Here is a 143,073-nt window from a genome sequence, read left to right as displayed (position 1 = left end):
ACATGTAATTCCCATATTCGATTAAAAGTTACTACGATTAACAGTAGTTTCCGTGGAACGGATTAAAAACGTTAACCGAGGGACTCGTGCCGTGACAGACTTTACCATGCTGGTGATCTTGGTGTGAACACACATGCGAGCGCCTCAACACCGCCGCAAGAAATGCGCGAGCACCTGAGAAGCTGGCCGTGTGCTTCTTTCTCTTGCTTTCCGCCGCAGTCTCCGGGTTCATTTTCCAAGGTTACTTGTGCGCTGTTCATTCAATGCCTCCAGAGTCCAGTGTGCCTCCTGGTAATCAAAATAAGTAACATATATATAAAACAAAACTTGTTTTTTTTAAACACGCTTTTATGAAATGTACTAGTAATGGAAGAACTCCACGACTCCAGGAAGTGGCCCCGAAGCTTGCCACAACGTAAGGGGACCGTGGGCAATTACAGCCAAACGTCAGTTGACCGTGGACAATTAGACCCAAGCCGAAACATAACATATTAAAAAGATTGCTTAAAAATATATATTTTTTTTATTATAGAATATTGTATCGTCATCAGTATGACATAAGTATACCAAGTTTGCAGTCGATACCACATTGGCAAGTGGGTTTAAATTGAGTTACAAAATTTGAGGATACGACAACAGACAGAGCAAGTTAAATGAAAGCGTGTAGAAATGCATACACCAGACAAACTGCTATATAGCACTTTTTACTATTCAACCAAATAGCAAAATACTTTGGATACTTTGCAAATCTGAGTTTTAAACTGAATAGCATTTTTATATAGCTTTTCAATATACTGGCAAATGTCTCTGTATTTCTGTTTCTGTCTATCTTTTTCTCCCTGTTTCTGCGTCTCATCTCTCTTAGCATCTCTGTTTCATTGTCTTCCCTTATCCCTCTGTCTCTCTTTCTCAAAGTGCAGCAGTAACACTTCCTCCGCTTTGCAGCTCAGTCTATGTCGAACTTCTTTCGCACTGTACGTATCGAACCGTGCTACTCGGAGGCGCGGGGGAAGAACTAAACACAAAAAAGCAGTTCTAAATAAATTAGTTTTCAATCAACATTTATTGGAGCACGAGTGGTGGGCCCTTAAAGACGCGACCCAAACAAGCAGTTCTTAACTTATTCTATGGGTCTTTCCGTAAAGCCACGTAGATAGAAAAATAATAAAAAAAATATCACGTTTTGATCGCAACGCAAGCAATCGTCTTCAGGTGAGATCCGATGACGTATCCTCTCACCTCAAGATGATCGCAACGCAAGCAATCGTCTTCAGGTGAGTTCCGATGACGTATCCTCTCACCTGAAGACGATCGCAATGCAAGCAATCGTCTTCAGGTGAGTTCCGATGACGTATCCTCTCACCTGAAGACGATCGCAACGCAAGCAATCGTCTTCAGGTGAGTTCCGATGACGTATCCTCTCACCTGATGACGATTGCTTGTGTTGCGATCGAAACGTCGCGATTTATTTATTTTTCTATCTACGTGGCTTTACCGAAAGACCCATGGGATATGTATTCCTGCAGTCACGAAAGCTTTTAAGTAAAAGTTCTTAACTTGTAGATACCGGAGCTGTGTGTGCGTGTTCCAGTTTGACTGAACAGAGTTTTGAACCTTGGTCACTGAGAACGCAGGCAAAATGCCAAGGCTCAAGCGTGTCATTGTGACACTTTATAGTCACATCACTCCCAGATGTTTCAATAAGGCAAAATGTCTCGGGCTGGACATTTTGAGCATAAAGTTGTTTTTTTCTTCACCAAAATTAATCTTCACACGTTGGACAGACAAGGGATACACGCGGCGTGATGACATCTTCTACAAATGTGTGTTCTTGGGTTGTGACTTCCTCTAAGTGTTTGTTAATCCCTCTGTTTAAATCTACATAGCTTGTCAACCCCCTTTTATCAGTGCCTACCTGACTAATTCATACCTCATTGGTCACCCCGTGCCCCTTATAAATATCAGCGTTCATCCTACAAACTTCCCCATCACAAGGGAGAAACACAAACGTTTTGTTTGCCCGTATTGACACGACTGTACGCCGTATAGACCCGATATCTTAATTTCCCCGTACAAGAAACACGGGGCGAACCGTATGGGTTGACGGGTCATGAATTATACCTCGTAAGTTTTCGTTAATTTATAGAAAACACGCGGGGTGAAGCGTTAACGCCGTAAAGAGTTGCTTCCCGCTCACGCGAACACACAACAGGCGTTTTAAGCAACGACTCAACAACAATAAACATTAAACTATACACACTTTAGAAAGTCAGTTCCGCCGCCCCATAAAATAGCGCGTCGTGTACTCGCAAGCGGGTGACGGGTCAGAGGTGGATTTAGTTGATCTTTATAATTAGCGAATTAAAGTTAAAGTCCGCGTTACCCTGCGCGACTTCCCGCCAAAACTCCGACTCGAACGCGCCCGCCACCCGGAATTGAACGCTGTGGGGCCCTGCCCACCCTTCGATTCGATTCATTGTAACGATTTCATTTTAAACCGATTCCTGTCGTTTATCGATTCCACGTATTCCTTTGTGTGTGTGGGGGGGTGGCGAGCTTTGTAGTAGAATCGACCAAGTGGTTTGTTGACATAATCGGAATAGGAACCTCGATTTATTCTGGAGAAATCCGATGAGCTGCGAAGCTCTTTCTCTCTTTTTTTTATTTGCGCAGATATCCATGAGGGGCGGTTGAGAAAATTACAACAACAAACAATACTTTAAAAAAACACGATAGGAGTGCAAAAAGCACTATATAAATGGTAAGCAAATCACACAACATTTATTATTATTATTTGACCAGGTAAAGCCCACTGAGCTACAGTATGCGTACTTTTTCAGAAGCGACCTGGCCACAAATGATAGCTCAACGAAGTGGCAGGATGATGAACGAGACGATGACAAACATGATGATTTATGACGACTATAATAAACAATGGTTGATGATGAGCATAAAACTAAACTGTGAACTATCTTTATTTGACCAATGTAATGTCCACAACCGGGGAGAAAAATCCACCCGACCGCAAAGAAAGAGAGAGACACGCAAACTCCAAATCTACAGGCATCTGAACCTACGAACTATCTCACCATCATTCCCATGAAGATGATGGGAATGATAACGACGGTGATAATAAAAGTGGTGATTTATGATTGATGGTCGTTAACACAAATGATTTTTTTTATTTTAAACACACATCACGGTAAAAATCGTGATTATAAATCGAGAGGGCAAAACAGGTTGACGTTTTACAATTGTGAGGATGAAGGAGATGATTCTGAACCCGCAGCTCGTCTTGCGGGACTTCTTGAAAGCTGTCTACAACTTCGTGGCTATGATCTTCTTGGACGAAGCTAACAACGTTTGAGAGCAAATCGACATTGGACAGATTGTTATTACACGCTTTTTTTATTAACTCACTCTGTTTTTGTATCCTCAAATCTTGTAACTCAATTTTAACCCGCTTCCCATTGTGGTATCGACTGCAAACTTGGTATACGTATGTCATACTGATGACAATACTATATTCTATCATAAAAAATATATATATTTAAAGATTCATTTTTACATGTTATGTTTCTGCTTGGGTCTAATTGTCCACGGTCAACTCACGTTGGCTGTAATTGGCCACGTTGTGGCAAGCTTCGGGGCCACTTCCTGGAGTCGTGGAGTTCTTCCATTACTAGCACGGTACATTTCATTAAAGCGTGTTTAAAAAAAGTGAATAATGAATATATTTTTTTTAAAGTAAAAAAAAATATATTAATTATTTTACTTCCAGACATGAATTACTGCTGCTGCTCATTGCATACCTGACTTTAAAAAAAAAGTACAGCGGAGTACACTTACTGGCAGTAAGTCACATTGACATTGTTGAGCTGTCAACAGATAAGGAAGAGCAAAATCTCCAGAAGCCCTCTTCGCGGCGATCAGACCTCGGCAATTGAGCGTTTATCTCCTTAACACATTGCCATGGTACGCAATCATAGAACAGTGAACAATGACGCTTTCGTTATGAACATCAAGTGTCCGATATACGGTATGGACGTGTCGAGAGTCCGCCAAACGACGTGAAAAGTGTGGCCTCTCTGACTTCGTGTGGTGGACTCTCTACTGATGTGCTTTTTTAACTTTAGATGGCATTCATTCATCAATCGCTCACAGTCAGCGAAGGACAGCTGTGCCCAACGTGTGACTTCCCGCGATAGCATTCACGGTAAGCTGCTCTTGCTTGCCATACCAGTGTCTCCAATACGTCTCAGAGAGATATTCAAGTCCAAAGTAAACAACGGTAAATAAATAAACATCAAACACAACGCTGGGCGGGGTCCATGGCAGGGTGTGTACCCCTGGGCAAAGTCCCCTTGGGCGTGTTCTGATCTCCGGTCTTTGTACAAAACAAAGATTAATTATTGAGGGCACCTGCTCAAGCCGGTACAAGGCAGTTCTCGTGACTTTCCCGGAAGCTTGAGCGCACGTGGCAACCCAGATATTTCTAGAAACCTCCACAAGGTTTAGAAGGCTGAGTCAGAATATGTATAACTGCATGACACGAAAATAAAAAATAAAATATATATGTAAAAATCTCTCTGCTTCCCCGTAAAATTCACAATTATATTTTTCATAGCTAACTTTGAAAAAAAATATCGACTCTTCTTTAATTAATCCAAGCTCATCAATGCAGTCAACAAATTGTCATGAAGGTCGCCCCATAACTTCAGTGCCATTTTGTCGCCAAGGCATACTCTAACTACACAATTCTGATGTTGGGGGTAATGAACCTAAACATTCCATACGCTTATGTAACGTGAACATCCCATTGATGACAACACTCCTCACAATGGCGTTCTTTTTCTTTGGGTCTTTCGGTAAAGTCACGTAGATAGGTTCAAAGAAAATAACAAAAAACCACGACGTTTCGATCGCAACACAAGCGTTCGTCATCAGGAAGAGGGGGTTAGCTTCTAAAGGAAAACTGTTTATAAAGGTTTGACTTTACCGAAAGACCCAAAGAATATGAATTCCTGCAGTCACGAAAGCTTTAAGTCAAGATTTAATGGCGTCCTTTCTTGATGCTAGATTGCACATCCATTACCGCCATCACATGGCCTCTAAGATCTATTATCAGTATCCCGACGTCTGTCCTTTTGGTCTTTGGCATTGTGAGCATCCAGCAGTGGAATGACCAAGGCTTGGTTTACACACTGTACTTTTCGTTCGAAGAGCAAAGTACGCTCCGGTAATTATCCCAGTGCCGACTGAAGCTCTGAGACAAATTAAACATGCGCCCACGGAAGCCAAACGTAAATGAATGCTGAATGTCTTGCCATCCAAAAACAGGGCAATACATTATTTTTATTCTTAAAAGTGCATGATTAAGGCCCTAGATGTCAGTTGCAAAAAAACACACTTTAAGTGTAACATTCCACTAACTCCTATTTTAATCGGTGTCAGTTAACAGAAATGCGTTGCTCAAGGTGTTTTTTTTATGTAACTGGCCATGAGATAGCGACATCGCTTTTGTCGGGTTTGGTTTCCTACGCCATTTGAGACACTAAATTATAGAGAAACTCGTTGGTCGTGGCTTTTGATATTAAATTCAGTCAAATCGCCAGTACGTACAGAGGTAAAAACATTTGCAAGTTTTATTTCCCCTCGGGCAACAGCTCCTTCTGCCAATTAATTTTCTCTGGAACATTTATTTCAACGAGGACGTTATACAATTATTGTTGAATGCTTCTTCCTGGGGGAGATACTTTACTTTTCGATTGAAAGCTTTCGTGACTGCTGTGGTTTTCACACCCGATGATGATTGCTTGTGTTGCAATCGAAACGTCGTGAGAATTTTATAGTTTTATTTTTATTATTTTATTATTTCCCTTCTACGTGACTTTACCGAAAGAACCAAGAATATGATACTTTACTTGTGCAGCTGCTGCCACATCGGCAGGCCACAATACGCCAAGTCACGGTTGTGACACATCGCTCGCTAACGTAACAGGGCGGTGCTGTTACGGTCTGTTGCAATGTTACACGACCATGGGTCTTTCTTGTCACATTTACAGATGTCGTTCACGTTGCATTGACATTCTCGGCGTGTGCATTACTCGGCATATTAAATCAATATTGGGTTTTTTTTTCAGATTCTTTATGTAGACTGGAGGGAATCCGATGAAGCTACGGGGGGCCCTGTCCCCCAACCCCCCCACAGACGATCCAGTCGATGTAATAACGCCACAGGCGTTTGTTGTCCTTCTCTCCCACCCTCGACACCTCCGATTAAGCACGGTTGGCTACGTACGGCGCGAAAGAAGTTCACGCGTTTTTACACAAAGGGGCCGTCCATAAATGACGTCACGCGATTTTGGACGATTTTTGACCCCCTCCCCCCTCGTCACACGGCGTCACAAAAAGTCAGACCCCCCCCCCCCTCAAATATGACGTCACAAAGCTCTGCCCCCCCCCCCAAACCATATTTCCATATTGTAAATAAAACATGCTTCAAATCGCGTTAAACTATTGTTATTGTGGCGCTGCACTCTGATGTTGTAGGAGAAAACATGCATTAAAATGTTGACTTAAAGCTTTCGTGACTGCAGGGATTCATATTCTTGGTTCTTTCGGTAAAGTCACGTAGAAGGGAAACAATAAAATAATAAAAATATAAAACAATAAAATTCTCACGACGTTTCGACTGCAATACAAGCAATCATCATTATTATTTTATTGTTTCCCTTCTACGTGACTTTACCGAAAGAACCAAGAATATGTATTTAAAAGTGTATTTAATTAAGTAGAACGTATTCTTAGCTATTTCGGTAAAGTCACGTTGAAGGAAAACAATAAAATATATAAAAACAATAAAAAACTTGTTTTTTATATATGAATTACTGCAGTCACGAAAGCTTTAAATCAAAATTTAAGTAGAACGTGTTGTCTTTATTTATTTAAAGTTGCGCATTTTGATGCGACGTCACATTTCTCAAACCCCCCCCTCCCACCCTCCTCGTCACACATCGTCACAAATGTCTGACACCCCCCCCCACCCCTCTACCTAGGTGCGTGACGTCATTTATGGGCGGTCCCAAACTCCCTCGCCTTGTTGTTGTGACCTCACGTCGGATGCACGTGCACGGCCGGAGAAGTGCCGAGTCACCGTGAGGCTGCCGATTGGGGCGCGTGCCACAAAGACAAAGTCTCACACAAAGACAAAGACAAAGATCCCCCGTATAGCCTTAACAGACTGTAGGGGCAAGTGCTGTTAGCGAGCACCTATGAAGGCCGGAACGGTACACGAGGGGGTGGGTGGCCAGCACCACGCCCGACCGCCTTTGTCTCCCTAGTGACGATGTTTACACACCGCACCAGGTACTCATTTGAGGCTGAGTCGACCTAGGGGAGGCCCGGGACCGGTTCAGATAATCGTCACTGGTGTTGGCCGTGAGCAGGAATCGAACCCGGGTCGCCAGGTTCATAGCGCAGTGCGCTAACCGCTACACTACCGCTCCCCACAGACACACACACACCCCGTGTCGCCTGTAACAACACACTGTTGGGGGAAAGTGTCGATAGCGAGCACCTATGAAGGCAGGCACGGCACACGAGGGGGGGTGTGTGGCCAGAATTCCACGCCCGGCCGCCTTTGTCTCCCCCCAGTGGCGATGTTGTTTTTTGTTGTTGTCCCGCACCGCACCCCGGGTACTCGTGTGAGGCTGAGTCAATCTAGGGGAGGCCCATCGGGAATATAAACTCGGGTGGTCAGGTTGGTAGCGCAGCGCACTAACCGCTACACTACCGCTCCCCGTGTATGTGTATGTGTGACACACACATAGACGGGGAGCGGTCGTGTATCGGTTGTGTCCCGCGCACCTCGTTCATTCAACAAGAGACTCCCTTTGCATTAAGCTAAATACGACAGACAAATCGACGAATGTAACTTCGATTTCGTGTAAAACAAAACATGTAATTTTTTTTTATTATCCCATCGCAATGGGTTTCTTGGGAATAACGAAATGGAAGGAACGAATACTGAAGGCGGGCAGGAGAAACGAGATATATGCAGTGCCAAAGGAGTCAGAACCGACTATATACATATACAGGTTAGCCAGTAAACGTGAAGCAACCTTGCGTCGTTTTTGCAGCGTGTGGTTGGAACCTTTGGACCAACGTTGACCCAACGTTCCGTGTTTACTGGGTATAGACATTAAAAAAATATGAGACGGTCATTAACATGCAAACCCAGACAGAAAGAAAGAACACATAGTACAGACGAGACAGTGGGACTGAGTTAGTTGGTACTGACAGGAGAGACGGAACAGGCACATTGCAGACAAGGCAGACAGAACAAATACGACAGTACAGACGAATTCTAGATTTGAAGTTTTCGTGACTGCAAGGATCCATACTCTTTGGTTCTTTCGGTACAGTCACGTAGGTAAAAAAAACAATTGAATTAAATGTAGTTGTTTTCATTCTTATTTAATTTAGTTGTAAATAGAATGAAACAAAAATGAAAACAACTAAATTAAATTTAGTTGTTTAAATCTAGTTGTTTGCATTTTTGTTTGATTTTATTTACAACTAAATTAAATTTAGGTGTTTTCATTTTTGTTTTATTTTATTTATTTATTACCTACGTGACTTTTACCGAAAGAACCAAACAGTACAAGACGAAATTGAACAAATAACACACGGTACAGACGAGACAAAACTAAGGCAGTACTCACGAGATTGGACAAATAAGGAACGTGTCACAGACGTGACAATACACTGTACCGCACATATAAACTACACGCACCACGACAGATACACCATCATGAGCTAAGTGGTGAAAGATAATCCATTGGGCACTCGAGTCGGGAAAGATGGGACTTTTCCCCGATGCTTGTTCCATGAGGTCATGTTGCTGACTCATCGCCTGGTGCCGAAGGGCGCGTGGCGGCCCCCACAAGTGAAGTGTCACGATTTCGCATCACGATCCCGTGCGGGCAATCGGATGTATTTTGTAACAGGATGATGACATGCAATAACCATAGGGGGGTTTCGTGGGCAACCTTGCGGGCAGCCGTTTTATTTTGTTGTTAAACTTACATCTCAAGTGTAATGTAATGTAACGTCAAGATATTTGGTTAAATGTGGTGGGGAATGGGTCACTATTGAATGTCTTGGTGACAACCAGAATGTACCACGGTCAAACCGTATTGTTAAAGAATAACTAAGGGGGGAATAACTACATAGACGCAGTTTATTCCATCCCCTGTTTTGTTTATAATTATTACACGCTTTTATTTAACTCACTCTGTCTGTTGTATCCTCAAATTCTGTAACTCAATTTTTTAACCCACTTCCCAATGTGGTATCGACTGCAAACCTGGTATACGTATGTCATACTGATGACAATACTATATTCTATCATTACAAATAAAAAAATATATTTTTAACAATCTTTTTTATATGTTATGTTTCGGCTTGGCTCTAATTGTCCATGCTCAACTGACGTTGGCTGTAAATCACCACAGTCCCATACCTTATGGCAAGCTTCGGGGCCACTTCCTGGAGTCGTGGAGTTCTGCCATTACTCGTACGGTACATTTAATTAAAGCGTGTTTAAAAAAAGTATTTTAATATTACTTATTCGAATCTAAATTTGTCATCTTCCGTATACCCACTGCTGTGTTTGTTTACAAGTAGCTCTGCTAGCCATCTCGTAGCTAGCAGACCTCGACATTGGCATTTAGCTCCCAAACATGTTATCGTACGCAAGATTAGAATCCACGTACAAACGATATTTTCATTTACACAAGTCCACTATTTCAGAAGCGTGTATTGAATGCAAGCAAACTCTGGGCCGATTTCGACATACATTGTCTCATCATAACGGTCAGGTTACTTGAACGAATCAATAGTGAGCAATGTTGGAACGGGAATCAAATCATGTACAGTATATCATCAGCCACAATATTGCCTTTTATCTCGTTGAACAGGGCTGCTTAGTTGAGAAGGAATATGTTCTTGGCAATAACATCTGGCAGCCTTTTTTTAAACAAGCCTGACTTTGCTGATGAGACCTAGAATGTCAAAACCGGTCCAGAGTATGTATTCTTAAACACATGTTACTGCTGGGAAATAGGAACCTGCATTGGCGTGAAAAGACAATATGCCGATAGAATAATACGTGTTTTAATGTGGAGACATGGCACAACGTTCTGCTAATGTATGCTTTTATACAAATGAGACTTGCTTTAAATCAAAAGCCCTACTACACACGTGCCAATAATACTCCCTTTAAAGGAAATAAATATGTAGACTCAATGAATGTACGATTGTGTACCACAGCCAACGCACTGCCACAATTAAACGCATCTGGTGGTGGTGGTGTTATTGCAATAGCTAGCACAATCATTAATAGCGCTGGCTTTAAAAGTCAAAACAAGGCTTAGGTGACGTTTGCATTTCTCGAAACGTGGCCTATTACATAAGGTTTACCTTTTAAGGAAGTGTTATTGGCGGATGTGTGTTTTTATTCTAAGTTCGTCTCGTTTCTACAAAAGCGTGATATCAGCAGAACTCTGTCTTGTGTGCCCGCACACTGCACAAATATACATTAATATATCGCAGTCATTCTCAAACCGTCAATTGATTAAGGCCACACACAACACCGTTTCGTCATGGGGTTTTTTTTGGGACCATACTTCACCACCCTGGTCAGTTCGGGATGGTGAAAGGGGAGATGGCATGACCCCGTTCTGATATAACTTTCCACTTATCACTTCACTCATGGTTGAAGGCCCCACACACAATGTCAATCATGGAGATGGCATGACCGGTTCTGATAAAAAAAATCTGTCCCGTCACTGAGTTTGTGTGTGTGGGCTACCTGGTGCGGTGTGTTAACATCACCACTGGGGAGACAAAAGCGGCCGGGCGTGGTGCCTGGCCAGCCACCCCCCCCCCTCCCCCCTCTTGTGCCACAGTACCAGCCTTCGTAGGTTTGTTACACGCTAAACAGCACTTGCCCCAACAATTTGTCCCGTCTTTGTTTCGTGTCACGCACGTTTTTGTGTGTGTGCGTGTGTGTGAGAGTCGCCCACCGCTCTGGAATCGCGATTCCGTCGTTAGAATCGCGCGCTGGTAGGAATCGCGATTCCCGTAGACTCCTCCTCCACCTCCTCGCTGGGTATAAATAGAGGGAGGCTCGGCATCGTGCGCCACAGTCGAGCTGCGTTCCTGCTTCAACAGTGTTTGAACGGAACCAACCCCCTCGACTCTCAAACTCTTCGTTAAACGAGCAGACTTAAACAACTCCCTCTGTTCACAAAGCCAACCTGTTTGTTAACAACAACAACAACCCATTAATTTTGTTTATTTGTTACGCTCGCAAACGGTAGAAGCAGACACACGATGACTTCCCAGGTTCGCCAGAATTACGCGCAGGATGTGGAGGCGGCCATCAACCGCCAGATCAACATGGAGCTGTCGGCCTCCTACGTCTACCTCTCCATGGTAAACACACACGCACACACAACCCCACGCACACGCACGGCTATGGGACGTGACTTAGTACGTTGTCTGCGCACGTAGGAAGAAAGCACTGCTTTATAGCTTGTCGAACGTCAAGGGCCGTGTGTGAGGCAATGGCTGGCTGTGGAGGGGGGCGGACGGGCGGGAAAAGCGGTGTTGCGGGCGACGACGAGGGGACGGAATTAATTGGGTTTTCGAGGCGTTTTGTTGGGATGAGGAGGTCCGCGTATGTGGTTTTGGGTTTTATTGGCGAGCAAGAGGCTGCGGGCAGTGTTCGTGGCGATTAACTTTGAAGGGAAGGAATGTGTTTTTGGTGGTGAGGCGCGAAAGGGGCTCTCTCGCTCGTGGGGTGGCAAGAGGGTCGTTAAACTGATCCGTGCCACCATCTGGAACGAAGTTGGGTTTTTGGGTTTTTTTTCGAGGTGGATGAGGTGGGTTTACTGGTGGTAGTAAGTAGTAATAATGGTGATCGAGGGTGGTGGTGGTGGTGGGCGATGAGGTGGCGACGCGGGGTCTGTGGTGACCGAGGGAGGAGGGGGCGAGGCGATGCGAAATGGCGGCCGTGGGAAATAAATAAATAAATAGACAGCAAAAGCGAGACGCGTTTGTTTAAAAAAATATAGATTTTACAAGACTTAAGAATAAACAATCTGAGCGGCAGCGCATTGAAGCGGTTGACCCAATCTGTTTGTATCGTCTGTGAAATGTGAACGTTATTTTTTGACGCGTTCCCGTCCTTTTTGTTAAATGTATTTTACAGTCGTTTGCGTTTCCGACCACGCAGTTGGTATTTCGCGCCGAGGGCTTTTTTTTTAAATCTCTCCATCACTGCCCATCGACAGCACCCCCTCAACCCAAGCCACTCATGCACACGAAAGACTAATCGTCGTCTCGCAAAGGGTTGCGACCGACCCTCCGGTTAAACAAAACTCGAATCCACTGCTGGATGAATCAACCATCCCCCCCCCCACCCTTCCATCTCGACGATGCATTGTCACCTTACTTTGAAGGTCACGACTCGATCGTTGAGATACATTTGGAGGGGGATGTAATTTAGGACACTTGGTGGCAAAGGGGGTATTTGGTAGAAAACGAACATAAATTATTACCACGTAGAGAGCGACATTTGCGAGCAGAGTAGTTGCTTCAATAAATGAAAGCGTACCAGTGCGGTTATTAAGTATTTGCAGTTACTAACGAATGTTGGGCGAGTTGGAGATGCCTCGGGCCAGCTGGCCTGGAACGGGGGAGAAGGGGTTAGGTGGGGCATTGAATAGGGGAGAGACGGGAGCTGTTTGCCCGCAGAGGGCTCGCTTGGCAGGCAAAGAAGCACTTTTCTTACGTGGGCAAACGTGAGTCGATAATCGGTGGCGTGTGGAAACGTGCTCGAAATGACCGCATAGGGGAGGGGATTGTTTACGCCTACGGTATGTAATAAAAAATCATCTAGCTGGCTTACAGCCCAAATGGTTTTCTTACTCATTGGCTGGCTTTTCGGAGCAAATGCCACAAGAGTTTGAAAAGGGGGGGAAGGGCAGAGCGTTTTTTGCCTTGATGAAAATAGTTTGGAGATTTGTCCATGGATACTTAATGCAAACATTCGCGTAATTTTTCAGCATGTAATTCCATGGGTAACCTCATGGGGGTGACTTGTGATTTTAGCCAGTAGCACAGGGCTATTGCTGTAGCGCTTGGCCCGCAGCATACACACCAAGGTGGCGTTGACAATATGACGGAGAGCGTGTCCGTGAATAATCCTCTTGTGCTTCGTATTTGCAGGCATACTACTTTGACCGTGATGACGTGGCGCTGAACAACTTCTTCAAGTTCTTCAAGGAACAGTCCCACGAGGAGCGTGAGCATGCTGAGAAGCTGATGGCCTACCAGAACAAACGTGGCGGGCGTGTTGTCCTCAAAGACGTGAAGGTATGTTTTTTGCCAGACTTGGAACGACACAAATATACTTTTGGCAGTGGTGCCCAAATTAGAATAAAATCCGTATTTTTTTGCGATTAAAACATTTTAATGGTTTCACATTTCTGGCAATGGGAGTGGCTGGTTACAATTATCACGTGAAAATAACTGCATGCCCAGAAAGTCAATTCATGTACAGAGACCCATTGTTACGTAAAAACGTCGGTGAAGTCTCGCCTACACATTGACTTATCCCGCACCACAGATTAGCACGGTTAACTACATACGGTGCGCGCAAAGGAAGGCTTGCATACATAGCAGTAGAGTTAAAACCATTTCACAAAGTGTGGGGGGTGGGGGGGGGGTTGTGCTGTTGAAGATGACGTAGAGACGTTTCACATTTCCCTTGTGTGGGTGTGCGTAGAAACCCGAGCGTGACGAGTGGGGCAGTGGGCTCGAGGCCGTGCAGCTCGCGCTGCAGCTGGAGAAGAACGTGAATCAGTCGCTGCTGGATTTGCACGCCCTTGGCAGCAAGGAGAACGACCCTCAGGTACACTGCTGGAAGGATAGTGGAACGCATGTGCCTCTCAACCTTTCCCGTTCTGATGACGTACTTGGTTTTAAATCAGGTTTCATATCGATTGGCATCTCTTAACAATGGCCTAACTATGTTTTGCGGTTTTTAATGTTCTGCAGCTCTGTGACTTCCTGGAGAGCCACTACCTCGAGGAGCAAGTGGAGGCCATCAAAAAGCTTGGGGATTTCGTCACCAACCTCAAGCGCCTTGGAGCATCGCAGTCTGGCATGGGAGAATATCTGTTCGATAAGCTCACCCTTGGCAGCAGCAGCAGCTAAATCTCCATCAGCGTTAACACATGACAACGCGTTAATGTTTAGTTGCTTTGCCAGTTTTGCTTCCTAACGTAGCAGGGAGTTAAATGTCGATTCTTCATCCAAAGTGCTTTTTTGATGGTTCTTCCCCCCCCCACCTCTGCCAGTTGCTTTCGCTGCATGTCATGTGTAACATTCTAAGCAAAAAAAATAAAAATTGACAAGCATGATAAATTGTGGTGTGTTTGTTTGTGACCAATTATGCTTAAGTATGGAAATGTAGTTATGAATGTTGACTAATTTGGATTTCCTCATGCAATTTTAGTTATGTCCTTTTGAATGTCCAGCATTGAAAAGTTACCTATTACTGGTAGGAACGAAGTTGTAACCTGAGTGTACCAGCCTGCAATAGATTAATGTGTCCGTCCCCTTTCAATACTTTAACGAAGTGAAAAATTCCAATGTTCCTACCAGCCCACCCTGCAGGGACCTGTTAATGGTGCCACACGAGATGTGCAGATATTTTGTGGGGCTGCCTACAGCATTGCCACATCCCATGTGCAATGGGGGGGACTAAAAGGGTGGCCTTCAATACGCTCCCACCGACAATACTCAAATGTGAAAACACTCCTTACAAGGTGGTGGTGGACCTCACTGATGTCTTATTGCAAAAGTGGGGCCCCCCTCTGAAAATTAGTGACGAACACGGCACTACATGCTTGGACAAGATGTGACCAACCCAAATGTCACTACGGCTTATCGTGGCAGACTGGTCCACAAATGGTGTGATGTGACCCACGACCTTGAAATATTTCGGGGTAGGTGGTGTCGTGCATCAAATATAATTGCGTTGTTACGCTGATGTGCATCAGATCATTGCGATTGAGAAAATGGAGCACATACACTTAGCCAACCGGATTCACCAGAGTTGGCACGAAATTACTGTTTTAGATTGAAGGGATTTCAGGATTACGCCAACCACTCACAATTTAACTCGGACCGAAGAGCCATGCCCCGAAAGAAGAGTACCAGAGATGACAAATGGCAGGACCCCTGAGATTTCTGCGTTCGATCAGGACCAAAGTACTTTGAGGGTGTTAAAGTTGATTAGGCATGTCCTTTAGTTTTGTCTCAAAAAAGCACCTGGTACTTTTTTTTATCAACCCTCGTAAGTTGGAGTGTATACGTGGCCAATCGTGCTAATCGGCATACCTGTCAATTTTTGAGTGCTACCTAATTGCAGACCATTTCACAACGCAGGCAAAATGTTAAGGTTAAGCGTGTCATGGCACTGTATATGCACATCACTCCCATGTTTCAATAAGCAAAAGGTGTCAGGCTGGACAATGAGTATACATTTTTTTCCCCCCAAAATGAATCCTCATGACAGGCAAGGAATACGCAGCGTGCTGACGTCTACAATGTGTGTTTTTGGGTTGTGGCTTCCTCTAAGTGGTAATGCTGCTGTCAAATCTACATCGCTGTCAACCCCTTACCACTGCCCTACCTAATTAAAGACCAATTCAGACCTCATTGGCCACCCCGTGCCCTTATACATTTCAAATTCATCCTACAAAATCCCATCACAAGGGAGAAACAAACATTGCCCATATTGAAACGTATGTGCGCTTGTATGGGCTTGAAAAGTCAATTTCCCTGTACAAGAATACGGGCTAAACCGTATGGGTTGACAGTAATGCAATTGGAGGTGCGGGGACTTGCGGCGTTAACTCGTTAGCAACACAAAATACACGGTAACTGTGAAAGGAGCAAGGCCGTGCGTTTTGGAGTTGCAAGCACGATTTATTCATACCAAGTCACGTACATCTAGGAAGTGAACAACAACGTACTGCTGGGGTCAATCCACCCAATTCAGTGGAATGTATACACAAGCGAGTGGCCGATTTTAACCAATAAACCATCGCGACGATCGGCAAAATCACCGCCGTCGCATCTTGTGTCACCTAATCAACATCGTTAGGGTCACTGTGTCAGAAGCCACGTCATGTAGACACGATCGTGTAAATTGGCCGTACTTCGAGCAATCACCACGAGCAACCTCGGCAGGTGTACGTACAACGGTATAAAATCAAGCGTCGCGCACAAGCGGTGTGTATTAATAAATGCCACCGAACGCGATGTCACAGAACGTTTTGAATCACGTGCAATCTTGGGGCACACAACGTGCTACTTTCAGACTAAGACCCAGAACGCCACGGGCAGCCACCACTCGCTACAAAAAAAAACCTCACAATTGTCGTCATTCCGTATGAAACGTAACGTTTGCACGGAACGGATGTTTGGCGCCTCGCAGTTACGGGTGTTTTTTTTTGCGAATAGACTTATTTTGTTCAAATAGGTGTCGTTTATTCAATAGAACGTCGCTTGGGGAAAATTGACAAGACGACTACAAAATGCCTACGGGATTTCCCTCGTTATTCGCGACGAGGGACACGTTCCAGAGATATTCGTGAATAGCAAATTTGGCGGATATTGGCCAATGAAAACCTTTTAAATGAATTACCTTAAATGCATAAATAAGCGTTAGCTCTCATCATTTTATCTCGTCGCATTCTCTCTCATCGCTTTATCTCTCATCGCTTTATCTCTCATCACATTATCTCTCATCACTTTCGCTCTCTCTCGACGCAGTCGCGTAGCATTCCAGATGCGATTTGCGGATGGCCAACAGCGGATGATAGTGGGTTCGCGAATAACGAGGGAATGCAATCGTCCAAAAGAAGCGTAATCCTACTCGCCAACAGGATGAAACTGCAACGCGTCCTTTGTATTTTGTCGAAACAAAAGCGTTTTAGGATGCAGTGAATGGGTTCAACGTCAGAAAATCAGCGAATCGTAGTGGATTCTACCCCACTTGCCATTACGACCGGGACGCAACAGCGGAACAAAATAACAAATGCGTCGAGTATACACGTTGAGCCAGTACTGCAGTTGACTGGCAAAGAGAAACAATTAACATTTTGGAAAAGCAAAAGCTATTCAACGTTTTTGTTGTTGTTGTTTAAAGAAGACCCAGCACGATGCAATTTATTACCGCCGGGCACCATCGACGGAGCACCCGTTACAACAACACCCGTTTAGCGCACAGGTGAAACAAGACATGTGGCAACACGAACCACCACCCCGACACACGCCTCAACAACACTCCCACGGCGCCTTACTGGAAGTCAGCTTTTTTGTTGGCCCACCGTAAGTGTTGCTCGACGTTTCCGTGGAATGGTGAACCCGCGACGCCCGGCGAAGGCGCGGAGCCACCGCGCCCCTTGGTACCTTGAAAAGCCGCCCGAGATACCGTGGGGGCCTCTAAAGTGTCGCCTCCAAGTCGCTGTGGATTGAACGCTGCTGCTGTAAATATAACGATGGCCGCGTTCAAATACGGCGGGGGCATGCCACACGGAGAAGCCAAGCGAGGCAGTGAGACGATCCTGGCTTTGATACTATTTACGGTACCCTAGTTACTACAATGCTGCAGATTAATCAGCGGTTTTAACTCCAGCTGGACTGGCACCTCCGGGAGGGAGCAACACCGCTATCAACTTCGGCCCAGCGTTTCCATCCGTTGGACAATCGTGCGCTACCGGTGCAAAGCTGTGCAGCTGCGGGCAATGGAGTACAAAATTGTGCTTTGACTGTGCAGCCGTGGGCTAAGGGGGCATCGCCGGAACGTCTAATTTTCGTGGCGCTAACAAAGCGAAGGCTCGCGTGCGGGATGTTTATCGCTCTGGGGGGGGGGGGGGGGGGGTGGGGGGCAGAGTGAAAGCCACGCCAATGATTGCTTGCTATTCATTCGCACGAAGTTGCACAACTTGGTTGCAATCAGAGATGTCCAGGCAATAACGTTTTTGGGAATGAAGTAAAAATTATATATATTTTTGGGAACGGTTTGGTGGCACGAATGACTGCTCAAGCGTTGCCAGGGCATTCGACTGCCTCGCTCATTTCGCTCTGCATCGGAGTAATGTTTTAAACGAGTCAGAAGTCATATTCTTGGTTCTTTCGGTAAAAGTCACGTAGAAGGGAAATAATACAAATAAAACATAATACAATTTTTCACGACGTTTTGATTGTAACACAAGCAATCATCATCAGGTGTGAAAACTACAGCAAGAAATGTTTTGCTGAAATGGGAGAGATACTGTGGTAAGGGGTTATACAGCATCTCTCCCACTTCAGCTCAAATTTGCTTGCTGTAGTTTTCACACCTGATGATGATTGCTTGTGTTGCAACCGAAACGTCGTGATAATTTTTATTATGTTTAATTTTTATTATTTCCCTTCTACGTGACCTTTACCGAAAGAGCCAAGAATATGAATCCCTGCAGTCACGAAAGCTTTAAATCGAAATTTGAGTAAGAAGTATTTTGATGCCGAAATGCACGATGCCGGTGTGGTCATTTGTATTTGCTCATCTGTTAGGGGATTCATAAACGATTGGTTTAGAACTGTAGTTTAAATGGAAATGTCAGGCTTCCTTAGACGGATGGTCGTTTTGCTCAGGCATCGCAATGAGCAACTTGGTAACGTACAGGCCTGGCTTCCCAACGCTGTGGGTGTTGCTTTCACCATACTTCACCAAGCTGGTTAGTGCGGCTTGGTGCAGGGGGAGGCAGCCTCGAACAAATAGAAAATTAACTCGCCACTTATGTTAAGCCGTGGCCGGGAATTTAACTTAGGTCGCTGGGTTAACCAGGAGGCTCTCTCCAACCATCACTGGATATTGGCTTAAAAGTGGTTGTCCAGTTATGGGGAAATACTCTCCATACTGACCTTCATATTTATAAATCTAATAAGCAGAACAAAAATATTACTCTTAATACAATGAACTTAAATACATCTGTCATTATGCATTAACTACTGGCAGATGGCTGTGTGCCACGACTAATGTGGAAAGCTGGACAAACTTGAGTAATTACAGTAATGCTGAGTCTGGGGTCGGGCCAAAACACTCAATTAAAATCACGTCGCATCAGTGCAGAGATCACGTGGCTTGCTTGAGCCACAGGGCAAAGTAACTGTTGCAAGTTTATTTTCAAAAGAATAGCTCCGTGTTTTTTTCTTCAAAGTTTGGGGTGCACACCGTTTGTGTGTGCTGGAAGGTTCTCGATGATGCGTGTCACAAATTCACAGCTTTGTCGCGTTTTTATCGTTTCCCCACTCCCCCCCCCCATCGCTCTGTTGGAGATGTGACATTTTTGAAAAATATGCTTAAAATTCTGACAATGCCCCGGAATTCACAGAATTACAATAAGGAATCTTTCCTTTGGAAATCATCTCCGGTTTTTTTTGTCATTTGCCCTGCTAATCCGAGCCTTTGAGAACGTGAAAGAAACATCGGTATATTTAAATGCACTGATCTTAACTGTGGATGTGGCATTTTTACAACTGCTGATGAATATATTCTTCGGCGAGGTACAAAATCTAACGCAGTTGGATATTAACACTATCGCAACGATAATTTACATCCGTAAAGCTGCTGTTCAACACTGGCGTATATACCATGCTTGACATTTGCAAAGATTAATTGCTTGCAAAGATTTCATTGAGCTACGCTTGCAAAGTGTGTGTGGATGTATAATTGCTTTTGAAATTGGACGAATTTACATTTCACGGTTTTTTTTTTATTTTGACAATCTTCTGAAAAAGATTCATTTAGCCGCACGGGGAAATATTTCTTCTTCCGTTTAACACGTGGTAGGCTTACGCGACCAATTTTAGCCATAATTGGTAAGGTTTGTCACGTAAACAGAACGTGCCAATTAGTTACTAGTTCAGCACACCGGTACGTCGGACAGTAAACCCACAACATTCACAATTCGACATTTCGCCGGCAATTACAACCAGCCTCGTCAGGCGACAGCCATAATTGTGGAGAAATGCTCCTGTTTCTGTCTGGCCAATATTGTTCACGATGATTGTATGACACAGGGGTCCAAGGTGTAGTGAGTTCATGGTCTCAGCTCGGTCACCAATGACTGCACAATAATAACCCCTGCACTTAATTTGCCTATAAGTTGCGGGATCTGAGAATTTCAAACAATGGTTTCACTGTCATGCAATGATCATCACTCTCAGCGGCCGGGCGGGTAAGCGCTACCCCCATACCGTGCTGACCAGAGGTCACTTTAAGGGGTTTCAGAGGTAGCTATTATGTAACAAAACAGCTGCCATATCAATTAAAACACAATTTGCTCAGTCAACAAGCGCTGCACTGTCATTCTACGAGTGGCCCAAATTATTCTCATTGCGTCTCAAGAGAAAAACCAAGCTCAAAATGTGGGGGAAATATAATAATACGATTCTGTTTTTCCATACGTAACCCGTGATCTGTTCAATTAATACCAAGGTCATTAAATTTGCCACAATCGATGATGTTGCCTTTTATAAAGTTACAAGCTGAGGAAAACGCAATATCAATGTTTACTTTGGAAGAAAATAGGCGAAGAGCGTTTTGAATATATTATTTTACATTTAATTTGTATTCATAACTTCGTTTTCAATCATGTTTTGTTTATTTTAATGTATAGTTTTTTTAATAGATTAAATATAATAATTTAACTGTAAACAGCGTGTTAATAATAATTGGCATATAGGGTGGCTTTATTGCATTTATGTTACACAGCGGTTTTTTTGAAGGGTGTATATTAGCGAATTATTTTTTTTTACTTTTCAAATCTTTAACTGTTTGCTCATTTCCCTCCACTGCTTGATCGCTGGTTTTAGCGTTCAACAAATCGCGGGATCGTCGTGTGGAGTCGCCACCTCCACGCGACGAGCAACCGACTTGACCGGCGTGCGTTTTTATTTTTCATAAATTCCCATTGGAAATTCAGAAAAAAAACCTCGTATTCATAAATGAGTGACTTTTTCAAAAAGGTTACTTTGGCCTGTGTCTGTTAAGCCAAATGTAAACGCCCTCACGGCGGCTTTACGACCCACGGGGTTCCTAAAAAAGATACACAATGAACTCTTGGGAAAACTTAGCGCGTTGCTTTTCACGCGAGTTTTGTTGTTGTTGTTGTTATTTTTCCCTCCCAACGCCTTTCGCTCACGTCACACACAGGGAACCACACACTGAACGGGGGCCCAAACCGAGCCGCGAGCGCCGTGACTCCGAATCGGCGGTTACGCATCCGTGCCGGGGTCCACGCTGCTCGACCGGCTCGGAGGCGACGTCCGGAATCTTGGGGCCCGGTCGAGTGGCCGGAGATGGGTTTTACTCGCAGGCCAGCTTGCCGTCGAAGCTCGAGAGGGCGATGGAGAACGCTTGCAGGGCACACAACGGGTAGCTGTAGTCCATGGTGAAGATGTCCTCGGCGACGCGGCCAAACTGCATGATGATGTACTCCGCTGCACGTGCAAAAACAAAGACAGAGAATCCCCGTGTGCCGTGCAGCCTTTTTAAACAGTCCGTCGTTGGGGCCGAGTGCTGTTCGCGAGTAGCACCTATGAAGGCCGGCCGACACGGCGCATGGTGTGGGTGGGAGACGGGTGGCCAGCACCATGCTCGGCCACCTTTGCGGGCGAACAAAGACAAAGATCCCCGCGTACTTGTGTAGCCTTTGAACAGAATGCCGGGGCGAGTGCTGTTCGTGAGCAGCACCTATGAAGGCAGAATGACCAGGTGGTGGGGGGAGCAGGGGGGGTGACCAGTATCGCGCCCGGACGCCTGTGCCGATGTTTACACACCGCACCGGGTGCTCATATAAAGTTGAGTCGAACGAGGGCAGGTCCGTTACTGGTTCAGATATTCGTCACCGTTGATGGCCGTGAGCGGGAATCGAACTCAGGTCGCCTTTGCTCGAATTTATCTTGATCCCGATTTTGCAGCCTCCACGACTGAGTTATTCTAACGTTTAACCGTGGTTCATTTCCATGATGAATTTCATAATGACGTTGCCATCAGCAAATATACGATGGCTGATGCTTTTGTATTTATGCTGTAAGTGCCTGCATACTTGTTTAACGGGGCATAATCGAGGCGCATTGTAAATCTCCCTTCAATAAAATCTATCCTGAAGTAGAAGCTTAGCGCGAGATATAGCCACATTTGGCAATGTAACTTTTAACTTTGAACTTTACCCATGTATTGATATTTTGATTTAAAGCTTTCGTGATTGCAGGGATTCATATTCTTGGTTCTACGTGACTTTACCGAAAGAACCCAGAACATGTATTGATATTTACATTTTAATGTGCAGTATAAGTGAGGGACTGTGTGTTGTCTTGGTGTGGCCTGGGACTGTTGTTGTTATTTTGCTGCCTTGCCCAAGCTTGCATTTGGTATTGACAAATGCTGGAATTTTACGTACAGTACTTGTGTAATTTGTACTTCTAGAACTTTACGGATTTATTTTTAATGACTTTCCTTTATGATGGGACCTTTTTGGCAGCATCAAAGTATGAAAAATAAGAATAGGTTTTGATACAGCTGCTCACCCTGAGCTATAAAGGCTCTAAGTGCATTGTGCTTGTCCTGTCCGCCTTTTGGCATTCTCTAGTCTGACAATGGTGAGACTAGGCCATGAAGAAGGCTGTCTCTGGTGTAGACTAATCAGTTTAAAAAACAATGCTATATATTACCGTAGCGTGTTTGTTTGCATGCTCACCACCAGTACCGTGTGTGGTTAATGCAGAGATGATTCCTTGCAAAAAGTGTTCTATCTGGTGTTTGAATATCTTAACACCTCCTATTTTATTGTCATAAAGGGTAAAACCTATTGTGATTTTTCATACCTTGCTTACTTTCATCCATCTTGCACTCATATCGCCTTTTGCATTGTTTGTTGATGTAACTCGCCCTACTGGACATCTGTGAAAAAGAGCTTCATAGCTCATCGGATTTCTCCTGCAGTCTAAATAAGATAGAGGAGCCTGCTATTCTAATAAAGCAAAAAGCAAACCACACTCATAACCCGACCCACGTGTTAGCGAATGTTCGGTGCTCTGACCCGCGGGGCTCATCATCACCACCATCACGATCCGCGGGCAGATTTGCCCACTGCACATTTCGTAATTTTCTTTGGTTCTTTCGGTAAAGTCACGTAGAATGAGAATAAAATAATCAATTGATAAAATAAAATAACACAATAAAATTCTCACGACGTTTCGGCCACAACACAAGCGGCCTTCATCAGGTGAAGGGAGTGTTATTTTATTTCATCAATTTATTATTTTATTCTCATTCTACGTGACTTTACCGAAAGAACCAAAGAAGATGAATCCTTGCAGTCACGAAAGCTTTAAATTGAAATTTCGTAATTTGTTTCCACTTTCCTCTGTCTTGTTGCCAATACGCTCCAAGTCAGTGGCCACATCTTTCCGGGCACAAATCTCCTTACGCCGTCATCATCGTCAAGCCATTCTCTATTAGGCCTTCCTCTCTTTCCGATTCCTTACATCGTCACGAACAACAACAGCAGCAGCAAACAACAACACTTTCACGTGTCTACTGCCGCCGCGGTAATACTTTGGATTTCAGCCACGGCGTGAGCTCACGGTCGTTGTAGTGCACGATCTGGAAGTTCTTGACGGACGCCTGGGTGACGCGGCCGTGAAAGTTGAGCACGTACGACTGCGTGTCGTCGTTCCACACGGGCGCCTTGTTGTGCAGCTCCACCGTGTGCTCCGTGTTCTTGTTGTGCCAGCGAGACACCAGGGTCTCGTGCTCCTGGGCGGCACACGTCAAACAAAGATCCACCACCACCACCACCCCCCGTATAGCCTTCAACAGACCTGTAGGGGCAAGTGCAGTTAGCGAGCACCTGTGAAGGCCGGCACGGCGCACGAGGGCGTGGGTGGCCAGCAACCGCTGCCCGTGGTCGCGTGGATTTTTCTCCGGGTCATCCCTGTTTTTGCCCCCACGTTTAGAATTAACATCACGCGTTTGGATTATGCGGGTGCTCTACATTTCCACGTGATAAGCCCACCTCTTGTTGAGTTATCATTTGAGATAGCCAGGTCGCTTTCTGATGCAAAAGAGCAATATAGCTCAGTGAGGTTTTAGCTGGTGAAATATAAAAAAAAATTTAAGTGTAAATGTATTGAAGTTTCTCACGTTTCTGGGCTTGATTGGAACGCGCTCGTGACTCCGGTTCATTCCAGGGATGATCACCGTCATTTTCCTCGGTCCCTTGAATCCCAGGACATTTGTCTCCTAATATCGGGCGCACAAACACACACACATCAAAGCATCATCATCAACAGCAGCAGCAGCAGCATCACAACAACAACAACAACGGCACCAAATGTTGCGTCGACTGCAAGGAATCGAAGCAACCTCACAGTCAACATTATTTTCACGATCATCCCAACGACGAGGAACGGTGGTGGTGGTGGTGGTGTTGGGGTGTATGAGGGCTTTTTTTGCGCCTTTGAGTTGACAAAAATGTTGGAGGTGATTGGCGCCCTCTAGAGGCACCTGCTGCGAGTTTTTTTTCTTATTAACAAACGGGAGGGCACGAGGGAAAAAAAAACAATTCCTTGTAAGCCCAGGTAACGTCTCTCTCTCTCGGATTCCACCCGATGATACACACGCGCGCGTTGTTGCATTCGTAAGAGCCATAGGACAGACAGTGAATGTATTATTTCCGCGTATACATTTGATGTGCATCTGTCATACATTTGTTGACAGACTGGGCGTTTTCATTATATTCTTAGCTCTTTCCGTAAAGTCACGTTGAAGGGAAACAATAAAATAATAAAATATATAAAACAATAAAAATTCTCACGACGTTTCGACCATAACACAAACGGTCGTCATCAGTCACGAAAGCTTTAAATCAAAATTTAGACTGGGCGTTATTTGATTTGGAATATTCCAACTATTGTTTCGAACCCCCCCCCCCCCCGTGGTTAGACGCTCCGTTGGTTGCACCCATGACGTCACTTCCTTAAAATGAAACGGTATCTGCAACAGTTCCGCAAACTGCCAGTCGTCGCCACTGATTTCTAAGGGGCCGTCCATAAATGACGTCACGTACCTAGGGGGCGGGGCGGTGGTCAGACATTTGTGACGATGTGTGACGAAGGGATGGGGGGGGGAGAAACGTGACGTCACATTAAAATGCGCAACTTTAAATAAATATAGACAACACGTTCTACTTAATTAAATAGACTTTTAAATAAATGTTTTCTCCTACAACATCAGAGTGCAGCGCCACATTAAATACGCACTACAATGACAATAGTTTAAAGCGATTTGAAGCATGTTTAATTTTTGGGGGGGTGGGGGGTGGGGGCAGAGCTTTGTGACGTCATATTTGAGGGGGGGGGTCTGACTTTTTGTGACGCCGTGTGACTAGGGGGGGGGGGGGGGTCAAAAATCGTCCAAAATCGCGTGACGTCATATATGGACAGCCCCTAAGAAGGAAACGGGAGGATTTCTCCACAAATCTGGCTGCCCGATGATGCTAGTTGTAATTGCTGGCGAGACGTCGTACTCAGATGGTGTGCTATACTCGTAACGAATTGGCGCGTTTTGTTTACGTGACCAACCTTACTAGTTGGCTGTGTCGGGTGGTGGCGGGATTAATGACACATTTATATTTACGCGATCTAACCCAAAAACCTCGATTATGGATAATATTGGTTGCGAAAGCCTACGCATTAAACACACTGATTTATAGTTTAATAAAGTGTGGCTTATTTTAGTTATTTGCGGAACAAGTCCATGGTTTGACACACACGAATGTGAATGTGCTCCACATTCCATTCTGTCGTGGATGATATAGGTCAGATCGTCTGAGTGCGTCCGACACCGCGGTATTCTATGAGCACTTCTCCCTGGCAAAGAATAATGACACACTAAAAAAGCTCAAATCACTGGGAGAGTGATAAACAGAAATCCATCGCAATACCGTTACACGCGCATCATGATAATGAACGCGTTCGTTTTTGCAGGCAACGTCTCCGATTCACAATTGACTTTTGGATCAGTTCACATAACGATCTGCACCAAAGTTGTGTCGTTAAGAACCCTCCACAACCCAACACAGCCCAACAAATTACATTGCCACACGTAACAGGCGTTTTAACAACGCGCTCCCCCCCTGCAGTGAGTTGAAGAACAATCGTCACCGCCACATTTTTTTGCAACCGGATACCACGTAATAATACTCCTCCGCTAAAAAACCCAATTACTCTGTGAGAGTGAACGGTTACTTAGACAACAGCATAACCCATCAGGCAAACTCCGGTCATCCTCGCAGCGGCTTTTGGCCAACCATCGAACAAAGACGGCGGTCACCGCATCGCGCGCTTTTCGGATGCGCTTATGCTGCCGTCTGGAACGCTCTTCCTTCCTATATTAGGAAGCCCCAGGAGCTAACGCACTTTAAAATCATCCAGTTTGAAAACTCATTTCTTTACAGCTGCTTTTTGTGTTTAGTATCTTGTCCTTCCCCAGCACCTCCGCTGCCACGGTTTGGGCCATGCACGGGTGCGAAAGAAGTTCAACATACAGTGAGGGAAAAAAGTATTTGGTCCCCTGCTGATTTTGTACGTTTGCCCACTGACAAAGAAATGATCAGTCTATAATTTTAATGGTAGGTTTATTTGAACAGTGAGAGACAGAATAACAACAAAAAACCCCAGAAAAACGCATGTCAAAAATGTTATCAATTGATTTGCATTTTAATGAGGGAAATAAGTATTTGACCCCTCTGCAAAACATGACAGTACTTGGTGGCAAAACCCTTGTTGGCAATCACAGAGGTCAGACGTTTCTTGTAGTTGGCTACTAGGTTTGCACACATCTCAGGAGGGATTTTGTCTCACTCCTCTTTGCAGATCTTCTCCAAGTCATTAAGGTTTCGAGGCTGACGTTTGGCAACTCGAACCTTCAGCTCCCTCCACAGATTTTCTATGGGATTAAGGTCTAGAGACTGGCTAGGCCACTACAGGACCTTAATGTGCTTCTTCTTGAGCCACTCCTTTGTTGCCTTGGCCGTGTGTTTTGGGTCATTGTCATGCTGGAATACCCATCCATGACCCATTTTCAATGCCCTGGCTGAGGGAAGGAGGTTCTCACCCAAGATTTGACGGTACATTGCCCTGTTCATCGTCCCTTTGATGCGGTGAAGTTGTCCTCTCCCCTTAGCAGAAAAACACCCCCAAAGCATAGTGTTCCACCTCCATGTTTGAAGGTGGGATGGTGTTCTTGGGGTCATAGGGAGCATTCCTCCTCCTCCAAACACGGCGAGTTGAGTTGATGCCAAAGAGCTCCATTTTGGTCTCATCTGACCTCAACACTTTCACCCAGTTGTACTCTGAATCATTCAGATGTTCATTGGCAAACTTCAGACGGGCATGTATATGTGCTTTCTTGAGCAGGGGGACCTTGCGAGGGCTGCAGGATTTCAGTCCTTCACGGCGTAGTGTGTTACCAATTGTTTTCTTTGTGACTATGGTCCCAGCTGCCTTGAGATCATTGACAAGATCCTCCCGTGTAGTTCTGGGCTGATTCCTCACCGTTCTCATGATCATTGCAACTCCACGAGGTGAGATCTTGCACGGAGCCCCAGGCCGAGGGAGATTGACAATTCTTTTGTGTTTCTTACATTTGCGAATAATCGCACCAACTGTTGTCACCACCTCACGAAGCTGCTTGGCAATGGTCTTATAGCCCATTCCAGCCTTGTGTAAGTCTACAATCATGTCCCTAACATCATTGGAGAGCTCTTTGGTTTTGGCCATGGTGGAGAGTTTGGAATCTGATTGATTGCTTCTGTGAACAGGTGTCTTTTATACAGGTAACAAGCTGAGATTAGGAGCACTCCCTTTAAGAGTGTGCTCCTAATCTTAGCTCGTTACCTGTATAAAAGACACCTGGGGGCCAGAAATATCTTTCTGATTGAGAGGGGTCAAATACTTATTTCCCTCATTAAAATGCAAATCAATTTATGACATTTTTGACATGCGTTTTTCTGGATTTTTTTGTTGTTATTCCGTCTCTCACTGTTCAAATAAACCTACCATTAAAATTATAGACTGATCATTTCTTTCTCAGTGGGCAAACGTACAAAATCAGCAGGGGATCAAATACTTTTTTCCCTCACTGTACATACGAACAGGTGACATTGCAGATATGTAATGGAGTATATAAACTTGAGCCATCAACATGCTTACATACACATGGACGTACGTACGTAAAGAAGGCTGTCTGTGGTGTAGGCCAATCAGTTTCAAAGACAATGTGTATATCAGAGCATGTTTGATTGCATGTTCACCACAAGTATCGTGCGTGGTTAATGCAGAGATGTTTCCTTGCAAAAAGTGTTTGATTTGTTCTTTGAACATCTTAACACCACCTGTTTTATTGCCAGAAAGGGTAGAACATATTCTTATTTTTTCCCGCTTTGATAACGGCAATAAACGGTCCCATGACGTGCATAATAACGTTACACAGAAAAAAAACGACTCCAATCGTAAAAACGTCGATGCCCGCGTGACAAAAGACACCGACGCCCGCGGACTTTGGCACTTACGTAGCATACGGCAGCGAGCTCTTGCCGCAGGTTGGATCCATCGCCGAGGATGCCAGTGCGGTCTGGCTTGATCCCGTTGTCGTATACTGTGAACCTGGTGCCCATGACGTTAGACCTGCGTGTGCACACAGCGAACAAAAAATGGGGGAAGTCCGACCCACCCACCCCACCCACGTTCCGTCATTCTCATCCAGCGGGCTTGCCGAGCTGTAGTCCACAAGGCCTCCCACCGCCTGTCGGTAGGGCCACAGCGCAGCCGGAGGGAAGTGGTTCGAGGGAACCGTTGCACATAAAGGGACTTCTCTACTTCTGAACATTCGACTTACGAACGCTTTACAGATACTAACAAACCCGTCCGTATGTCCGGTTGCCTGTTCGGACCGAGAGTCGTAAGTTCAACTGCCGCGCAATAGATGGCGGTGGTGGCATCTACATTTGCAGAACGTGAAGAACCAGTGGCATCTACATCTGCAGAACGTGAAGAACCAGTGGCATCTACATCTGCAGAACGTGAAGAACCAGTGGAATCTACATCTGCAGAACGTGAAGAACCAGTGGCATCTACATCTATAGAACGGGAAGAACCAGTGGCATCTACATCTGCAGAACGTGAAGAACCAGTGGCATCTACATCTGCAGAACGTGAAGAACCAGTGGCATCTACATCTACAGAACGGGAAGAACCAGTGGCATCTACATCTGCAGAACGTGAAGAACCAGTGGCATCTACATCTGCAGAATGTGAAGAACCAGTGGCATCTACATCTGCAGAACGTGAAGAACCAGTGGCATCTACATCTGCAGAACGTGAAGAATCAGTGGCATCTACATATCCAGAACGTGAATAACCAGTGGGACATGGGATTCAAACTCAGCTCCTTTTCCTTGAAAAAACAAACTCCAAACAAAGTCTCTTGGATAAACTGACCCCCCCCCCAGCCAAACAAAATGTGGAATTGTTACCACAAAGTTGCTCATTTGAATAAAGGAGGCGCTGGAATGACTCTGATTAAATGTTTATGGAAGAAATCTGCCAAGTGTGATTTAATGAAGGGGGGGGGGATGGTTTAGTCGTGCAGAGGGTGGGAACCTCAACTTACCTGAGCTTGCCAATGTAACTCTCCCCCTCGCGGGACAGATTGGTAGGGTCCGTGGACAGCAGATAATTAGAAGTTTTACTCTTTTTCCGCTTCCGACCAGCCAGCAAAAACACCTATGATATAAACAAAAACAATAGTCAGTTTCAATTAGATAGAACTATGCGCACACACATACACACACACAACCACACAGTTAAGGAACAACGTACATACATACATACTACAAACAGGAATACACTCCAAATATATAACAGTGCATCAGGGTCGGGATCGAAAGCCACACACTCCTCATTTCCTGTATACCAGGCAGAGGTAGTAGTAGAAGTATCATGGGACCTTTCTTGCCAGTATCAAAATATAAGAATTGGTTTTACCCTTTTTGGCAATAAAACAGTTGTGTTAAGATTGTCTTTGAAACTGGTTGGTCCACACCAAAGAAAGCTGTCTCTGGTATGGACCAATCAGTTTCAAAGACAATGCCATCATATACTATCAGAGCATGTTTTTGTTTGCATGTTCACCACAAGTACTGTGTGTGGTTAACGCAGACACGATTCCTTGCAAAAAGTTATTGATTTGCTGTTGCTGGTTGAACATTTTAACACCTGTTTTATTGACAGAAAGGGTAAACGCAATCCTTATATGTCGTAGTCGTTAACATCTCCTACCCACCGCGACGTCGCGTGCACATTGTCCTGACGTTTTTTTGCAGTGGCAACCCACGTCGCTTCACGGCAATTGCCTGGACTCGCTGAGCTTGTTTCGCGTCGCACGCAGCCAACCATACGAATTCACCGGAGGGTGCGGGAAATGAACGATCGACCCTCTGGGGGGTGGTGGGGGCAGTGTTTAGGCGCTCGCCTTTTTGCCGTCGTCGCGATCCATGTGCAGGAAGTAGGTGGGGAACATCCCGCGGTCCATGCCCTTCTTGTCGCGCGTGATGCGGCACTTGACGGGTCCACCCTGGGGCGCCGGGCGCAGAGCGAATGCCTCGAGGTCCCCCACGGCCAACGGGGGCGAGAACCCCCCGCCGGGGCTCCCGTCGCCGCCGCGGATCCCGCAGGACGCCCCGTCCTCCTGTCACACGCAGGGAGGGAGGCATGGAGGGACGCGGCGGCGGCGTGAGTGTGTGTGTCTGTGTGTGGCTGTGTGATTGTGTCTGTCTGTGTGTGTGTGTGTGGTTAGTCCGGCAAAACAACCCCCTACCTCCTCGTGGTGCCGGACGGGCAATGTTGACGTGGGCAGTGCTGTGGGGGGAGGGCCAATTATGATTGTCTGTTCCCCTCATGGCGTGACGACGAAATTTAATAAATAAGCTTGTGCCGGAGGCCCGGGGGGGACAGGCATCTATGACGTCTCCTGGCCATACCCTATTTGGCAGAGCCAGGAGGCTGAATCCTTACCCTTGGGGCTCCTCCAGAAACAACAAAAAACCACTACGTGTGACCACGTGGAATGTTCGAACGCTCACTGCGGAGGAGAGGCTGCCACTCCTCTGTTGGGAGCTGGACCGGTACTGCCTGGATCTCTGTAGTATTCAGGAGGTCCGGTGGACCGGCTCTGGCTCCTGCCACCATGAGGGTTGGACAGTCCTCTACTCAGGGCAGGAGACTGCCAAATAACAGGGTGTGGCTCTTCTTCTGAATAAGAGAATGAAGTGGGCGTGGGAGCTTGGCGGTGAAGTGTGGGAAGCTGTAGGCCCCAGGCTACTTTGGTCTTGCCTTCCCATTAACCAGAGGCAAGGAGTGGTGGTCGTGGTTACTTATGCCCCCAATGAAGACGAACATCCGTGGAGGGATGCAGGCAAGACCGATGAGTCGGATGCCTTCTATGACCTCCTGTCACAGGTGCTAGCTAAAGTAGCCCCTCGGGATAGAGTCATTTTGTTGGATGACTTCAATGCCCGAGTTGGTCATGATGCTGGCACCTGGTCTGGAGTGATTGGAAGGCATGGGCCAGATCAGCTCAATAACAACGGGAGGAGACTACTAGATGTTTGTGCTTCCCGTGGGCTTGTAATTACCAACACGCTGTTCTGGCATCGGCGCATCCACACTACATCATGGATGCATGCCGGGTCCAAGCAAGAACATCTGCTGGACTACATAGTGACGGAACAGCGGATGTGGGCCCATGTCCTTGACACCAGGACCTACCGTGGAGCTGATCTTCCCACTGACCATCGACTTGTCATCTGTAAGATGCGCCTGCCATTCTTCCACTCCAGTGGCGGGTGTACACCCAGGACCCGATTCAAACCCTTAGTGGCATGGTCTCAGCTAGCTGATGAAAGTTGCAAGCGAGAATTTAATCATCGCTTGCGGCTGAGGTTGGCATCGTCCCCCACTCCTCCTGATGTCGGGGGTAAATGGGTGAGGTTTAGGACTGTGACTCATGCAGCTTCAATGGCTGCTTTGAGTACACGGTCCAGACCTCCCCAGAGACCCTGGCTGACAGAGGAGGTGTTCAAGCTGGCTGAGAAAAAGCGACAGGCCCACTCTCATCGGCTACAGCATTCCACGTCGGAGAATGAGGAGGCTTACTGCAGCCTTTGCTTGGAGGTTCGGAGAGCCGTGAGCTGCTGCAAGGATGGGTGGTGGTCGCGGGTTGCTGAGGAGATTGAGTCTGCCTCAATGGCCCGTGATCACAAATCGCTATTTAACTCCATCAAAAAAGTAACCTGCAGCGCCATACCTATTACCATCATTTGGGGAAAGAACGGTGATCCAATCTCCGACCCCCAGGAGCAGGTTTGCAGATTTGCTGAGCATTACCTGTGAGGTCCTGGGGGACGGGAAATCCCTCAGCCAGGAAAACATCGTGGGACAAAGTGGGGATTCCCCTGCCGAGGCCGCGGTGCCTCAAATATTGGAAGAAGTCACCCCCTGTGAGTGGCTGGCTGAGCTGCCATCTGTTGAAGAAGTACTGAAGGCTGAGACCAGAAAAGGCACTAAGCAGAGATGATCTCCCAGGCGAAATGCTGAGGGAGGGTGGCGTTTGTACACAGACTGCCCTACATGACATCATAACAACAGTTTGGACCACTGGACGGGTTCCGCAGGATTGGAAGGATGCCCGGGTGGTTCTCCTGTTTAAGAAGGGGGATCGCACAGAATGTAACAACTACAGGGGCATCTCACTCCTCAGTGTGCCGGAAAAGGTCCTAGCAAGGATTATTCAACATCGCCTTGCTAGGAACGCTGAGGAGAGGCTTGTGGAGCCCCAATGCGGTTTCAGGAATGGGCGGTCCTGCACAGATGCCATATTTTCTGTCCGTCTGCTACAGCAGAGGTGTAGGGAATTCCAACAAGACCTACATCTCTACTTTATTGACCTGGTCAAGGCCTATGATAACATCGTTAGGCCTGGGCTCTGGGTTGTTCTTCGTGCTTTCGGAGTCCCTGACCCTCTGCTCACGATCATTAAGGACCTTCATGATGTTGAGCAGGCCCGGGTAAAACTACGTGGTCAGGAGTTAGAACCATTCGCTGTACACCTTGGGGTGCGACAGGGATGTCCTCTTGCTCCCACATTATTTAACATATATTTTGACCACGTAGTTCGTGAAGCCTTCAATAGCTGTACCGGAGGAATTTCCATCTGGTACAGATACAATGGGAGGCTGATCGATGCCCGATGCGGTCAAGGGATGGCTCCCTATTGCTCAACCATGTTACGTATACTCTTTGGTTCTTTCGGTAAAGTTACGTAGATAGAAAAAATAAATCATAAATCATGACGGTTCAATCGCAACACATGCAATCGTCATCAGGTAGAAAGATACAGCAGTAGAACTGCTGAACAAGAAAGGGCTGCTGCAACAAGAGGTTACATAGAGGTTTGAGGTGGGTGTCACCCAAGGGCAAGTAGGCAGGGTCAGAGATGGACAGGCGTCCCATCGCCGTACGCACGCACAACAGCTGCGCCAAAGGGGGATTGGCATGCTGATGCAAATTAATATAATGGGAAATGAGCCCCGTCGTCGCACACGAGCACCGTCGCCGCACGCACGCACATAGCAGCTGCGTTAATGGGAGAGACGTACAGCCTATTGAACAGCGAGAGCTGCCGTTACATCGAGGCAAAAGGGGGCAGCGGTGGCTATGTTAGTGAAGATAGCGTGTCTGTGTCAGAGGACCGGGCATAGCGCTACCTCGTGGGCAACACAAGCTGCGGCGTTGACTGCTGCACAGTGAGAGGCCGGCGTACCAACGCCAACCTGGTTAATAACATCCTTCCAATAATTGCTCAGTTTGTACCTATCACCTCGGTTGAAATTGTGTCTGTGTTTATATATCTGGATGGCTTCATTGACAAATCTTTGATGGTAGCCCGAAGGTTTGCAGAGTACCTTGGTCTCTGAAAAAACAATATTGCGTGAACCGACCGCGTTAAAACAGTGATCAGCCACGGCAGAGGTATTGGTTATTAACCAGTTAAGTCATCAATTGCTGTGATGTTTCCATCCTTCCTGCCGTTATTTAGCAGTTATTTCCGACTCTCAGATTTCTCACTGGCACGGCCACCATTACGGTGGTTCTCTGGCGTTGGTGCGCCGGCCTCTCACTGTGCAGCAGTTAACGCCGCAGCTTGTGTTGCCCACGAGGTAGCTCTATGCCCGGTTCTCTGACACAGACACGCTATCTTCACTAACATAGCCACCGCTGCCCCCTTTTGCCTCGATGTAACGGCAGCTCTCGCTGTTCAATAGGCTGTACGTCTCTCCCATTAACGCAGCTGCTATGTGTGTGCGTGCGGTGACGTTGCTCGTGTGCGACGACGGAGCTCATTTCCTATTTTATTTGCTTGCATCAGCATGCCAACCCTCCTTTGGTGCAGCTGTTGTGCGTGCGTACGGCGACGGGACTCCTGTCCATCTCTGACCCTGCCTACTTGCCCTTGGGTGACACCCACCTCAAACCTCTATGTAACCTCTTGTTGCAGCAGCCTTTTCTTGTTCAGCAGTTCTACTGCTGTATCTTTCTACCTGATGACGATTGCTCGTGTTGCGATCGAAAGGTCGCGATTTATTATTTATTTTTTCTACCTACGGGACTTTACCGAAAGAACCAAAGAGTATGGATTCCTGCAGTCACGAAAACTTCAAATCAACATGTTATGTATGCCGATGATCTGCTCACTCAGAGGAGGAGTTGGAGGTGCTGCTGCTGAACCTGGAGCTTGCCACTAAGAAGTGGGGCCTTAGCATCGGCCCCACCAAACCTAAGCACCTGCCTGGGTATTTTGCACCATCGGACACTCCACCTCCCTACGTAACTCCCAATTGGTGATGGGGCAGTTGTGGAGAGAGTGGAGAGTTTCCCATACCTGGGCAGTGTGCTCATGACTGGCTCCAGTTTAACAGCAGAGGTCTCACTCCGAATCAATCGAGCGGCATTATCTTTTCATTGGTTGCCTAATGCTGTGTGGAAGCTACCTTGTCTCTCGCTCTGCACGAAGCTTCAGGTCTTCTCAGCCACGGTCATTCCCTCCCTTCTCTACGCTTGCGAAACGTGGACCCCCCGTAATGGAACATCTTCGCCGGTTAGAAATATTTAGGCTGGCCAGCCTACGATCCATCCTGGGTTTAACCAGGCTGGATTGTGTGAGGAGCTCACAAATCCTTGAAAGATCTGGACAAAGTCCCATCGGTGAGCTCCTCCGGCAGACAAGGCTGCGTTGGCTGGGCCATGTAGCCCGAATGCCAAGTCACCGCATGCTTAAACAGCTTTTGTTCGGCCGGATCGAGGGGGCTAAACGGGCGCGGCACAGGCTAGAGAAGAGATGGAGTGATGTGGTATAGACAGATGTGGAGCTGAGTGGACTTGCCGATGACTGGTACCAGCGGTGTCAAGATCGGCCTCTGTGGAGGAGGCTCGTGAAGGACGCTACTGGGCAGTTGGAGGCAGTCGCCCTCCAACAACGGAGGGCAGAGGAGCGACACTCACAACAACGAGCGGAGCGCCGGGTGGCTAAAGCACAGCAAGTTGGCACAGTAGGGGGCACAGGTGGTGCATCAGCCACTCATCTTAGTCAGTTGACCCGTGGCATCTGGTGGGTCTGCCCCGTGACCTCCTGCCAGTGTGCGTTCGACACTTCACATGACCTCAAGGTGCCCATAGCCTGGCACAAGCGTCGTGGTGACATCACCGCCACTTAGTGGCGAATGGCGGTTGTTGTGTTTAACTTCTTTCGCACCGTGCGTAGCCACTCGTACAAAGTGTGTCTCTTTCATGCATGTAAAGTTCTCTACCTGGTTTAACCAAACATTTAAACCCGAATATTTGATAGTGTACAAAGCTCCGTCCAGGTGGCCCAGTGGTAAGACAAAACAAGAGCTCGCAGTCGGGAGGGTGTGAGTTCAAACCTGGTGCTGAGTTGACTCAGCTTATCTATGTTCTTTTCGTGGTCGATAAAATAGCTGACACGTTTTGGTCAAGGCAACGGTGTTTGCTTCTATGGAAACTTTCGCTCCCACCATAGGAACGTGGATATTTTTTCTCCGGGTCCTCTGTTTTTTTTTCCCTTCACGTTTAGAATCAACGTCACGTGTTTAGAGCATTTGGCTGCTATAAATTTGCACGTGATAGTAAGCCACTTCGTTGAGCTATCAATTGTGGCCAGGTTGCTTCTGAAAAAGAGCTATGTAGCTCAGTGGTGCCTTATCTGGTAAAAATAAAAAAAGATTTAGTTTTAGTTTAAGACTGTCATCGCATCGCACGCTTTCAGATGCATTTCTGCAGCCGTCTGGAACGCTCTTCCTTCTGATATTAGGAAGTCACTGGAGCTATTCATTTTTAAATCATGTGGATTGAATAATAAATCTTGACTTAAAGCTTTTGTGACTGCAGGAATTCATATTCTTTGGGTCTTTCGGTAAAGTCACGTAGATAGGTTAAAAGATAATAACAAAAAACTACGACGTTTCAATCGCAACACAACACAAGCGGTCGGGGGTTAGCTTATAAAGACAACTGCTTATAAAGGTTTGAAATGGGCGTAGCCCAAATGTCAGCAGCTAATGCTAATGCAAGTGGTGGGCCGCGACCGCAGCGGTGGTGGGCTTTCCACCAATCAAAGGGCTGCAGGCAAAAATTAGCATGTCAATGCAAGATCGCCGAGCGTCCTTCACGGCGAGTGCGCCAAGGTGGCTATAGTATGTTAATGTGAGAGATTAGCATGTTAATGGAAGATCGTGAAGCAGCAGCCTCGAAGATGGCGCGCGAGGTAGCTGTGTTAGTGAGAAATTTAATCTGTTAATGTAAAAAAATCAGAGAGCCGAAAATAACAACTAACATCGGAAGGTGGTAGGCTGGGAACATCACAGCCAGTTATGACTTAAAACTGGTTAATAACGTCCTTCAAATGATTACTCAGTTTGTACCCATCTTCTCGGTTGAAATTGTGTTTGTGTCTATATATATGGATGGCTTCATGAACGAATCTTTGTTGATAGCCAGTGGGTTTGCAAAGTGCCTTTGTCTTAGAGAAATCTATTTCGTGTGAGCCCACCGCATTCAAACAATGATCAGCCACGGCCGAGGTAATGGTCCTTCCGTGTTTCAGATCTGCCTCATGTTCACGAACACGGTCCGAGACATGTCGCTTAGTTTCCCCAATGTAACTACTGCCGCAAACACAGCTTAGTTTGGAGACGCCGGGGTATTGCATGTCAGGGATCACATCCTTTACAGATGGGATCAGATCACGAATTTTATGTACTGTGTTAAATCGAACCTGGATCTTGTGTTTGTTCATTATTTTGGAAATCTTTTTGGTGACCTCGGCTATGTATGGCAAGGTGATGGTTTTGATTGGGTCCTCAGATGGTTCTTTCTCACTGGTTGGGGTGATAGCTTTACGGATTGTGTAGTCTGAATATCCATTCATCTTGAGAGCTTGGTGTACGTGTTCCAGTTCACTGGCTACGTGATGATGGTCAAAAATATATCGCACTCCATGGTGTAGAGCTTTGATGAGGGAATTCTTCTGGGATGAATGGTGGTGGGAGTCAGGTTTTAGGGAAGGCATCCGTATGGGTGGCTTTCCTGTAGACAGAGTGTCCCATTGAGCCATCTGGTCTCTTTTCGATTAAAACATCCAAGAATGGTAGCTTGCCATCCTTTTCCACCTCCATGGTGAATTTGATGGCTGGGTGTATGTAAATGATGTGGTTCAAGAATTGGTTCAGAGCTGGTCGGCCATGTGGCCAGATGATGAACGTGTCATCTACGTACCTCTTCCACAAGGACGGACGTAGAGTGGATGCCTGGATGGCATCTGTCTCAAAATTTTCCGTGAAAACATTGGCTACAACTGGAGATAAGGGAGAACCCATTGAGGTACCTTCAACTTATTTGTAGAATGTTCCATTTCAGGTGAAGTAAGTGTTGGTGAGGCAGTGTATCACCAGGGCCAGTAAATCAGCATTCAGTCCTTGTTGGACCAACTCTTTAATGATTGCAATGGTGTCAGGCACAGGAACTTTGTTAAACAAAGAGTTATTTTGTTATTTTCTTTGAACCTATCTACGTGACTTTACCGAAAGACCCAAATAATATAGATTGAATACTCTTTCTTGAGAACTGCTTTTTGTGTTTAGTTTGTTGTCCTTCCCTCGCACCTCCGATTAGTACGGTTGGCTAAGTACGATGCAAAAAAAGTTCAACAACATTCATACACACATCCTGGGCCCCCCTCCTCACCTCCACCTACCCCCTCACCCCAAGAGTAGTTTGGCTGCTATAAATTTCCACGTGATAGTAAGCCGCTTTGTTGAGCTATCATTTGTGGCCAGGTCACTTCTGAAAAAGAAGCTAAAAGCTCAGTGGGCCTTGACCTGGTAAGAAAAACAATAGTTTGGTTTTACTTGTATATATTTTACAGTAATTTGTTTACCTTTCCTACACTTTGCACTCCTATCGTGTTCTTCTTTTGTACCGTTTATTGTTGTAACATTCTGACCCGACGCCCCGACTGGACTATCGGCTGTCGAAACTCATTTGAGCACCAAATCACCTCAGACTTTTACATTAATTGACTTAGTTTATCACGTAGTAGGCTTTCACGACCAATATCATCCATGATACAGTTTTTTGGGGTTAGATTGCATAAATATATTTTTGTCATTCAACCCACCACCACCACCCGACACAGCCAATTAGTAAGGATTGTCACGTGAACAGAACATGCCAATTCGTTGCGAGTACAGCCACAATTGTAAATGTTGTGGCTTTGCTCTCCAACACATCGGTGTGCTGTACTAGTAACGAATTGGCACGTTACATTTACGTGACAACCCTTACTAGTTGGCTGTGTCGGGTGGTGGCGGGGTTTAACGACACATTTGTATATTTACGCGATCTAACCCAGAAAAAATTACCTGTATCTGAATTTACTTATTTTCGTTCACGTCAATTGCGATCACCGTTTGTTGGCGCGTTATCATCAGGGTGGGGGGGGGGGGGCGGTGGTGGCGTGGGCTGGGAAAAGGGGGGGGGGGATTCCTTCAGCTAACGCGGCGACCGGGGGCGGTGGCCACGTGTGGCCGCGCGGTTACCGCCAGCAACGCGCCTTGCCGTCGCGCGCGACCCCTCCGTGCGCGTGGGACGACGTCGGCAGGGCGAGGAGACTCTCGGCCGGATCGTCGGCGCTGCCCTCCTCGAAGCCCTCCTGGCCCTCCTCGAAACTCATGCTCCCCGTCAGGCCTGCTCGCCGTGCACGTGCAAGCGTGCGCGGTCAAAGGTTCGACGACAACAACGACAACAACAAACAAACAGCCGCCATTCGGTGATGTCACCACGGCGGCTTGTGCCAGGCGGGTCAAAGATTCACCACCACCATTCATCCCAGAGAATCGGGTGAACGCTGACGTGTGGCTGTCCTGATTAAACAATCTTTGCTTTTGGTGTAAATGTCAATCGAGAACAATTGTTATATTCTTCTTATTTATTATTATAACGAAACTATTGACACCCCTTGCGCCCATCCACGGCTGCACAACGGCCTCCCCAAGCAATGTCGGTCATGATAAAGTTTAAACATTAACTGCCATGTTTCCAAAATAATATAATCGTTTTTAATCCCTCGGCCTATGGGGTGTTGGACATGCGCCTATCTTTGTGCAAGACCTGCAGTCGAATCGGCCACACAAGAGCGGGTTACTTAATGAGAGGGCACGGGAAAAAAATTGATGCGTAAGGATCGGAACCTCAATAAGGATCGAAACCTCCAAATGAAATCACGACCCGAACCGTGACAACTGATTGGATTGTTGTGTGACAGGTCAGTGGCGGAACCCAGGCCATCCCACGCAAAACATGGCAACGTTGGCATACGGTGGGAAACATTGCCCTCAAGTTGGCCCAACGTTCCACAATTACTGGGCTGGCGCAAGGAATAAAATTGGAGCCACCTGTCCAATTCCTCCATCCCCTAGCCCAGGGGGTCGGCAACCTGCAGCTGCGGAGCCGCGTTTGGTGGCTCTTTGAGGAGGTGCAGCGGGGCTCTGGAAATTCGAACGAAAAATGTCTCCTCTTGTTGTTTTGGTTGCCGACCCCTGACCATGGAAGTCCAGTTTACCGTGGGAGTCCAGTTTGCTGTGGGAGTCCAGTTCACCATGGAAGTCCAGTTTACCGTGGAAGTCCAGTTTAACGTGGGAGTCCAGTTTACCATGGGAGTCCAGTTCACCGTGGGAGTCCAGTTTACCGTGGGAGTCCAGTTTACCATGGAAGTCCAGTTTACCATGGGAGTCCAGTTTACCATGGGAGTCCAGTTTACCATGGGAGTCCAGTTTACCATGGAAGTCCAGTTTAGCGTGGGAGTCCAGTTCACCATGGGAGTCCATTTTACCTTGGGAGTCCAGTTCACCATGGAAGTCCAGTTCACCATAGAAGTCCAGTTTACCGTGGGAGTCCAGTTCACCGTGGGACCGTGGGAGTCCAGTTTACCTTGGGAGTCCATTTTACCTTGGGAGTCCAGTTCACCATAGAAGCCCAGTTTACCATGGGAGTCCAGTTTACCGTGGGAGTCCAGTTTACCGTGAGAGTCCAGTTCACCGTGGGAGTCCAGTTTACCATGGGAGTCCAGTTCACCATGAAAGTCCAGTTTACCGTGGGAGTACAGTTTACCATGGGAGTCCAGTTTACCATGGGAGTCCATTTTACTGTGGGAGTCCAGTTCACCGTGGGAGTCCATTTTACCTTGGGAGTCCAGTTTACCATGGGAGTCCAGTTTACCGTGGGAGTCCAGTTTACCATGGGAGTCCAGTTTACAATGGAAGTCCAGTTTACCATGGGAGTCCATTTTACCTTGGAAGTCCAGTTCACCATGGAAGTCCAGTTTACCGTGGGAGTCCAGTTCACCATGGAAGTCCAGTTTACCGTGGGAGTCCAGTTCACCATGGGAGTCCATTTTACCTTGGGAGTCCAGTTCACCATGGAAGTCCAGTTCACCATAGAAGTCCAGTTTACCGTGGGAGTCCAGTTCACCGTGAGCCGCACGTGGCTCATTCAGGACTGTTTCACGACGGTATTTATTAAGGGCCAGCGTCATCTCGTATTCACCACCACAGTAAATCGCGGCTCTTGAAATATTGTGGGGGGGGTGGTGGGTTTGACCGAATATATATAAAAAAAATACTCTTCTTGCTGTTTCGGTTGCCGACCCCTGCCCTAGCCTACTCGGTATTCCCAGTGCAGGTTGCACCGCCTGCACACTTGATAGCTAAGCCGCTACGGAAGGTGATGGGCGAGGTGGGTGAGGTGTGGGGGGGGGGGGGTGTGGGAGGTGTGGGGAGGGGGGGTGCCCGGATTTTCTGCAGCCAACCGCACCGCGATGTGCGAGGGCGTCTCGCAGCTCCGGGTTGTGATGAGGGGAGCGCACGTCGCTCTGTGAGCCGGGCTCCAGGACCGATCCCAGCGCCGGGCACTCCCGCAAGGTCAGCACCTGCACGCGGCTGGTCAGTGGCGCCGCCGCCTCCTCTCCACACGGGGGGATGCCTCCTGCTACCCTCCCCGCACAGACAAAAGATCCCCCGTGTAGCCTCGACAGATTTTTTTTTATTTTTTTGGGGGGGGGGGGCAAGTGCCGTGTTAGCGAGTGGCACCTATGACGAAGGCCCGCACGGGCACACGAGAGGGTAATGGGCGGCCAGCACCACGCCCAGCCGCTTTTGTCTCCCTCTGTAGTGGCGATGTTTACAACCACTGCACCAGGCACTCATTTGAGGCTGGGTCGAACCGAGGAGAGGCCCATAAGTGGGTCGGATAATTATAATCGTCTCTGGCGTTAGTCGTGAGCGGGATTCGAACTCGGGTTGTCGGGCACGTATCGCAGCGCGCTAACCACCGCGCTATCGCTACACGCTCGCGCGTGTGCAAATCCTCTCATCGGCACGAGCATTGCGATGTTTTTAATACGGGTCCACGTGTTCGCAGACGCTGTGGTGAGATTCAGCTATAAACAGTGGTTCTTATTAACATTGGGGGCGCGAGATGCCCTTTCTGCGGGGTGCGAGACATGGCCACATTTATTTTCAAGGTAAATCATGGAAAACACAAATCAAGCGCGGGGCAAGTAAGTTAACCCCGATGTATTTATCAACGTTATTCATTTTCTTTACGATTGATAACCAAAGGGGTGCAAGGCTGCAATAAAGGTTAAGGTAGTACTCGGCGAGACGGACTCTCTCTCTCTCTGCTCTTGCATTCAGAGCTTCGTCTTGACCCTCCATAAGGAAATCGGGTCTCATCTGGAGGAATCTCATTCTCATCAGATCGCCGCCGTTGTAATCTGCCAATGTCTCAGTCACCAAGAAAGGGGGCAGAGTTCTGCGATTTCCCTCATTATTCGCGACGAGGGACACGTTCCGGAGATGCTCGTGAAGAGCAAATTTCGCGGTTAATCATATTTTACTCCGAAAACCCATCTTTTTCATGAATTACCTTAAATAAATACGTAAATAAGCTCTATCTCGCATCACTTTATCTCATTACTTTATCTCTCAGCACTGACCTCATCACATCCTCTCTCATCACTTTATCTCATCGCATTCTCTCTCTCTCTCTCTCTCGTAACTTTACGTCTCATCACTCCCCTTGTCTCTCTCCTCTCTCTTCCTCTCGATGCAGTGGTCGTGTAGAGTTTCGGATGCGATTCGCGGATAGCCAAAACCGCGGAGAGCAAGTTCGCGAATAATGAGGGAACACGTGTATTGACGGTTTTCGGACGGATGGGGATCTGGGTCCTAACACGGGATCTGCACGCGATCTGCATCAGTGTAGCGACCACTGCCTCCCCCTCCCCCCACCGTGATGCTGCTACTTCTGACAGTGGCTGAGTATGGCGCTCTCAAGGACCTTGATCACAGCCGTCAAGTTGTGGAGTTGAGACATTCTATCGATAATCCGAGACCGCGGTGCTTCGATAGGCGCGGGCTTCCCTGTCACCGGTGTCATGACGCCAGAAGCACAACAGCGCAGCAAAAGGCCGTGGCGCGCTCCACGGTTGCCATGCGTATCTGTCGATGACCACGTGCCCCCCAACCCCTCTCTGTGTTGAAGAGACGGAGTGAGTTTAACGGAGACGAGAGGAGCGCTGGGAGCGGTCACGTGTGGGAGGCATTCGTACGCCAATACATTAGAAGCCCTCTTGACGACCACCCCTGTTAACGACTAAGTCGCTTAACGACGGGCCTCCATAGAGCCAAATGTGTTGTGGATAGTGTAGTGTATAGTAGTGTATAGTGTAGTGCATAGTAGTGTATAGTGTAGTGTATAGTAGTGTCGTGTATAGTAGTGTATAGTGTAGTGTATAGTAGTGTATAGTGTAGTGTATAGTAGTGTATAGTGTAGTGTATAGTAGTGTCGTGTATAGTAGTGTATAGTGTAGTGTATAGTAGTGTATAGTGTAGTGTATAGTAGTGTATAGTGTAGTGTATAGTAGTATAGTGTAGTTATAGTAGTGTAGTGTATAGTAGTGTATAGTGTAGTGTATAGTAGTGTATAGTGTAGTGTATAGTGTAGTGTATAGTAGTGTATAGTAGTGTAGTGTATAGTAGTGTATAGTAGTGTAGTGTATAGTAGTGTATAGTAGTGTATAGTGTAGTGTATAGTAGTGTATAGTAGTGTAGTGTATAGTAGTGTATAGTAGTGTATAGTGTAGTGTATAGTAGTGTATAGTAGTGTAGTGTATAGTAGTGTATAGTAGTGTATAGTGTAGTGTATAGTAGTGTAGTGTATAGTAGTGTAGTATATAGTAGTGTAGTGTATAGTAGTGTATAGTGTAGTATATAGTAGTGTAGTGTATAATAGTGTAGTGTATAGCGTAGTGTATAGTGTAGTGTATAGTAGTGTAGTGTATAGTAGTGTATAGTAGTGTAGTGTATAGTAGTGTAGTGTATAGTAGTGTATAGTAGTGTATTGTATAGTAGTGTTGTGTATAGTGTAGTTATAGTAGTGTAGTGTATAGTAGTGTAGTGCGTAGTGTATAGTGTAGTTATAGTAGTGTAGTGTATAGTGTAGTGTATAGTAGTGTAGTGTATAATGTAGTGTATAGTAGTGTAGTGTATAGTAGTGTATAGTAGTGTAGTGTATAGTAGTGTAGTGTATAGTAGTGTAGTGTATAGTGTAGTTATAGTAGTGTAGTTATAGTAGTGTATAGTGTAGTGTATAGTAGTATAGTGTAGTGTATAGTGTAGTGTAGAGTAGTATAGTGTAGTGTATAGTAGTGTATAGTGTAGTTATAGTAGTGTAGTGTATAGTAGTGTATAGTGTAGTGTATAGTAGTATAGTGTAGTGTATAGTGTAGTGTATAGAAGTGTAGTGCTACCATAGAGCCCAATGTGTTCGCTTACTGACCATTCCCCTGTTAACAATGGGCTGTTGTAGGTACGGGAAATATTAATTAACGCTTTGATTAACCATGTTTCTTTTAATATTATGTATTTAGAATGTTGTTAGTATCTTTATTTATTAATATCCATTGTTTAAATATCATAAAGTACTTTTTGAGGTGTAAAAGGGGTAACTTTCGATGCTATCGGAACGAATGAAGCCTTTAACGTGTATTACCCAATCACCCAGAAATGTCTGTCCGTCCTGCGCGTGACGTACCCCCACATTGGCCCACCCCCCCCCCCGCGTGACGTCACTCTACATGAGGCCCACCCCCCGCTCATTAATATTCATGAGTGGGTGGATTTACTGCAGTGTACACCCGTCCTTGGACGGGCAAAGAAAGCTAGTCTCCTAAAGTCGCTTAACGACCAAATCACTTAACGACCGGTTTCGTGGAACCAATGACCGTCGCCAAGAGGGGTTCCAATGTGGATGCCATCGATGGACTGAGGCGTACTTCCTCCGCACCCATCTTTATTACACCTGTGTTGTCGGCATCACGTGATGCAGAGCAGTTGTCCCCCTACCCCCCTTCTCTCCACCCCCCCTTCATGTCATAGCACGGTTGGCTATGTACGGTGCGAAAGAAGTTCAACATACATAAAAGAGAGAGAGAGAGAGTTCGTGTGGATTGGCTATTTCTCCTCCTCCTCCTCCGTTGAAGGAGAGCAGGCTATAGTGGGTCCGCTATACACGGGTCCATAGTTCGGGTTCCATGGCCACAATCACACTGCTGTGGCTTGCGCGTTTAGTGCACACGCCGTACAGCACGTGTGAAATCGACAGGAGTAAAGCTGGGAATTACGAACAAATCGACTTACGAACAGACCTCTAGGAACATAACTCGTTCGTAAGTAGAGGAGTCCCTGCACACAAAACAAAGACAAAGATCCCCCGTATAGCCTTAACAGACTGTATTGGGCAAGTGCTGTTAGCGAGCACCTATTAAGGCTGGAACGGTACACGAGGGGGTGGGTGGCTAGCACCACGCCCGACCGCCTTTGTCTCCCTCGTGGCAATGTTTACACACCGCACCAGGAACTCATTTGAGGCTGAGTCGACCTAGAGAAGGCCCGGGTACCGGTTCAGATAATCGTCACTGGTGTTGGCCGTGAGCGGGAATCGAACCCGGGTCGCCAGGTTCATAGTGCAGCACGCTAACCGCTACACTATCGCTCCCCACCACACACATACACAGTGACACAGACACACACACACAGACAGACACACACACGCACATACATACACACACATACACACGCACAGACACATGCACATACACACACAGACACACACACACAGACACACGCACATACACACACAAACAGACACGCACACAGACACATACACACACAGACACACACATACACACACATACATACACACACAGACACACACACATAGACACACACACGCACATACACGCACACACAGACACACACACAGACACACGCACATACAAACACACACAGACACACACACAGACACACACAGTCAGACACACGCACATACATACACACAGACACACACACACAGACAGACACACACGCACATACATACAAACAGACACGCACACAGACACACACACACAGACACACACACAGACACACACATACACACACGCACATACACACACAGACACGCACACACAGACACACACACACACATACACACACACAGACACACACACACAGACACACACACAGACACACATACACACACATACACACACACACAGACACACACACGAAGGGCAAATCGCCGCCGTACCGGCCGGCTGGCTCACGATGTCGACGAGCGGCGCCTGCTCCTCGGCCCGCTGCGGCTTGCGGGCGCCCCTCGCAACGCCGCGGCTCCCGCCGGGTGCCTTTGCGTCGGCGGTCGATTGCACTGTGACCATGTCGTGGCGACGCCTGCGCTGGGCATGCTCTAGCAGAGCGCGCTGCACACGGGACACGAGGGCAAGGCGAAGATCCCAACCAACCAACCACCACCACCACCACCACACACCCCCCGTGTAGCCTTCATGAGGCTGATGCGGGGGCTAAGTGCTTCTAGATTTAAAGCTTTCGTGACTGCAAGGATCCATATACTCTTTGGTTCTATTGGGTAAAGTCACGTAGGTGACAAAAAATAAAATAACAAAAATCACGACGTTTCGGGCCACAACACAAGCGGCCTTCATCAGGTGAAGGGACGAGACTGTCTGGAGGACAGCGCTGGAGTGAAAAAAGCCACGCTCAGATCACGACCATTAAGCTGTGTGAGAAGAAACAAAGCGCCTTGACAAAGGAATTAGCATAGAATTTAGCATTGAAATGGCTGAGTGATTAGCTTCCTTTTGTCAAGGGGTGCCTTTGCGGATGTGTATGCTTTAACTTTAATATAGCCATTTCTGTGACTGTCACAAGCTAACCACTCAGCCATTTCAATGCTAAATTCTATGCTAATTCCTTTGTCAAGGCGCTTTGTTTCTTCTCACACAGCTTAAAGGTCGTGATCTGAGCGTGGCTTTTTTCACTCCAGCGCTGTCCTCCAGACAGTCTCGTCCCTTCACCTGATGAAGGCCGCTTGTGTTGTGGCCGAAACGTCGTGATTTTTGTTATTTTTTACCTACGTGACTTTACCCAATAGAACCAAAGAGTATGGGGCTAAGTGCTGTTAGCGAGTAGCACCCACGAATGCCGGTACAAACACAAAGATACATATCCCCCGGTGTAGCCTTCATCAGACTGTTGCGAGGCAAGTGCTGTTAGTGAGCAGCACCTATGAAGGCCAGTACACACACGTGAATTGAAATGTGAGTTCGATCCCGACCCCGACGCCTGCTGCATATATTTGGAGTTGGCCGTGTCTCTCTTTCTTCCTGTGATCGCGTGAATTTTTCTCCGGGTCCTCCGGTTTTTCCCCTCCAAATTTAGAATCGACATCAGGCGTTTAGAGTATTTGGCGGCTCTATCTTCCACGTGATGATGATGATGATAAGCCGCCACTTCGTTGAGGGAAAGGATGCGAACGAAGAGGGCACGGCTCAAGATGAGCGGCAGGGAGAAGAAAGAAGGAGCGCTGCACAGGAGGGGATAAATTATTTTTAAAATTTATTTTACCAGGTAAGGCCCACTGAGCTATATATATGAGCTCTTTTTCAGAAGCGACCTGGCCACAAATAATAGCTCAACGAAGTGACTCATCACGTGGTAATTTATATCAGCCAAATACTCTAAATGCGTGTTTCCGAATGCGGAGGGAGAAACCGGAGAGACACGCAAACTCGAACCCACGACATCCTGGATACCAGGCGAGGTAGTTAACATCTCACCACCATGGCGAGAAAGCATGGCCGTGCCAAGATGTCATGGATGAGAGGGTGACTGTGAGAGGAGAGGCGAGAGAGGGAGATTTGAGCCGCACGGAGCAGCGTCTGTTTTCGCAGGGGGAGGGATTCCGAGTGGGCGTGGCCACACAAATCACGTGATTTGCGGGAGGTCAGAGATTATTTTAGTTTAACACGTAGACTTTCGCGACCAATACAGGGTGCTTCAAAACAATGTTAACACTTACATGGGACTATCGTTTTTAATGTAGAAGAACGGATAATACACTGTAATATGAAAACAAATGTAATGTTCATCGCTTCAAAAAGTCAAAGAGTCTCCACTTGTTCGCCATCGTTGTCAACGCGTGCCTGGAATCTTCTCCTGGTGTTCTCCAGAACCCCGGAGGGCACATTTCTCGTTCGGGGTTGTTGCAAATTAAATAAAGTATAAGATTGATATTTTTTTGTACCCTATACGCCTCTTACAGTTTGATGAGCTCGTAAATAAAGCGAATTGGATGTGTAAAAATTTGACTTAAAATTTTCGTGACTGCAGGAGTTCATGTTCTTCGTTCTTTCGGTAAAGTCACGAAGATATAAAATAAAATATAATAAAATATAATTAAATTAAAAATAATAAAAGCAAAAAACCCACGACGTTTCGATCGCAACACAAGCGGTCTTCATCAGGCAGAGAGAACAGAGGGGGCTTTACCCAAAGAACCAAGAATACGAATTGGATGTGGCCGGATGCCAAAGTGATTCCCGACTGATTTTAAACAGTGGAATTCCCAACGACCGCTTGAAGATGGAGCGATGATAACAGCTCGTGTGCAAGGTGTTCGATATTATGGATCGTAGCTTTGCGGGATTCCGCGCGATAGTTGATGGCTTTGGGAGGCGTGCATCCAGCAGTGGATCGATCACGGGCGATGACGTTGCTGCTGCTACTGTTGCTGATGTGAACCTTACCTTCTTGTCGAGACGCTGTGATTGTACACTGGTGGTACTGTCGTCGTCTATGACGCTGCACACACACACGTACACACACACACAAGCACACGTACACACACACACACACGTGCACGCGCACACACGCACACACACAGTACACACACATGTACACACACATGCGCACACACACACGTGCACACACACACGTACACACACATGCGCACACACACACACACACGTACACACACATGCACACACACACGTACACACACACACGTACACACACACGTACACACACATGCACACACACACGTACACACACACACGTACACACACACACACGTGCACACACACACACACGTGCACAGGCGCACGCATGTCAAATTTAGTAAATTACGAATGAAAGTAACGTTTGTTGAAATTAATGACGTTTGAATTCGCACTTGTACACGAATCACGACTTTAAATACAACCAAGGCTTGCAATCAGTGAAAATAATTAAACGTGCAGAAACCCATAAATATTCTTAAGTCTGTGTAAAGACCTGCTAATAAATATAACTAAACGGCTGATTAACTGCATTTATTTTCAATATCACAGCTTCTCTAATAAGACGACTCAACGCTTCCATCTCCGTCCACATCACTCCATTTATATCTCTCTCCGTCTTCCTCTAAACTCGACAATAGCCTCACTCCTCCGTCTCTTGTCAAACTCTCCCCCCCCCCCTTCCCGGCACGCCACACGACAAATCGTCAGCTGGGCAACGACATTTATGTTACCGTATGTTGAACTTCTTACGCACTGTTACGGGGCCAACCATGCTAATCGGAGGTGCTGTATATCCCGTTGTCGTACGTGCAAAATGCCTCCGACTGGACATGTGGGGTGGGGGGGGGGACGAAAGCTGTATAGCTCATCGGATACCTCCGGTATAAATAAATATTCTGATGATTCTGCTCTCACAATCGCCGAGGAGCCACAGACACAAAGGTTGAACGGCAGCAGGGAAGGCGGTCAGCCGGCGCCACCAGCGATTGCCCAACATCTGCAGTCGTCTATATATATGAAGATGGTTTGTACACACGTGGGAGGAAACCACACCGAAGCGTGCGAGGGGACAACACTCGATCCCACAAAAAAACCACATTATATTAGTCCGCAATTTGCTGTCCTGCATTCTCCTGGCAAGCCAGCTACAATGACAAGACACATATCCATCTGCTCTTTGGAAAGGTAAAAGCAAATGTAAAAGCGCAGCCCTGCAATTGCCTGCTCACCTCACTGCTGGCAGAAAGACTCCCGCTAGAGAGAGCCCCTTGAAGATGGAATTTGGCCGATTCTTCCATACAAGCCAAGACGTCTTGGAAAAGGTTTGGACTCACAATGTATCCCTGCCGATCACTCAACTGTGCTGGACCAATAAATAATTTTACCAAGTCAGAGACTCTTAATAATAGGGTTTTTCCCCTTTTTTTCTGGCAACAAAACTGAAACCTTTTTACAAGGATTCACGTTACTGCATTAACCACAATACCTGCAGTCAAAATGCAAACAAAAAAACATACTATGATAATATATGCATTGTCCTTTAAACTGATTGGTCCACACTAAGGGACGGCTTTCTTTTGAGCCTCGACCCAATTGGTGCTCGACCAGATGACGCCAAAAGGCGTACAGCTCAAAGACAATGCACTATCAAAGTAATGATTAACCAGACATGAATCCTTGTAAAAAGGTTTCAGTTTTGTTGCCAGAAAAAAGGGGAAAAACCCTATTATTACATTTTGGTACTGGCAAAAGAGGTCTATTGATATATGACTCTTATTCAGAAGCGGCCTGGCAATAAATGATAGCCCAACGAAGTGGCTCATCGTCACGTGGGAATTTACAGCAGCCAACTACCCTAAAAGGCGCGATTTTTTTATTCTAAATGTGGAGGGGAAAACCGGAGGACCCGGAGAAAAATCCACACGACCACGGGGAGAGAGAGAGACACGCAAACTCCAAATATACAGCAGGCCTCAGGGTCGGGATCGAAGCCACGACCTCCTGTATACCAGGCGAGGTAGTTAACATCTCGCCACCGTGACTGCTGATGAGATCCCAAGTGTCGTGGCCGGTCATGGATCTCGCACGTTTCAGCTGACGACTCACACGGTACTTGAAGACCAAAACAGGCTGATAGACTCAACCAAAGAGGCTGATTGTAGTTAACATCTTGCGCGCCCTTGCTGGGTGTTTTGATTCGGGTTGATGGATTTGAGAATCTTTCACCATTCTTGTTACTGCCGCCGTGCCGGAAGATCGAAGCGGGGTGGGGGTGGGGGAGGGGGCGACCTCTGGACTGCACTTGCAGCGATGCCGATCACCGCCACCGCGATATCCGTCGCGGTTTTGCCCTATTCGTCACAGCGCTGTTCGATCCGCGTTAACCTATTGCACCGCGCAATCGCTAACCCGGCCCCGATCGTACATCTGTGAGAGATGAACAATAAACGAGCTTCGCAGCTCATCGGATTTACTCCCCCCACCCCCACACCCCCGCCCCCCCCCACAAAGTCTAAACAAACATTTTGATTCCGATGCAAATGGCTGCACGCCCGTGCCCCGTTGTGGTCGGTTAGTTGGGTTCTGGGCAGGCGAACGGGCAGATTGATTTTGACAGCACACGCACAACCGCAGCAGATGTAAGCTGCTGAAACTGACGGGCTTCGACGTTGTTATTGATGGTGAAGGGGGAACAACTTCATACAGCAGTCGAGGCCATCACGCGTGGGCTGTGTATGCCCCCCCCCCGCCCCTCTCAAGCAAAAGGAGCCCCCCAGTGAATGCCTTTTGCCGTTCATCTGTTTACCAACCTCCCGGCTTCACCCACCAACCTCTCTCTCGGGCCACCCCCCCCTCCCACCCCTTTCGCCACCCTTACCCGAGCCCCCCCAGTTTCGAGGACACGCGATTTCACCGCTGCTGCTCCCGCTGCTGTTGCTGCTACATTTTGACACCTTCGGGTGTTTTGTGACGAATTCCGTTAACAAACAAAAAATCCTCATTATTTCAAGAGCCCCCCCCTCCCCCGCCATGCACTGTGTGGTGAATACGAGACTGTGGTGGGTCCTGAATAAGTGACGGTCACGGAGCAAGTGCCTTAAAGAGCCACACCGCACGCGGCTCCGAAGCCGCAGGTTGCCGACACCCAGTCTATCCACTGCTGGATGAGGGCCGCTTCCCCACACTGTGCAAGGTTTGTTGGGGGGTTGATTGGCCGTATTGGACTACGCTCGGTCATTGCGGGTTGGGGACTGTGGCGAGTCACAGGCGCAAGGTGCGTGGAAGTAGAGTACAACTACAGGAACACCACTACTTACGAATATTCGACTTACGGACTTTCAGAGATACGAACAAACCCCTCCGTATGTCCAGTTGCCTGTTCAACCACCGCGCAATAGATGGCGGTGGTGGTGGCATCTACATCTGCAGAACGTGAAGAACCAGCGGCATCTACATCTGCCGAACGTGAAGAACCAGTGGCATCTACAGAACATGAAGAACCAGTGCCATCTACATTCACAGTAGATTATACAATTTTTAAAGCCACTCCCCGTGTTTAATATACATGGCGTACAACATGTTTGGGATCGACAGTAGTAAAATTGGACTTAGGAACAGACCAGGGACGTGTGGTCAGGGGAGGCAGGGGAGGCACAGCCTCACCTGTCATACTCCAATGAAAATAGCTGTTACGAAAAGTAAAAAAATAGAATAATCAAATAAAATAAATATTAAGATTTTTCCACTGATCTGTGTTATAAATATCATTTCTGTACGATTCCAAAAATTTTTATAGTCAAAACCGCCAAATTTGCGGCGCTCCGCTACAAATACTGGAAGAGACGAGAGGTGAGGCAGCGACGAGCTCAGCCTCCCCTCTGATTGTGCAACCCCTCAGTAACTGGATGGAACGCAGGCGATAAGCGCGTGCCTGTTACTATCTCAGTATGTCACCAATGTAATGTTTGTAGACCCCTTCATTTCATGTCCTCACCTTCCATACTCCAGGTAACTTATTTCACGTATGTGTATAAAGATATTTAGGCTCGCTGGTCTCGTCATGAAACTGCAATGAAAAAGCACCAGGGGAGGCAGCTATCACATCTGCCTCACTGAGGGGGACGTGTCTAACACGCCCCCCTCAGTGAGGACACGCCCCCTCAATGAGGCCACGCCCCAATCCATGAGGCCACGCCCCCCCCCCCTCAGTGTGTGAATCTGGCTCTGACACTAGCCAGTGCCTCCCCAGCCATTGACCTCACCGCACGTCACTGGAACAGACCTCTCGAACCTAACTCGTTCGTAAGTAGAGGAGTCCCTGTATATACATATGGCACCTCTTCATCGACGACGCCTACGGGATGAGAGTTTTAGCAACATTCACGCGGTGACCCACCATACAGCCACCACCGCCCCTTCGTCGTGAAAACAACGCGTGTGAAGAAGGGTGCCCGTGGGATGAGAGTGTGGGAGGTGCGCAGCCGTTACGTGGATTGGGAGAGCCCGGGGTGACGAACCTATTCATCGTTTCGCGTTTGTGAAATTGATTTAAAACGTGAGGGCATCGATCGACGGCGCGGTTTTGTGCCTCCCGCGTCCCCTCGCTTTCGATGCCTTTCATGCAGGCAAAGCGAAGCTGCCAGGAGAGAGGAGCACAGCGGATGGGTTTGTGAGTTCATACCGGTAGGAACCTCCTGGTTACTAAACCACCAGCCCACAGGGGATTATTGTGTCCGTCCGTCCGTCGTGTATACAAAAATGGGAGGGGTGGGGCTGGGTGGGGGTGGGGAGGGTGGGGAGGGGCTGGGTGGGGAGGGGCTGGGTGGGGAGGGGCTGGGTGGGGTGGGAGGGGTGGGGCTGGGTGGGGTGGGGAGGGTGGGGAGGGGCTGGGTGGGGTGGGAGGGGTGGGGCTGGGTGGGGTGGGGAGGGTGGGGAGGGGCTGGGTGGGGTGGGAGGGGTGGGGCTGGGTGGGGTGGGGAGAGTGGGGAGGGGCTGGGTGGGGTGGGAGGGGTGGGGCTGGGTGGGGTGGGGAGGGTGGGGAGGGGCTGGGTGGGGAGGGAGGGGCTGGGTGCGGAAGGTGGGGAGGGGCTGGGTGGGGAGGGTGGGGAGGGGCTGGGTGGGGAGGGTGGGGAGGGGCTGGGTGGGGGGGAGGGGCTGGTCACCCCGTGGTGCCCTTATAAAACTCAACGTTTAACCTACTCACGCCGGCTTGTGCCCGCCCTCACAGTCGGGCATATTGTGCGGAATACACCACGTGGTGGTGCCGCCGTTGTTGACCCTGGCCCATTGACCGAGCAACCCAACGTTCCTACCAGCTCCTCCCTCCGCAGGAGAATGTGTTGATTGCGTGGACTTTGTCGTTGTTGTCTTGTCTCTGGTGACTCAGGACTCGTGAAGGCCGGCAGCGCAGACGCCGTGACAGAGTCGCGTAACAGCCATCGAAGTTTGCTGCACTGCCACCACATACAAGCCCCTGTGGCAACCCGTTCACACGCGTTGGCCTACCCATCCGAGCGCCTTGCATCGTGGTTTGCTGGTTTATTGTTGTTGCTGTTGCTGTAAATCGCCGACCCCGCCCATACTGGACATCTGTGTGGAAAAAAAGAGCTTCATAGCTCATCGGATTCGGCCTCCTGCAGTAGTCTAAATAAAGATTCTGATTCTCATTCGGACTTACCCGGGCTCAACGCCTGCTTAGCTTTTGATATCTGATGGAGATCGTTAGCATCCCCGGTGATTTTTTTCCCCATAGCCTATATCAATAAGACTTCCAGAAACTGATCACACTCTGAGGGCCTGAATGGATTCAATTGAACATTCCAGCACGGGGTTTTTTTAAATATTTATTTTTAACACAGCTCCACACACGTGGGACGAATATCATCGATCCGTTGTCATCCGCAGCGATTTCGATGACGAAGATAGCCGTGGGCTTGTGCCGCGATAATGGGTGATAAGTTGCGTTATGCTCACTCGGTGGGGGGGTGGACGGAGATGGAGGGAGAGAGACGAGTGGTTGTTGGCATGGTAACCGCCCATAGCTACGGTCCGTCGCCATGGTAACCATCTACTACGGATGGGGACGAGCCAATGCGTCGTTCAGTGTAACCTGTGCTGGTGTCCGTGTGTGCGCATCGTGGGGAGCGGTGGTGCTACGGTTAGCGCGCTGTGCTACGAACCCAGCTACCCGAGTTCAATTCCCGTTCAGTGACGATTATCTGAATCGATCCTGGACATCACCTAGGTTGACTCGGCCTCGAACGAGTACCTGCTGCGGTGTGTAAACATCGCCGCTAGGGATACAAAGGCGGCGGGGCGAGGTGCTGGCCACACATCCCCTCGTGTGCCGTTCCGGCCTTCATAGGTGCTCACTAACAGCACTTGCTCCAACTGTCTGTTAAGGCTTATAGGGTGTGGGGGATGGATATGCGCATCGTACGTGCGGGTTAAATGTGTACTGTATCTGCTTAACGCAGTGTGGCAGCTCCCTGGCTTATCACTCCATACGAAGCTCAGGGTGTTCTCGGCCACGGTGAGGCCCTCCCTTCTCCGTGCTTTTTGCCAAAACTTGTGCCCCTTTACAGGAACACCCTACATCGGCTTGGAGCGTTCAGGCCGGCCCTGCCTGCGATCCATCCTGGGTGTAACCAGACCGGATTGCATGAGGAACTCACAGATCCTTGAATGGTCTGGACACAGTCCCTCCAGCGAGCGCCTCTGGCAGGCCAGCCACCACCATATGCTTAAGCGGTTTTTGTTTGTTGGAAATAAGGGGGAGGTGGGTGGGTGGGGGGGGGGGCTAAACCGGCACAGAACAAGCGAAAAAAAAGAGAGGTGGCTTGACGTGTTACGTGAGGATTGGAGCTGAGTGGACTTGCCGATGACTGGCGGCAGAGGTGTTAAGTTCGACCTCTGTGGAGGAGGTTCGTGAAGGACGCTGCTGCTGCTGCTACTGGGCAGTTGGAGGCAGTCGCCCTCCAGCAACAACGTAGGGCAGAGGATCAACGCTCACAACAACGAGCGGAGCGCTGGGCGGATAAAAACACAACAATGTGGTACAGTGGGGAGTGCAGGTGGTGCATTTTCCAGTCGTCTTGGTCACTTAAACCCAATAACACCTTGGGTTCGTTCCATGACCACGCTTTTTCAAGATATGCCTGGGTTTAAATCGGACGAGCAAAACGAATTCCGAAGTAAAAACAACACAGAACAAAGGAATCTAAACCACAATTTGTAATATTTCCCAAAGGAATGCAATGTATATAATACGATATTTACATTTTACAGGCCTCAGGAGAGGCGAGGAGAAAAGGACACACCGAGCGGCAGATCAAGCGTGAGCTTCGTAGATAATATAAATATTTAAAAATACTTTTTTTTTTAAAAACGCTTTACAAACACCTCTGGCTCGGTCACCATAATTCACTTGCAATTGCTGTGGCAAGGATTGCCACTCAAGAATTGGACTAAGTCATTCTAGGCGCTTGCAAACCCCCACAGCGGAACCACGCAAGGCGCAAATGAATCGTCTCCCGAGACACACAGGCCTCATGACATTTTACACGCACGGCCTTTTTTTGTGTGTGTGTGGGGCCATCCACTGCCGAATGAGGGATTTCCCACAGTCGAGCTGGTCGTTGGGGACTATTTGACCATATTTCACCTCGCTGGTCAGTGGGGGGGTGTTAATGAAGACGGGAAGCATAGACGTTCTTAGCTGCAGCCTCGCACCCCTTTGGTTCTTAATTGTAAAACAATGTATAATGTTAATAACTACAAAGGGGTTTGGTGAAATAAAGTAATCTTCTTTGGTTCTTTCGGTAAAATCACGTAGAATGACTTTGCCGAAAGAACCAAGGAAGATGAATCCTTGCAGTCACGAAAGCTTTAAATAGAAATAAAGCAAGTTGTACTTACGCGCCCGTGCTCAATTTGTGCTTTCGATGATTCACCGCCTAACAAACAAAATCTGGCCCATGTCTCGCACACCCCCAGGAAATGTGTCATCATCTCGCACCCCCAGGTTAAGGAGAAGAACCCCTGCGTTAGAGCACAGCACAGCTACAACGTTGGACTATTCTGCTCTTCCCTTTCGGCCGACATCATCGGCCCCGACCAGCAGCCTCCACAGCAGTCGTCCGATTCACGCATTTGGACGGCAGCTCATCCGAGCGCAATCCAGGCTCATCAGAGTCTGCTTAGCCTCTGAGACTTGACGAGATCGGGGGAGCAGCATTGCTGGGTGGTTTTGCAATTAGAGGCGATGTTCAGACGATGAAACGATCTATGCAACAACAACAAAAACCCCATCAGCAGCTCCTGAAGAGCCTGCGTACATTCCAGTCCTCGAGTCGGAGAGTCGCCATCACCATCGTATTTTTTGTAATAATGTACTCAGGCTGAATGCCTACACATATTTCCCCGGTGTAAACTATAAACTATGTTTTATTTTACCAGGTAAGGCCCTCTGAGCTTTACCAAATGATAACTCAACGAAGTGGCTTGTCACGTGGAAATGTACAGCAGCCAGACATTCGAAACGCGTGTTTCTAAATGTGGAGGGCAAAACCGGAGGGCCCGGAAAAAAAATCACGCGACCACGGGGTGAGAGAGAGAGACACGAAAACTCCAAATATACAACAGGTATCAGGGTTGGAATCCCACGACCTCCGACATACCAGGCGAGGGAGTTAACATCTCGCCACGATGAGTTGTCTCATTTACAAGTTCGCATGCCGTCCACTCACATACACAGCGATGTGTATGTAACACACACAGCAAGGCATGCATATGTGTAACAAAGACAAAGATCCCCCGCATAGCATTAACCGACTTCTGGGACAAGTGCTGTTAGCGAGCACCTATGACGGCCAGCACGGCACACGAAGGGGTGGGTGGCCAGGATCACGCACCCTGCTGCACACAACACAAAGACAAAGATCCCCCGTATAGCCCTGAACAGACTGTTAAGGCAAGTGCTGTTTGCGAGCACCTATGACGGCCAGCACGGCACACGAAGGGGTGGGTGGCCAGCACCACGCCCGGCCGCCTTTGTCTCCCTAGTTGGCAACGTTTACTACACACCGCGCCAGGTACTCATTTGAGGCTGGGTCGTCCTAGATAATCGTCACTCGTGTTGACCGTTCGCGCAGCGCGCTAACCGCTACACTACCGCTCCCCTATACACACGCACCCTGCCGCACACACGTTCCTTACAAGCACGCACCCTGCAGCACACACGCATCCGGCAGACACGCACCCTGCTGCACTCACGCACCCGGCACACACGCACCCTGCCACACAGACGCATCCTGCTGCACCCACGCACGCTGCTGCACCCACGCGCACGCTGCTGCTGCACTCACACACACGCTACCCTGCTACACAGACGCATCCTGCTGCACACACGCACCCTGCTGCACTCACGCACCCGGCACACACGCACCCTGCCACACAGACGCACCCTGCTGCACCCACGCACGCTGCTGCACCCAAGCGCACGCTGCTGCTGCACTCACACACACGCTACCCTGCTACACAGACGCATCCTGCTGCACACACGCACCCTGCTGCACTCACGCACCCGGCACACACGCACCCTGCTACACAGACGTATCCTGGTGCACACACGCACGCAGCTGCACGCGCACGCTGCTGATGCTGCACTCACACACACACGCTACCCTGCTACATAGACGCATCCTGCTGCACACACGCACGCTGCTGCACGCACGCACGCGCTCAAGTGCGGAGGAAGGAGGGGAGGGGGGTGGTGGTGGACCGTTGTGGTTGCTGCGAATTCGCTTCGGCGATGTGCAAAGCATTGCACCTCGCGGGGCTGACGTCACCGCGGCTTTCTCAGTCGCTGTCCGTGCGGCCCGGCCGCGAATCTACACCGTGGGGTGGAGGTGGTGGTGGTGGGGTGGTGGTGGTGGTGGTGCCGGTGAGCCGGGCCGCGTCAAACACCGCTTCACTGGGCTCAGCCACGGGGTGGTCGCTCGTGGATCGCACAGATGGCGGTGAACGTTCTGACGGTGACGACGACGGCGGCGGCGGCGGCGGTGATGATGACGATGATCATAGGTGCTGCTCGCTAACGGCACTTGCCCCAGACGTGTCTGTTAAGGCTATACGGGGGACCTTTGTGTCTCTGTGGTGATGATCGTGGTGGTGGTGGTGGTGGTGGATGGTGAGGAGCGGTTAGAGCGCCAGTCCGCTACGAAACCCGGCGAACCGGGTTCGATTCCCGCTCACGGCCAACCGGCACCAGTGACGATTATATGAATCGGTCCTGGGGCTAATCCCTAGGTCGACCCAGCTGCGTGAGTGCAGCAGGGTGCGTGTGTGCCGGATGCGTGTGTGCTGCAGGGTGCGTGTGTGCCGGATGCGTGTGTGCTGCAGGGTGCGTGCTTGTAAGGAACGTGCGTGCAGCAGGGTGCGTGTGTATAGGGGAGCGGTAGTGTAGCGGTTAGCGCGCTGCGCGAACGGTCAACACGAGTGACGATTATCTAGGACGACCCAGCCTCAAATGAGTACCTGGTGCGATGTGTTAAACATCGCCACTAGGGAGACAAAGGCGGCCGGGCGTGATGCTTGCCACCCACCCCCTTCGTGTACCGTGCCAGCCTTCATAGGTGCTCGCTAACAGCACTTGTCCCAACAGTCTGATACAGACTATAGGGGGTATCTTTGTTGTCGGTGGTGATGATGATGGTGGTGGTGGCGAGCCTATGAAGTTGGCGACTATTCATTGACGCCAACTGTGAATCGGACGATCATGAAACGCACGCCACGACCGTTTAGACACATTTAGGCGCCCATACGCGTCCGCTTGCTCTTAATCTAACAGCATCTCACCGCGGGGACACACTCCACGTGCCGAAATCCTGCAAGCGGTGCCCCGCGAGGCACGCGTTCGCGTCGCCGCTCGGCGAGCGAACGCGCGTTGGACGCACGGCGCGCGCGATTGTTCAATGAATTCGCCGGCGATTCTAGGGCGAAGCGTAACAACACGGGCAAGCGTGTGTGGCACGATGCTTACCTGTTGTAGGTCCACCGACTGTAGGCCAGATTGCGTCCGGCCCCGAGGCTGTCCATTTGCCCGATGAATGAATACGCGAATTCAAAAATTACAATTGGCTCGAACGTATTGTTTCAATTTAAATAAGCACAAATAATAGCTGTGCCCAAAGGAATGAAGCGAACCATTTTGGCGCGGTCACAGATTGCACCCACGTCCTCCTCGCGTATGAGGGCGCATTCTAAAGGACAGGAGGCCCAGCGTCGTCTCACCCCCGGTAAAAGAAATTTGGCCCCCGAATGAATTTCACGTAGCTGCACAATTGATGGACGGTACCATTATCTCACGAGCAGAGCGGGTGACGGAGACCGCAGGAAAAAAAAAGAACCACCGCCCCCCCCACCTCTTCCTACCATCCAATGCTCCCCCCCCCCGCCACGTTGGCTGAGGATCTTGTTGGTACAATCCGTCCAGCTTACCCCGTGCGTTCACAAAATAACGTGGACGCTGTTATTTCAGGTGGACACGTGGCGCGCGTGCACGTGAACATCCCAAATGGAGGGTCGGGAGTGTCCGCTTGTTGATCCGCACGATTAAAGTACACGAATCATCCAACGAGGCGTCGTTCAGACGGTTATGTCACTGCATAAATTTCAATTCACTATATGTGTGAGCAATATTGGCAAATAAACATGTTGGAGTATAAAACATAAATCGGAATGAAATTATTAATGATTTCTGATTATGTAGCGTCATTCATTTATAATAAACGTTTTGGGGTTAGATCGCGTTGTTTATGAATGTGTCGTAACCCTCTACCACCCTACACAGCCAATCAGCAAAAAATGTGTCACGTTGACAAAGAACCATTCTGGTGAATTGCCCGATGATGCTGGATGTAATTACCAGCGAAACGTCGTACTCAAAAACTGTAAATGTTGTGGATTCACTCTTCAACACACCGGTGGGCTAAAGTAGTGAACTATTTGTCTTTTGTCAACGTCACATTTTTACTGATTGGCCGTGTCGGGTGGTGGAGGGTTACGACACATTTATAAATAACGCGATCGAACCCAAAAACGTTTATTATGGTCGCGAAAGCCTACGTGTTAAGCGTCATTCATGCTAACTGCATCCCACTATGCTGTACATTCATTATGGGGGTCACGGTGGAGAGATGTTAACTACCTCGCTTGGTATACAGGAGGGCGTAAGTTCAATTCCCGATCCTGACGCCTGCTGCTGTATATTTGGAGTTGTCTCTGTCTCTCCCCGTGGTCGCGTGGATTTTTCTGTGGGCCCTCCGGTTTTTTTTGTTCCACATTTAGAAAACACGTTTACAGTATTTGGCTGCTATACATTTCCACATGATGGGCCACTTCGTTGAGCTATCATTTGTGGCCAGGTCGCTTCTGAATGAAAGAGCTATATAGCTCAGTGGACCTTACCTGGTAAAAACAAAATACAACTTTAGTAATTTAGGCATTAGTATAACAACCAGACTTTTGCCCTTCTCAGGATGGGTGTATTGCAGTAAATCTAAAACTTGCAAGCGAAAGGCAGAGCGCGACGTGATATTCACTGCATTAATTCGTTGTGCAATTTGTAAGGCCGCGGTGACACAGACCTATTTCATTTAAAGGTTATAATCCCTTGTTCATCATGACGTCCTTTTTACTTTGATGTCTCAACAACAGCGTTACGGAGATCACGTGACGTGAGGGTTCTGCCATTGTAGTGAGGGTCGTCAGTTGACGCCGAGGAGGGGGGAGGAGGCGCCTCGCCCCCCCCCCATGTGGAGTGACGTCAGCCGCTAATTATTATGAATGGAGGGGGTGTCCATTTTGAGGACATCACCTTATCATGATTATTAATGAGGGGGCTGTTCGATGTGGAGTGACGTCACTTGCGCATGATTATTAGTGAGGGGTGGGGAGTACTCCATATTGAGTGACGTCACCCGCTCATGCTTATTAATTAGGAGGGGTGGGGGAGTGTCCATTTGGAGGACGTCACCTGCTCATGAATATTAATGAGCGGGGGGGGGGGGCCTGGTCGATGTGGAGTGACGTCACGAGCGTTAAGGACAGACATTCCTGGGTGATTATAGTAGTGGGTATAACTCTGCCATCCCACTGCGAGTTGAGAAGCCAGCGGCACGATAGTTTGATGCTAAGACTCCGGATGATGCATACGTTCACACAAAGACAAAAAAAGATCCCCCGTGTTGTCTGAACAAACTGTTGAGGCAAGTGTTGCTAGCGATCACCTATGAAGGCTGGCACGGGTACACGAGGGGTTGGGTGACCAGCACCACGCGATGTGGCGATGTTTTTTTTTTGTACACCGCACCAGGTACACGTTTGAGGCTCAGTTGACCTAAAGGTAGACCCAGGACCGGTTCAGATACTCGTAGCACCTATGAAGGCCGGAACACCACACGAGGAGGGAGGGGAGGGGGTGGAGGAGTTGGTGGCCAGCAACCACGTCCGGCCGCCTTTGTCCCCACGACCACTTTAAATCGTGCGGGCTCGCATTGCCGGATGCCCATCAACAACCAAACGTGAATCGCTCTTCAAATGTGGAGGAAGGGGATGGAGGGGATGCAGCAGCAGCAGCAGCACGTTTTAAAGTCCACAGGTTAATTTTTGTGTGTTCTTTGTTCGTAGCAGAATGCCACGCTGGGTGGCCCCGAGGCCTATTGATTATCGACAGGCCCTGTTGTGGAGAACTTGTGTGGTTTTTTTGCGTGAGACCCGAAGAGACCTCGGCCATCACTGTCTCTCTCGCAACGTTGGGCAACGTCGTAACAACACGACCGTTAAATCTTGACTTAAAGCTTTCGTGACTGCAGGAATTCATATTCTTTGGGTCTTTTTTTTCTCTCCGCCTGATGAACACCGCTTGTGTTGCGATCGAAACGTCGTGGGTTTTTTGCTTTTATTATTTTCAGTTTATTTAAATTTAATTTTTTACAATTTTTATTGTGGGTTTTTTGCTTTTATTATTTTAAATGTATTAAAAATTTATTTTTTGATTATTTTTTATTTTATATCTACGTTACTTTACCGAAAGAACCAAGAATATGAATTCCTGCAGTCACGAAAGTTTTAAGTAAAAATTTCACGTAGATTGGTTATTTTCTTTGAACTTATCTACGTGACTTTACCGAAAGACCCAAAGAACACCACAGCAGTTGTAAGCGACCTCGGCCCGACGAGCTCCGGCCACGTGTCAACGTTGGCTCGACGTTGCCTTGGCATTTGTTTCTCTCTCGCAGGGCAGTGAGCAACCGTGCAACGGAGCGTTACGTGCGTCCTGTACGCTGAACTTCTTTCGCACCGTACGTAGCCGACCCGTGGTAAACGGAGGTGCGATGATGCCAGTGGGTTAGTGGCACCTAGCCTGGCACAAGCGCCGTGGTGACGTTCCCGTCACGAAGTGGCGAATGGTGGCGGTTGTTGCTGTTTTTGTTGTGAATTGGTGTAGAGAAGTCGCCATTCAACTGTAGATGAAGAGCAGCAACTACGATTTCACGTTAAGGTGGTCAAGCACAGATAAACCGCGTGACGAACAGCGGAGTAGCAGTGTATCATATTCGCTGTGACGTCTCCTTCGTATCTGTGGATCTGGAATTATTGCGTCGTTATACCTTCAGTGCTGAGTCTATGGACTTCAGTGCTGAGTCTATGGACTTCAGTGCTGAGTCTACGGACTGCAGTGATGAGTCTATGGACTTCAGTGCTGAGTCTACGGACTTCAGTGCTGAGTCTATGGACTTCAGTGCTGAGTCTATGGAGTGCAGTGCTGAGTCTATGGACTTCAGTGCTGAGTCTATGGACTTCAGTGATGAGTCTATGGACTTCAGTGCTGAGTCTATGGACTTCAGTGCTGAGTCTATGGACTTCAGTGCTGAGTCTACGGACTGCAGTGATGAGTCTATGGACTTCAGTGATGAGTCTATGGACTTCAGTGTTGAGTCTATGGACTTCAGTGCTGAGTCTATGGACTTCAGTGTTGAGTCTATGGACTTCAGTGTTGAGTCTATGGACTTCAGTGTTGAGTCTATGGACTTCAGTGTTGAGTCTATGGACTTCAGTGCTGAGTCTATGGACTTCAGTGCTGAGTCTATGGACTTCAGTGCTGAGTCTACGGACTGCAGTGATGAGTCTATGGACTTCAGTGTTGAGTCTATGGACTTCAGTGTTGAGTCTATGGACTTCAGTGCTGAGTCTATGGACTTCAGTGTTGAGTCTATGGACTTCAGTGTTGAGTCTATGGACTTCAGTGTTGAGTCTATGGACTTCAGTGCTGAGTCTATGGACTTCAGTGCTGAGTCTACGGACTTCAGTGCTGAGTCTATGTACTTCAGTGCTGAGTCTACGGACTTCAGTGCAGAGTCTATGGACTTCCGTGATGAGTCTATGGACTTCAGTGCTGAGTCTACGGACTTTAATGCTGAGTCTATGGACTGCAGTGCTGAGTCTACGGACGTCAGTGTTGAGTCTATGGACTTCAGTGCTGAGTCTACGGACTTCAGTGCTGAGTCTATGGACTTCAGTGTTGAGTCTATCGACTTCAGTGCTGAGTCTATGGACTTCAGTGCTGAGTCTATGGACTTCAGTGCTGAGTCTATGGACTGCAGTGCTGAGTCTATGGACTGCAGTGCTGAGTCTATGGACTTCAGTGCTGAGTCTATGGACTTCAGTGCTGAGTCTACGGACTTCAGTGCTGAGTCTATGGACTTCAGTGCTGAGTCTACGGACTGCAGTGATGAGTCTATGGACTTCAGTGCTGAGTCTACGGACTTCAGTGCTGAGTCTATGGACTTCAGTGCTGAGTCTATGGACTTCAGTGCTGAGTCTATGGACTGCAGTGCTGAGTCTATGGACTTCAGTGCTGAGTCTATGGACTTCAGTGATGAGTCTATGGACTTCAGTGCTGAGTCTATGGACTTCAGTGCTGAGTCTATGGACTTCAGTGCTGAGTCTACGGACTGCAGTGATGAGTCTATGGACTTCAGTGATGAGTCTATGGACTTCAGTGTTGAGTCTATGGACTTCAGTGTTGAGTCTATGGACTTCAGTGCTGAGTCTATGGACTTCAGTGTTGAGTCTATGGACTTCAGTGTTGAGTCTATGGACTTCAGTGTTGAGTCTATGGACTTCAGTGCTGAGTCTATGGACTTCAGTGCTGAGTCTACGGACTTCAGTGCTGAGTCTATGTACTTCAGTGCTGAGTCTACGGACTTCAGTGCTGAGTCTATGGACTTCCGTGATGAGTCTATGGACTTCAGTGCTGAGTCTACGGACTTTAATGCTGAGTCTATGGACTGCAGTGCTGAGTCTACGGACTTCAGTGCTGAGTCTATGGACTTCAGTGTTGAGTCTATCGACTTCAGTGCTGAGTCTATGCACTTCAGTGCTGAGTCTATGGACTTCAGTGCTGAGTCTATGGACTTCAGTGCTGAGTCTATGGACTTCAGTGCTGAGTCTATGGACTGCAGTGCTGAGTCTATGGACTGCAGTGCTGAGTCTATGGACTTCAGTGCTGAGTCTATGGACTTCAGTGCTGAGTCTACGGACTTCAGTGATCCTATGGACTGCAGTGCTGAGTCTATGGACTTCAGTGCTGAGTCTTTGGGCAGTGCTGAGTCTACGGACTTCAGTGCTGAGTCTATGGACTTCAGTGCTGAGTCTACGGACTTCAGTCTGAGTCTATGGACTTCAGTGCTGAGTCCATGGACTTCAGTGCTGAGTCCATGGGCAGTGCTGAGTCTATGGACTTCAGTGCTGAGTTCATGGGTTTCAGGGCTGAGTTAATGTTCTTCTTCCATGCGGCTGATATAGATGCAGAGCAGCAACTACAATTTTCCATTCAGGTGGTCAAGCCCAGATAACCAGCGGAGTGCATCATCATCATCATCGCTGTGATGTCTCCTTCGTATTTGTGTATCGGGGCATTATAGCATCGTTACACGTTGCACTACCACGGTCTGTCCTGGATGACCACAGTCGCACCACCACTTACGACTGGAGAGTTGTCTTAATGTTCCATTCGAGCAGCATCAAGTTACCTGCCATGGTCAGGGGTCGGAAACTGCTTCGTGACGGTTATTTATTGAGGACAATCACCGTCTCGTATTCACATTGCATGTGCTGGGCTATGGAGACCGAGCGGATTTATTTTCTGTAATTATTTTTTTCTTGTTAGGCGTATTTTTCTCTGGCTCGTACGTTTTTTATTTATTTACCACGTAGTAGTGGGGGGGGGGTCTTCGTGTCAGCTGTGTAAGGGACTGGCTACTTGATGGGCAGCGTTGTGGGATGCAGTTTGCACGAACGAAGCTCTAAAAAATGAAATAATTCATATTCTTGGTTCTTTCGGTAAAGTCACGTAGAAGGGAAACAATAAAATAATAAAAATATAAAACAATAAAATTCTCACGACGTTTCGACTGCAACGCAAGCAACCATCATCAGGTGTGAACGCATCAGCAGGTGTGTTTCGATTGCTTGTGTTGCAGTCGAAACGTCGTGAGAATTGTATTGTTTTATATTTTTTTTTATTATTTTATTGTTTCCCTTCTACGTGACTTTACCGAAAGAACCAAGAATATGAATCCCTGCAGGCACGAAAGCTTTAAATCAGAAATAATCCTTATTGGGGGGGGAAAAAAAAAAACCGTGGCTTTTTCTTGTTATCTTTGTTTGTTGAGCCGTGGCCATCACCATCGTCCCGTACGAATGATGGAGAAGAAGAAGAAGAAGCAGAGGAGGAGGAGGGTGGAAACCTCTTCAATGTAAAAAAAAACACAACGCGAAATATTTTATTTATTAACGAGTTAGAGGAAGGAGGAGGAGCGAGCGAGTCGGGCGCGGACCAATCAGCGGCCACGAGGAAGCGAGGCCCAGCGGACGGGGCTCGGCCAACAGCGACAGAGCGCGCGGGGGTCGTGAGGAGGCGGCGTGAAGAGGCCGGAGGGTGAGGAGAGAGAGAGGGAGTGTGAGAGGGGAGTGTGAGGGGGGAGTGTGAGGGAGTGTGAGGAGGGAGTGTGAGGGAGTGTCAGGGGGGAGTGTGAGGGGAGAGTGTCAGTGAGTGTGAGGGGGGAGTGTGAGGGAGTGTGGGGGGGAGGAGTGTGAGGGAGTGTCAGGGGGGAGTGTCAGGGAGTGTCAGGGAGTGTGAGGGAGTGTGAGGGGGCAGTGTGAGGGAGTGTCAGGGAGTGTGAGGGGGGAGTGTGAGGGGAGAGTGTCAGGGAGTGTGAGGGGGGAGTGTGAGGGAGTGTCAGGGAGTGTGAGGGGGGAGTGTCAGGGGGGAGTGTGAGGGAGTGTCAGGGGGGAGTGTCATGGAGTGTCAGGGAGTGTGAGGGAGTGTGAGGGGGGAGTGTCAGGGAGTGTCAGGGGGGGGGGGGTGTGAGGGAGTGTCAGGGGGGAGTGTCAGAGAGTGTCAGGGAGTGTGAGGGAGTGTGAGGGGGGAGTGTGAGGGGGGAGTGTGAGGGAGTGTCAGGGGGGAGTGTCAGGGAGTGTCAGGGAGTGTGAGGGAGTGTGAGGGGGGAGTGTGAGGGAGTGTCAGGGAGTGTGAGGGGAGAGTGTCAGGGAGTGTGAGGGGGGAGTGTGAGGGAGTGTCAGGGAGTGTGAGGGGGAAGTGTGAGGGAGTGTCAGGGAGTGTGAGGGGGGGGTGTCAGGGAGTGTGAGGGGGGAGTGTGAGGGAGTGTCAGGGGGGAGTGTCAGGGAGTGTCAGGGAGTGTGAGGGAGTGTGAGGGGAGAGTGTGAGGGGGGAGTGTCAGGGAGTGTCAGGGAGTGTGAGGGGGGGGGGTGTGAGGGAGTGTCAGGGGGGAGTGTCAGGGAGTGTCAGGGAGTGTGAGGGGGGAGTGTGAGGGGGGAGTGTGAGGGGGGAGTGTGAGGGAGTGTCAGGGGGGAGTGTCAGGGAGTGTCAGGGAGTGTGAGGGGGGAGTGTGAGGGGGGAGTGTGAGGGAGTGTCAGGGAGTGTGAGGGGAGAGTGTCAGGGAGTGTGAGGGAGTGTCAGGGAGTGTGAGGGGGAAGTGTGAGGGAGTGTCAGGGAGTGTGAGGGGGGAGTGTCAGGGAGTGTGAGGGGGGAGTGTGAGGGGGGAGTGTGAGGGGGGAGTGTCAGGGAGTGTGAGGAGGGAGTGTGAGGGGGGAGTGTCAGGGAGTGTGAGGGGGGAGTGTGAGGGAGTGTCAGGGGGGAGTGTCAGGGAGTGTGAGGGAGTGTGAGGGGGGAGTGTGAGGGAGTGTCAGGGAGTGTGAGGGAGTGTCAGGGAGTGTGAGGGGGGAGTGTGAGGGAGTGTCAGGGAGTGTGAGGGGGGAGTATGAGAGAGTGTGAGGGGGGGAGTGTGAGGGAGTGTCAGGGAGTGTGAGGGAGTGTGAGGGGGGAGTATGAGGGAGTGTCAGGGAGTGTGAGAGAGAGTGTGAGGGGGGAGTGTCAGGGGGGAGTGTGAGGGGGGAGTGTCAGGGGGGAGTGTCAGGGGGGAGTGTGAAGGGGGGAGTGTGAGGGAGTGTCAGGGGGGAGTGTGAGGGGGGAGTGTCAGGGAGTCTGAGGGGGGAGTGTGAGGGAGTGTGGGGGGGGAGTGTGAGGAGGGAGTGTGAGGGAGTGTCAGGGGGGAGTGTGAGGGGGGAGTGTCAGGGAGTGTGAGGGGGGAGTGTGAGGGAGTGTGGGGGGGGGGGAGTGTGAGGGGGGAGTGTCAGGGAGTGTGAGGGGGGAGTGTCAGGGAGTGTGAGGGGGGAGTGTCAGGGGGGAGTGTGAGGGGGGAGTGTGAGGAGGGAGTGAAGGGGGGGAGTGAGGGGGGGGGTGAGGGGGGGAGTGTGAGGGGGGAGTGAGGGGGGGGGGAGGGAGTGTGAGGGGGGGTGTGAGGGGGGGAAGTGTGAGGGGGGGAGGGAGTGTGAGGGGGGGGGAGTGTGAGGGGGGGTGTGAGGAAGTGTGAGGGGGGAGTGTGAGAAAGGAGTGTGAGAGGGGAGGGAGTGTGAGAGGGGAGTGTGAGAGGGGAGGGAGTGTGAGGGAAGTGTGAGGGGAGTGGGGGGTCTAGGAGCGGTTAGCGCACTGCACTACGAACCCGACGACCCGAGTTCGATTCCCGCTCACGACCAGGGACACCAGTGACAGCGATAATCACCTGAACCGGTCCTGGACCTCCCTCGGTCTGCTCAGCCTCAAATGAGTACGGCACCTGGTGCATTGGGGAGACAAAGGCGGCCGGGAATGGTGTTTGCCACCGACCCACTCCGTGCGTCGTGTCATCTTTAAATATATGCGCGCTAACATCACTTTGATTGTAACGAACATCTGTACTGTATAACGTCTGTTCCGTCGCCGGATGCCCATGAAAATAGAGCCGAACAGCTCATTTGGGGGCCCTTGCTGCTGAAATAATAACATAAACTGGCCCCAACAGTCCGTTTAAGGCTCGTTTGTCCGCGCGCGGGATGTTCGCACCTCCGATGAGCACGGTTGAAAGAAGTCCCACGTACACACAACGGCGGCGAGGCGTGGGCTAAAGCGAGAGGCGCGGGTTTCGAAGCAACGCGAGTGAAGGGCGTGCGGTCAACGCAACGATTTTAGTAGCCCCCCAGAAACTAAAATGCGTGTGCCCCTCAGACATTTCGCCGCCCCGTTGCCATGGAGCCCGGTGATCGGAGCGCGCTGCGGTACCGAGGCAAGGTGGCGATCATCACGGGAGGCACCGCTGGCATCGGTCAGGGCACGGTCCGCGTGTTTGGTAAGTCCGGTTCCCTCCGTGCCCATGGAGGGTAGAACACTACAGCCCTTTGGTTCTTGGTTTTTGAAAGGATGAATTTGATCTTTTTTGGCCTAAATGCCACGGCATGTCAAAGCGAGTTTGCGTTAAAAATAAATCATATGTATTTTTTTACGAAGGACAGGGACTCCTCTACATATGAACATTCGACCTACAAACTTTCAGAGATGCGAACAAACCTTGTCCCGTATGTCCAGTTGCCTGTTCGGACCGAGAGTTGTAAGTTCAACCGCCGCGCAATAGACGGCGGTGGTGGCATCTACATCTGCAGAACGTGAAGAACCAGTGGCATCTACAGCTGCAGAACGTGAAGAACCAGTGGCATCTACATCTGCAGAACGTGAAGAACCAGTGGCATCTGCAGAATGTGAAGAACCATTGGCATCTACATCTCCAGAACGTGAAGAACCAGTGGCATCTACATCTGCAGAACGTGAAGAACCAGTGGCATCTACATCTGCAGAACGTGAAGAACCAGTGGCATCTACATCTGCAGAACGTGAAGAACCAGTGGCATCTACATCTGCAGAACGTGAAGAACCAGTGGCATCTACATCTGCAGAACGTGAAGAACCAGTGGCATCTACATCTGCAGAACGTGAAGAACCAGTGGCATCTACATCTGCAGAACGTGAAGAATCAGTGGCATCTACATCTGCAGAACGTGAAGAATCAGTGGCATCTACATCTGCAGAACGTGAAGAACCAGTGGCATCTACATCTGCAGAACGTGAAGAACCAGTGGCATCTACATCTGCAGAACGTGAAGAACCAGTGGCATCTACATCTGCAGAACGTGAAGAACCAGTGGCATCTACATCTACAGAACGTGAAGAACCAGTGGCATCTACATCTGCAGAACGTGAAGAACCAGTGGCATCTACATCTGCAGAACGTGAAGAACCAGTGGCATCTACATCTGCAGAACGTGAAGAACCAGTGGCATCTACATCTGCAGAACGTGAAGAACCAGTGGCATCAACATCTGCAGAATGTGAAGAACCATTGGCATCTACATCTCCAGAACGTGAAGAACCAGTCGCATCTAAATCTGCAGAATGTGAAGAACCAGTGGCATCTAAATCTGCAGAATGTGAAGAACCATTGGCATCTACATCTCCAGAACATGAAGAACCATTGGCATCTACATCTGCAGAACGTGAAGAACCAGTGGCATCTACATCTGCAGAACGTGAAGAACCAGTGGCATCTACATCTGCAGAACGTGAAGAAGAAGTGGCATCTACATCTGCAGAACATGAAGAACTAGTGGCATCTATATCTCCAGAACGTGAAGAACCAGTGGCATCTACATCTACAGAACGTGAAGAACCAGTAGCATCTACATCTGCAGAACGTGAAGAACCAGTGGCATCTACATCTAAAGAACGTAAAGAACCAGTGGCATCTACATCTGCAGAACATGAAGAAGCAGTGGCATCTACATCTGCAGGAGATTATACATCTTTAAAGCGCCGTACAACATGTTTGGAAACGACGGGAGTAAAGTTGGACTTACGAACAAATAGACTTACGAACACACCTCTGGAACCTAACTCGTTCGTTAGCAGAGGAGAGACCCTGTAGAGTTTTTCACTTGGCACGTCCTCCCCAACGCTGCCAAGAGATGGCGGTTGCAAAATACTCTGCGATTGCGTGGAACGGCCCGATGAGGATCTGGGAGGCCAGCCACAGGGGAAATGAACAACAACAACGTCAAATCCATACTCTTTGGTTCTTTCGGTAAAGTCACGTAGGTATAAAATAAAATAAATCACGACGTTTCGATCGCAACACAAGCAGTTGTCCTCAGGCGGAAAAAAATATAATAATCAGAAAATGCAATTGAAATAATTATCATGAGACAGTAATGGAGGATGGCTGCTGTATTTTGAGGTTTGGCAACGGCCCAGCATTCACAGGTCGGCTGCCTCGCACCTCTGTGTCTGTCTCACCTTCGCGTCCCCAATGTTCTTCTGCCAAGCGGTTAGCACGGTGCACCATGAATCCAGCGGCCTGAATTCCATTTTTCGGCACGGTTTAACATCTGGTCCAGGGTGCCCCATTCACCACCCATCACTGACCAGCGCGGTGAAGTATAGGCAAACTGCCCCCCGCAAATGATATCGTGAGAAGAGGCTCTGCATGGGGCAGTAGATTGATTAAGAGCTGTAAATTATTGCCATTTTCATCATTTTAGAATCATCTGCATCTGAACTACAGTATTTTGACATTTCCGCACATCCATAAATTGCTTCTATCTCTTGTCAAAACCAAACTCCAGTCGCTGCACGCACACCAGATAACATTTTCACCATTCTGTTTCTTGTGCATTTGTAATTCACAGTTACTGGCGTTGCACATTAACTTGTTTCTGTGACATGGATTCAAAGTTAGCCTAAAGGCAAGGTAAAACTTCAAGCGTTGACCTTTAAACATGTTTTAAAAAATAACGAACCTTCCAATAACGGTTAAACAACCACGGCTATATTACTTTTTCTATCTGCGTTGGAGTCCACATACCCTCGTCCTGATCACGTGACTGATTTTGTTTTAGAATTTTCATTATTTTCACATACGTTGAGTTGCAAAGTCCACCTAGGTGAGGTGTTTTCTGGTCTCAACTCATTTTGTCTGCTCTCTTAGTTTAAATATAACTGGGCAAATGTTGAACTGTCACACAATTTTCTCCAGAGCTTGTGGAATGGCCTTCATTACATGTAGGGCGCCACGGTCGTGAGATGTTAATGATCTCGCCTGGTATACAGGAGGTCGTGGGTTCAATCCCGACCCTGACGCCTGTGTATTTAGAGTTTGCGTGTTCTCCCCGTTGTCGCATGGATCTTTCCTCGGGTCCTCCGGTTTTCCCTCCACATTTAGAATCGACATCATGCGTTTAGAGTATTTGGCTGCTATACATTTTCACATGATAAACCACTTAGTTGAGTTATCATTTGTGGCCAGGTCGCTTCTGAAAAAGAGCTAAATATACTCCAAATAGCTCAGTGGGCCTTACCTGGTAAAATAATAGTAGTTATGTAGACATTCTCGCATCGACAAAAACCTCTTTCAGAAGTATGGGTATTTTAAAAGTATTTGAATGATAACGGTCTCATTTTGTTGTTAATTATTTTATTTTATTTTTTACAGTTTCGCAAGGTGCCAAGGTTGTATTTTGTGCAAAGGACGGTCAGTATATCATCACCATCACACTGCTCCTACCACGACTGATATATAGGGGTAATGGTTAGCACACTGGCCTTGCAATCCAGAGATCACTGATTCAATTCATGAAAACTATTTACTACTATAATGAGCCAAGAATGTCTGTGTGTCCCGCGCGTGACATCACTCCACGTCGACCAGCCCCCCTCATTAATAATCATGAACAGGTTACGTCCTCCACATGGACCCCCCCCTCATTAATAATCATGAACAGGTGACGTCCTCCAAATGTATACCCCCCCTCCATTAATAATAATTAACGGGTGACGTCACTCCACATGGGGGGGGCGAGGCGCCTCCTCCCCCCTCCTCGGCGTCAACTGACAACCCTCACTACAAAGGCAGAACCCTCACGTCACGTGATCTCCGTAAAGCTGTTGAGGCATAGAAGTAAAAAGGACGTCATGATGAACAAGGGATTATAACCTTTAAATGAAATAGGTCTGTGTCACCGCGGCCTTACAAATTGCACAACGAATTAATGCAGTGAATATCACGTCGCGCTCTGCTTTTCGCTTGCAATTTTCAGATTTACTTCAATACACCCGTCCTTGGACGGGCAAATGGCTCGTCTCAAATAATAGCATAGACACAGTAATTTAGGCAGGTGACATCAAGTTTAAAATCGTTTAAGACGGAAAACATTCTAGTCTCATTTGTGAAGCTATTTTGGCCCTCAATGCCACTTTTTGGAGAAATCATGTGTGATCCATACACTGGCCGTGTATATGCGTATGGCGTGGTGTTGGCCACCCACCCCCTTTGTGTGCCGTGCCGGGCCTTCATAGGTGCTGCTAGCTAACAGCACTTGCCCCAACAGTCTGTTCAGGCTACACGGGAGATCACTGTAAAGTGTGAGTTATGGCATGTCTTCCCGATGCTTGCAAAACATAGACCCCCTTTAAACGCTTGACATATTCTGCCCGAAAATCCATCGTAGGTTTAACCAGACTGGATCGTGTGTGATAAGATCACAGATCATTGAAATATCTGACCACAATCCCTGTGTTGACTGGATTCATCGAGCGCAGTTGTCCAGCTCTCACATGCCCAAGCAGCTTGTTTTTGGCCAATAGCTGATAACAGCGGTGTCAAAATCGACCTCTGTGGTAGAGGAGGCTCATGAAGGACACTACTGGGCATTTGAAGGCAGTCGCCCTCCAACAACAACCGAGGGCAGAGGAGTGACGCTGACAACGGCTGGGCTTGGTGCTTAACACGCCACCTCCTTGCCATGCAGGCCTTAATAGCTGCTTACTTATATAAGGGTAACAGTCTATGTACTCAACACGAGGGATCTTTGTTTTCAGTCCAGGTACGTGTGCGTGCGTTTGTGTATGTGTTCCAGTCGGGGCAGGCAATGCTTTGGAGGCCGAACTCAACAGTGTGGGCCCAGGCGAAGCCTTCTACGTGGCGTGTGACGTCACAAAAGAGGAGCAAATAAAGGTGCGTCTTAAGATGCCGCGGGTTTTTACTCGTAGGCTTATTGCGTATTGCACGATGTTTTTTGCCGCCTGTTTATATTGTTCGTCACGGTCGCACTTCATCTGAGCCTTCCAACTAACAAAAAAGCGGACTCTGCGGTGAAACGAGCAGCCGGTTTTGGTGATGCGGACTCTGTGGCAGTGACCATTGGTCACTGTGCTACGCTGATGAGTCCGAATGATGACGAAAACAATCCACACAGTTGCGTCTATCATTTCACCACTGCTGCTGTCGGTCGGTCAAATTTTGCTCAAATTCGTTTTGATGGTGTCCGAAGCCAAGAGGACCACAATGCACTTCTTCAGGAAACGATGATGGTTTTATGCATAATGCCCAAGTCGTGGCTGCGTGCTTTTCTTACGCATGTTTGCATATTGTTTGGAACTCGTGGCGACACACGGATTATCTTGTCAATTTGGGGATTTGTTTGGAAATTGGCTGTGCAGGAGAGAGATTTCACCAGATTAAAGGCTTGAGTGTATTTATTTCCTGGCACGCAGTGATTCACCCCTCTCCCCGGGGCTGTTTGTTATCGATCACACTGATTCTTTATTATCCAACATCAGGGACTGAACGACAAGATATGGATATGTATAGTTCACCCCTTCACACGGATGTTTTCTTAAGGGCTGTTGTCACAGGTGTACCCTGTGCCATTTGTCTCTGTCGCTGCTGCTGCTGCTAATGCAGTGACCTCGCGATTTGTCGTGACAGGCTGTGCACCTGTGCCGTCCTGTTTCTGTTTCCCGTGTACTCTGGTGCATGTTGGGTCAACAGCTCCTCATTGTCCCTCTGCTTTTTAACGTACAGTCCCTTCTCCGATAACGCGGTCGTAGTTGCGTTCCTGCAGAACAAAAAACATCGCGTTTTCATGAACAGTATGCAACATGGGGTACAGCGCAGGCCGCGATAACGCGTGAGATGCGTACGCGGGCTGAACAAGGACTTGAGGCGCGTGGGTAGCATCAAGAAGCATCCAGCAGCATCCCAAAGCCTTGTGCGATGCTACGCCGAGGCAGCCGTGCGACCGCTTATTCAAACCGAGCGCGGCGTAGTTCTGTTCACTCGATCAGGTTATATCCAATTTTTTCATCCGTTTTATAAAAAACGAGACATGTTCCCTAATACGGTCACCGCGTTATATCCAATACGCGTTTCGACAAAAATAAAAACACGTTGCAGGAGAACAGACTGTACAAACACTTACCGAGAGTAATGCAAATGCGACTATGGACGACGACGATCAGGAATAAAATAACGGAGCGGCAGAGTCAATGAAGGGAACGCGTCCCGAAAGGACGTCAGCTGAGGAGATGGAGCGAGATGAAATCGGCTCGTGCGGAGGTGCCTGGTGGATTGATCCATCGCGAGATCGTGATGGGTGGCGTTGGCTTTCGGGGGTGAGGGGGGGCGGGGGCGGGGTGGGGGAATCCATTCAGCAGTGGATTGATTATAGCTGACATAATTATATGATTTTCCTCAGGTATGATAATAATTATAATGCACTTATTTATCAAGGAAAGCCACAAGGTGTTGTATTTAGGAGGGTCCTGCTACTGCTGCTGCATTGGGGGGGGGTTTATTTTAAGATGTTTTCAGTCAATTAATTATGAGTTGTGTTCATTATTTTGATAGAAGTGGGAAGGAGGAAATCGGAGCACCTGGAGAAAACCCACGCCTTTGCGCGAGGGGGCAACGCTCTATCTCAGGCACAGATGGACTAAACAGATGGCGATTCGTCCACTCGCTGGACCGCCTTCTCCTGGCGAGCCATTGGTTGAAGCTGAAATAAACGCCTGATTAATTGTGAAATCCATACACCTCCCTGATTAAGGAGCAGTTTGTTCGAGTTTATAAAATGTTGGCTGGGTCGTCATTAAACCCTCCGTTCCCATGGGGGCCTGTTGCTGTAACATGACCGGCGCACACCACCAGAGGGCATGATAACCATGATCACACTGAGCGGGCTTATTGTATGAGTGTTTTACTTATATAAAAAAAAATGTTACCTTTTTTATCATCATTTTTAGCATGTTAATTATTATCGATGCATTATCATGCAGTGAAATAGTAATTACACTCAACAATCTCCATTCTTGCATATTCTCCAATGTCTGTCTGCGCAACTTGCCTTCACCAGTCCCCACTTTGACCAGCGTGGTGAAGTATGGTCAAAATAACGCCCCCCACAGCTGCATCCGGAAGTTTGTGAATTAAAATTCTGCTCAAGGGTTAACTTGGTTCATCATGCCTATGACCTCAATAAAATAATTTCCACTGGATAGTAAGTTAACCAGTGGTTGTCCTATGAACATAATGGGCTCTGTCATAGTAACGTGGAACTTCTATTCCACCACTGGCTTCACCACTGGCTTAAGAAGCTAATGGCAAAAGCACCGATGAGTTATCATTTAAGAGTTTGTGGGTGCCCACACTGTATGTTGAACTTCTTTCACACCATACGCAGCCATCCACGCTAATTCAGTCATGGTGACGGTGGTAATGCGTACGTACGCATGCATGCGTGTGTGCCTGACTCTTTAGAACCTGATCGATGTGACGGTTCAGAAATACGGCCGCATCGACTGCCTTGTGAACAACGCTGGCGTGCGTGAGTACGGCACGGTGCACTGTCGGGATATGCAGTCACTCTTTAAACACGGTAGATGCGTTCCATATAAAGTTCCGCGTGAAGTGAAAAAACGCGTTAAGTGAAAACTATTTCCCCCATAAACAACGATAACATTTGGCGAGATACGATGTACTACGCACACGCAGTGAGATGGCAGGACGAGTAACTGAGGCATTCCCCTTGTTGAACGTTGTGGTGAATGTAGCGGCCCCTAGTGGATGCAGCAGTCAATTATTTCCCCAACAATGTGGACCCAAAATCATAGATTCTGATACCGTAGTTCCTCGGTTAACGTTTTTAATCCGTTCCACGAAAACTACTGTTAACCCAAATAACTGTTCATCGAATTCACTCGTAAGCTGAAAAATAAGTAAAAATCACTGAGTCTGCACAGGAGAGACTGCTTCCACTGCCAAAACAGAAAACGTAATGTAAACAAAGCCAGTCGAGGTCTACACGCTCACAATGGGCTTCGCTGATTGGCTAGGGGCGTGGCTCAGCCCCATTAACGAGCGCTCAGATTGGCCGAAATTGGCACCCGCGTGCAAAGAACGTAAACGTACCGTTAGTCAAAATGTTATTGTTCGGAGAAACCATGGGGGTCCTGTGGGAGGCGAAATGTTAACCGAAAAACCGTTAACCGATGTTACTGTTAACCGAGGGACTGCTGTACATGAATATAACCTAAATAAATAAGCAGATGTAATTCCTCCTTGACAACTTTGTCTCCGAACGTAAAATATTTGTATACATCCCGTCGGCCACACTTCCTTCTGGGAGTGCATCTTATCTCAGCAGCATTGGTTCAATACAAGCAAACTCTGGACCGGTTTCAACATTCATGATCTTATCAGGCGCGCTTGAACCAACGCTGGTGAACTGCTCAATGTTTAAGTGCGAGGACCCTGTCTGTTAGATTTGCGTCCTATTGCGACGGAAAACTACATGATACAGAGCACAAATTATCATTGAACGATTTTTACTTTACCAGGTACAGTCCGCTGAGTTACCGTATATAGCTCTTCTATAAGCGACCTGACCACAAATGATAACTCAACGAAGTGGCTTATCACGTGGAAATTTATAGCAGCTGAATACTCTAAACGCATGTTTATAAATGTGGAGGAAAAAACTGGAGAACCCGGAGAAAAATCCACTCCACGGGGAGCACATGTAAACTCCAAATATACAGCAGGCATCAGGGTCTGGATCGAACCCACGAACTCCTGTATACTAGGCGAGGTAGTTAACATCTCTCTACTGCGGCGCCCAATATTTTTTTTATATATGTATATGTTTTCCACACTCATTGCTCACCCGATGCTACTAATAATTTAATTGCAAGTGAATGCAGCGCCAAAAGTTCCATGACCATTTATGTCACTTGCAGCGAGTTCAACACAGAAGCAGTGTTTTCCACGCATAGTTTCAAAGTTGGCGAAAGCTATTGACTCGAGAAAAAAAATCCGTTCTTCATAGGTGTGGATACCTTTAAAGTGGGCTAAAAAACGTAACTTTAGCAGTATGTGCGCGTGTGCGACATAAAGCTGCGTGATGTAAATAAAAGTTTTTCAAGGTTTACAAATAACGACATCCGCGTTTCAGACCCACCTCCTCAGAAGACGGACGACGTCACAGCGGAGGATTTTACTTCGCTTCTGAACTTGAACCTCGTCAGCTACTTCCTGGCTTCCAAGGTGACGGTGCAAACCTCACGGAGCCACGATGGCTTCAGATACAACGGCGCGTACAGAGTGGGGGGATGCAACTTTCGTGAATCGTTGTAATGAAGGCTTATTTTGCCGGGGCGACATGTACAGCGCTGAATCTCATCAGAGCGTGGCTAACGGAGAAACCAAATTTAATCAATAAATGCCTACTGGGTAAAACAATTACACAGCCGTGTCAAAACAAGGATATGTAATCACTTATGAACGCAATAACCTGATGAACATAATGACCTTCCTTTCTAAAATATCTGCGGTGTAATTATGAATATAGATGTGTGAAAGTGTATTAATTTTAAGTGAAATCACGTGGAAGATCCAGGTAATGCATTTTTTTTTAATAGTTCAAAAATAATTTCCAACGAATTTCCGCTCGAAGTTAGCGAAATATAAAATGCACACTGGACATCGTGATTCGATTAATTGTCACAATCTGGGGGGGGGGGGGGTGCGGGGGGATCACGATTCGTTTCCAGAATCAATTCTTCCTTTCTGGTGAAAAGTGGCACCTCTAGTGGCGGCTGGGTTTTTAGTGAACAAAACGCCGATCATTTCTATAATCTAAATCAGCTCAAGCCTCCTCCCGTAAATCACGTGACTTCTGTGTGGCCACCCCCACTCTGAATCCCTCACCGCCTCCCCGTATGAAAACAGACATCGCTCCTCCGTGCAACAGCCCTATCCTCATCTTTCCTGACTCTTTTCCCATTCCTTTTCTATCCTTTTCCTCCTCTTTCACATTCTTTCTCTTCTGTCTATATGGGACCTTGTTTTTGCCAGCATCGAATCGATGAAATGAAAAGAAAAGACTTTACCCGTTCTCTCTTTTATCTTCCCCTTCCCTGTTACTTTGATCTTTTTGGCCACATCCTATCCTTGACTCTACTACTCCACTTCCTGTGGAGTACCACCACGGCCACAAGGTTTTTAAGATGCACACAGGGGCAAAAATAATTTGTGCTCCCGTGCATGATTCTACGCATGTATTGTGGTCATAAGAATCGATTAGAGGTGCGTCACCACACTACCATCATTCATGGCAGGCTTCGTCAACAGAGTGGCCTGCTGAGTGATGCAGCCTACTGAGACTTAAAGGGAAATAGCTTCTTGAGATGAACTAGACAAAGGAGGGAGAGATGAGAGACCTGGAGACAAGAGGCACAGCCTAGCAGTCACACGTACCGTGCCTTGTGACCTCACAGTGTTCGTACACCTGACGTATGATGTAATGGTGTGACGTGATTTTGCCAGCACACGGTAATCCTATCGAAAGGGGCCCGCCGGAGAATATGGTTGTGGAATCCTGATTTGAGAGAGGGATATATGTTCCCTTGGTGTTGTGCAGTATTTGTACTTGTGTGCAAATAATAAAACGAATTAGATATTTTTTTTTTAGTATTATAATTCTAATTGTACTAATTATTGTTAGAATTAAAGGGAAACAGCTTCGTGAGGTGAATGAGATAATCATGGTTAATTATAATAAAAATGAACTAATAATGATTATTTAATTGGACAGAACAATGCCGTTGCCGTACCTCGCAACCAAGGTGATAATAATGTATTAATACTAACAATTATTATTTATTTACCCAGCAAAGTCACACTGAGTTTGAAGACTCTCTCCTTCTGGTGGGGGTCCCTGTGTTGGGAGGTTTGGCCAACAGCCAAATCCCCCCCTTGTGTTTTTCACGCAAAACTATCGTCATTCCATTCGCCACTAAGTGGCGGTGACGTCACCACAGCGCTTGTGCCAGGCTACGTGCACGTTAAGGTTACGTGAACGCACGCACCCACGCGTGCGTGTCTGGCGCCGCCACCGGCATTGCTGACGCGTCAACGGCACGTTTGCGTGTTCACGCGTTGTTCACGCGTTGTTCACGCGTTGTTTTTGCTCGCCCGTGTCGCGCCCGTCCGCAGTACGCGCTGCCGCACCTGCGCAAGACGGAAGGGAACATCGTCAACGTGGCGAGCCTGGTGGCCGTCATTGGGCAGAACGACGCCGTGCCGTACGTCGCAACCAAGGTGGGGGCTGTTGAGGTTCCGGAATCTGAATGTTTATTTATACTGCAGGAAGAGGAATCCGGTGAGCTGTAAAGCTCTTTCGCACAGATGTCCGGTAGGGGGCAGGTCAGAACGTGACCACAGCAAGTAATACAACAACACAATAGGAGTGCAAATTGCAGGCAAGGTAAACAAGTCGCTTTAAAAAAATATATACAAGTAAAACTAAAACTATGTTTTTACCTTACTAGGTAAGGCCCACTGAGCCATTTGCTTCTTTTTCAGAAGCGACCTGGCCACAAACGGTAGCATGAGCGCTGAGGAATTTCCCGGCCACGAACAGCCAAAACGAATATAAATGTGTCGTTAACCAGCCACCACCCGAGGCAACCAATCAGTAAGGTTTTTCAGGTTAAACAAAACGTGCCAAATTGGTTACTACTTCAGCACACCGGTGTGTGTTGGAGAGTAAAACTCAGTTGATATTTACAGTTCGAGTACGACGTTCATCTGATGTGATCAAATCCTGCTGAGCTTCCCTCGAGATCTGACGTGATAATGTCCCTGAGAAACACCTTACACCAGACCTCCCTTGTATGTATCTTGAACTTCTTTCGCACCCTACGTAGCCAACCGTGCTAATCGGAGGTGAGGCTGTTGCATCCCCACCTGAACGCGCAGTGTCACTTGCTGTTGCAACTTAAAAGTGCTGCCGATGACTGCTTTGGATGGCACGAGCCTATGATTAAAAGTCGAATTGTCAGACAACGCTGCCCAGCTTTTCACTGCGCCGGTGGTTGCCGTAATTGCAATTCAGTCACTCATGGAGATTCTCCGGTACCCTTGAATGACAGTGTTGGCATTGGTAAATTGGCATGCCGTGGCAATGTGGAAATTCCAGACGAGTCTTAACTGGCATGTCTTGGCATGCTTCTTCCTATCCCTTGTCACCTGCGCTCATCCGGAGGTGGGGCTGAATATAGTCCCACCGCTCGTGTCTCTCAAATTGCGTCGTTCATTCGTAAACTTTCCCGTGCCCCATGTCCTTCTGCAATGTGTGCCTCGCTTTAGACTGGGTCATGATTGCGCGTCAGTGCCAAAATTGGCAAATTAATAGGCCTCTGCCAAGCTGATAAATGTCCCGAATGAACAATGAACAAGCATGCGAATACAATAAGTGTGTTGAGTTAATGAGCAAACCGGGCTTAATTAGCGAGTGTGCCAGCTAAACGCAACAACAAGCTATCGGGAATGTGTGCAAAGAGCATTACCAAAGCGGCACGTGTTTCAGAGCAAAACAATGCCAAGCCTCTTGGTACAAGCAGGAATTTAATTAAGGCCATTTTTACAAATAATAATGTGTTCAGTTTTAGCAAAGTACCTATATATGTCTTCTTTGGTTCTTTCGGTAAAGTCACGTAGAATGAGAATCAAATAAGAAATTGATAAAATACAATAACACAATAACACAATAATATCCTTGCAGTCACGAAAGCTTTAAATCGAAATTTAACCGCCTCTACGGAGAGGGATTCCACACCACCTTAAGATCATTCAACAGACTCCGGGATAAGAAGGCTCAACTAATCGAGTCTCTCACCTTTCTGAAGAGATGCCGCGACTCTAAGGTAATACCAACCGCATTTACACTAACCTCTGCTGTTGCAACTTCTCTCAATGCAAAACGAATTCTAGCTAGAACTAGCTTCGCTCTTATCTCGGAAAAAAATCAGACTTACACGCACCGAGCTCGATCAGTTAGACAAGACACTCTAGTGAGAATATTATTGTGTTATTGTATTTTATCAATTTATTATTTTATTCTCATTCTACGTGGTGACTTTACCGAAAGAGCCAAAGAAGATGAATCCTTGCAGTCACGAAAGCTTTAAATCGATACCTATATATGGTTAATTGGCACATTGACATCCGTGGATTTTGTCTCTCGTGTGTCTCTTGGACACACAGAGCGACCAACATAGAAGTAGGGAAAAAGGTTGCGCACAGAAGCACACCCGATGATGGAGCTAGTGATGAGAAGGAAACTGGCACTATATGTAGAATGGACAACAGCAGGAACGTGTAACAGAGAATGGCTTGATGACGACATAAAAGAGATTGGTGCCAGAAAGATGTGGCACTTCACGAGCATATTGGCACAAGACAGGGTTAAGTGGAAACAAATGACGAAATACGCAGTGTTCACATGCGGGCTATCCTGTCCATGGAACGTGATGCAGATGATGATGATGTCTCTTGTCTGGCGAGTGAAAATATCCAGTAGAAAACACGACGGAGAAATACTCTCTATATACAGTAAAACCTTGGATTGCGAGTAACTTGGTCTGCGAGTGTTTTGCAAGACGAGAAAATGTTTTAAATAAATATTAATTTGATAAACGAGCGAGGTCTTGCAATACGAGTAGTACGTATACGCGCTTTGTTTGCCGAGCATCATGTGATCACAACTGATAACGACGAGTGCTTTGATATACGAGTGCTTTGGATTACAAACACGTTTCCGGAACGAATTATGCTCGCAATCCAAGGTTTTACTGTACAAATGTAGAGAGTTAATATTTTTAATCTGCAATGAGTGTTATTCGCATGAGCCAGCCGATCATTAAAAAAGGGCTGTTGCTCCATATGCCAGCCTATTGTCACCTTGTCATCTTGTGCCGTCAGGTCGAGCTCGACCTTGACCTCTCACCAGAGGTCAAGGTCACAATCGGAATCCGCCATCCAAACTTGTCTCTCGCTGCCTCTCGTAGCTGGGTTAGTGTGTAAGGCCAGCGGTGTTATTGATGTCTTCCATCCACGTCCTCTGCGGTCCTCTGCCACCTTCTCCATTCCCATGATGTAATTTCTCGTTAAAGGTGGAAGTGTTGGTGCTGAATGTGTCGATTTAAAAATGTAAAAAAAAAATGTAAGTAATGCAAGTTGCTTAATTTTTAATTAGAAAAGCACACAGATTTTAAAGCACCTCGTTACTACAAGACTGAAAAATTGCCACTGCAGAACCTGGTGTACCAGAGGCTTACTTACCGGGGCGCATTTATAAGCGCTTTAGCTTCACAGACGCGGTGGAACAGAAGTATGTGTGAGCCCAGTAATTAATTCTCAGAGTGGACCGCGTCTTCTGAAAACATCCGCAAACTCCCCGCTTTCCCCGAACAAATCTCGATAATAATGCGGGCTTGTATTAGCGCCCTTCGTCCAGGGAGCAAGCGACGATCGTGAAGTAACACAATGAGCATAAAGCAAAACCATACATTACGAACAAGATGATGAAAATGAAAGGCAAGACTCCTCATGATAAATTCAGGCAAAAAGCCTTCCTGAACAGGAAGCTTTAAGTCGAGACTTGGAAGATTCCCCAATTGAAGGCGAATTCCTGAAGTCTCAGGGGCAGAGCGTTTCAGAGTCTAGGTGCTACGCAGGGCCAGAACCCGGTTCCTCCATGGAGGAAGCCCAGCCCGAGTCCCTGGAGAAAAAAGGAGCTTGAGATCCGCAGACCCCACAGAGATCTCTCATGGAACGTTGGGGCTAAATAAATTAATGTAGGCGAAGAAATTCGCGAAGGTGAATGGCTTCGGTGTCGGTATATGTGGTCAAATGAAAAGCATTAGGGACGGAATGATAAATTGATTCATCGAATTATTACGATTTTTTTAATCCCGCAATACATGCATTGAATCATCTGTACACAGTACAGTACAATTCAATGCGTATATGAATATTAATAAAATTGCCCATGGGGAGATATGGGGGCTTGGGGAAGCGGTGGGGGGAGGGGGGTAATGAGGGGGTTAATTGGGGTGGGAGAGGGGGGTTGCCAGACAATACATCTCTACACAATTATGATTGACTAAAATTAAACTTGACTCGACCCAGCGTGCTTTTCATTTTATTTGTGTATATATTTCACAGATTCTTACGTGGCATGGTAAACATTGCGAGCGTTCCCCTACGCCCTCTGCCTTATCGGAAACATGACGTGACGTGTGTGTGCGTGTGCAGGGCAGTAGTGCAGCGGTTAGCGCGGCGCTGCGCTACGACCCCGGAAACCTGAGTTTGATTCTCGCTCACGGCCACCGATACCAGTGACGATTATCTGAATGGGTCCCGGGACTCCCCCGGGTGGACTCACCCTCAAATGAGCATCTGGTGCAGTGGTGTGTAAACATCGCCGCTGGGGAGACAAAGGCGGCCGGGCGTGGTGCTGGCCACCCAACCCCCTCGTGGGCTGTGCCGGCCTTCATAGGTGCTGCTCGCTGACAGCACATGCCCCAAACAGTCTGTTAATGCTACACGGGGGATCTTTGTCTTTGCCTTCGTTAGGGCGCGATCACGGCCATGACCAAGGCGATGGCGGTGGACGAGAGTCGCTACAACGTGCGCGTCAACAGGTACGGCCACACCTCCCCGTGCACGTCACTCACGCCGCCGCTCCGCGCAGGTGTGGCCAGCCGGCCCGCCGACCCTGTCGCTCTCCTCCTCCCGTGAACCGTAACGAGGGGGAACGGGTCGGCTAAATGGACGACGACAAAAATAATCAAGTTCGGAGACGACGACGAGTGAGTAGATACTCCGCGTTGTTGTTGTTGTTGTTGTTCCGTCCTCCGGGGAAATTGGAGCGACTCCGCAACGGATGAGCGCCGGAGGTTTCGTGGAAGGGCAACGGCGCTTTATTACAGTGTTATTCCGAGGGGCGTTTGCGTGCCTGCAATAATAACCAGCCACAACCCCTCCTACCGCCCTCCACCTCGCACAACACCTCAGCTCAGTCCCTCAGCACGGAATCCACCACACATATGGGGGCGCCGCGGTGGTGAGATGTTAGCTCTCTCGTCTGGTATACAGGAGGTCGTGGGTTCGATGCTGACCCTGACTCGTGCTGTATATTTAGAGTTTGCATGTTCTCTCTCTCTCTCCCCATGGTCGCGTGGATTTTTCTCCGGCTCCTCCGGGTTTTTCCCTCCACATTTAAAATCAACATGCGTTTAGAGTGTTTGGCTGCTATGAAAATGTCCACATGATAAGCCACTTCGTGGGGATATCATTTGTGATAGCCAGGTCGCTTCTGAAAAAGAGCTACATAGCTCAGCGGGCCTTACCTCGTAAAATAAAAAATAGTTTTTAGTTTTAAAGTTTATACCAGAAAAATCTGTGTAGGCCGAGTTAAACCTTAAGTTTCAAACAGACACACAGACACTTGCACCAAAGGCATTCATCCTGAGTACATTATGCATAAAAACACTGAAGCCTCTCAGTTTATTTGACGGTGACTCTCAGGCGAGAGGACCGAAATGCATGCAGTTCTTCAGGAACTGTTGATGGGTGCCTGGCCATGCAAATGTTAATCTTTCGGCTAACAACGTGCCGCTGCTTGTATGTATGTTGAACTTCTGTCCCACCGTATGTAGCCAACCGTGATAATCGGAGGTGCGTGGAGACGCGCTCCGCCGCATACCTGGCCTCGGGCTGCGGTCTGTGTCAGACGGGCAGACCCAGTGGAGCTCGTTGACAGCCGTGTGGCGGTGCAAGTTGCAGCCTGTCGTCTGCAAGCTTCGCACGTGGAAGCTGATTAGAAACTTCGGCGCTCGGAGACGCAGACTGCGCGCGTTGACCACCCACCCCCCCCCCCCCCCCCCTTCTCAACGTCGTTGCCGTTGCAGCATTTCGCCGGGGAATATCTGGACCCCGATGTGGCAGGAGTTCGCCAATGGAACTGACAACCCAGAGGCGACCGTTAAAGGTGGAGAGAATGCGCAGGTGAGAGATCGCACGCGACTCGACGCCAACTTGAATTCGTCCGTAAAGAGGGAGGCCCGAATTTCACTTGCTCATGCCACTGCTGTTGGAAGAGATTCTTCTAGGAGGTGCTCTCTTGAGCCCCTTTCTCTCTTTCTCTCTCTCTCTCTCGAGAGAGAGGGTATTTTGGCCTTCTCTTCCACGCTGGCCAGATGTCTTGAACGAAGTTGGAGTATCTACATTGTACACGACCTCCACACGTGACTTGCCAAATGGACTAATCCATAGGGCCACTCAGTCTCAAACGAGTACCTCTTGTAAACACATCGCCACTGAGGAGACAAAGGCGGCCAGGCGTGGTGCTGGCCACCCACCCCCTCGTGTGTCGTTCCGGCCTTCACGGGTGCTACTCGCGAACAGCACTTGCCTCAACAGTCTGTTTCGATTACTCATTGGCGCCCTTCAGACAAGCAAACCAGCATCAGAGGGGGGATCTGCGATCTCTGTGTGCCCACCTGGACCCTTCTCGTCCCAGCTGCTGGGACGCATGGGCACCACGGAGGAGAGTGGCAAGGTGGCGCTGTTCCTGGCGGCAGACGCCACCTTCTGCACGGGCATCGACCTGCTGCTGACGGCCGGTGCCGAGCTCAACTACGCGCGCAAGAATCAGCGGGAGCCCCGCTCCAGCAACTACGACTGATGGGTTTTCAATGGTGGCACCATGGTGGCTAGGAGATGTTAACTACCTCGCCTGGTATACAGGAGGTCGTGGGTTCGATCCCGGCCCTGACGCCTGCTGAATATTTGGAGTTTTCGTGTCTTTCTCTCTCTCCCCGTGGTCGCGTGGATGTTTCTCCGGGTCCTCCGGATTTTCCCTCCACATTTAGACTCAGCATCACCACGCGTTTAGAGTATTTGGCTGCTGTAAATGTCCACGTGATGATAGGTCACTTCGTTGAGCTATCATTTGTGATAGCCAGGTCGCTTCTGAACAAGAACTATGTAGCTCAGTGGGGCCTTACCTGGTAAAATAAAATAGTTTCGTTTTAATTGGACTGGCTGAATGGGAACCAGGATAGCGACTCACCCTGTCGTCCCTCGGCTTGGCAAAAATTGTCACGGTTTAGGGATGATGATTCTATTCAGTAACTCGATTCTGCGCCCCGGTTTGAGCTCTCTTGATTATGTCACCGGTGTCGTTACGTCTGATTCGTCACACGAGCAACATTTGCACGTGATTTGCATGAATCGTAAATTATTGATTCTCACTTGCTTGAGATGGTGGATGTATCGTGATCCTAAGATTGTATACATTTGAACACAAAAAAAAAACATTTCGCCGTAAGCTAACTGTTGAACATTCTATCGCAGGCAGCGTTTTTCCTGCTGAGTTGGCACGGAAAGATCATTCGGCGATATTGAGGTCTGTGTGGTGTGTGCACGTGACAATGCACAACTTTGTAACCACGATTCACAAGGTTAAGCCAAAGGCCTTGCATGCGCCAGTGCCATTGCCAACGTTTTCCATGCTTTGGAAAATTTACCTCGATTCCTAACTCCTAATAAAAAATGTACCCCGTTGCGTTTTTTGTCAAAATATTTTCCCAAAATATTTCCCATGAAATAACCGGAGTGCCGAGCCGAGCGAGGGGAATTCTCCCACTGACAAAACTGGCGCGGTCGTCTAGAGCAGGGGTTGGTGAACTCAAATAATACTACAACAACAACAACAAAACAAACCCCCTGCTCAATATATCAAGAACAATGCACGCGGTGAATACACGACGGCGGTCCTTAATAAACAACGTCAAGAAGCAGTCCTTAGAAAGGGGCCCGTCGCGTGCGGCTTCGGAGCCGCGGGTTTTTGCCGGCTTCCCCTGGGCCAGATCCGCTCGGCTCGATGAGAGCCGTTCGGGCTGGCAGCTTAGCCCGCGAGAGCCGTTACGCGCTGTTGTTGCGTACGGGCGAAATAACGAACGGAAGACCGAGGTACGTCTCCCGACGACGTCTACGCTCGATGGCCGATGGAATCTAAATTAAGCGGTTTTTTTTTGTTCCACCCCCTTCGATTATGACGGTGATGATGCAGAGGAGCCGGCTAGTTGACACCGCTGTTTGACATATAAATAAGTGTCTTGTATACCCAGGAAAATCAACAACGCCGAGTCGAAAGACACTTTGTTCCAGGGAGGTCACCCACTGGGGACGTTTCGTCCCATCAGCAATACCGCTTTTATTTTTAGCTCTGGGATGAAAGCGGAGAACACACTCGGCGCCAGCGCAGATTGAGAACGTACGATTGGCTCCACCTGTACTCCAGACAAGAAAGCACTCACGAGCAGCAACAACAACAACAACACCCATGAGCCAGTGTTGTTTGGTCACACGTGATCGTGATGAGACGGGTAATCCTGGATACCGCACACTGGGTCCGAATACTTTTTTTTAGCGAGGCTCCCGCGACAACGGGATGTGTCGGCACCGACCAAGTCCCCTTTGTATGCGTGTAGCTTTTGTAGGAAGCTGGCGACCACGAAGGGAACCCAATCCAGAAGAGGGGGGGGGGCGGCGGCGTTGGGGGTGTGGAGAACATCGAAACTCCACGCAGAAAAGTGCCCGAGTTGGAATTTCAACTCGGAAGCTTCTAATCGCGAGGCACGAGTGATGCCACTGTAATTCGTGTCTTCTTGACTGAATACTGGTGGTTTGATTCAATAAAAAAAGTCATTTATTTTACCAGGTAAGGCGGGCTGAGTTGTGTAGCTCTTTTTTTCAGAAGCGACCTGGCCATCGCAGATGATAGCCCAACGAAGTGGGCTTATCACGTGGAAATGTCTAGCAGCCAAATACTCTTAAACGCGTGACGTTGATTCTAAACGTGGAGGGAAAAACCGGAGGAGCCGGAGAAAAATCCACGCGACCACGGGGAGAGAGAGAGACGCAAACTCCAAATATACAGCAGGCGTCAGGTTCGTGATCGAACTCAACCTCCTGCATACTAGACGATGGATCTAACATCTGCTAGTCACCGTGGCATCCATTACCATGGAGTACAGTATACCTTATGAAGTAAGATCAAACCCGTGAATTGTTGCTAATCTATTAAAAGTTGTGCTAAAAAAAGTGTCTACAAATGTAAAAATGGTTGTTTATGTTTGTGTGTTCTATAAATTTGCGTAATCAGGCTGAATGTTTGTCGTTCTCATATTTTTCACTCGCCCATTTTGGCTTCAAACGTTTCCAATTTTTTTTTAATGCGGGTCCCATCAATCATCGGAATAATTACGCGGCAGGATGATTGACTACCGTATTGGGGATGCGCGTTGAGAGTAGGTTCGGTAACGCCTGGGAAGAGTTGTTAGGTATCACCACTTTACACCAACACACGCGACCTACCTGCCGGCTAACCTCATCCTCCGCTGCGTCTTCATTTGGAGATACAACGGTCTCCTTTTTCCTCCTCCGTCTGGCCGCTGATGTAGATGCGGAGTGACGAACTACAATGTCACGTTCAGGTGGTGGTCAAGCCCGGATAATCGGGGCATTGTTGCGGCGTTACACGTTGCACTGCGGTCCGTCCTGGATGACCGCAGTCGTGCGCACTGGACGACCGCGTCGATGACGAATGCGCTCAACGCGGCGACCGAACGTCGATCCATCGATCTCCCGGTCTCCAGAGCAACAGCACAACGCAACTCTAATAATATACTGCAATGTTTTCCAACACACCCCCCCCCCCCACACAAATTGGAATGCGTTAACGCACGAGCTGTGGTCCGCCTGCATTTCCCGTGTGCGGTCTGTGACAGGGTCCACAGCTCTGATTTCTACCGGCCTCCCGCCTTCTCACAACACCAAAGGCCACAATATTCCCTCTCCCCTGTAGCATAAACAGACTCTTGGGGCAGGTGCTGTTAGCGTGCACCTATGGAGGCCAACACGGCAACACGAGGGGGCTAGGTGGCCACCACCACGTCCGGCCACCTTCGTCACCCCATTGCTGATGTTTACACACCACACTAAGGCACGCTAACTCATCTTAGGCCGAGCCGATCTAGGGGATGCCCAGGACCTGTTCAGATATTCGTCACCGATATCGGCCGTGAGCGGGAATCGAGCTGGTGGCAGTCGGGCTCGTGATTGCAGCGCGCTGACCGACCCACCACGCTCTCACGTACCCGGGAACACACTCCAACCCCCCCGCCCCCCAGCAATCGATTCCTGCACACGTGATGTGATCCGTGTGTCGTATTCATCAACATTGGCGGAGCGCCGCGAGCGTTTAGCGCGCTGCACTCTACACCCCGGTGACCCGAGTTTGATTTTTCGTCCGCGGCTGGCATCAGTGGCGAGCGAAAAATGTTCACTCTTTGTTGAACTTCTTTCGCACCCTACGTGGCCAACAACCGTGCCAATCGGAGGTGGTACTGCACCACCACCACCACCACGCAGCCCGAAATGTCACCAAGCCCACGCTGATCAGTGCGTCAAGTACTCTCTCTGTTGGTAAAAAACTAACTAACTAATACCTGAGCCATCACAACGGGGCGGGGCAGGCTTTCATCCAGCAGTGGAGTGAGATGGCTATCCCGTCTGTCGGTAATGTGGAGGAGGGGGGGGGGGTCACAATAACTCTTGTCAAGATGATCTGATGAAAATTAGACATTAATTCATATTCATGTTGCTTTGTCGGGGGGGGGGGGGGGGGGTGAACCTGGCCGTATGCATCAAAGGGGTTGCCCAAAGCTTGCAGATAACAAAACCCGCGTGGGCTTTATACAAATGTAGTGGCATGCATGGAGACACACGCTAGAACTTGGAGGCAACACGTTTACTACAGCACCCCGACGAAAGGGTAATTACATAAACGTACGGGATAACGACATAGGTGGTAGCTAACTTCCACTAGCGACTAAACCACTCACTCCCCCACTAATTGACCTCCGCCCTGCTAACAACGGATTTTGGATGGATAGATAGATGTGTGTATGTCCGAAGTTGTCACAGATTCCATGCGTATGTATGATTGGTTACTTCCCTGACGCCTGCTGTGTATTTGGAGCATGCGTGTCTCTCTCTGTGGTCGCGTGGATTTTTCTGCAGGCCTGGTTTTTTTCGCCTTCAAATTTAGAATCAACTTGTATTTCTTTACTGTACATGTGCATATTTAACACTGATTTGCTTCTTATATTCTACATTTCTCACGTGAAGACGCAGTTTTTGCTTCGACTGCTATCTCCCGCGTGGATGTTTTTTCTCCGGGTTTTCCCTCCGCATTTAGAAACATGCCTTTTTAAGAGTATGTGGCTGCCGTAAATGTCCACGTGATTTGAACCACTTTGTTGAGCTATCATTTGTGATAGCCAGATCGCTTTTGAAAAAGAGTTAATATAGCTCAGTGGCCAGATGTTAACTACGTCGCCTGGTGTACACGAGGTCGTGGGTTCGATCGCGACCCTGACGCCTGCTGCTGTATATTTGGAGTTTGCGTGTCTCTCATCATCATCACGATGGCTAGGAGATCTTAACTCCCTCGCCCGGTGTACAGGAGGTCGTGGGTTCGATCACGACCCTGAAGCCTGCTGCTGTATATTTGGAGTTTGCGTGTCTCTCTCTCTCCCCTTGGTCGCATGGCTTTTTTCTCCAGGGTTCTCCGGTTTTTTTCCTCCTCCGCATTGAGAATCAACGTCACCACGCGTTTCAGAGTATTTGGCGACTGCTGTAAATTTCCACGTGATGATGATGAGCCAACTTCGTCGAGCTCTCATTTGTGATTGCCAGGTCGCTTATAAAAATAGCGAATATAGCTTGGTGGCCTTATCTGTTAAAATTTAAAAAAGTTTTAGTTTCAATCGGGTTGGCCGAGTGCGAAGGAACATAGCGACTCACCCCGTCTTCCCTCGGCTTGGCGAAAATTGTCACGGTTTTAGGGATGATGATTCTATTTATTTCGCTGTCGTAAGTGTTCACATAAGCCACACAAATCATATAATATATACACACGATAAATTGTGCACATTTTTCGACTCCCATTCAAAGCTTTAAGTCTTGGCTAAAACGGTGTTCACTTCACATTGAATCGTCTTCACATTGAATCTTCTCCTCTGCCAGGCGACTTATTTTCTGGACATCTGTGAATACTGGACACGTGTGCAAAAAAAGGGCTTTACAACTCATCCGATTCCTTCGTGGTAACTAAAGATTCGGATTCTTTACGGGCGAGGTGGTGCTCGCCTGGCAATGTCACTTTCTGCCACCGCCTTCACCGAGCGTCGCTCGCATCGCCGACCTGCACGCGAACTACTACTGCGCCGTCGATTGCAACCGCATAGTTACTGCACCCTATAGCCGATGCACCGCACGCAAGCGAGCGGTGGTACGCGACTTAATGAAGCCTGCGCTCAGCCGCGTGTTCACACGCATGGCAAGGGCCCGTGCGCGTACTATTTTTGAATATGCATGAGCGAGGAGCCTGCCAAAATATCTCATCGGTACCTCTGCCAGCTCCGCCGGAGGCGAACTACGCCCCATTTTATACGAAGTGGGTGCTCCACGTGGCACATTGGATTCATTCAAAAGTTGCCACACCGGTTCTTCATCCTCTTTACCCCTCCCCGACAAAAGCTTCTCGCCGTTACAGGGGGGAGTTAGCACCAACGCTTTCGCCACAGCCATCAGAAGCCATGAGCAACGCAGCGCTGGAAGAAGTGTCCAAGTCATCGCCACCGCGCACGGTAACTTGTGGTGTAAAACTCAGCCTGCAGGCAACCGATTTAAATTAATTTGTAACTTGAAAAAAAGGTATTATTCCTCTCCGGTCGTGCTTCGGTTTGGGGATAGATTATAATATTTGTTCTCTCTCTCTCTCTCTTATACCCTCTCATTTGCACCGTTGCCTTGTTCGTACAGGGGCGTTCGCTCTGTTCGCCTGCATTTTCAGCGTAGCCGTGGGCGCATGTCTCTCGAGTGTGATTGCCTCGAGCAACTCGCCGAGCTGATGACACTGGCTGCATGAAATTGCCAGCGCCAAATTTGATCAAATGTGTTGTGGATTTCCCTATCGGCACACAGGTGTACTGAAGCTCATATTAATAATGACATGGCACGTGTATGTCCCCTGACAATAATATGTATTTTATATACGTGTCAGGTGGACGACGGTGTACGACACACAAAGATCCCACGTATAACCCGATCAGACTGTTGGGGCAAGTGCTGTTAGCGAGGGGGTGGGTGGCCAGCACCGCGCCCGGCCACCTTTGTCTCCCCAGTGGCGATGTTTACACACCGCACCAGGTACTCATTTGAGCCTGAGTCGACCTAGGCGAGGCCAAGGACCGGTTCAAATAATCCTCACTGTGGTGTTGGCCATGAGCGGGAATCGAACCCAGGTCGCTAGGTTCGCAGCGCAGCACGCTAACTGCTACACCAACGCTCCCCACTATACACACACACACGCACGCATATTGGTATTGTACTCACGCGGAATTCCTCACCAATGCCAACTGCGCTAGGTCCTCGCACCGAGACCCACAGACTCGCACCGAGACCCACAGACTCGCACCGAGACCCACAGACTCGCACCGAGACCCACAGACTCGCACCGAGACCCACAGACTCGCACCGAGACCCACAGACTCGCACCGAGACCCACAGACTCGCACCGAGACCCACAGACTCGCACCGAGACCCACAGACTCGCACCGAGACCCACAGACTCGCACCGAGACCCACTGCGTCGTCATCCGTCGTTTTTCAGCCAGTAAAAGGCTAAAGGCGCTCTGTTTATTGCCAGGGACGTGTTTGTTCGTACATTGTGCGGCCAACTGGTAATCGAATATATTTTTTAAACATTTGTTTTTTTTTGGGGGGGGGGGAGGGGGAGGGGGGGCAGTACAGTACAGTTATTGCAAAACAAACCCCAGATTTGAACAACTCTGGCTTTAGGGGATGGGTTCGGGTGAGTGGTGGTGGTGGGGGGGGAGTTTGTGGTTGTTTCAGCTCCACCACGTGGCACGAGCGTGGAAACCCGATACAATTGGTGGCGATGGGGGGCGAGGGACCGGGAATGTGTAGGGATGGGATGGAGAGAGAGCGGGAGGGATGGAGAGGGGGGGGGGGGTGTTTAATCGTTTGAATCTGGGTCGCAGTGCCCTTGGCTCTCACGTGGTGCTGCAATGCAGTTGGCTCGGCCTGTTTGGGATCCGTGCGTTGCACACTCGGATTTAAGGACGTTGGGCAGGATGCTTGCCATCAACCACGTGACTGGTGTCCAAGTGCGGTTATTCAATAACCCTGCCAGCCACCTAAACAGGCCCAACACGGTCATCACGCGCTGCCGTACGCACGTGCATTGATGCACTGCACAGCACATCAGGACTTTCACAGAACGACGCTTTACCCCCTTGCTGCACGAGGAAATGATTAAAAGAGTGGTCCCTTCCTAATGTGCCACACGTGGAACGCGCGATGGCATCTCCGGTTGCCCGCGATGTCCCAACAGGCGCGCGCGGCTTTGTGCACAACGTGACGACGGCACTGGGACTCCGAACGTCGGTCCACGGGCCTTTGTGAACACACCGCTGTGGGGCCGTCCATAAATGACGTCACGCGATTTTGGACGATTTTTTACACCCCCCCTCCCTCCCTCGTCACACGGCGTCACAAAAAATCAGACCTCCCCCCCTCAAATATGACGTCACAAAGCTCTGCACTCTGATGTTGTAGGAGAAAACATTTATTTAAAAGTCTGTTTAATTAAGTAGAACGTGTTGTCTATATTTATTTAAAGTTGCGCATTTTTTATGTGACGTCACATTTCTCAACCCCCCCCCCCCTCTCTCGTCACACATCGTCACAAATGTCTGACACCCCCCCCCCCTTTAGGTGCGTGACGTCATTTATGGACGGCCCCTGTGCACATTGGGGGGGGGGGGGGGGCTATGGGCGAATGGTAATTGTAGTTTCCCCACACGCACCGGCCCACCACCGGCCCTCTGACATTTGCCCTGTCCTGTGGTGGAGCCAGGATTTTCAGGTAAGGGGGGCAACCCCTCCAGCAGTTAAAAATGATAGGAGTTAGTAAGCAAGGACTTGTCCCTTGCTTTTTATTCGACACGTTTACGGCGATGGCGCAGCCATGGATCGAGGTGTCGAGTTCGAACCGCGTGGTGTGATCGGCACCGCGCTCACTGGAGGTGTCGATGCCTTCAGGGAAGTCGTGGACTCTGTAGACGCAACTGCGCACAATTCTGAGTCACTTATAACCGCTTTGCCGTTACTTATTGCCAATTATGAACTCAGACTATTGTCCTATCATCTCATAGAGTCCCTGGCACGTAATAATCTGCTACACAGTGGCAGTGGGGGTCGCAAAATGGCGATTTATTACTAATAAACCCCAATGATCCGATCGAAATGAGGGATTTCGATCGTATCATTGGGGGGGGGGGGGGCACGTGCCACCCTCCCCCCTCCCCACTGGCTCCGCCAGTGCCTATGGTCAGTCCATACCTGCCTATGTCCATTGCAGGGAATAGGGGCGCTACGGTGGCTATGAGATGTTAACTACCTCGCCCGGTATACAGGAGGTCGTGAGTTCGATCGCGACCCTGATGCCTACTGTATATTTGGAGTTTGCGTCTCTCTCTATCATCATCACGGTGGCTAGGGGATGTTAACTACCTCGCCCGGTATACAGGAGGTCGTGGGTTCGATTCCAACCCTAACGCCTGCTGTATATTTGGAGTTTAAGTGTCTCTCTATCATCATCACGGTGGCTAGGAGATGTTAACTACCTCGCCTGGTATACAGGAGGTCGTGGGTTCGATCCCAACCCTAACGTCTGCTGTATATTTGGAGTTTAAGTGTCTCTCTCCCCGTGGTCACGTGGATTTTTCTCCGGGTCCTCCGGTTTTCCCCCCCTCCACATTTAGAATCAACGTCACGCGTTTAGAGTATTTGGCTGGTGTACATTTCCACGTGATAAGACCACTTCGTTGAGCTATCATTTGTGATAGCCAGCTCGCTTCTAACAATAGCGAATAGAGCTCGGTGGGCCTTACCTGCTATAATAACAATAATAATAAAAAAATAGTTTTAATAGTTTAGTTTGTATAGTTCAGCTTACACTGGCACTCACCGGACGCGATCGTGGACGGCTATGGGACTCGGCCAATAAACAAGAAGCTAATTTTGGCAGGGCGGCTGTGGAAGTACCGCGGGGGGCTTCTCCCCTCGCATGACGATGGACCGCGCGGTTAAATCGACCGCACTGCTCGGGACGCAGCGTGGGAAGTTGATGGGCGTCAAACTTCCCACAAAGGGAAGATCGTGGACCGCGCCGAACTTGTGCTGGAGTCCAAAGCATTGCAGCGGCGGCTTTTGGCTGGCCATCGAACGAAGATGCTCTCGGATGCATCGCGTGCGCTTTGCGACGAGCTCCCGCGGCAGGCTGGAACGCGCTCTTCCTTCCGTTATTAGGTAGCCACTGCAGCCGTGCGCTTTTAAACGCACGGTGGCATCAATGGCTTTTGGCCACGATGGCATCTTGCTCTTGTACGTGAGAGGGGAGTGAAGAGGGTTGCATTTCAGTTTAACACGCGGTAGGCCTTTCGCGACCGATATTATCCATAATATAGGTTATTTTTTTTTTTGGGTTGGATCGCGTAAATATATAAATGTGTCGTTTAACCCGCCACCACCCCGACACAGCCAATTAGTAAGGCGGGACAGCCTGATGGCGAAACGTCGTACTCAGACTGTAAATGTTGTGGAATTTGCTTTCCAACGCACCGGTGTGCTGTACCAGTAACGAATTGGCCACGTTCTGTTTACGTGACAAACCTCACTAATTGGCTGTGTCGGGTGGTGGCGGGTTTAACGACACATTTATATATTTGCGCGATTTAACCCCAAAACAAAACCTCTTATTGGACAGTTGCCGTTCCCTGCTGCCATCGGAAGGAAACTCATGGCCATCCGCTGGTGGTTCTTACCCGGTGCCACGTGCCCGGCTTTTTGTCTGTGACGTCTACACTTTTTTTACACGCCCCCCCCCACCCTCTCTCTCTATTTAAAGTCTGGACAGAGAGACGTCTTTCTGTGTGCCTATGTGTGTGTCTCTCTCTCTCTCTCTGTTTGTCTCTGTGTGAGTCTCTCTCCGCGTGTGTGTATGTCTGTGTATCTTTCGTGTCTGTGTTTTGTCCCTCTCTCAAATTTAGCATTCTTTGGAAGAACGTTAATCAACCAGGTGTATTGCATTATATTTCCAAGTTTACTAGGTTTGTTTTCTCATTCATTTGTACCTGTTGATGGTTGCTTGTGTTGCAATCGAAACGGCGTATTATATTATTATTTTTCATAGTAAAGGTTTTTGGGTTAGATCGCGTTTATTTATAAATGTGTCGTAACCCTCCACCACCCGACACGGCCAATCAGCAAAAAAAGTGTCACGTTGACAAAAGACAAATAATTCACTACTTCAGCCCACCGGTGTGTTGAAGAGTTAATCCACATTTACAGTTTGAGTACGACGTTTCACACACCGGTGGGCTGAAGTAGTGAATTATTTGTCTTTTGTCAACGTGACACTTTTTTTGCTGATTGGCCGTGTCGGGTGGTGGAGGGTTACGACACATTTATAAATAAACGCGATCTAACCCAAAAACCTTTACTATGAATAATATTGGTCGCGAAAGCCTACGTGTTAAACTGATATTATTATTTTATTTTATGTATTTCTACGTGACTTTACCGAAAGAACCAGAGTAATTCCTGCAGTCACGAAAGCTTTGAATCTAGTTTATATACAAGTCTGTAGCTCTTCCTGGGGAATTCCCAGGAGCTCCCAGGCCAGCCGAGCGACATCGTCCCGGGGTCTTCCCCCGGTGGGGCGTTGCTGCTGCCCGGTAGAGTTCCAGGGGGAGTCTACGAGGGGGGCATCCTTACTGGGTGCCCGAACCACCTCCAACTGGCTCCTCTCGATGCGGAGGAGCAGCAGCGGCTCAACTACGAACTCCTCACCAGATCACGGAGAGTGAGCCCGGAAACACTGCGGGAAATCCGTCTCTCTCCAGAAGAGAGAAAAAAAGTAATATATTTTTTTTTAAGACACGATTTTATGAAATGTACCGAACTAGTAATGGCAGAACTCCACAATTCCAGGAAGTGGCCCCGAAGCTTCCCATAACGTAAGGGGACCGTGGTCAATTACAGCCAACGTCAGTTGAGCGTGGACAATTAGAGCCAAGCCGAAACATAACATATAAAAAAATAACGTTAAAAATATTAATTTTAATGATAGAATATAGTATTGTCATCAGTATGACATAAGTATACCAAGTTTGCAGTCGATACCACATTGGGAAGTGGGTTAAAATTGAGTTGCAAGATTTGAGGATACAACGCCAACAACAATAGACAGAGCGAGTTAAAAGAAAGCGTGTAAAAATAAACGCAAAATATTCTTTACACAAACCCATTGGGGTTCCCAGGGTCCGCTGAGGTGGTGCAAAACTTCCACCAGCACCGATTTCAAAACGGCACAAGCAAAAACTGTGGACCCGCCTCGACACGTCCCGTCATGGGTAGAGAGTCGCCCCCGCTTGAAACGATGTTTAGTGAATCGACAGATGCTGCGGGCAGGGAAGCCTCCCGTGAAAGACACGAGTCCTAGCTTGACGCAGCGTTACGTAATATATGACGTAATACAAATCAAGCACAAGCGTCGTTGTACGTAGGCGAGCGTGTTAATCGAAAGTTGTAAGAGAATTTAAGCAAATTTTGATTTAAAGCTTTCGTGACTGCAGGGATTAATGTTTGGTTCTTTCGGTAAAGTCACGTAGAAGGGAAACAAAAAAATAATAAAAATATAAAACAATACAATTCTCACGACCTTTCGACTGCAACACAAGCAATCATCATCAGGTGTGAAAACCACAACACCTGATGATGATTGCTTGTGTTGCAGTCGAAACGTCGTGAGAATTTTAGTGTTTTAAATTTTTATTATTTTATTGCTTCCCTTCTACGTGACTTTACCGAAAGAAGCAGTAAACGAAATAAGCGGATGGTGTTTCTCCTCTTGCGGAGAGGTTTGCAATGTTGCTTATGTGTAATGTTGCTGATTCTGGAGACGTCGGACGCGGGTCTTGGAGGCAACACTATTTATTTAACACAACGTTCGGCAGTGCAACCCGGCACACTCAGGGCAACAGTCCTTCTATCACCACTGCCTGGGGAAGTACTGCTTCCGGGCTAACGTGCCCTAATACGGGACTGCTCCTCTGGGTCCTCCGGCTATGGCTGCTATAAAAATGGCCACGTGATAAGCCACTTCGTTGAGCTGTCATTTGTGGCCAAGACGCCAGGTCGCTTCTGAAAAGAGCTGTATAGCTCACTGGGCCTTACCCGGGAGCACTGCACGTCCAACGTGGGAGACGGAGCAATGCAATCTGCTCATGTGCAGGTGCCGGATGGATTGTTGCGTTGTAACAGGTTCGTTTAAGGTTCACCGGGTTACAGAGATGGACATTGGAGTGGGCCCCTGGGGGGGGGGGCAGGAGCCAAGGGGAAGACCCAGAGCAGTGGGGGACCACTTTCATCGATAAGATCTAATACAGTACATTCGAGCCTGCATGCGGTGTGAGGGGACTAGTGGCCACGGGAGGGAAGGACAGGGGTATCAGCTGTGAGTGCGAAGGGACTGGTGGCCACGGTGCTAATGACAGGGGTATCAGCTGTGAGTGTGAAGGGACTGGTGGCCACGGGAGGTAATGACAGGGGTATCAGCTGTGAGTGCGAAGGGACTGGTGGCCACGGGAGGTAATGACAGGGGTATCAATTGTGAGTGCACAGGGACTGGTGGCCACGGGAGGTAGTGACAGGAGGAGTCAGCAGTGAGTGCGAAGGGACTGGTGGCCACGGGAGGTAATGACAGCGGTATCAGCTGTGAGTGCGAAGGGACTGGTGGCCACGGGAGCTAATGACAGGGGAGTCAGCTGTGAGTGCGAAGGGACCGGTGGCACGGGAGGTAATGACACGGGTGTCAGCTGTGAGTGAGAAGGGACTGGTGGCCACCGGAATGATCGAGAAGGGAGCGTGGTCAGGTGACGGAAGTGGATGGTGGAGTCTGCCGGTGGAGCAAGTGTCCAGAGTCAGCGAGAAGGTTCGAGAAGGGGGGCGTGGCCTTGTGTTGGTATATAAGGGGGAGATGCGCGGGAGACTCGGGGCTGTTGCGGTGGGGTCTCCGCCTGATGTAAAGTGAACGCGTCTTCAATGAAGTGCCATCTCAAGAGAAGTGTCAAGTCATTACACATTTAGAAATGTAAATATATAAATTTGTCATTCTAGGTGAGATTTCAGGACCAACATACAGCAGCGTTCTTCACTACTTTTCAGAGGGGTGGGGGGGGGCACTTTCACCGACGATAAGACATCAGTGTGAGCGAGGTTGCCGCTACACATTTGAAACCATTGTTGTTGGGTTTGACAGCAGCACGATGATGATGATGGGGGAGGGGGGGTGTTGTCACTTTTGCGTCTTGTCGGAGGGGGGGGGGGGGCACCAGGGGGGCCGCTAGTGGCCGTGCAGGGCCCTGTAATGAAGAGCACCGACCTCGAGACCGATGGGTGTGGGAGTTTGTCAGAGCGGTAATTCAGACGCTGCCGTCGCCAACATTGCAACATTCCGGCGTGAGGTGTGCCTGGACCAGACACAGCAGTGCCCTCGTTGGCATGTCCGGCGGTGGTAACGAGTTCAGTGTTGTACACAATACCTTTGTTTAAATACGAGAAATACAAAGTGAATCGGTTATCGCATCGTATTCTATTTTTATCGGGCGGTTATAACCAAATGATCGCCACGAATGTTTGTCTAATTAGCACTCCTGTCACATGGCATGTACTCAAAACTGAATCGACGCCAAAGCGACTTTGCTTTTGCGACCAGATGAGAATGACTGCAATCGTCTCTTCTTCTCCAAAAAGGGGGAGACCTGGGATAAAGCGCACAACAAAAACACAACGATGTACTGCACAAAAAACGCGTTTCAATGCGCTTAAGCAAAATTTAACAGGGTGGCCCAAAAGTTAGGACACTCCTGGAAATATTTATATTTTAGCAAATCACGCAGCGTTGTGTGTACGTATGTTGAACTTCTTTCACATCATACCTAGACAACCGTGCTAATCGTAGGTGCGGGTTATTTAATGAATTTGAGCAAATGTTCAAATTGACGACCATTGACATTAATGCATGCATGAATTATCTTTTGAAACGAATGTAGGATTGTTTTTGTTACTATTACAGCTGCCTTCTTTAGCATGCGTTTATAAAACGAATTGAACTCATTCGTCTTTGGGTATATTTTTTATTTCCATTTTTTAAAGAGTCATCTGAAAAGGAACAACAAAAATAGATATTAATGACGATCGAGAAAAACATTAACGTAAAGAATAAACATTAAAAATATGTTAAAGCTGGTGCTGCAAGAAACAAATGTTATAACCGTAATGTGTCCAACCATAACCACAATCATATAAACAGAAATATATTTTATAGCAATATATTGGGGGGGGGGGGACATTCTGAGCATATTTGAACATTGGGGGATGTGTGTCCCCCCCCCCCCAATATTTATTATAATTGCGGCCTTGCTTTAACCGTGGCAATTTCGTAGCCGTCAACCCGTACGGTTTACCACGTGATCTTGGGCAGGGAAATTGAGTTTGCAGGTCCATGCCGCGTACAGCCGTTACCAATACGGGCAACTTTTTTTGTGTGTCTAATTTGTTTGTGTTTCTCCCTTGTGATGATGGCACTTTGTAGGATGAACGTTGAGATTTACTCAGGGGCACGGGGTGACCAGTAAGGTCTGAATTGGTCTGTGATAAGGTAGGGAGGGCACTGGGGTTGATAGACGTGTAGTGGTGAGTGTACAAGTGAGTGTAGTGGTGAGTGTCTAATTTGTTTGTGTTTCTCCCTTGTGATGATGGAACTTTGTAGGATGAACGTTGAGATTTACTCAGGGGCACGGGGTGACCAGTAAGGTCTGAATTGGTCTGTGATAAGGTAGGGGAGGGCACTGGGGTTGATAGGCGTGTAGTGGTGAGTGTACAAGTGAGTGTAGTGGTGAGTGTCTATTTGTTTGTGTTTTTTCCCTTGTGATGATGGGACTTTGTAGGATGAACGTTGAGATTTATAAGGGACACACGGTGACCAATAAGGTCTCTGAATCGGTCTGTTCGAAGGTAGGGCACCGATAAGGGGTTGACAGCTGTGTAGATTTGAGGATATTGTTTGATGATGACTCCCAGAGAATGGCGTTGCAGGGGTCAAAGCGAGACTCGATTGCACTGCTGGCGAGGCTGGTCGACACCCTCTGCTTCAGAATGAATTCTGGGTGCTCCCCCCACCCCCCCCCTATTCTGCTCCTGTGAATTAATAATAAAAAAACACATTTAAATTATTATTTCACTTTTAAAAAATGTAACGCAATGATGCGGTGCAGTTGCGTCATTGGCATACTCGCCGTCGGTGACGTCTTGATGACCTCACGTGACAACGTCCATTGGCGCAGCTAGTGGGGGGGTGGCACGTGCCCCCCCCCCCCCCAATGATCATCGAAATTAGGGATCGAAATTAGGGCGTACGGCTTTTGGCGTCATCTGGTCGAGCACCAATTGGGTCGAGGCTCAAAAGAAAGCCGTCCCTTGGTGTGGACCAATCAGTTTCAAGGACAATGCATCATATATTATCATAGCATGTTTTAATGTTTGCATTTTGACTGCAGGTATTGTGGTTAATGCAGTAACATGAATCCTTGTAAAAAGGTTTCAGTTTTGTTGCCAGAACAAAGGGGAAAAACCCTATTATTACATTTTGGTACTGGCAAAGGAGGTCAAATGATGTAGAAACTCCTTACTTATTACTAACAACTCCTCTATCATTTTTCATTGCTGGAGGGGTTGCCTCCCCCCCCCCCCCACCACGACCTGAAAATCCCAGCTCGGCCATTGACGACGTCTGCACGGCTGGTGGTGGATGATGTGGGGGGGGGGGTGGGGGTGGGGGTGGGGGGTCATTCTTGTGCACCGCCCTCCCCAACACATCCACAAAGCGCGCACTCTGCGCGCGCGCGCCCTCGCAGCGTCGCTCTTGAGCGTCACCTGCAGGCGAAACAAAATAGATTAAAATCAAAACAAACAATATCACCGGCGAGAAGCCACGACGGTAATCATTATTGAAACGCCGTGGGGTGACTGTCCGACACGCCGGTGTGTTGGAGAGTAACGAATTGGCACGTTTTGTTTACGTGGCGAACTTTACTAATTGACGGTATCGGGTGGTGGTGGGTTAATGACACGTTTCTATTTACGCGATCTAAGAGGCCGTCCATAAATGACGTCACGCGATTTTGGACGATTTTTGACCCACCCCGCGTCAAACGGCGTCACAAAAAGTCAGACCCCCCCCCTGAAATATGACGTCACAAAGCTCTGCCCCCGCCCCCCAAAACATATTTCCATTTTGAAAATACAACATGCTTCAAATCGCTTTAAACTATTGTCATTGTTGTGCGTATTTCATGTGGCGCTGCACTCTGATGTCGTAGGAGAAAACATTTATTTAAAAGTCTATTTACTTAAGTAGAACGTGTTGTCTATATTTACTTAAAGTTGCGCATTTTGATGTGACGTCACATTTCTCAACCCCCACCCCCCCCTCGTCACACATCGTCACAAATGTCTGACCCCCCCCCCCCCCCAGGTGCGTGACGTCATTTATGGACGGCCCCTAACCCGTGTCGCCTTTGTAGCTGAACTTTTGCCCATAACAGTCTGGTAAATGCCATACGGTGGGGCGTCTTTGTCATTAAAGATCGAGCTGAGATCAATCGGCTCTCTAGAATGGAAAAAAAACAGCTTAGTTACCTAATCAAACTTATGGCCTCAAGGAAGCTGGCACTGTTGCGCTCACAGCCCCTGCAGGCTAATAAACACCGTGATTTGTTTGCATAATACCGTACAATTAACTACCTTAAGAATGTTTCCTCTGTAAAGTGGTTCCCAATAAATTGCGACCTTTTTAGGCTTATAGTGCCGTTTATATGAGGCAGCTCCTCTTTGAACAACGAAACGTAATTCATTGTACACAAAGCCCAGCCCGAATGTTACTTGACTAAGAAGAGCGTCACAAGTTTCCAAAGTTTAAGCAGTCCGCCACACTGAGAAAAAAACCACATTGTCCAACACACACTTACGACCAATATCCATAAGAGGTTTTTTTGGGTTAGATCGCGTAAATATATTAATGTGTTGTTAAACCCGCCACCACCCAACACGCCCAACTAGTAAGGGTTGTCACGTAAACAAAGCGTGCCAATTCGTCACTGGTACAGCACACCGGTGTGTTGGAGAGCCAAGCTGGCTATCGCCTGATGAAGTTAGTTGTAATTACTGGCGAAACGTCGTACTCTGATTGTAGATGTTGCAGCTTGGCTCTCTCACACACCGGTGTGCTGTACTAGTGTAGTGGGTTCACTTTAGAGACACACTAATTCAGGAGGCAACACGTTTATTCTACGACCACAACGGCGTAACTACATAACCAGTAACCACCACGGGGTAATTACATAACCGGTAACCAGCACGGGGTAACTATATAAACGGGTCAGGTCAGTCGGCACACTGCCTGACCCACGGTGCCGAGCACGAAGACCGGAGACCGAGGAGAAGACATAGCATGGCGGGTTCCATTCCAGCAGACAGCCCCGATGCAGCCCCGGGACCTCCCTTTTATGCCCCCCAGCGTGGCCTGGCTCCGCCCTCGGCCACGCCCCCTTCTGGAACTCACCAGAAGATTCTGGGCCCTACACCACGTATCCCTTCTGTCACCTTTGGCCCACATCCTTACCCTGTCACGTGCCCTTGCCAGCCAACCGGGCTGCTACGTCCTCAGATGCCCCCTCTCAGCCAGCCACCAGAACCATGCTCCCATAGGGACCCTTTCCATGACACAGCGTACCCTGCTGGCAGAGAGGGCTACTACACTCCCAGTTACCCTCTCTATCAGTAACTGGCGCTAGGCGCCGTAGTGACCCATTATATGTCACTACACTAGTAACGAACTGGCCACGTTCTGTTTACGTGACAACCCTTACTAGTTTGCTGTGTCGGGTGGTGGTAAACGACAATTTTATATATTTACGCGATCTAACCCAAAAAAGCTCTTATGGACACACTTGCATACCTGTCAACCCATACGGATTACTCTGTATTCTTGTACTGTACAGGGAAATTGAGTATTCAGGTCCAAACGGCGTACAGCCGTTTCAATACGGGCAAAATTGTTTTTTTTTGTCTATTTGTGTTTCTCCATTATGATGGTGACTTTGTAGGATGAACGTTGAGATTCGTAAGGGGCACGGGGTGACAAATAAGATCTGAATTAGTCTGTACTAAGGTCGGGCACTGATAAGGGGTTTGACAGAAGTGTACTAGTGGTGAGTGTAGTGGTGAGTGAGTGTAGTGGTGAGTGTACGATTGGTGAGTGAGTGTAGTGGTGAGTGTACGAGTGTACAAGTGGTGAGTGTAGTAGTGGTGATTGCCTATTTGTTTGTGTTTCTCCATTGTGATGGTGACTTTGTAGGATGAACGTTGAGATTTATATGGGGCACGGGGTGACCAATAAGATCTGAATTAGTCTGTACTAAGGTCGGGCACTGATAAGGGGTTGGCAGGTATGTACTTGGTTTGTAAATACTGAGATCACAACGCACTGCAAATGCAGATATACATACTTTAAACACTTTGGGCAAGTGCTGTTGGCGATGAGCACCCAATGAAGGCCGACACGGCGCACGAGGGAGGGGTGGCCGGCAAACACCAAGCCTGGCCGCCTTTGTCTCTCACCCAGTGATGATGTTTACGAGGCCGAGTCGACTTAAAGAGAAGGAGAACCAGGACCGGTTCAATTACTCCCCACTGTTTGTTGGTCGCGAGCGGGAATCGAACTCGGGTGGCCGGTTTGGGGAGGGCACAGTGAACACTGCACTGCAGACATGCTTCACACGTCTTTTTTTAGAGCCCCCTGTCATGTATAAAACTTAAACATTTATGCGAATCCAACACTATTTGGTATGTGTGTGTGTGTGGCCTTCATCCAGCAGTGAATTAAGAATGGCTGTACTGCTGGACATCTGTGAAAAAGAGCTTTATAGCTAATCGGGTTCCGACAGTGCATACAGTGAGGGAAAAAAGTATTTGATCCCCTGCTGATTTTGTACGTTTGCCCACTGACAAAGAAATGATCAGTCTATAATTTTAATGGTAGGTTTATTTGAACAGTGAGAGACAGAATAACAACAACAAAATCCAGAAAAACGCACGTCAAAAATGTTATAAATTGATTTACATTTTAATGAGAGAAATAAGTATTTGACCCCTCTGCAAAACATGACTTAGTACTTGGTGGCAAAACCCTTGTTGACAATCACAGAGGTCAGACGTTTCTTGTAGTTGGCCACCGGGTTTGCACACATCTCAGGAGGGATTTTGTCCCACTCCTCTTTGCAGATCTTCTCCAAGTCATTAAGGTTTCGAGGCTGACGTTTGGCAACTCGAACCTTCAGCTCCCTCCACAGATTTTCTATGGGATTAAGGTCTGGAGACTGGCTACGCCACTCCAGGACCTTAATGTGCTTCTTCTTGAGCCACTCCTTTGTTGCCTTGGCCGAGTGTTTTGGGTCATTGTCATGCTGGAATACCCATCCACGACCCATTTTCAATGCTCTGGCTGAGGGAAGGAGGTTCTCACCCAAGATTTGACGGTACATGGCCCCGTCCATCGTCCCTTTGATGCGGTGAAGTTGTCCTGTCCCCTTAGCAGAAAAACACCCTCAAAGCATAATGTTTCCACCTCCATGTTTGACAGTGGGGATGGTGTTCTTGGGGTCATAGGCAGCATTCCTCCTCCTCCTAAACACGGCGAGTTGAGTTGATGCCAAAGAGCTACATTTTGGTCTCATCTGACCACAACACTTTCACCCAGTTGTCCTCTGAATCATTCAGATGTTCATTGGCAAACTTCAGACAGGCATGTATATGTGCTTTCTTGAGCAGGGGGACCTTGCGGGCGCTGCAGAATTTCAGTCCTTCACGGCGTAGTGTGTTACCAATTGTTTTCTTGTTGACTGGTCCCAGCTGCCTTGAGATCATTGACAAGATCCTCCCGTATAGTTCTGGGCTGATTCCTCACCGTTCTCATGATCATTGCAACTCGACGAGGTGAGATCTTGCATGGAGCCCCAGGCCGAGGGTGATTGACAGTTCTATTGTGTTTCTTCCATTTGCGAATAATCGCACCAACTGTTGTCACCTTCTCACCAAGCTGCTTGGCAATGGTCTTGTAGCCCATTCCAGACTTGTGTAGGTCTATAATCGTGTCGCTGACATCCTTGGAGAGCTCTTTGGTCATGGCCATAGTGGAGCGTCTGGAATCTGATTGATTGATTGCTTCTGTGTACAGATGTCTTTAATACAGGTAACAAGCTGAGATTAGGAGCACTCCCTTTAAGAAGTGTGCTCCTAATCGCAGCTCGTTACCTGTATAAAAGACACCTGGGAGCCAGAAATCTTTCTGATTGAGAAGGGGTCAAATACTTATTTCCCTCTAAAATGCAAATCAATTTATGACATTTTTGACGTGCGTTTTTCTGGATTTTGTTGTTATTATTCTGTCTCTCACTGTTCAAATAAACCTACCATTAAAATTATAGACTGATCATTTCTTTGTCAGTGGGCAAACGTACAAAATCAGCAGGGGATCAAATACTTGTTTCCTCTCACTGTACATAAATAATATTGATGGGGGGTGGTTCCATCATCCAGCAGTGAATTGAGCATGGCTGCTTCACTGATTGTGGGTTGGTTCCATCATCCAGCAGTGAATTGAGCATGGCTGCTGTACTGATGGCGGGTTGGTGCCATCATCCAGCAGTGAATTGAGCATGGATGCTCCACTGATTGTGGGTTGGTGCCATCATCCAGCTGTGAATTGAGCACGGCTGCTTGACTGATTGTGGGTTGGTGCCATCATCCAGCAGTGAATTGAGCATGGCTGCTGCACTGATGGTGGATTGTGGCCATCATCCAGCAGTGAATTGAGCATGGCTGCTGCACTGATGGTGGGGCTGGCGAGAAGCAGCCTGCACGCCCTCTCCCCTCGTGTTGAATTTTTACCGTCTGACGCATGCGCAGCATCGGGGAGCCCCGGGGGGACGGGGGGGTGGGGGAGAGTCGCTGGTCGTGAATTCGCCTCTCAGCCATTCATTACCAACTCACTACGGCGGTACAACGCGGAGGGACAGAAGAGAGAGAGAGGAGCAAGCAGCAGCCGCAGCAGCAGCAGCAGGAGAAGAGAAAGGAGAGAGGAAGGGGAATCAAGAGAGAGAGAGCCAGAGAGGAAAGAGAATACGGAGGAGAAGAATGGCAGGCGGCGTGGTTCTGTCGGCAAAGAATGCGGCCGCCTCAATTCTGAGGTTGACATCGCAGGCGTCAAAAGTAAGGAACCCTCCCGCTCCCCACCACCACCAGCACCACTGCCAAGCTCGTCCACTGCCATCAGCTTTGCGAGTGAGCAGCGGTCGCGATGTTGTTGTGCCGCTGTTTGTTGACGGGTGGTTCACAAACATTTCGGATTGTGCGTGTGTCGGCGTGGTGACGCTCTGCGGTGCGGATATGTGACAATGGGGGGGAGGGGGGGGTGTCTTCGCCTGGACAGACTTGCCCCCAACGGTGTTAAGGCTACACGGGGAGTCTTTGTCTTTGTGTGTGTGTCGGGGGAGCGGTGGTGTAGTGGTTAGCGCTACTACGAACCCGGCGATCCGAGTTGGATGCCCGCTCACGGCCAACAACGCCGGTGACGAGGATCTGAAGCGGTCCTGGGCCTCCCCTAGGTCGACTCAGCCTGAAATGAGTACCTGGTGCGGTGTGTAAACATCGCCACCGGGGGAGACAAAGGCGGCCCCGAGCGTGGTGCTGGCCACCCACCCCCCTCGTGTGCCCGTGCCAGCCTTCATAGGCGATGCTACTCGCTAACAGCACTTGCCCCAACAGTCTGGTACAGGCTATACGGGGGATCTTTGTGTGTGGTGATGCTGTGTGTGTGTGTGAAGGTTGTGGTGTGTGTCGATGTGGTAACGGGGTGTTTGTTATGGTGGTGTGTGTGTGTTGGTTATTCTGCGAAATGTGTGCGATTATTAGTGGGGGAGCGGTGGTGCAGTGGTTAACCCGCTGTGCTGCGAACCAGCCGGCAGATTCGGACTCACGGAGCAAGCGCACGTGGCGACTATTTGGTCTTGGGGCCCTCCCCTAGATCGACTCGGTGTGAAATGAGCCGGGGAGACAAAGGCGGCCGGGCGTGGTGCTGTGCCAACCTCCCCGTGCCTCGTCGACGCTGCGACTCGGCTCATATCAAACAGCACTCGCCCATCCCATCCACCCCCTCCAACCCATCCATCCCATCCACACCCTCCACTCCATCCACCCCCTCCAACCCATCCATCCCATTCACCCCCTCCATCCCATCCACCTCCACCCCATCCACCCCCTCCACCCCCTCCACCTCCTCCACCCCCTCCACCCCCTCCACCCCATCCACCCCCTCCACCCCATCCACCCCATCCACCCCCTCCAACCCATCCATCCCATTCACCCCCTCCATCCCATCCACCTCCACCCCATCCACCCCCTCCACCCCCTCCACCTCCTCCACCCCCTCCACCCCATCCACCCCCTCCACCCCATCCACCCCTTCCACCCCATCCACCCCCTCCAACCCATCCATCCCATTCACCCCCTCCATCCCATCCACCTCCATCCCATCCACCTCCACCCCATCCACCCCATCCATCCCCTCCACCCCATCCACCCGCTCCACACCATCCACCCCATCCACCCCCTCCAACCCCTCCACCCCATACATCCCAAGCAGCCTCTGAAAAGGCTTGCACGGGGGGGGGGGGAGGGGTGAAATATTTGCCCATTGGCCTATTTACGGGGCCCTTAGTTTATTGCGCCATTCGAGGTTTGCGGATGTGATGGTGGGTTGGTTGCCTGGGTGGCGTGGTCGTGATGGTGTTAAGTGTGGTTGTGGTGTGTCAATGTCATGGGGAGCGGTAGTGTGGTTGTGGGTTGGCGTAACTTGCGCTACGAAGCCGGCGACCCGAGTTCGATTGCCGCTCACATTTCAATATTTGAACCGGTTCGGGGCCTCCCCTAGGTCGGCTCGGCCTCAAATAAGTACCTGGTGCGGTGTGTAAAAAAACATCGCCACAGGAGGAGACAAAGGCGGCCGGGCGTGGTGCTGGCCACCCACCTCCCTCGTGTGCCGCGCGTGCCTTAATAGGTGCTCGCAAACAACACTTGCCCCTGTAACTCTGTGTAGGAGGCTACACGGGGGTCCTTCGCCTTTAGTGGCGTGTGTGTGTGTGTAACCTCGGCTGTTTTGAGTACACGCAGTGAAACACGTGGCCAGGGAGTTCCACTTGCTGAGACTCGCCGGTGTTGTGGCTACGCGTCCTCCTCCCTCATCTCTCCGTGTACATGTCACACTCGTACGTGGTTGTTCCTGTATAGAAGTGTCTCTTAAACTTGACTGCAGCCTTTGGTTCTGAATTGTTAAACATGTATGTTAATATATACATAGGGTTTGATGAAACACAGGAGTTGTAACTCAGGTGCTCGTGCTTAATTTGTTTTAAGATGATTTACCTTGGGGAAAAAAAAGATCTGGTCACGTCTCGCACCCCCAGAAAAGGGCATCTCACACCCCCAGAAAAGGGCATCTCACACCCCCTGGGGGGCTGGCGTGCACCTCTAGGTAATGAACCACTGCTGTGTGGCTTCTGTTGTTTTGTAGTGCCACGTGTCGGTTCAGCGTGATGTCCGACGTTTCGTCGCAACCCTGTTTTTTTTTTGCTGGGAGCTTCTTCCAAACCTGAATGTAAGAACGGCTCGCCTCTAACTTCAATTGTAGTTGAGTCTATGGCCGACTGCTGTTCGTGACCGATGCAGGCTTCGTCAGGCAGGCAGGCTGCTGCTGTGCATCCACTGGGAGGAGTTTAAACTACAAGACTATTTTATTTTACTAGCGAAGGCCCACTGAGCTTTACTGCTCTTTTTCAGAAGCGACTTGACCACAAACGGTAGCTCAACGAAATGTGGCTCGTCATAATGTGGAAATGTAAAGCAGCCAAATACTCTAAATGTAATATTGATTTCTAAATGTGGAGGGGAAAATCCGGAGGCCCCGGATAAATTCCACGCGATCACGGGGAGAGAGAGAGAGACGAAAACTCCAAATATACAGCAGCAGCAGCAGGCGTCAGGGTCGGGATCGAACCCACGTCCTTCTGCGTGGTAGTTAACCCATAACTAACTTGTGCATACGAGATGGCAATCTAAAAAGTCCCTTTATGAGACACGTTCACGAACATTTACGGGGTAGACGGGGGGGGGGGGGGGGCAGTAGTCACCTTCCCTCCTCCTTCCCGAAAAGCCATGGGGAACATCTCTATACTCCGTTCTGTTCTCTTCGCAATTCAAACATTTCACCTGAAACATCGCCTGCCGTTGGTAACGCCGTCCAGCCCAGGGTGCCTGGGTTCGTACCTTGTGCCGGGGGGTTGACCACTGGGAACACACAACCGGGTGCCGTGGGGGGGGGGGGTGGTGTGCCCGACTTGTGTTGTTTTAATGGAAAGAGAACGTATGATAATTATAATACACTGTAACGTGGTAAAAAAAATGTCATGTTAATCGCTTCAAAAAGTCAAAAGAATGTCCACGTGTTCGCGCCATCGTTGTCAACGCGCGTGCCCCGGAATCTTCTCCAGGTGATCTCGCATAATTTCTAGTGGTATATTGTTGCAAATTCTCATAAATGTAAAAGCGAATGTGAAAGCAACCCCTGTATGCCCACTACCCCACCCTCACAAAGAATCCAGAACTGACCGGCGTGAAGTGACATTATGGTCAAATTAACCCCCAAGTAGTGGGAAGGCCCTCATCCAGCATTGTCTGGTTTTGCCGAAATGTCGAGATCTTCACTCCCCATTGGAGGCATTTCCAGTGTTGACATTAACGCGTTGTGTAAGTGTGTGTACACTTTGGCAGCAAGAATGGAAACTTGCTGTACGTATCTTTGCTATTGCCTGCAGAGTCTCGGACGACGTTCTTATAACGTTCCAAGATTTGTTTCGTCTCGCTCTGCGTATCTCGTTACATTCTCCAGCGTTGGTCTGGCGAAGTGTACCCGTGTGTAAGTGTGTACCCGTGTGTAAGTGTGTGTACCCGTGTGTAAGTGTGTGTACCCGTGTGTAAGTGTGTGTACCCGTGTGTAAGTGTGTGTACCCGTGTGTAAGTGTGTGTACCCGTGTGTAAGTGTACCCGTGTGTACCGTAAGTGTACCCGTGTGTCTGCCCTGTATACTGTCTGGTCCCCAACTCTTCGATGCTGTAACGTCGTTTGCTCGTCTGGTCACATATATATATTTTTTTATTATTTTACCAGGTAATGTCCCACTGAGCTATGTAGTAGTAGCTCTTGTTTTCAGATGTGACCCGGCTATCAAATGATAGCTCCGCGAAGTGGTTGCTTATGGTCATCGCCAGGGAACGTACAGCGGCCAGAGTAACTCTTAAACGCGTGATGTCGATGCTAAATCTGGTGGGGGGAAAACCGGAGGACCCAGAGAAATTAAAATCCACGCGACCACGGGGAGAGAGACACGCAAACTCCAAATATAAAACAGGCGGTCAGCGTTGGGATCGAACCCACGACCTTCTGTATACCAGGCGAGCTAGTTAACATCTCCTAGCCACCGTGATAATGATTGATAGAGAGACGCAAACTCCAAATATACAGCAGCAGGCGTCAGGGTCGGGATCGAACCCACGCTATCCTGTATACCCAGCGAGCTAGTTAACATCTCCTAACCACCGCGGCACCATTCGCTTGTTCCGTCAGCCCACGCAGTTCACTCCCAAGCCCCACGATCCCCATCCACCTCCAGGCGTGGCGCAGTACACAGCCAAAGCGTGACCGATTTCGAACCACCACGTGTACTGTACTCGTGCTCATTCACAAAGAATCGATTCCCGCCAATCGACTCTCAAAAGTCGCGATTCGCCTCAGCGGCCGGCGTGCCGTGAACTTGAGAATCGTAAACTGACGGAATCGCGCACTTAGAATCGATTCCGAAGCTATGGGGCTTGGGGTGTGCGCTCGTCCAATGGGATTAGGGGGGCGTTGTGGAGGGGCGGGGGGGGGCGCTTGGGGTGGGGGCCGGGCTGGGGGTGTGTGCGCACGACTCGCGCTGATTGGCTGGCCGCATTGGGAGGAAATCAGCTGGCAAGTTTCCATGCCCAAGGGTTAACCTGCACATTGGGGTCTGTGCCGTGACCTCTGACTGTCAATTGCCGTGACCTCTGACTGTCAATTGCCGTGATCCTCTGCCTGTCACTTGCCGTGATCCTCTGCCTGTCACTTGCCGTGACCTCATCCTGTCACTTGCCGTGACCTCTGCCTGTCACTTGCCATGACCTCTGACTGTCACTTGCCGTGACCTCTGACTGTCACTTGCCGTGACCTCTGACTGTCACTTGCCGTGATCCTCTGCCTGTCACTTGCCGTGACCTCTACCTGTCACTTGCCGTGACCTCCACCTGTCACTTGCCGTGACCTCCACCTGTCACTTGCCGTGACCTCTGACTGTCACTTGCCGTGACCTCTGACTGTCACTTGCCGTGATCCTCTGCCTGTCACTTGCCGTGACCTCTACCTGTCACTTGCCGTGACCTCCACCTGTCACTTGCCGTGACCTCCGCCTGTCACTTGCCGTGACCTCTGACTGTCACTTGCCGTGACCTCCGCCTGTCACTTGCCGTGACCTCCGCCTGTCACTTGCCGTCACCTCCGCCTGTCACTTGCCGTCACCTCTGACTCACTTGCCGTGACCTCTGACTCACTTGCCGTGACCTCATCTTGTCACTTGCCGTGACCACCTCCTGTCACTTGCCGTGACCTCTGACTGTCACTTGCCGTGACCTCCGCCTGTCACTTGCCGTGACCTCCGCCTGTCACTTGCCGTGACCTCCTGTCACTTTCCGTGACCTCATCCTGTCACTTGCCGTGACCTCATCCTGTCACTTGCCGTGACCTCTGACTCACTTGCCGTGACCTCATCCTGTCACTTGCCGTGACCACCTCCTGTCACTTGCCGTGACCTCCGCCTGTCACTTGCCGTGACCTCCGCCTGTCACTTGCCGTGACCTCTGACTCACTTGCCGTGACCTCATCCTGTCACTTGCCGTGACCCCATCCTGTCACATGCCGTGACCACCTCCTGTCACTTGCCGTGACCTCCGCCTGTCACTTGCCGTGACCACCTCCTGTCACTTGCCGTGACCTCCGCCTGTCACTTCCCGTGACCTCCGACTGTCACTTGCCGTGACCTCCGCCTGTTACTTGCCGTGACCTCATCCTGTCACTTGCCGTGACCTCCGACTGTCACTTGAACGTGGCCCTCAAAAGTGCACCTAGCCTGGCACACAATTTTAGATTGTTTGGATGATTTTGGCCGATTCTAAATTTTCCATGCGGTAAGCCACTCTGTTGAGCTATCAATGTGTGGCTTTACTCGGTAAGATAAAAAAACAATAGTTTTGTTTGTGCCATTTAAAGAAAGTGATTTGTTTGCATTTCGTATACTTTGCACCCCCGTCGTGTTTTTGTATTTTTATAAAAGAACGTTTTGACCCGTCCCTACTGGAACATCTGCGAAAAGAGAGCTTGATAGCTCATCGGATTCCTCAAGTATAAATACAGAATCTGATATTGGACGTCCGTCAAAAAGATGTTTATAGCCCATCGGATTCACCCTCCACAAAGTGCAAATACACATTCTGACTCAGCTGTTGGTGACGCCACCGCCACTTCGTGCGCGTGAAGAGCACTCGACCCTGGCAGCATGTTAAAGGCTATACGGGGGATCTTTGTCGTTGCGTTTATGTGTGCAGAGCATGGTTTGCAAATGCACTTGGGCAAAACAGTCACTGTGTACCCAAGCATGAACTCTACAGCTGTGTAGTTAGATCGCCATCACCTGGTACCTATTCACAAATGTCGACGATAAAAGCCAGTCCAATTAGGCAGTGTGTGTTTCACAATTTAAACACCTCTGCAATGGTTAGTAGAATTAAATTATCTGGTGATGCTGCTGCTGCTGCGTCAGCAGTGGGTTGCACAGCGATTATTATTATTAACTCGGCACATTCGTCATCAACGCTGTGGCCTTTAAAAATCAAACTAAATATGACAAAAGGCCACGTTTTCCGGCAGTGTCCCTCCTTCGTGACACAGGTGTGCTGTGTTACGTTTCACAATACGGTGCTGTCCATGTATCTTTAAGGTTATATATGCAGACCTATTCTCGACAGTCCTTTTAATCGGGATGCTTGTGGTGGTCCCCCCCCCCCCCGTGCATTCCCCGGAGAATTCTGACTGCGTTCTTTTTGGCATTGTGATGTTTCCGTGGTGTGGAGTGATGTCGCTTCCTATTGCTTTGTTACCATTCCTTGACAAATCACCACCCCCCCCTCCTCCTGTGATTGGAACGAATTGTGAAGATTGTGACGATTCGAACCAAGAATGGATTATTATATTTTTGAGTCTCAACCCTCTCATGTTTATTCCTCCTCAACTTTGGTCTGCTTTGCATTTTTGTTTACACCACTTAAATGTTAATTAGCATATGTCTATCCATGTTATTGCCGTAAATTATAACGTTATTTTTACGTTGTTTTGGTGCTAGTATCATGAGCATCAGAATCAATGTTAATCGACGCACCGTTAAATTTTGATTTAAAGCATTCGTGACTGCAGGGATTCATGTTGTTGGTTCTTTCGGTAAAGTCACGTAGAAGGGAAACAAAATATAAAACAATAAAATTCTCACGACGTCTCGACTGCAACACAAGCAATCATCATCAGGTGTGAAAACCACAGCAAGACATTTTTCTTGCTGTGACTTTACCGAAAGAACCAAGAATACAATGCACCGTTGTTACATGAGTGCCATGGTGGAGAGATGTTAACTACCTCGCCTTGTATACAGGAGGTTGTGGGTTCGATCCCGACCCTAACGCTTGTATATTTGGAATTTGCGTGTCTCTCTCTCTCTCTCCCTCCACATGGTCGCGTGGATTTTTCTCGAAGTCCTCCGGTTTTTCCCTTCCACATTTAGAATCAACATGCGTTCAAGAGTACTTGGCTGCTGTACATTTCCACGTGATAAGCTGCTTGGTTGAGCTATCATTTGTGACAGCCAGGCCGCTTATGAAAAAGAGCTACATAGCTCAATGGGGCCTTACCTGGTAAAATAAAAAAAGTTCATACTTTTACATCCCTGCTTTTTAGAAACGAGCTACGCATTGGCAACGGGTATAAGGTGACACGGGACTTTCCGTCGTGAACATAAAGACACGGGGACATTTAGTTGCTAGGTTTTCAAACCGACACTGGGGGGGAGGCGGGGGTATGAATATTTCTCCCACGCGGACGCACGTGTCGTGACGGGGTACTGCAAGATCCGACCGTGTCCGTCCAGTGCTCGCCGAGTTGCATTGACTTGCGGTTGCTGAGCGAATACATTATAGGGTCGTACTCGCTGCACACAAAATGCTTGCCACAAATGGACCCCGCAATACCTCGCTGCTGATCTCGTCAAGGAGCATAAAACCATCACGGGAACTCCGGCCATCCACACAGCAGCGGCTTTTGGCTCAGCCATCGAACGAAGGCGGCCACCACATCGTGTGCTTTTGTGTGCGCTTCTGCGGCCGTCTGGAACGCGCTTCCTTCCGACATTAGGAAGCCGCTGGAGCTATGCACTTTCATATCCAGATTGGAAAGTTATTCTTTAAACACTGATTTTTGTGTTCAGTTTGTTGTTCTTCCCCCCCCCCCTCCCGCACCTCCGATTAGCACGGTTGGCTACGTACGGTGCGAAAGAAGTTCAACATACATACACGAGATGGTCACGTGGTGAACCTCACCTTCTTCGTTGGCGACGTCGTGGGTGGGAAAGAACATCCCTTGGGTTTCCGAGTGACGTGCGGGGCACCATGTCACGCGAGCCTTCGCACAGCACACACCACATGTGTCAGAGACACTTTCAAGGTGTGGGTGGTACACAACTGGGGTGCCGCAGTGACTAGGAGATGTTAACTACCTCGCCTGGTTTACAGGAGGTTGTGGGTTTGATCCCGAACTTGACGCCTGCTGCTGTATATTTGGAGTTTGCATGTCTCCCTTTCTCATCGTGGTCACACGGATTTTTCTCCACGTCTTCAAGGTTTTTTTCCTCCACATTTTGAATCGACGTGAGTATTTTATAGTATTCGACTGCTGTAGCTTTCCACATCGTAAGCCACTTTCGTTGAGCTTTAATTTTGTGGCCAGGTCGCTTCTGAAAAAGAGCTCTGTATCCCAGTTTATTTGTGGAACTGCCCAAACAGATGTTACTTTTTATAGCAGTGGTGCATCCAAGACGGGAGCTATTTATGGCTGCAGACTGATTCCCGCGCGTGGGCGACGCTGCCTCCTGTGCCTTCGTGTGGGAACACCCGAAGCATTGTGGGCCAGATTGTTCTTCCCAAGCCAAGCTGTAATCCAATACGCGGTTATCAGTGCCCGCCTTGTTCTGCGAGAGATTAGGTGAGAGATACAGCATGACCGGAATTTATGATGACTAATTTATCTGAACGTGCAACGGGGGTCGCACAGCGTTCGCCCAGTGCTTCTTTGAGCACCTTACATTTATTTTCACACTTTCTCTAATCTTTGTTAACCCTTTCCCATTCCTATGACGTAGCGTATGTCATCAGTTTTTCTTCCGATGACGTACCGAGGCTCCCAGCAAGGCCAAGCGGGAGGGTGTGTGGCACAGTTTGGTGCCACCTATCATAGAGTGCGGTCGTGTCACTACAGTTCTCTGCGGTGCGAGTACGACGTTTTTAAAAACAATGTTGCTACGTCTCTCTAAATGAAATAAACGCTGAACCGCTTTGCGCGATCTGAGATTCAACGTTGAACGGGACTCCCACACCCTGCAAACCTTGTAGACGTCTCGGAACGGGAAAGAGTTAATGTCCACATGTTTCTGATTCATATCCATTAGGTTAAAACAAACTTCCGAGCACAAAGGGATGTTGGAAGGCAATGCGGAATCCATGCATGTGCACGATTTCGCTTCGTCATTTAATTACCGTTGTGATGAATGTAGCCCCTGTATAGTTCGCCACGGGATTACACGTGAATGAAATACGTACAACATTGACACAAATCCACTAGATTTAGTTCTGGGTACACACAATTCCATGCATGGATGACAGGAGTCTAAATCGATCAGTAAATTGATCAGTAGATGCATTGTTACTTGCAAAAAGGCACCTCTCGCCAGAGGTATGGTGGTAGTGGTTTTTGGATGTGCCTCGCCAAGTCTCGTCGCGGCCTGTTGGACTGTCATGGCCCAGTGAAAATGTTTTGAACCAGTGCTGGGCCTCCCCTAGGTCGACTCGGCCTCAAATGAGTACCTAGTGCGGTGTGTACACATCGCCACCGGGGAGACAAAGGCGGCCGGGTCTGGTGCTGGCCACCCCACCCCTTTGTTGTGCCGTTCCGGCCTTCATAGGTGCTGCTCGCTAACAGCACTTGCCCCAACAGTCTGGTAAGGCTATACTGGGGGATCTTTGTCTTGGTCCTGCTGCTGATTGCTTGCTGCTCATTGCACCTTTTTGCCTCTTGTTGTCTACTCGACTTCCCATTGACTTTTTTTTTCTCAGTCGAATACGGTGCCTTTTTATTCTAATAAAAAAATCCCTTGGAAATTATAAATGATGGATCCATTTGGGTCATTTGCATTCGTTCGCAATTCGAGCCCTTGGCTACTTTTAACACGTTGAGTATTTAAAAAGCACTTTCAACCAAAATGTACTTAGGTGAGCTCGATGCCTGGACTGAATTATTCAGCATATGCTGGCGTCATGTGTGGGATGTGACATAAATACCCAGTTGACGTGCCAAGTTGCGCCTAACGTTGATCCGACGGTTGTGACCACGTGCTAACGTTGGCCCAACGTTGCGTGCCTACCGGGGTATTGCTCGTGTCGGTTCGAGAACCAACGCCTCGCCACGCACACAGGCACGCCTCGATCAACCCACTTTTCACGCGCAAATTTGCCCCACTCGCGACAGTGGAACACAGGTGCACACAAACCGCACGTCCGCGGTTCACACGCAAACACGTCTCGCCTATATTTAGATCAGCCCAAAGTTCACGCTGCCAGCACCAGCCCCATGTCTAGAGCTCACACTGCCAGCACCAGCCCCATGTCTGGAGTTCACACTGCCAGCACCAGCCCCATGTCTAGAGCTCACACTGCCAGCACCAGCACCATGTCTAGAGCTCACACTGCCAGCACCAGCCCCATGTCTAGAGTTCACACTGCCAGCACCAGCACCATGTCTAGAGCTCACACTGCCAGCACCAGCCCCATGTCTAGAGTTCACACTGCCAGCACCAGCACCAGCCCCATGTCTAGAGTTCACACTGCCAGCACCAGCACCATGTCTAGAGCTCACACTGCCAGCACCAGCACCAGCCTCATGTCTAGAGTTCACACTGCCAGCACCAGCACCATGTCTAGAGCTCACACTGCCAGCACCAGCACCATGTCTAGAGTTCGCACTGCCAGCACCAGCACCAGCCCCATGTCTAGAGCTCACACTGCCAGCACCAGCCCCATGTCTAGAGTTCACACTGCCAGCACCAGCCCCATGTCTAGAGCTCACACTGCCAGCACCAGCACCAGCCCCATGTCTAGAGCTCACACTGCCAGCACCAGCCCCATGTCTAGAGTTCACACTGCCAGCACCAGCACCATGTCTAGAGCTCACACTGCCAGCACCAGCACCAGCCCCATGTCTAGAGTTCACACTGCCAGCACCAGCACCATGTCTAGAGCTCACACTGCCAGCACCAGCACCAGCCCCATGTCTAGAGTTCACACTGCCAGCACCAGCCCCATGTCTAGAGTTCACACTGCCAGCACCAGCACCAGCCCCATGGCTAGAGCTCACACTGCCAGCACCAGCCCCATGTCTAGAGTTCACACTGCCAGCACCAGCACCATGTCTAGAGCTCACACTGCCAGCACCAGCACCAGCCCCATGTCTAGAGTTCACACTGCCAGCACCAGCACCAGCCTCATGTCTAGAGTTCACACTGCCAGCACCAGCCTCATGTCTAGAGCTCACACTGCCAGCACCAGCCTCATGTCTAGAGTTCACACTGCCAGCACCAGCACCATGTCTAGAGTTCACACTGCCAGCACCAGCCTCATGTCTAGAGTTCACACTGCCAGCACCAGCCTCATGTCTAGAGTTCACACTGCCAGCACCATCCCCATGTCTAGAGCTCACACTGCCAGCACCATCCCCATGTCTAGAGTTCACACTGCCAGCACCAGCCCCTTGTCTAGAGTTCACACTGCCAGCACCATCCCCATGTCTAGAGCTCACACTGCCAGCACCATCCCCATGTCTAGAGTTCACACTGCCAGCACCAGCCTCATGTCTAGAGTTCACACTGCCAGCACCAGCACCAGCCCCATGTCTAGAGTTCACACTGCCAGCACCATCCCCATGTCTAGAGCTCACACTGCCAGCACCAGCCCCTTGTCTAGAGTTCGCACTGCCAGCACCATCCCCATGTCTAGAGCTCACACTGCCAGCACCATCCCCATGTCTAGAGTTCACACTGCCATCACCAGCCTCATGTCTAGAGTTCACACTGCCAGCACCATCCCCATGTCTAGAGTTCACACTGCCATCACCAGCCTCATGTCTAGAGTTCACACTGCCAGCACCATCCCCTTGTCTAGAGTTCACACTGCCATCACCAGCACCATGTCTAGAGTTCACACTGCCATCACCAGCACCATGTCTAGAGTTCACACTGCCATCACCAGCACCAGCCCCTTGTCTAGAGTTCACACTGCCATCACCAGCCCCATGTCTAGAGTTCACACTGCCAGCACCATCCCCATGTCTAGAGCTCACACTGCCAGCACCAGCACCAGCCCCATGTCTAGAGCTCACACTGCCAGCACCAGCACCAGCCCCATGTCTAGAGCTCACACTGCCATCACCAGCCCCATGTCTAGAGCTCACACTGCCAGCACCAGCACCAGCCCCATGTCTAGAGTTCACACTGCCAGCACCAGCCCCATTTCTAGAGCTCACACTGCCAGCACCAGCACCAGCCCCATGTCTAGAGCTCACACTGCCATCACCAGCCCCATGTCTAGAGCTCACACTGCCTGCACCAGCACCAGCCCCATGTCTAGAGTTCACACTGCCAGCACCTGCCCCATGTCTAGAGCTCACACTGCCAGCACCAGCCCCATGTCTAGAGTTCACACTGCCAGCACCAGCACCAGCCCCTTCTCTAGAGTTCACACTGCCAGCACCAGCCCCTTGTCTAGAGTTCACACTGCCAGCACCAGCCCCTTGTCTAGAGCTCACACTGCCATCACCATCCCCATGTCTAGAGTTCACACTGCCAGCACCAGCACCAGCCCCATGTCTAGAGTTCACACTGCCAGCACCAGCCCCATGTCTAGAGTTCACACTGCCATCACCAGCCCCATGTCTAGAGCTCACACTGCCTGCACCAGCACCAGCCCCATGTCTAGAGTTCACACTGCCATCACCAGCACCAGCCTCATGTCTAGAGTTCACACTGCCATCACCAGCACCAGCCCCATGTCTAGAGCTCACACTGCCAGCACCATCCCCATGTCTAGAACTCACACTGCCATCACCAGCACCAGCCTCATGTCTAGAGCTCACACTGCCAGCACCAGCCCCTTGTCTAGAGTTCAACCTGCCAGCACCTGCCCCACCAGGGCACCACCAAATGTGCGATGTACCAATTTTCTCCCGAACTAACGCCACTTGGTGAATCCTGTGCGTTGACCGTCCAACAAATCCGACGGACATGGAAACGGTGAATCTGAAACACAAATCTTTTCCAGCTCAAACTTCCCACAGCTAAGCCAAGGCTTCCCCCCCCCCCCCCCGTGATGTCGCGTACGTGTGTACGTGTGTACGTGTGTACGTGTGTACGTGTGTACGTGTGTACGTGTGTACGTGTGTACGCGCGTACATTGAACTTCTTTTGCACCTCGCGCAGCCGACCGCACTAATCGGAGGCACACTCCTCCAAATGTTTTCGACTCGTCCCAAAGTTTAATTTTTCTCTCCGTCTTCTCCCCTTCGTCGGCATCCATTCCTTTAATCGTTTTTCTCTCTCCCCCACCCCCCCTTCTCTCATTTGCCAGCCGAGATGTCCCGCGCAACTCCATTTCAGATTTCTTCCTGACTTTGCAAATACCACTGTTGTAGCCCGTGTCTAATTCTCAAGTCTGAATTTTTCTTTGAACAGAAAATCCGGTGAAATACTTGTTAAGTGAAGATGCGCGTGTATATGTGTAGGGAGGAATGTGTTTTTTTTCGCGAGACGCTTATTAATCAGTCACAGTCGTACGTTACGAACCTTAGCAATTACGCAACGACTATAGTTTACAGATCGGAAGAGGGCAAGGCGGATTTTGTGACGAAGCGAGTGTGCGTGTGGAGCGTGTTACTTAGGCGCTGCTGGAGGCAAAGTTGAACAGAGCGAGCGGCGACCATCGTACACTGCGTGACTCTTGCCGCTCTGGGAAGCGATGTAATTCACTCCGACCACGTAACACGCACGGAACCCCACATGCACCTCGTGTATACGTGGAACATCAAAGACTTTCCTGTGTGCGACCTAAGGCGGCGAACTCCCCAAACGATCGAGTCGCACGCCGTATTATATCTTGCCACCGCTCGGACCGTGAGCTTTGAAGGGCGGTGGGTGAGTGAATCTGCAGCTCGCCGGCTCTCGGACAAAGCGATTGCAATGTCTTACCCAACTTGCAAACGAGAACCCTCTTTAACGGTTCAATCAATCGATGAATCTTTTACTTCCTCAATAAAGCGGGCATCGGTGCGCATTACAGCGGAACGGGAACGGTACCGGGGAAGAGGCATGAGAGAGCAGCAACGGGAATGAAAACAGAAACCCAACCCATCACGCCCTCGACGGCTTAACACCCGTCGCTCGCAAAGTCGTACGAAAGAAGAAGGAGCACAAATAGGTGCCGAGTAGCGAAAGTCGACTTACCCATTCGCAGCTTTGTTTTTTTGTTTTCTTGGGCCGTGCGACGTTCGGGTGCCGAGTGCCGGAGCTGGCCAAACCGAGCGCGGGTATGCTGGGCAAATGATGAGTTGGCTTTTGCTCAAAGTTCAGTCTGGTTATTCATTTAGCCGTTGAGGTACCCACGGTGAACTTTTTTTGGGTGGGAGTTGTTTGTCCGCGCGCGTAAGAGCGTGCGCGCGGGCGCTGATGCGGCGGTTTTCTGCATCGCCCTTTGGATCCGGCCGCCCCAATTCGATTGCCAGCCGTGGATAACATAGGTGGCGAGTGATATCCAAAGTGGGCTGGGACCGCCGTAGATTGACTCGGGGCTTAAATGGGCACCCAGTGAGGTGTGGCAGACTCTGGCACCTGCGCTGGCCACACCGACCCCTTTTTGCGCTTGCTTACTGGCCTTTATAGGTGCTCGCAAACAGCACTCGACCGAACAGTATGGGGGGGGGGGGTCGGGGGGGTCATTGTGCTGTGTGTAAGAGAGACGGGTGCATTCAAAGTGTGCGCGGACGCGTGCTTGCCAAATAGCGGCTTGACTTAACGGGTGTGAAAACGCGTCCGGACCTTTGCGTGCGAGTTCACGCCAGTTCGTAACCCACGTGAAAACTTGTCTTAGGTTTGCTCAGCCGAGTCTATTTTGTTTGGAGGTGGCGGGAACTCGAGAGACTGGCTTGTGCGTCATTTTAAGAGCCCTTTCCCGTTCCGATGACGTGCGTGTACGTCATCCGTTTGTCTTCCGAATGGGAAGTAAAAGGCCCCGCGGGGAGGGCCGTATGATCGCAGTTTGGCGCCAGCTATCGTAGAGTGCGGTCGTGTCGCTACGGTTCCCTGCGGCGAGTGCACGGTGTCTTTTAAAAACGGCGGCGGCGCTACGCCGTCTCTAAATAAAATTAACGCTGAGCCGTTTGCGCATTCCGAGATTCGGCGACGCCGGCATCCCCTGCAAAGCAGACGTTTCGGAATGAGGAGTTACCTGAAGCAGCGTACTCCCTCCAGCAAGCGTGCTCGCAACCACGCGGATGTCCGACCATACATCCTCGCGTGCGATTTTTACCACCCGAAGTATGCAATTTCGCACGCTCGTTGTAAACTAGTTGAGCAGGCTTAACAAGGTGAAGGTGCAGCCCTGCAATGGCTTGGCTCGCGCTTGCTGCCAGAAGGCACTCTCCACGAGCAGGAGCTCCAGAGAGATCCCCTTGGAGAGGGTTTTTTTGTTTGCGTCGTTCGGCCTACTCTTCCGAACGTCTTGGAAGAGGTGGGGAGGCACCGCCCACACTTGAGCCCACTCCCCACGCGACGTGCCAGGCCAAGCGGCAAAGGCCGAGAGGCACCGGCGATTGAGAGAGAGAGATTTGCCTGACGGTTGTCTCGGTTGCCACGCCGGGAGGTCGAATGGAACCGGCGCGACCGCTTGGAGTCCAGCGTCGATTCGTCGTCACACCGTGGGCAGCATCGCCACTCAGGGAGAGCGCTCGTGTTTAGCTCCCGTCCGTGGTGACCGGCGGTGACGGCGGCGACGGCGGTAGCGGTGCCGGCGGCGGCCTTTTCTGCCTGTGATGCCTCTTCTGCTCGTGGTGTTTTTCTTCTAGGTGCTGCCCAGGCTGGGCAACGTCGCGTCGGCGAGGTGCCTGAGTTCGTCGTTCAAGGTGCGTGGTGTGTGGGTTTTCGCCCCCGATTTTTTAACGTTTTTTTTTGTGTGTAACTTGAGGCCTTCGCTGGCAGCCGTGGGTGTACTGGGATGAATATTGCCATCTCCGAGCCCGCGCGATTTATTTTTTTATTTTGATCCAGTTGTAACTAATTCCCCTTGCGCGTTGAAAAGACGGAGGAAAGTTGCACGCGGCGCTTTTAAACGGCGTCTCGTGTCGCAGGTTCAACCCCGGCAGGCTTCTTGGGGTGGGGGTAGAGGCAGCTTCGTTGGCAGTGACGCGCCCGGCCAGGTTGACCGCCGTTTGACAGCGTCCAGCAGAGCGGGAACAACAACGCTGGAGCTCATCGACGGGCACGGCAAAAAATAAAACTATAAACTCTTTTTATTTTACCAGGTAAGGTCCCACTACTGAGCTGCAACATAGCTCTTTTTCAGAAGCGACCTGGCTATCACAAATGATCGCTCAACGAAGTGGCTCGTCGTCGTCATCATCGCGTGGAAATGTACGGCAGCCAAAATAGTCCGAACGCGTGGTGATGTTGATTCTAAATGTGGAGGGAAAAACCGCAGGACCTGGAGAAAAATCCACACGACCACGGGGAGTGACATATAAAACTCCAAATATACAGCAGCAGCAGCAGGCGTCAGGGTCGGGATCGAACCCACGACCTCCTGCAATACCAGGTGGCGTAGTTAACATTTTGCCACAGTGGCGCCCCCCAAACACTGTGACCCCTCCCTCCCTCGCAATGCAGGGAGTCGTTACAATTCGTGGATCGCGGTTCAATATTGAAATCTATTTTCAAAAAGTAAATAGATTTTACTTTTTTTATATATATACATAAATGGAAGTAACCAAAAGAAAGGAAGACCTAAGGGAGAATGGCTTGACGACAAGGACGACATGAGAGATTGGTGCCAGAAAGATGTGTGGCCACCACTGGAGCACATTGGCGCTACGAGGCAGAGAGGAACGTGGAAACAGAGCGACGAAATGTGCAGTGGGCACCTACGGGGCTACCTGCACCCATGGATCATGATGATGATGATGATTTTCACTTAATATCCCTTTTACGTGTCGTTTGTACTGCTTTGCCCTCCCCGTCTAATTTGTGTTCCGTTAGTCTGCAGGCGACATCTGCACAGGATTGTAATACGTCGTCAATAATCATGTTTCAGTTTTACACACTTGCCATTCGATGCACGTGTTGTGAGCGTGAGCATCGATTCTTTTTTTCTTACCCTACGGTATAATGCGCACATTTTGAGGGTGCAATCCTCATCTGAAATGCAATCCCTCTCCTTCAATTATCGTCAATTCTCGCTTCGGTCTTTGAGATGCGGTAACATTTGGACACTTGGAAAAGAACAAAAAAACCTACAAAATGTGAAGTGTATTTTTATTGTAGAACCCGCAGCTGACTCTGCGAGGTACTGGGCCACCACGATGGCGGGATGTTAACTACCTCGCCTGGTGTGCAGGAGGTCACGGGTTCGACGCCTGGCCGTAAATTTTTCACCTCCCGATTCAGCACGGTTGGCTACGTGGGGGGTGGGAAAAAAGTTGGGCGCGCGTACGTACGTACGTACACAGGGGGTGCGTGCGTGCTTGCCGGCTCCCTCCTTTAGGCGTCCGACTTGCAAGTGGAGGTCACGAAGCACGGCGCCACGAAGCCGGACGTGGACAAGCTGGTGTTCGGGAAGACGTTCACGGACCACATGTTCTGCGTGGAGTGGACCGCGGGTGGCGGCTGGCAGACGCCTCGCATCCAGCCGTTCCAGAACCTATCACTGCACCCTGCCTCGTCCTCTCTCCACTACTCCATAGAGGTGCCGGCGGTGGAAAGGGGGGGGTGTTGACATGAATTCTGTAAGAAAGTTGTTGTTGTTGTTGCTGCTGTTGGGTTAGATGGCGTTAAATATAAATGCGTCGTGAAACCCGCCGTCGCCGCCGACCGATGCGGCCGACCCGGTAAGGTTCGTCGCGTCAACGAAACGTGAGCGAGAACTGCTCTTTGGTTTTTTCGGTAAAGTCGCGTAGAAATAAGGAATAATAAAATTAGATAATAGCGTAATTCCTGCAGTCACGAAAGCGTCAAATCAAGTGTGAGTGTGAGAACCCCGAACGGGAGTTGAAACCCGGAGCTCTGACAATTGGAGTACGCCGTTTGACTGGCGCTTTCGACCGGCTTGCTCGTGCGGTGGCCAGAGTTGAGGAGGAGCAGAAGAAGTCCTCTCGTTTCGGTCTCGAATAGAGGGTCGTAAACGTGACGTCATCGCGGTGAAGCCTATCAGGTGCGAAGACCCCCGGGGGTGGGGGGGGGTCAACGTCGTGTACAAGTAAACACCGGGTCATGTTAATCTCACGATATGCCGCACCTATCATCGGTTGGGTGTCTTCGCCGTCCATCGGCATGCGTAGATGTGCGTGCATTACGTCGATCTGAGAGCGTGCAGAGAATGTGCAGTGCCTATTGGATCGTGTGCTCGTCCGTTGCGGTTCATGGTGCCGATTATGCGGTCCGGCGCCGTGGTTAAGTTGCGCCGGTTCTTTGCCGTCTCCCGCGCAGCTGTTTGAAGGCATGAAGGCATTCCGCGGCGTGGACAACAAGGTGCGAATTTTCCGACCGATGCTCAACATGGAGCGGATGCACCGCACGGCGCTGAGAGCCAGCTTGCCCGTACGTACGCACGCACGCACTCACGCTCGGTGGGAGGTCTCCCCCCTTCCGCCGCTGGTCCACTCCCTCCCCGCCACATCCTCTTTCCCCCCCCCCTTCCCCGTGCGCCCCCTTATACGGAAATTCGCCGGCGGACGACACCGCACGTCTGTCCCGACCACGTAAAGAAGCATCTTTTTTTTACTTTTACCTAAAACTAAACTATAAACATTTTTTTGACTTTTACCTAAAACTAGACTATAAACATTTTTTTGACTTTTACCTAAAACTAAATTATAAACATTTTTTTTTTAACCACGGTATCCAGCTCTCTTTCAGCAGCGACCCGGGCCACAGACGCCAGCTCAACGGAGTGGCTCGCCACGTGGAGATGTGGAGGGTTTACCACATGGATGTTATCGGAGTTATTTTATATTGGCAGATTCGTACACGAATATTCACCAATGACTCTCACGTAAGATGTAATTCCCCACATTCATGAATCACCTCTCGCGTTGTACCCCTCCCCCCCTCCCCCCCACGCGTACCCCCAGGGGTCCCCGAATACCCCGCCGGTTGAGAACCACTGGTCTACGAGGACACTCGTGATGATTGTATGTCTCTAGCGTCACAAGCGACTTCTCCGTGGGAGCTCTGGTCCCCCCAAAGACAAAGAACCCCCGTATAGCCTTAACAGACTGTAGGGGCAAGTGCTGTTAGCGAGCAGCTGTTAAGGCCGGAACGGTGCACGAGGGGGTGGATGGCCAGCACCACGCCCGACCGCCTTTGTCTCCCCACCGCACCAGGCGTTCCCCTGCCACATGCGCACCTACTCGGATGGAGGAGGCGAACATCCCGTTGCAGAATTCTTCTCGAATGAAAAAAACCTATTGAGGTGCAAGCCGATCCGAATTATACTTCTGTACAAAAGATAATTGTTAAAATGTAATTGTCAGCTAATTTGGACGAACGCCCCTCCCCATTCGTGTTGGTCACGGGCCCTGTTTGGCCGTACTTCACCGCGCTGGTTAGTGCTGATTAGCAAAAAAGGGGGCGGCTGGGGTTCCCCAGGACTGGCCGAGATATCGCGCGCCCAAAGTTGGCTTTGGCTGGGAATCCAACTTCATTCTCCGGGTTCGTTGGCTCAATGCGCAAACCGAGACGCCGCCGCCGCGAGCGATACAGGCCTCGCATAGAGCCGTGCCTGCGTGGGCTTGTGGGCACGTGCTTCTGTCTCTGTATATTTCGTCCACGCGCGCACAACGGATCTTTTGTTGTTGTTGTTCCTTCCCGCACAGAGCTTTGACACGGCCGAGTTGTGCGAATGCATCCGCAAGCTGGTGGAGCTGGACAAGGACTGGGTTCCGCACTCGACCAAGGCCAGCCTCTACCTCCGCCCGACCTTCATTAGCACCGAGGTACGGGTCGGAGGCTGCGGCAGCGCATTTATCGGTCTGCGAGGGGAAGCTCCCGCAGCGAGGGCAACCGTTCGACGCGCAAACCTACACCGTTTGTGCGCGTCTGGTTTTTTTTTTGCCTTTGTGTCGCGCGCAGCAAACGCTGGGCGTGTCGCGGCCGGGCCGGGCCCTGCTCTTCGTGATCCTGTCGCCCGTCGGGCCCTACTTCAGCACCGGCGGCTTCAGCCCCGTGGCGCTGCTCGCCGACCCGCAGCACGTCCGCGCCTTCAAGGGCGGCGTCGGCGATTGTAAACTCGGGGGGTGCGTCCGTTACATCTCACCCGGCGCCCCCCGGGGGTGGCTGTATGAGATGATGACTTGCTTCGCCTGGTATACGGGACACCGTGGGTTCGATCCCGACCCTGACGCCCGCTGTATTATTTATTTGGAGTTTGCGTGCCTCTCTCTCTCTCTCTCTCTCTTCCCGTGGTCGCGTTGATTTTTCTCCGGGTCTTCCGGTTTTTCCCTCCACATTTTCGAATCGACATCGCGCGTTTAGAGTAATTGCCCGCAATACATTTACACGCGATAAGTCACTTTTTTTGTTGAAAAGCGCTGTATATCTTAGCGGGGGCCTTACCCGGTAAAATAAGAAATAGTTCAGTTTAGTTTGTCTCTCTATCTGTCTATCCATGCAACGTGTTCTACAAGAGGCTCCTGCTCAGCCCTGGCACAGCACTCCACCGGAATATCTCGTTCGATTGCCACGTGCAAGACACAGCCAGGTCCCTGCAATTCTCATACCCGGGCTCTACGACACATTCGGCCACTCGCGAGTCGTGACGTAGCCAACGCGCTGGCGCGTGGCGGTGTATCGTGGACGGGGGCCAGATTTATTGCAACTCTTCGCGGCTCTACGGGAGGTCTGCCAAAAAACATTGCCAGGCTGCAGCGTGGGCAAGATTCTCTGGCGCCGCGTCGTGACGCGTGCCGCAAGATCCGACCGTGCCCCGCCCAGTGCTCGCCAAGCTGCATTGCCTTCCGATTGCTGAACGAATACATTGCAAGGTCCCACTCATTGGATGCCGAGTGCTTGCCACAAATGAACCACCAAACACCCCGCTGCCGATCCCGTCCAGGAGCATAAACCGTCATCGCACGCGCTCCGGTCATCCCCGCAGCGGCTCTTGGCTAAGCCATCGAGCGAAGGCGGTCGCCGCATCGCGCGGTGCTTTGGGATGCGCTTCTGCGGCCGTCTGGAACGTTCTTCTTCCTTTCCGAAATTATGGAAGCGACTGGAAGCTACGCACTTTTGAATCCTCTGGATAGAAAACTGATTTATTTAGAACTGCTTGTTGTTGTGTTTCGTTTGTTGTCCTTCCCCCGCACCTCCGATTTAGCACGGTTGGCTACGTACGGTGCGAAGTAATTTCAGCACACACACACGCACACGACAATACGTGCAATAGTCTCGTCCAATCGAAGGTAAAGTTCAGTGTTCCGCGTGTGACGCTGTGCAGGAACTACGGCCCGACTATCTACGTCCAGAACCTGGCCATTCAGCAGGGCTGCCAGCAGGTGCTGTGGCTATACGGAGACACTGAGCAGATCACGGAAGCCGGAACGATGAACCTCTTCATTTACTGGATCAACGAGCAAGGAGGTTTGGACTTGAGCCATGCTCTTTCATTCGCCGTTCGAAAGCCACGCACGCTGACACCGCAATCCAAATTTGCCAAATATAAAAAGAAACGTCTCACAAATAACTCGATTTTGGGATTGCATGCGTAGCAATCATCCCCCCCCCCCCCCACTCGACTGGCAGACTAACGTCTGATTGCAGGCCGAATCATCCTGTGCAGCACAGCAGGGACAGCTGCCGCTGGGGGTGCCCTGCTGGGGGGGGGGGGGGGGAGGCGGGGGAACGCGAGCCGCTTACCGCTTGCGAAGTGCTTGGGGAAGCCCCCGTGGCTTAAAGGGCGCTCGGTCGACAGCACGAGTCGTTGTTACAGACCATCGTTACTGCTCGCCGTCATTACTCCTCACTCACTCGCTCACCATTGTTACTCCTCTCTCGCTCGCCGTCGTTTCTTCTCACTCGCTCGTCGCTGCACGTGACTTCTGCAGAGGAAGAGCTGGCGACTCCACCGCTGGACGGCATCATCCTGCCCGGGGTGACTCGCCAGAGCCTGCTGGACCTCGCTCGGCAGTGGGTACGTGTCCGGGCTGTGTGGGTACGTGTCCGGGCTGTGTGGGTACGTGTCCGGGCTGTGTGGGTACGTGTCCGGGCTGTGTGGGTACGTGCCCGGGCTGTGTGGGTACGTGTCCGGGCTGTGTGGGTACGTGTCCGGGCTGTGTGGGTACGTGTCCGGGCTGTGTGGGTACGTGCCCGGGCTGTGTGGGTACGTGTCCGGGCTGTGTGGGTACGTGTCCGGGCTGTGTGGGTACGTGTCGACTGCGCTGTGGGTCCGTGTGTAGGCATGGTTGAAGGACGACAAACTAAACACAAACCGGTTCTAAAGAAATGAGTTTTCAGCCTAGCTGATTATTTAAAAGTGCACAGCTCCAGTGGCTTCCTAATATATGAAGGAAGACCGTTCCAGACGGCCGCAGAAGCGCGTCTGAAAGCGCGCGATGCGGTGACGGCCTTTTTGTTCGACGGTTTAGCCAGAAGCCGCTGCTGTGTGGATGACCGGAGTTCGCGTGATGACTGTTGATGCTCCTTGATGAGGTCAGCGAAGCATCGTGGTTCATTTGTGGTAAAAGTGCGCCGTGGGTAGCCGACCACGCCGATCGTGGTCGGCTACCCATGGCGTTGCCGAGAAGCATCCCGACGAGGCAGGCGCCCGCATGAAGGAAGACTTTTCGAAACAACTCCGCGTGGCTCTCCCCCCCCCCCCCCCACCGAGACACGCGTCTTCATCCTGACAACGCTGAGCTCGTCACGTGCGTTGCTGACGACGACGATGTCGTCATCGTCATCGCCGTTGTTGTTGTTGTTGTTGTTCGGTCGGTCGCGTCGCTTTGCGTCCAGGGCGAGTTCAAGGTGTCCGAGCGGTACATCACCATGGCCGACCTGCAGAAGGGGCTGCGGGAGAAGCGTGTCAAGGAGATGTTCGGAGCTGGAACCGCGTGTGTGGTCTGTCCCGTCGACAGGGTACTGTACCACGGACAGGTGAGCACCCGATCCTGGTGAGCGGGCGATACGGCTATGGCGGAGCCGGCGTCGTGTGGCATCAGAAGTCATCCAGTCGGGGCACGGGGGGGGCAGAACGTTACAATGACAAACGATTACAATAGCACGATAGGAGTGCAGAGTATAGAAAAGGTAAGAAAATCACTTTAAAAAATATATAAAAACATTACTATTCATAGTAAGGCCCAATTAGCTACATAGCTCTTTTACATAAACGACCTGGCCACAAATTAAAGCAGCCAAATACTCTAAACGCGTGATGTCGATCCTAAATTTGGAGGGGGAAAAACCGAAGGAACCGGAAAAAAATCCACGCGACCACGGAGAGAGAGAGAGAGACGCAGACTACAAAAATACAGCAGCAGGCATCAGCGTGACGATCGAATCCACGACCACCTGCATACCAGGCGAGGTAGTTAACATCTCCTGGCCACTGTGATAATGATGAGAGAGAGAGAGACGCAGACTACAAAAATACAGCAGCAGGCATCAGCGTGGCGATCGAATCCACGACCACCTGCATACCAGGCGAGGTAATTAACATCTCCTGGCCAACGTGATAATGATGAGAGAGAGAGAGACGCAGACTACAAAAATACAGCAGCAGGCATCAGCGTGACGATCGAATCCACGACCACCTGCATACCAGGCGAAGTAGTTAACATCTCCTGGCCACTGTGATAATGATGAGAGAGAGAGAGACGCAGACTACAAAAATACAGCAGCAGGCATCAGCGTGGCGATCGAATCCACGACCACCTGCATACCAGGCGAGGTAGTTAACATCTCCTGGCCACCGTGATAATGATGAGAGAGATAGAGACACGCAAACTCCAAAAATACAGCAGCAGGCGTCAGGGTGGCGATCGAATCCACGACCACCTGCATACGAGGCGAGGTAGTTAACATCTCACCAGTGGCCTTAGCGAGCGAGCGCCTATGAAGGCCGGCACGGCACACGAGGGGGTGGGTCTCTGTGTGAGTCCGTGGGTCTCTGTGCGAGTCTGTGGGTCTCTACGTGAGTCTGTGGGGCTCTGCGTGAGTCTATGGGTCTCTGCGTGAGTCTGTGGGTCTCTGTGTGAGTCTGTGGGTCTCTGCGTGAGTCTGTGGGTCTCTGCGCGAGTCTGTGGGTCTCTGTGCGTCTCTGTGGGTCTCTGCGTGAGTCTGTGGGTCTCTGCGTGAGTCTGTGTGTCTTTGCGCGAGTCTGTGTGTCTTTGCGTGAGTCTGTGGGTCTCTGCGCGAGTCTGTGGGTCTCTGCGTGAATTTTTGTATATATGTACGTTGGACATCTTTTGCACCGCATGTAGCCGACCGTGATAACCGGAGGTGCGGGGGCTAACCTGCGATGGGCGTCTTCCGTGTGCGTCAAACGGTGCGCAGGCTCGCTCAGATTTCGCCGCTGTCTCAATTTTTTGGTGTTTTTTTTGTTTTGTTTTTTTGTCCAGAACCTTCACATCCCGACGATGGAAAACGATGGCCCCAAGATCGCGACTCGCTTCCTGCAGGTCCTCACAGACATCCAGGTAAGGACGCCACCCAGAATCCGCCCCCGCCCCCCCCCCCCCCCCCCCCCACACACACACCCCTCTGTCGCTCCCACGCCGCGTCGATCACGGCGGCCTTGTTTTGACGATACAGCCTGTCGTTCGCCTATACGGCGGTCGTGGTAGTTGCGTTCCTCAAGAGCACCGCGTTATGGAAAGCTGTCGTTATAGTCAATCATCTATAATGTAGGGGTAAAGCTCGGTACGCGATAACGCGTGACATGCGTACGCGGGCCGAGCGAAGACTTTGAGGCGCGTGGGTAGCATCTCGAAGCATCCAGCAGCATCCCAATGACTTGCGTGGTGACGCTATGCCGAGGCAGCTGTCAGCTGTCCAACGGTAACAACGTAGTTTCCGTTCGCTCAATCGCGTTATATCCAGTTCGCGTCCGCGTCATGAAAAGACTTGTTCCCCAAGGACATTAATCGCGTTGCATATCCAATTCGCGTTGTGAAAACCACACGCGGCGTTTTAGGAGAGCCGCGACTGCTACTCCGCCACGCAGGTCGGTGCAGGTTTGGTGAGAGGGGCGTTGCTCGGGAACAGGAAACGCAGAGTCGCTGCAGTTCGTGCGCCCGCTGCTCCCTGTTCTACGAAGACAAAGACCATCCCTCCCCCACCCCCCCCCCCCCCCTCAGTGTAGCCTAAGAAGACTGTCGGGGCAAGTGCTGTTAGCGAGCAGCGCCTATGAAGGCTGGCACAGCACACGAAGGGGCGTGGATGGCCAGCACCACGCCCGGCCGCTTTTGTCTCCCCGGCGGCGGTGTTTTTTTTTGCGCACCGCGCCAGGTGCTGAACTCAGGCCGAGTCGCGACCTAGGGGGGGGGAGGCCCAGGACCGGTTCAGATAATCATCGCCGGTGTTGGCCGAGAGCGGGAATCGAACTCGGGTCGCCGGGATCGTCGCGCAGGCAACGACACGTCCGTGTGTCCCAAATTCGGGTCCGCGTTCTCTGTTTGCACGCGAGAGACGGAGCTTTTTTGGTGTTGGTAAGGACCCTGGTTTTTGTTGGGGGAGGAGGAGAAGAAGAAGGTTTGGTAAACGCGGAGGTGGCAGGGAGGGGCACGTTGGTAACGCTCTCACTGGACATCTATGACAGAGCCTCACAACGTCGGACCTTTCTTGCCAGTATCAAAATGAGAATCGGTTTTCCCCTTTCTGGCAAGAAAGAGGCCCCATGTTGTAGCTGTTCACGAGCTGTGAATGCCCTCCTCTGGTCTAACACTCCTCTGGTCTAACACTTTGAGACTAGGCCCTAAAGAGAGCTGTCTCTGGTGTGGACCAATCAGTTCCAAAGGCAATGCATCAGATTACTACCAGAGCATGTTTGTGTTTTGTATATTCACGACCAGTAACTGTGTAGTCGTTGATGCAGACACGATTCCTTGCCAAAGGTTTCTGTTTGGTGTTTCAACATCTTAACACTTCCTGTTTTATTGCCAGAAAGGCTAAAATATATTTTTGCAAAGAGCCCTTACAGCTCGTGGGATTCCTCCAGTGTAAATACATATTTTGATTCTGACCCATGCCGATTCCCGGCTCGTGTGCCATTCTCCGCCGAGTTTTGTACCTTCTCTCCCCGTTCTGCACGGGGTTACCCCTCCGGATTCTCCGGTTTCCTCGTGTGGCTTAAACAAAAAACACACACGCGCGCATTTGCACGCGTAACGCAACCGGTATTGATCCAAACATTTCCCAGTGCTAAAGAATCGCCTGCAAATTACTCGGTTGGCACGAAGCGTGGCAACATCGCCGCCCACCCCCTTTCCGAGAGAACTTTGCAGCAATCTTGAGGCTATTTCTCGGAAAAACCAGCGTCATCGCAACAACAACAGTCACCATTGCGGAATGTTGCACCGCGGTTGGTCGGAGGTTGCTGGGGTTTTTTCTAGAACTATTGACGTGAACGTACGTACGTACGTGTGTGTGTGTTGGACGTGGGTAGCTCACTTTGCGGACGGCGCATATCGGAACGGCCGCGATTGCGTACCTCGCAAGCGATCTCGAAGGTAGCCCCGCTGTTCACGCGCTGTTCACGCGCTGTTCACACGCTGTTCACCGTCTTCGCTCTCTTGTGTGTTCTTTTTTTTGTTGCAGTACGGACGAACCGAGAGCGAGTGGATGCACCTGGTCGATTAATACCTCGCCTCGCGAGCAACGAGCGGGCGAAAAAAACCCCCCGCCCACAGTTTGCACAACGGGGAAAACACGTGCGCCCTTCGCGAGGAACGCCGAAGTCCGTCATCAAATCGCACCTTGGGTTGAGACCGCGAAATCGAAATATTTGTATCAACTTCCTCGACAGCTCACGTTTACCCGACCAGCCTTATTGGCCAGCAACCTTCTCTCTCTCTCTCTCGTGGAACAAGCTGAGCCCTTCATGTGAATGTATCTCTTTTGGTCTTCTCTCTGCCTGTCTGTTTGTCGGTCTCTATATACCTGTGTATCTTCCTCTGCGTTTGAGCGCTCTGGAAATTGGCCTCTTGCAGTGTTCTTCACTGATTGTCAGAGGGGGGTGGTGAGGGGGGGGGGGCATTTCCCCCTATAAGACATCATCGGTGCGAGGGCCGCCACATGTTTGAAACCAATGGGGGTTTGACAGCAGCACGATGATGATAATAACGAGTGGTGTTTTCACTCTGTGGTGCCTTGCGATGAAGAACACTGCGCAATTGCTTCTCACATTAACGTTCTGCTCTAGTTCTGTAGTTTCAAGATACTCGGACCACTGCAATAACAGGTGATCCTTCATTGTAAAAGTTTACTTCGTTGGCATTTCAGCTTCCTTTTATTTCTGCTAACCACATCGCCGGATAGACACACGTGTGAGAGTGTAATTTGTTCTCCGCGCAAAGGGCAATCGCAACGTTCTGGCGACGTTGGGGCGGCAACCCCCACGTCAGGCGAGTTTGTTGTGACGGCGCTCGCCACTGAACCGAATGCATTTCCTCTTGTGCCCATTTGCGTTTTGCAGAAGTGAACATTTTCAAGCTGCACGTTTTCAGCATTTCATAGTCGTCGTCTGCACCCCTGCGCGAGCACTTGGGGAAATCGGGGAAACCACTATTCGCGATTGTCCTGACGGAGCAAACCCAGTGTACACACGTGGGCGGACTAACGTTGCCCCAATGTTGCCCCAACGTTGCCCCAATGCTGGAGCAACGTTGGCCCCAAAGTTCCATGTTTATTCCCGGGGAGTGAGATGAGCTCATGTGCAAAGTGGTGCATTTTGACATATCAGGACTGTGGGATGTTGGCTGTCGTGGGCAGGGCCTTCATCATCCAGCAGTGGATAGACAGATGGTGATTAACATGTCACTATGAAGGTGTTGATATGCTAAATAATTGCACCAAGGGGAAGAGAGCCTACAGGCTTAGTAATGTAAATCCGGCCACCCTCTTTCCCGTTGCACGCATACCTCTTAGGGTGTTCGGGATGCGTTCTTGGTAAACCCAGCGCTATACGAAACGGCACTAATGGGGGTCGTTATAACATGGTTCCAATGGAGATGCGTTACCTACAGAGCTTGCTTTTTTTCTTCTTTCACCTATGAGCGATATGTTAAGGCTTCATTGGGGTATCGGTAATAGCCTTAACAATGATAGTGTACACATGGTAAATGTATTAAAGCATTTTATAAATAATAATAACATTTACTGATAATGAAATGAAAAAAATATATATAATAAGTTACCTACTCAGCTGTGCATTCGGTCGGAGCTTGCAGAATATTAACCACACAATGCCATTAGCGATACCAGTGGCATTCTTCAACCCACGGATGACCAATGAATCCATGCAGTGATTAACCCCGTGATGGATCGACACTCTTACATGGCTGTCCCATCGAACTGAGCGCAGAGTCGATACAACGGACGCCTCGATTCCAGCTTCCACGAGGCCAAATATGGGCGGAGACGCGTGATCCCTACGGGGGCAATGCCACGCCTCCTTCCTTCCTTCCTTCCATATATGGGCCGATCCGAAGCTGGAATTTTCCTCCGGGACGAACAAACGTCGCAACGAAACGAGCGCTACGAGAGGCATGCCTCTATTCCTTTTCTGAACGGGGGGGGGGTGGGGGGGGATAGGTCGGGTGTGGGATCCGAGACTCTTCCCGGCACCCCCTGAGAAGAGTCGAACTCGTGGCGGGACGGCCCACTCGGGCGACTTCACGTGCGGTGTCGCCAGCCCCGAGCGGGGAGCATCATCGGCGTCGAAACCATCTCCCCCCCCCACCCCCCCCCCCCGTCGTGTCCCCCCCTCTTCTCGGTGGCGTCACGAACTGAGGCCACGCGGTTTTGATTTCTCTGTTGGTGCCCTCGACTGCGGAGCCGTGCTCGACGCACGTGCCATGCCACCGCGTTACGTAACAAGTCGTGTGGGAGGGGGGGAGGGGGGCGCTGCTGCGGTGTCGCGGATCGCGGGCGGTCGGCGGCGGTGCAGCTGTCCCTGCGATCCGGAGGTCGCCGGTTCGATTCGCCCGGTTGTGACGTCACAATCGGGTGACGTCACAATGGTCGGCACGGAGACGTGTTTTGACATTCGCGGGCGACCGCGCCCCCGGCGGCTGCCTTTGTCTCCCTCGCGTCGATGGTTTTTTTTTTTGCACACCGCGACCGGGTAACTCGTTTGAGGCCGAGTCGACTTAGCGGAGGCCCATGGCCGGTCTGGTATTTAATCGTCAGCTGGCGGTTGGTGGCCGTGAGCGGGAATTGAACTCGGCACGCCCAGGTTCGTAGCGCGGCGCGCTAACCGCTGTGCCACCGCTCAATCTCCTCGCCCCCCCCCCCCCCCCCCCCTGGACGTACCCGCGCGTATTTAATGCCGTGGGCCAATTTGCTCTGCAAACAACAACGAAAAGCGTTTTTCTTAAAAAAAAAAATACAAAAATTCCCCAAAGAAAGTAAAAAAAAAATTGTGCCACGAACGCTAATGAACTTCTTTAAAAAAAAAAAATTCAAATCGTAAGCAAAACACTCCTCTGTGCTTTACAATCCTGTTGTCACGCCACGATGACAATTCTACAGAACTCAACCCCGCTCGGTTTAGTTTAGAGGTGCGCGTTTAGTGTGTGGCGTATAGGTTCCGGTCACTTTTATAAAGAGATTATTTATATGCAGTGCTTGTTTTGGAGTACGCTGTATGTGAGCAGTGGTTGTAGGAGCTCGCCTCCACGTATTAAATTGGCTGAACTACAGATTTCGATTTAAAGCTTTCGTGACTGCAAGGATTCATCTTCTTTGGTTCTTTCGGTAAAGTCACCACGTAGAATGAGAATAAAATAATACATTAATAAAATAAAATAACACTAAAATCCTCACGACGTTTCGGCCACAACACAAGTGACCTTCATCAGGTGAAGGGACGAGACTGTCTCGAGGACAGCGCTGGAGCGGACACAGCCAAGCTCAGACCGCGACCTTGAAGCCTAAAGGTCGCGGTCTGAGCTTAAAGGTCGCGGTCTGAGCTTAAAGGTCGCGGTCTGAGCTTAAAGGCCGCGGTTTGAGCTTAAAGGTCGCGGTCTGAGCTTAAAGGTCGCGGTCTGAGCTTAAAGGTCGCGGTCTGAGCTTAAAGGTCGCGGTCTGAGATTAAAGGTCGCGGTCTGAGCTTAAAGGTCGCGGTCTGAGCTTAAAGGTCGCGGTCTGAGCTTAAAGGTCGCGGTCTGAGCTTAAAGGTCGCGGTCTGAGCTTAAAGGTCGCGGTCTGAGCTTAAAGGTCGCGGTCTGAGCTTAAAGGTCGCGGTCTGAGCTTAAAGGTCGCGGTTTGAGCTTAAAGGTCGCGGTCTGAGCTTAAAGGTCGCGGTCTGAGCTTAAAGGTCGTGGTCTGAGCTTAAAGGTCGTGGTCTGAGCTTAAAGGTCGCGGTCTGAGCTTCAAGGTCGCGGTCTGAGCTTCAAGGTCGCGGTCTGAGCTTAAAGGTCACGGTCTGAGCTTAAAGGTCACGGTCTGAGCTTAAAGGTCGCGGTCTGAGCTTAAAGGTCGCGGTCTGAGCTTGGCTGTGTTCGCTCCAGCGCTGTCCTCGAGACAGTCTCGTCCCTTCACCTGATGAAGGCCACTTGTGTTGTGGCCGAAACGTCGTGAGAATTGTATTGTGTTATTTTATTATTTTATTCTCATTCTACGTGGTGACTTTGCCGAGAAGAACCAAAGAAGATGAACTACAGATGTAAAGGAAAGTCTCTGGGACTGCAACGGGGGGGATGCCTGCTCGCCGAGCTGTGGATACGCAGCGAGTCCTCGTTTAACACGGCAGTCGTAGTGCCACGTTGAGCGAAAACAATTTACCCGTAAATAATGTAGCGACGATGGCGAGATACGGTGTACTACTAGTGCTACTACGCGCGCACACACAGATGGTGGGAACAGATAACTTAAGGGTACGGCCGTCGCGTTGCTGTATCACTCCGCGAAGTGTGTCGCTGTACCGCTCGGCGGCTGCGTAGCTCATAGAAAGTAGTTCGTCGTCGACCGCTCAGAAGCAGCGTCATAACGCCGCGCGCGTCCCGCGTCACGCAAAAACAAAGTGCCCCTCTGATAGACAAAAAAAACCGAGGTTGTATCGAAAACGCGTTGTGTGAGCACGCGTTAAGCGAGGACTCGCCGCGTATTTACTCCACACGGTGCTCGGAGGATTTAGCTCTGCTTGGGTTTGCTGTGAGCAGCTATTGTCCGCTCTTGGTCGTGCGCGATTACACCACGTTTGCACGATTTCCTTTTTTTTGCGTTTCTGTTGCGATGCTGTTCGTCTGCTTCTACAAGTGAAGTGATCGTTGTTTTTGTCATGTGCGTTGCTACACACGCAATTTTCAGTTAATTTCAAATCCGTGAAAATTTAACATCCCTCTGTCGTTAAACTATAGCCGTTTGCGGTGTCTGGAAATGTTTGCCGTCTGTAAGTTAAATTGCTCGTTTCCGCAATAAAACATATGTACACCTGGCAGTTTTGACAGCGTGTTTGCCTAAGTACCATAGGTAAAATAGGGCCTTACACCGGTTATTATCTGCCACAGTGGCTAGGAGATGTTAACTACTTCACCTGGTACACAGGAGGTATTGGATTCGATCCCGACCCTGACACATGCTGTGTATTTGGAGTTTGCGGTGTCTCTCTCATCATCACCGTGGCTAGGAGATGTTAACTACTTCACCTGGTACACAGGAGGTCGTGGATTCGATCCCAACCCTGACACATGCTGTGTATTTGGAGTTTGCGGTGTCTCTCCCTCTCCCCGTGGTCGCGTGGATTTTTCTGTGGATTCCTCCGGTTTTTCCCTCCACATTTAGAAACGCGCGTTCAGAGTATTTTGAATGCTTTAAATTTCCACGCGATAAGCCCACTTCGTTGAGCTATCATTTGTGATGGCCAGGTCGCTTCTGAAAAAGAGCTACATTGCTCAGTGAGGGCTTTACCAGGTAACATAAACATTATTTAGTTTAGTTCAATAACTGGGACGCGATTATTTACAGCCTCACAGCAAATTGCCAATGGCAAGGGGCATTCCGCCCCCTACAGTGAGGGGAAAAAGTATTTGATCCCCTGCTGATTTTGTACGTTTGCCCACTGACAAAGAAATGATCAGTCTATAATTTTAATGGTAGGTTTATTTGGACCGTGAGAGACAGAATAACAACAAGAAAATCCAGAAAAACGCATGTCAAAAATGTTATAAATTTATTTGCATTTTAATGAGGGAAATAAGTATTTGACCCCCTCTCAATGAGAAGATTTCTGGCTCCCAGGTGTCTTTTATACAGGTAACGAGCTGAGATTAGGAGCACACTCTTAAAGGGAGTGCTCCTAATCTCAGCTTGTTATCTATATAAAAGACACCTGTCCACAGAAGCAATCAATCAATCAGATTCCAAACTCTCCACCATGGCCAAGACCAAAGAGCTCTCCAAGGATGTCAGGGACAAGATTGTAGACCTACACAAGGCTGGAATGGGCTACAAGACCATTGCCAAGCATCTTGGCGAGAAGGTGACAACAGTTGGTGCGATTATTCGCAAATGGAAGAAACACAAAAGAACTGTCAATCTCCCTCGGCCTGGGGCTCCATGCAAGATCTCATCTCGTGGAGTTGCAATGATCATGAGAACGGTGAGGAATCAGCCCAGAACTACACGGGAGGATCTTGTCAATGATCGCAAGGCAGCTGGGACCATAGTCACCAAGAAAACAATTGGTAACACACTACGCCGTGAAGGACTGAAATCCTGCAGCGCCCGCAAGGTCCCCCTGCTCAAGAAAGCACATATACATGCCCGTCTGAAGTTTGCCAATGAACATCTGAATGATTCAGAGGACAACTGGGTGAAAGTGTTGTGGTCAGATGAGACCAAAATGGAGCTCTTTGGCATCAACTCAACTCGCCGTGTTTGGAGGAGGAGGAATGCTGCCTATGACCCCAAGAACACCATCCCCACCGTCAAACATGGAGGTGGAAACATTATGCTTTGGGGGTGTTTTTTCTGCTAAAGGGACAGGACAACACCGCATCAAAGGGACGATGGACGGGGCCATGTACCGTCAAATCTTCGGTGAGAACCTCCTT

The 143,073-nt window shown here is 49.5% G+C and overlaps 5 protein-coding genes and 2 long non-coding RNA genes across 15 annotated transcripts in view; 3 read left to right on the top strand and 4 right to left on the bottom strand.

Annotated features, from left to right (window-relative positions):
* CDC7 (cell division cycle 7) overlaps nt 1-2,517 on the bottom strand; it is a 21,999-nt gene extending 19,482 nt beyond the window's left edge. The window contains exons 1-2 of one of the 5 annotated variants that reach the window (XM_076068500.1): nt 2,384-2,517; nt 175-288 (exon numbers count right to left, since the gene is read on the bottom strand). In XM_076068500.1, the coding sequence (XP_075924615.1) occupies nt 175-232 (58 nt within the window). In that variant the 5' untranslated portion in view covers nt 233-288; nt 2,384-2,517. The other 4 variants (XM_076068497.1, XM_032958042.2, XM_076068498.1 and 1 more) reach the window with 4 other exon arrangements.
* Nucleotides 2,518-11,189: 8,672 nt separating this feature from the next.
* FTH1 (ferritin heavy chain 1) lies at nt 11,190-14,499 on the top strand. Its single transcript, XM_032958096.2, has 4 exons — nt 11,190-11,502; nt 13,300-13,446; nt 13,859-13,984; nt 14,131-14,499. The coding sequence occupies exons 1-4, from the start codon at nt 11,401-11,403 to the stop codon at nt 14,287-14,289; spliced, it is 534 nt and encodes a 177-aa protein (XP_032813987.1). The 5' UTR covers nt 11,190-11,400; the 3' UTR covers nt 14,290-14,499.
* Nucleotides 14,500-16,047: 1,548 nt separating this feature from the next.
* On the bottom strand, nt 16,048-60,468 carry LOC116944437 (tubby-related protein 3-like). Of its 2 annotated transcripts, none has more exons than XM_032958047.2 (11): nt 60,129-60,468; nt 49,055-49,109; nt 46,537-46,708; nt 41,701-41,871; nt 39,443-39,576; nt 30,731-30,946; nt 29,870-29,982; nt 28,770-28,884; nt 24,341-24,439; nt 23,782-23,953; nt 16,048-21,633 (listed from the first exon to the last, which is right to left on the bottom strand). In XM_032958047.2, exons 1-11 carry the CDS (start codon nt 60,182-60,184, stop codon nt 21,500-21,502), a joined length of 1,437 nt encoding a protein of 478 aa, XP_032813938.1. In that variant the 5' UTR covers nt 60,185-60,468; the 3' UTR covers nt 16,048-21,499. The 2 variants fall into 2 exon arrangements, with proteins under 2 accessions (XP_032813938.1, XP_032813937.1); XM_032958046.2 differs by having other exon boundaries at nt 41,701-41,874; nt 60,129-60,467.
* Nucleotides 60,469-66,941: 6,473 nt separating this feature from the next.
* On the top strand, nt 66,942-89,893 carry HSD17B14 (hydroxysteroid 17-beta dehydrogenase 14). Its single transcript, XM_032958084.2, has 10 exons — nt 66,942-67,091; nt 69,717-69,837; nt 73,027-73,065; nt 74,450-74,547; nt 77,131-77,197; nt 78,824-78,915; nt 80,866-80,970; nt 85,291-85,358; nt 86,628-86,724; nt 87,239-89,893. The coding sequence occupies exons 2-10, from the start codon at nt 69,738-69,740 to the stop codon at nt 87,401-87,403; spliced, it is 831 nt and encodes a 276-aa protein (XP_032813975.1). The 5' UTR covers nt 66,942-67,091; nt 69,717-69,737; the 3' UTR covers nt 87,404-89,893.
* A 3,328-nt stretch (nt 89,894-93,221) lies between these two features.
* LOC116944439 (branched-chain-amino-acid aminotransferase, cytosolic-like) lies at nt 93,222-141,456 on the top strand. 4 transcript variants are annotated; one of them, XR_012942519.1, is made up of 12 exons: nt 93,222-93,437; nt 125,659-125,715; nt 127,350-127,550; nt 128,291-128,401; nt 129,679-129,798; nt 129,935-130,098; nt 131,298-131,440; nt 131,905-131,990; nt 132,812-132,952; nt 134,419-134,496; nt 136,616-139,996; nt 140,037-141,456. XR_012942519.1 is itself a non-coding variant. In XM_076068494.1 (11 exons), the coding sequence occupies exons 1-11, from the start codon at nt 93,387-93,389 to the stop codon at nt 136,655-136,657; spliced, it is 1,194 nt and encodes a 397-aa protein (XP_075924609.1). In that variant the 5' UTR covers nt 93,222-93,386; the 3' UTR covers nt 136,658-141,456. The 4 variants fall into 4 exon arrangements, 3 of the variants coding, with proteins under 3 accessions (XP_075924609.1, XP_075924611.1, XP_075924610.1); XM_076068494.1 differs by having other exon boundaries at nt 136,616-141,456; XM_076068496.1 differs by lacking the exon at nt 93,222-93,437 and adding an exon at nt 108,975-109,266 and having other exon boundaries at nt 136,616-141,456.
* On the bottom strand, nt 101,823-124,306 carry LOC116944477 (uncharacterized). The gene is made up of 4 exons (XR_012942520.1): nt 124,043-124,306; nt 117,822-117,903; nt 112,321-112,398; nt 101,823-103,872 (listed from the first exon to the last, which is right to left on the bottom strand). It is a non-coding gene; the product is annotated as an uncharacterized LOC116944477 (long non-coding RNA).
* LOC142925561 (uncharacterized) lies at nt 112,640-117,805 on the bottom strand. Its single transcript, XR_012942521.1, has 2 exons — nt 114,993-117,805; nt 112,640-114,859 (listed from the first exon to the last, which is right to left on the bottom strand). It is a non-coding gene; the product is annotated as an uncharacterized LOC142925561 (long non-coding RNA).
* Nucleotides 141,457-143,073: the final 1,617 nt, after the last annotated feature.

This window comes from Petromyzon marinus, chromosome 21 (genome assembly GCF_048934315.1).
Source record: "Petromyzon marinus isolate PM22_M1 ecotype Great Lakes invasive population chromosome 21, UKy_Petmar_22M1.pri1.0, whole genome shotgun sequence".
Taxonomy (NCBI): Eukaryota; Metazoa; Chordata; class Hyperoartia; order Petromyzontiformes; family Petromyzontidae; genus Petromyzon; species Petromyzon marinus.
Note: the sequence above shows the minus strand (reverse complement) of the source record. Positions and strands in the feature narration are given on the sequence as shown.

Coding starts and splice junctions, on each gene's coding strand:
- HSD17B14 (XM_032958084.2), top strand. CDS start 69,738: ATGGAGCCCGGTGATCGGAGCGCGCTGCGGTACCGAGGCAAGGTGGCG. Junction 77,198..78,823: donor TGTGAACAACGCTGGCGTGC/GTGAGTACGGCA, acceptor TCCGCGTTTCAG/ACCCACCTCCTCAGAAGACG. Junction 78,916..80,865: donor GCTACTTCCTGGCTTCCAAG/GTGACGGTGCAA, acceptor GCCCGTCCGCAG/TACGCGCTGCCGCACCTGCG.
- FTH1 (XM_032958096.2), top strand. CDS start 11,401: ATGACTTCCCAGGTTCGCCAGAATTACGCGCAGGATGTGGAGGCGGCC. Junction 11,503..13,299: donor CCTACGTCTACCTCTCCATG/GTAAACACACAC, acceptor TCGTATTTGCAG/GCATACTACTTTGACCGTGA. Junction 13,447..13,858: donor TTGTCCTCAAAGACGTGAAG/GTATGTTTTTTG, acceptor GGGTGTGCGTAG/AAACCCGAGCGTGACGAGTG.
- LOC116944439 (XM_076068496.1), top strand. CDS start 109,192: ATGGCAGGCGGCGTGGTTCTGTCGGCAAAGAATGCGGCCGCCTCAATT. Junction 127,551..128,290: donor CTCTCCACTACTCCATAGAG/GTGCCGGCGGTG, acceptor TCTCCCGCGCAG/CTGTTTGAAGGCATGAAGGC. Junction 130,099..131,297: donor GGCGATTGTAAACTCGGGGG/GTGCGTCCGTTA, acceptor GACGCTGTGCAG/GAACTACGGCCCGACTATCT.
- LOC116944437 (XM_032958046.2), bottom strand. CDS start 60,184: ATGGACAGCCTCGGGGCCGGACGCAATCTGGCCTACAGTCGGTGGACC. Junction 28,885..29,869: donor AGTTACATTGGCAAGCTCAG/GTAAGTTGAGGT, acceptor GTGCACACGCAG/GTCTAACGTCATGGGCACCA. Junction 23,954..24,340: donor TTCCAATCAAGCCCAGAAAC/GTGAGAAACTTC, acceptor TGTGCCGCCCAG/GAGCACGAGACCCTGGTGTC.